The 122,887-nt window shown below is 38.0% G+C and overlaps 1 protein-coding gene across 1 annotated transcript; it reads right to left on the bottom strand.

The window, feature by feature from the left end:
• Positions 1–5,401: 5,401 nt before the first annotated feature.
• LOC139729005 (uncharacterized) lies at positions 5,402–61,165 on the bottom strand (the record flags this gene model as incomplete). Its single annotated transcript, XM_071639931.1, has 10 exons — positions 61,063–61,165; positions 59,886–59,976; positions 58,282–58,369; positions 57,328–57,424; positions 56,360–56,468; positions 53,205–53,276; positions 26,831–26,899; positions 7,313–7,499; positions 6,496–6,589; positions 5,402–5,556 (listed from the first exon to the last, which is right to left on the bottom strand). Coding segments are annotated over exons 1-10 (1,065 nt in total), but the record flags the coding sequence as incomplete, so codon positions are not given.
• Between the last annotated feature and the right edge of the window lie 61,722 nt (positions 61,166–122,887).

The raw sequence follows: 122,887 nt of genomic DNA, 5'->3' as shown, positions 1-122,887 counted from the left end.
TCACTGATTTTTTCTCCCCTTGTAAATTTTTTCTCTACATGTGACTCCCTGAAAAGTCACAAAACATTTTGTGAAATATCTCCTTCAGTTCTTCTGTAATTGTGGTAACGGAATTACATGGTAACGGAATTACACACACATCTAATATGGAAGAGAATGACATATCCTACTTTCGTGCCAATATGTATGTGAATTGTTCATGAAATAGCTTCAGGGCATTATTATTGAGCTTAACAGTGTTAGTGATTGGCTGTAAAGGAGTGAAACTGTATGGTATGATACACTGACATGACTCAGCATACAGTGTAACTGGATGCCTCTGACAGTGAGTCCTGACATCAGGGTACACGCTTGACAAGACTTCTTGTGCTGAAAGTCTCCTCCCTTCTTTCACCTTTTCTCATGTACAAGAACTACATGTGTACATGGAGACTGTGCTAACTGATAACTTTATAAGGTTTGCTACAGATACTCATTCTCAAATGTTCAAAATCATACTGAATTCTGAGATATCAATGTATATTTTCTTGCTAAAAAGTCTCATGGTTTCATACAAAATCTAAGTATAGTGATGAGGGACTATTGAATGGGTGTGATGCAGCATAAATTGAACAAAGGTTACAAAGAAGAGGAAGGACATAAAATTTCTTTAAAAGGAAAAGAGAGCACTGCTACTGACAGAGAGAAATGAACAGGATAATTTTTGTAAGCAAAGATCAAGAATTTAAGAGACGGATCATACACAATGTGATAGAAGTCATTACTTGACACGGGATGCCCACTGAATGTGACACCTTTGATCTTTCTGTATGCTAAAGGCTTTATTATCACCAAGTCGATAGTCTGACCTTTTATTGAACATGTCCTGTTTTCATCCTCAAGTCCTTTATCTTTAATGGTAAGTGTATGACTATGACCTTCTTTCATCTGTTTCTTAGATCTTTCCTCCACTATTTTGATTTTCATGCCCATTTGATACAGAGCATCTGCTACCCTTTGAAATTTGTTCTTTAATCCTTTCTTTTTTGAAGGAATAAAGACAAAAACACCATTTGTGATGAACATTTACCCAGTCAGTAATTGTGATACAGCTCTAAAACGTAACATTTAGGCCTAGACTTTCCCATCCTAACAAGATTTTAGATATTAAAGTCAATGGGCTTCTACTTCTACCTTTACTCTTCATGTTACCATTTGCTGTACAATCCAGTTTCCTTTCATACAAGTGCCATTACAGTGTATTTCATAATTTGCTTTCAGGCAGTCAAAATACAACTTACTGCAAAAGAGAAGATGCACACTTCTTGTGAGTAAATGTATGGCAATACTCAGGATGAGAAAATAGACAAAGTCAAAGAAGAAAGACAGAGACAGGAAACTTGTAGGAAATTTATAGGCCTGGTCATGATTATGTTTCTGAAGACGTCATTTGGAAATTTTGTGTGGTCAGAAGTAAATACTATTCTTATTCACAGGCTGATTAATCTAACTCTAACACAGTGAGCTACAGATGGATAAAAGTGGCCCTCTTACCTTTCTATGAAATACATTGTAACAGAATTTGGTGGACTCTAATGGTTGTAAAAGTTGTAGTTTGTGAAAGTTATTTTGCTGTTTTCTATTTCCTTTTAGTTTAGTTCATTTTATTTTGGTGGGCTTAAGTAGGACTTACACTGTAAGGGAATTATCAAATTATGCACTACATTATATACCAGGGGGCAACTTCAGCTATTAGTAAAATGTCACAAGTTTTTAGTGATTAATATATGCCACAACACATATAATAATGACTAAGCACTGGTGCAGTACCATAATCATATAAGAAAATTTTCTTTTCTATTTATGATTGAATTGTAATTTGTTATATTTGTCATTGAACCACAACTGCATCTTTTCACTTAACAAATTAAAAGTTTCAAGCATCTTTAGTGTTCATCCTTAATATTAAACATTGTGTTCAATGATGGGGCTGCACACTGTGCTCTTGCACTGTAAATTGGCACTTTATGATTTAGATTTAAATTCAGTGTCAATCCGGACAGTTTTTTCATTATTTTCTTATGCATGTGCACATATATGTACAATACTTGTAAGTAATTCACACATATTGTCAATTATTGGCATATTTAGGAAGAAGAAAACAGAGAAATCTATCTTGCATGATATCAACAAAAGAAATACATGAAAATTTGAGTATTGTTGACTGGATTTATAGAATTGTACCTGTGTAGGGCTATTCTAGCGTAATTCCGTTACCATGTGTCTTAGATGTCATTTACCTGCAGAGTGTGAAATTCTTAACTTGAAAGTATACAAATTTTGATGGATGTGGTACTTAGAAGTTACGCGATCTTGATTGACATAGTTACGACTTCAAATCATGGTCGTTAGCCTGAACATTTTACGTTTTTTGACAATAAAAACTCATTTGGCACCTATACACTTGTACCAGTTCAAGGTCAAAGGCTAGAGAGTACTTATTTAGTGGTTATATTATAGCTAAAGGCATACACAATCTTTATCAAGACATTTCAGAATACATGAGTACCAAGAATGTGTATTTTTTCCAGTGTATTTCAGAAGGCGTAATTCCGTTACCATTTGTGTAATTCCGTTACCACTGACTTCATAGGGAAAAAGCCTGCTGCTTTGAAAATGTGATGAAATATTTGAAAAACATTACAACTGAATTGAAGTCAACACAATCAAAGATGAAATCAGACAACAACCTACAGTGTATGTGTTATAGATTTCAGAGAAACAACTCCCAAAGTCAGAGTTGAAGTTGTGACTAAATTTTCTGGTAATTCCGTTACCATCGCACATAGACCTCCTTTGTAACCAACCAAGTGAGAACATTTAACAAATTTGTATTTGGGGTGACAGTGTGAGTACATCTGCATCTTTTAAATGTATCAAGAGAAGGCAAAGTAATCAATCCTGTATACAGGATGAAAGAATATGAGCCAAAATTCTCTGATTTGTAATTCCGTTACCGCGGAATTGCCCACAGAGATCAGTGGGGAATCCCCCCAAAATTGTGCAGGTCATTATAGAGGAAGCAAAGAGGCAATGCTACCACCTGACTTTGAGGTGATGGCGGACTGTAGCACATTACAATTTTATCATATGACACCACATTGTGTTGGAATCAGTCATGTGTGAAGTATGGTGTGTGGAGATCAATAGGGGCAGGCAGTGACTGGCTTTGGTGAGTATCTGAAAGGTCTACACAGTAATGTACATGTACTGTAATCTATGAATAACAGGTTTATCCGTGTACAAATCACGTACACTCTCTGCAGGAGTCTGCTGTATTTGTAGTATGCTACATGTACCTATTATATGTTCAAGTTCTTTGTATATAATGGTTTTGTATTCTGTCACATTTCAACAAGCGCATTCTTCTGAGTACAAAGTATTACATACCGGTACCGTGGAAAGATGTTTTGTTCCTGTTGTTGTCGCGATTTGATTTCCTTGTAAAGATACAGTTATATGTTGCCTGAAGGTTTAAAGATTTACCAGTAATAGATTCACATCAACAGTCAGCTTCGATATATGACACTGCCTCACAATAGGTCACATCAAAGGTCACAAAAGATCACAGGGGTTGTGAATTTCCCCCAGTGAGCCAGATAATGGTAACGGTATTGAGAGTCAACTGTATATTTGCTTTTGGGTGTCCTCATGCAGAGTTATTGTTGTTGTGCAGTTGTTGGTTTTTTTTTTCTGTCTGATTTCAAAGTTTAGTAGCATAAAATGATTGTGTGAAGCTTTGTGCAAGATTCTGTTAGGGTCTTTAAAACTTTTAACTGTACTTTTTTTTGTTTTTTCAAATTCCACCCACAAGGTAAAAGAGCGCTGCATGAAATACAATGTACCTACAAGAAAAGCTGTAACAGCTAGCAGACTTTTTTAAGGCCTAAGCTGTAGATGGGTCAAAATGGGGCAAATTATTTGATGTATAGGGCTCCAATTTTTCTCTCTTTCTCCTCTTGCTTAAAAACAACAACAACAACCTAATGTAGAATGATCACAGAAGATTGCATGTAATAATTGTTTCCCAGTCATGCCCTAGGGTAGTCTAACAAGTACTGTCAACAATTCCACACATCACAGTGCTAGAAATGTTTTAGCTAAAGGGGTTTCAAATCAAATGTTTGTTTTAAACACAAAACAGGTTGTATTTAACCTGTTAAATGATGTAAACATGAAACCGTGATTTTTCTGCAATGCTTCAAGATTTTGTGCTGTTGTTTCATGACGAGCAACTATATTTGTATTTTCTGCATGACATGTATGATTGCAGAGTACCTTCACATTTTCATATCGCATTATATTGAGAAAATTCACTATTTTTCATTCATTTGTGTGTAAAGATAATGTGGACTGGCATATATAGATACTGTTTTCACGGTGTTCTGTATTTTCCTCGTGTTCTTTGTAGTTGATATTTTGTGAATTGCATACGTCAAATAACTCTCTCAGGCCATGAAATAATAAAATATAATAAGATTTAAAACAAAAAGGTTCATAAAGAAAAATGTTATCAAAAGCAAACTTAATAGAACTGAGAATTAACATCTTCTTACATTTAACTTTGAACAGGGATTTCTAGACAGTACATGTAATGGACATCTAAATCTAAATATGTACTATTAGAAAAAAAAAAATCTGGGGAAAAAATAGCATTTTGTATAATCAAGAATATGTGTAAAAACAAAAGTAAGAGTAATATTTTATCAATGTGACTACACATTCACATGTGAAAAACAAATGAACTATGTGTATACCAAATTTGGTTGCAATCGGAAAAAAAAAAAAAAATCAACAGAGCTGGGTAATTAGTGGTAGGGGCCCTTTAGCCCCCCCCCCCCCCCCCCCTCCAGTTTTTCAAGCCTCCAACATCACCCCTTTCCCCAGTCCTCTTTCCCCCCTCCCTTTTTTTTGTGTGTTGTTGCGTTATTATGGACACTTGACATCTAAGCTCGATATCAAATTACATTTTTTTTTTTAAATCTCATGTGTGCTTGAATGTTCTCTATTGTTGTTTAAATTGCATTTTGTTTTTGTTTTTTTCCCCCTTTCTATGTTGGGGAAAGTCTTCTACTTGCTACAACATGTAAGGCTTGTATACCACTCAAAGTGAAAGGTCTAGAAGTGGTCAAATTTCCCCCAAGGGCACTTTATATGGATTTTGCAACGCAGGGGATTACATGTTTGCAACAAATGAAACTTTGAACATAAGCCAAAATGAATTTCCTGTATGCAGATTCATTGCATGGCAAGGTCACAAGATTGTACTAAAAGGCAATTTTGAGCAAGAATACTGGTAGCAATACTGTAACAAAGAAGCAAAATATACAAAAAACCAACAACAACAACAACAACAATAAACACAGTAATAAAATCCCAGTGAAATATAGGTGGTATAAATGGTAGGGAGAAACTTACTGTATGTCAGGCATTCAACTGCATGTTTGCACTTCAGCGTTGTAATGCAGCCCTGGGGGTTGTACTTCCACATCAGTATGTAGCGCCGGCTGCTGCTGGCTGTTAATGGGTATTACGCCAATTGTGGCGAGTCATTTTCATTATCACCATTATCATCATCATCATCATCATTATCATCAGATTTATATTACGTAGGACTATCAAGAGTAGCATCATCATCACTGTTTACTAGGTCACTCAAATCAAAATCATCACCAACATCTAAATATCATCAGTACCATTACCATAAATATTTCTATTTCATTACTATCATTATCATCATTATCAGCAGCAGTAGCATCATCATCATCATTTCATTGCTATGTGTTATGTTATTACCACCTTCATTATCAGCATCATTGTTACCAACATCAAAATCATGAGCATTTAAAGCCCTCCTCTCCTATTCTAAGGGGGTTGTACAGTATGCAGGGGCGAATCCAGAAATTCCGTAAAGGGGAGGTACCTTTGCAAAATTACCCCCCCCCCATTGTTTTCTTTTTATTTCTTTTGTTTTGACCAAAAATAATGAGGGTGTGTGCACCCGGTGGGCCTCCTCTACCCCTAGTTTGGTTCACTCTCCACCTAATGATAATGTCTCAAATGCATTTGCCTGTACATCCATCAGAAGACCGGTGTTAGCCTACTTGGACTCAAAAAAAAAGAAAAAAAAAAAAGCCTGATATGCATTAAACTAAAGATTTTTATATGCATTTGGGTGATTTTGAACTGAAAAAAAAAAAAAATGTCCACAACGTGGGTTTTGGGTAGAGTAAAACAGATTTGAAATCGAATTAAACTCTGAACCATCATATCCCTCACTGACTTTATATTAGTTCCCCATTTTAAATGATTCACCGGAAGTTAGTTTCAAGGCTGCAGACCTGTGATTGCCATTTATGCTGGAAAATGCAGGGAAATAGACACACAAAACAGCATGAGGGATACAACATGGGACTATACAGGTGGGCAATTGCTACATGAGTGTTTTGCACTGACCAATGACCTGGTTGAGTTCTGGGATGTACTTCATATGTTGTAGGTGATACTTCTCATTCTCCTCGTCTTGAAATGTGCCGATGAAATCAGACACCTGAGGAGCAATCAATAAGATCACAATCTGACTATTGAAATGTGTCAATATAATTTGAAAACCAGTGGGAAAATCAATAAGATCAGAGTCAGACTCTAGAAATAAACGCTGCACTTGGACACAATTTGATAACCATCAGGAAATCAATATGTTCACAGCCTGATTTATGAAATGTGGTGATACAATGTCCTACCAGTGCAAAAATCAATATTAAAGATCACAGTCAGACTTGAACCTCAATAAAAGACATTTGGTTTCTTTTAACATGTGCACACCATATCAGTCTGTCCTAACAACTCAGTATTCACATGGTTTCTTTCTTCTCCCTTTCTTCTTCTTCCTCTTCTTCTTCTTCTTATCTTTTGTCTGCATCTTTGTAAGTGAGATGACTACAGCAGCTGCTATTCACGTACAAACTCAAAAAGTAACATGTTTTGTATCACATTGTTTCACGATAGTAGGCAAAATAACACTGTAACCTGTAACTCACTACAGTATCAGGTTCCAGTGTTATTTCGTATATATCTCATGGTAACAAGATACAAAATAACAAGCGCTGGAATCTTTTATTAACCCACTAAAAGACTAGTCAGCTGTGTATGCTCGAGTATACAAGGGAACATTTCTATGATGGGAAATGAGTTATTATAGCAAAATCAGCTTACTAGTCCAGACATAATAATGGTATATGTTTTTAGGTGGTACATGTACATAGTGGCTTACATTTTCCCCAGACTTGGGGTCATAGAGTGCAGCTACAGGAGAGGTTCCGCAAGACACCCAGAGCGTCTTGTTCTTGGGCACGTAGCAGAGGTCGGTGATGGTGGATAGGAATCCGTCCAGTCGGTGTGTAAGTTTGCCATCCTGAGACCAGATCTTGACCACTTTGTCAAAGGATCCTGTCACTAGCCTTTTGGGTGTTAGTGTCATACAGACAATGAGTTGTGCAATTATTAAGCGGTTTGTCAGCTTTGCTGGGGCTATTAGAGGAGGCAGCATTTCATTCACTTTTATAGAGGTGGCCGCATTTGTACACTATACAATGTAATGTACCAACATGTATATTGTCATTCTAATGAGATAAAAGGTTAGAAAAAATGTGGTGTTCAGTACTTTTTCCCTAAATTCACATGCTTTTTTTACAGACTATCAATAGCAGACTTATTACAATTTCTTTTGAAATTATTTCTGATATCGAAAAAAGTTTTTAAATCTCTCATCCATTTTCAACATATTCATAATGTAAGTGAAAAGGCCTTCTTGCCAGCTGAATATTTTGAATGCAATGAAATTATTTTCCTGATAATGAGTTTGAAACGTGCCAGCCAGAATTCTTTTTTTTTCCCCTCAAATCTTTCTCTTCTGCACAGGTCTAATGTACTGTGTCTTAGGCGCCTTGGCAGATTACATTGTGCAGGAAAACAGCGGCGCCGCCGTTCAGCGGTCCTTTGAGCGGCGCTTTGAAAAGCCCGTTAATACGCCGGGGTACTCAAGCGTATTCCCGCAGTGGCCCGCTCTCCGGCTTTTCCTTACAAAACGCCGCTAGGGTTTTGCAAACCCTTTTATGAATAACAAACTCCTTGTTGTGACGAACAACTTTTTTAGAACAACGCCCTCTCGTGTCAGCGTCTAATAGTGACTTTGAACAGTATGCTGGAGCACAGAACTCTACACACAGTGTTAGTAGTAAAGTTTAGAGTTCTGAACCCTGTAGGTAGCACAAAACAGAAAATGATAAAACGCTGTCACCTCATAGGTTCGTCTCACCTCTGCAATTTGCATACTGAATGCAGGTTCAAATGGCCCATATTAGGAAGATGAAACTTAAAGCATGTGATTTATAAATATGCTTTCAATGTTTGTACAGTGTATCTTATCTTCTAAATAATAACGATGTATATTTTCGATCTTTATTGCCACAAACATGGAATATATTTCAATCAGGGCTTTTTATGATGGTTTGACAGTAGAAATTTTAATCAATTTGTCGTAACATGTGTGTATGTGTGTGTGCGTGCGCACGCGCGCACGCGTGTGTTTGTGTGTTGGTTTGTTACTTTATTTTTATTTTTATTCCTTTTGCTGTTATCAGTGATTTATGTATTACAACACATGCAACCAGTAGTGACAGTAATGACGCATAGAAGTCAGGGAGTTTGGGCCTGCACGGGCAAGAGTGTTTGTTTTTTGTTTGTTTGTTTGTTTGTTTGTTTGTTTGTTTGTTTGTTGTTTTGGGGTTTTTTTTTTTTTTGCTATTAGGCACATTCATGGTGTACAATAACACGTCAATTAATGAAACTGAAGTTTCCAAACTACACGAATGTCTATTTTCCATGTTTATTAAATCTGTTTAAAATGTATTAAATACAGATTTCGATTTGTGTCAAAATAATTATAATTTTGTTACTGGACCCCATCGATATAAGCCCTGCTTTACGCGTGTCCATGACCTTTCATTGCTATACTTTTTTCGATATAATTGCGTGCATATTTTTGTTTGCATGTCTATACGGACGTTTCTTTTTTGATGAACGGATGCATACAATTTAATTGAATGTGCATTGCAAATGCATGCAGGCCTGTTGATAATATTATGTTGTGTGTGTATTGTGTTCACTTGTCTGTCATTTTTTGCTATTAAAGACAAATCAGTTGACCGTATACATTGTTCTCCAGCATAGCGATGCTGAGGAGGCTCGGCAGTTGATGTGCATACTGCTATCTTGATGACATCCAGCTGTTTTTGCAACATATATATATATATATGTGTGTGTGTGTGTGTGTGTTTACTCGCGGTTTGTCTCTCATTAGGTATGCCGGCATTGTTGCCCTGTGTATAGTTTTGTATGATCTTAGATTCCACGATTTATTTTTTTTTTCCTCCATGATCGCGCTATGACTTTTTATAATCAGTATCTCTCGAAATCCTCCCAATCTGTCTAACTCCTTTTTTTTCACCATCGTAATTCTATTATCATAAACTCTCAAGACTCTAAACTACAAGTACCATATCGCGGAAATTATTTCAATCAATATTTCCTTTGAACAATAAAAACGTCAATCTTGTGCTGTTAAAACACCCACTGTCAGAAGATAATTTCAAATCCATACCAGCTGTCGAACTATCATTCGACTTTGAATATCAACACGGCAGTTTAATATTAAGCATCCATAGATCCTCGTCACGCACGCGTGTATATGGATGCACACTATAGAATGGCGTTACCAGTCGTTTTCTTTTTATCGTTTTTATGGCAAAGCGGTTGTATTTTGTGTACGTAATGTATGTACGAAATTATTACAAGAGGATAAAAATATACTGCGGATGTAGAAAACGAACAACAAAATCAAACAAACCTGCATTGGACGTGACGGATGCAGGCACTAATTTCGCCTTGCAAACATTTACACATTTAAACCAGCATGTCTCAGCGAAGTCATAATACCGGTATACAGTTTGTATATTTTATGCTGCATGCTTAGCATCTACCGACATTTGAATCCGACTCTCTCGGTCAGCTAACGAACAGATGTATATTGCGTGACTATCATGGAATGTTGAAATGTACATGTCAAGTATCTATCAATTCATGAATCTATGTGCTTATTTATTTATTTATCTATTTATTTGTTTGTTTATCTATTTATTCATCTATTTATTTATCTATTTATCTATTCATTTAGTTATTCATTCAAACGCTAATCCAGGAAGAAAGAAAATATTAGCAGTTGCTTTCATCGAAGTCCTATGTGAACATAATATTTCAGGCAGTCAGAGGCTGCAGCCAAAAGATAGTGATAGAGAAGGCTGCAACCAAACGATTGGGAAAGCGTGATCTAGAGAGTGCAAAGGGTTGCTGCAAAATGATCAAAAGGGCTGCGAGATTATGACTGAAAAGGCCGCAGCCAAACCCACCAAAGGGCCGCGGGAAGAGCGCAATAGGGTATAGAATGTAATGCCAACCAAATGCCTATAGAATTCGGCATATACAAAATAGGTGGTACAGGTACAATAGATTTCAGACACCCCGACCTGTCCATAGTGAGATCTCCGATCCCATTGTTATGTCCGGAGAAGATGGACACTTCCGCGATGGGCACCGTGAGTCGATCATTGCTCATTGTCTTTCCAAAAACAAACCTTTGTTGTGATAGCAACGGAGGCTGAAACTGCGTGATTGATGGTCAGCTCCGTGTTGCATTTCCAGCAACATGCAGATTAGTTCACATCCTCTATAGAGAAGTAAGTTCAATAAAATGAGTTAAAGTTTCATACCCTGATACTGTATTTGGATTGATTCCCTGTCTTTTATCGTTGCGGAAGGTGACGTTGTATTTTTTGTGTTTTTTGTGTTTTTTTTTGTGTTTTTTTTTTGGGGGGGGGGCCTTCGGTTTGTAATCTATTTTTGATACTGCCGCCATCCAAACGACTGAAAGAATTAACGCTGGATGAGCTTTAATAGATTGCCTTTAAATAGTATCATACTGTACTTATTATTAACATAACATAACATAACATGTTTTTCATTATAACTTGTTACAATGCGTGTGTGTGTGTGTGTGTGTGTGTGTGTGTGTGTGTGTGTGTGTTTGGGGCACATGGGCAATATCCCTGAAAACCTCACACAAAATAATGAAACAAAAAAGATTTATCCATTTGCAGTTACCCAAGCGCGAGCGCACACACACACACACACACACACACACACACACACACATACACATCTAAAGTAATAAAGTATCTTGTTGTAAAGTATCTAGAGTGTAAAGGTCTAACCGGATACCTTATCAGTCGATACAATCGCAATTCCTTCAGTCTTCAATAGATTACCACGCCCTCTACACAAGAGTGTCTTTAACTATCATTAAACTAATACAACACTAACATTCTTCCGGTGAAAACGCAGAGTCATCTCACTGATGACTTTATCCCCCTTCCAAGCCGGCCACACATCCCACAAAAGGCCGAAGCAACTCATTGCTCTCCTCTACACCCTCTCCAGCTCGTCCAGAACAAAGGCAAAAATGCAATTATTTTCGTATCCCAATAGCCGATTCTAATTTGTTGTCCTAGATCTCGAGAGATTTGTAGCTTTCTTTGTAACTGTCCTGAATAACTCAACGAAATAGAAATGTGACCACCCAAACTGGTAGAAAAGCAGACAAGTAATAACTTTAATTCTTATACTCTAAACAGAAAATGACGTTCTGTAAATTCATAATGCTGCCTTCAACCCAGTCATATATATCCAACTTCATCCATTCTGCAGCTGTTGATTTGGTGACCTGCTAAATTGCATTAAATTTTTGTTTTTATGGTCCCATGGAATGTCAATCCGTTAGTTCATTCTAGCCGTTCCTCCAAAATTTGTACTCCAGCTATTACAGACACCATGGTTACCTATGAATGCAGTGACTGTAGAAAAGCAGGCCATTTGTAAAGCTTGAGAAAAAGCAAACAATTCGTTCAAAAGTTATCAATTTTCAACAGAAATTAATGGTTTACATAAAGATAAATGTGCTGATCAAGAATATTGTTTTGACTCAATTGGGGAAAGATGTCACGAACACGAAAAGGCAGAGGATTGAGGGAACGTCACTATTTGTTACTCTGCTAACAAGACGAAAAAGAGCATATGCACTCACACACACACGCACACACGCACAAACAAACACACACACACACACACACACACACAAACAAACAAACATAAACAAACAAGAAATAGAATCGCCTCTTCCTGGAAAGAGTTCGACACAACGTAGGTCAGTTACAAAGGAATGGATGAATGAATATTTTGAAGAAAAACATTGGAATCTTGTGAATTACACTTTTATCATATTCCCTTCCCCAGGCCAAATACAACCTCGTCTGCCCTTGTCAGATTGTGTGATTATGTGGGGTGTATTTAAGTGACCAGATAATCGTTAAGACGTGTTCATTGCTTGTGATTCTTTAATATATCGTTACACTCTCGAAGTATAATTTGTTTCATGTTTACTTGCATTCGTTAAAGTTTCTGTATTGTCCTGACATTCCTTCATTTCATTTTTTTTTATCCTGTGAATACTTTAGGATAAATTTTGCTACAAATCCACATTTTCGTCTTGACTTGTACATTGTACTTTCTTTGTGACATATTTCTCAACGGTTAAAAAGTGATGACGCATTAGAAGATACTGCCCATGGTATGCATATTATTTGTCATTTGTTTTGAACTCAACTGAAAACCAACCATATATTGACATCCAGCTTTCGTAATTTCTCTTGTTTGGCGAAGTTGTGTACAATGTAGTTCATTATGGGCACGTCGTTGATCTCAGAGAAACATGTCCACAATACAGACAGTTTTTTCCTTGAAGCCCTTTCTCCTGGCTTTGAAAAAGGCGTACCCTTCATTTCATTATCTGCTACTGATTTCTAACTATGCTATTAAACTTTGCAAAGATACGTGCCGCCTATTCAATAGGGAGTTTTCGCAAGCACGACGCGGCCGGGATTTGAGCATACCATGTGCAAATTTGCATCTGCGCATGATCAAATCCGAGAAACGTCCCGTGGGGAACATTGGTGCGCGGGATTCAGCCAAAATAGCGTTCGGTCCCGACGCTGGGCATGAGTGAGCCAGTCAGCCAGCCAGCCAATCAGCGATCTTGTCCCCACGCCTCGTCCTGTACAGGAAAGCGAAACTGCTATGGTGACGGGAGTCCGAGTACGGGTACTTTCACAGTTGATTGCTTCCGCGTACTCTCGGTCTGTCCTTCGTGTAGCGAAAACTTCCTTATAGCTGATCAACGCCTTTCAAATCTGCAACAACACGTAATCTTCCATCAATACCTTTTGTCTCGATACGGAACAATACGCCATGGCAAGCGATTGGATACAAAAGTGTCAATGTATTGAAAGCACCAAGATTACCACTCACGCAACCTTTTGGTAGAACTCGTCATTACATCATTACAGTGACGAGAGGGAGAGAGAGAAAAAAAAATCGATTTTGGTAGAACTGAATATATCACATCTCGTCATTTAGATCCATGGTGGTGGAAATTAGCGTAACAATTAAGGTGATAAAATGCTACTTTCAATCTGTTTTCAATATAAAACAGCAGAGAAGGCGTTTACGCATGATGGCGTGAACAAAACGGCTTAGGAACAGCATGTCACACTGCACGGCTTCTAATACAATCTTTTCATACTAATTTTAATAGCTGTACGTCTTGCCAATCATGACTTCGTGAAAATGAATTAGGGCTATTACAAATGAAGACAGTATGTAATCATACGGTGCTTCAGCAATTCAGGAGAAATAACAATTAAGCTGAAAGATTGTAATACCTTTACATGTAATACATATTACCACTCGAAGGCCTACTTCAATTTGTACCATGATTTACAAGTGCTACCTCTACATGCATGTTTTAGTACTTTTCGTCTTTCAGTGTACAGAACAAGGCACATTTTTCTTTTGTTTTCAATTACAGGCAGGATTTTGTCTCTGTGTGTGTTCTCGTCAGTGTTTGTTTGTTTGTTTGTTTGTTTGGACGAAGTTAGAGTGGACATCATTAGCTTATTCGACCCCTGATGAGTCTCGCATAAACTATAGTTAGCTATTCTTTCTCAATTAAAATTCATGCGCATTGGTGGGAACTATAATTGTATGCATGTTCTTACTTTCAAAGAAAATCAATGGAAAGGAACCGCGTAAAAGATATTCCTCATAGCTGCGATTCACCTTTCTCTGTGTCATTTACACCTACAAATTGCAATACATGTTCTCATCCCTTCTTCACGACTACTTTGTACTTTAAGTTTCCTGATGTATCCTGTCGCTGCTACGAGATGACACACATATGTATTTGTCGTTCACACCTGACGCACATGCTCAGCAGCAAAGCGTCACTCACATGGAAATATGTGTCAATTATGTACGTGAATGAATGCTGCTAAACAAAACTCATGCTAATGACTGTAAGACTGAACTGTCATTGATTGGCACATCAAAGCAAATATCCAAACTTTCTTTTGATGGGATATGGTTAGAAGTTTCTGTCATAAAGTCATCTTCCATTGTTAGGAATCTTGGAGTGTGTTTTGACACGCATCTGAACAGGGAAGCACACAATAAATCACACATGTGTGTAAATCATCATTGTACCATAATGATTTATAACCTTAGACGTATCAGCAAATATTTTGATGAGAACAGCATGAAAATGATGTCCAAGCATGTATTGTTAGTAAAATGGATTATTGTAATGGGTTATTATATGGACTCCCTGATTCTCAAGTTGGGCACCTGCAGCGAGTCCAAAACTCCTGTGCAAGGCTTATCTGTAACAAACCTAGGTTTTCAAGGATTACTCCTCTTCTGAAAGATTTACACTGGCTTCTGATTCGTAAACGAATATTGTTTAAGATCTTGTTGATTGTGTATAAGCCACTTATCGGTCAAGCCCCCAGTTACATATCCGAATTATTAGTGTTTAAATCTCATCGACATACTCATAATTTGCGCAGTTCTAAGGACACTCTCCTTTTACAGATTCCAACATGTAAAACAAAAGTAACATTGGGAGACAGAGCATTTGCCTGTGCAGCTCCCAAACTCTGGAATGATCTACCATTAGAAGTCCGGAAATCCCCAACAGTGATAGCAGTCTTTAAATCACGACTCAAAACACATCTTTTCATTTAACTGCTCGTTATTATCATGCACATCAGAAGCTTTTGCAGCGCAGAATATATGTCTATAGGTTTTGCGCTTTATAAATTGATATATTATTATTATTATTATTATGCAACACATACTGCTTAGGCCTATATACTGTTACAACAACTACTACCACTATCTATCACTACTTTTTTTATTACTATCTTTTCCATACCGTAATTGCTATGTATGAAACAACAAATAACAAACGTCTCGTGAATGAGTAAACAAAGTAAGACCGATTGATAAATTGATATATTATAGATATAGAGACATAGCTAGACAGCTTGATATACGTGATGACCACAGTTTTTAGAGATGAGTTCGCTGAAAGGGATTAATGTTGATCATCGAAGTGGATCTTAAGAGCCTTTGATACCAACAAATTGATATGAGTATTTGTAATCAGAATTTAATGAATATACATTGAACTCAGATGCCGAATACATACAGTGCACCCTTATATACCATTTCTCACTCTCTCGCACTATTAAGACTCTGTTATCTTTTTTATGTGATGTGCTGTTTGTTTTAGTATGTGCTGTTTTTTTAGTTGCGTGTTGCATGATTACATATATATACTATGTACTATCGCAACACATACATATGGAATCAATATAGTTTTGCGTGGGGGTGCGTCTATATACATAATAATTGTGTGAGAGCGTTTTATATGCGCATTCTATTTGCACTTGTTACATATAGGACTATTATTCTTTCTTGATCATAATGATGGCTCTGAGAAGAGCCGTTTGGGTTCGATAGAGAAGGGCGAATTCACGCCCTTGAAATCCTCCTCTTTCGACGGATTTTACGACATTTGCCGTTCACCGCGTCTCGCAAAATGCGGATTTTGCGAGGACTGTCATATCTGGGATATGACTTTGCCACTTGGCTGCTGATAGCCTTGAAACGCTGGTCATCGATGAGGGCAGAAAGCGGTGGGTCAACAGTGCGATCACCGTTGAAGCTGAAACCGGCCAACTCATCGCCTTCGTAGACCAAGCTCATTGTCTTCAACAGAAGAGTTTGACCGCACTTTGCTCTTGCAAGCACATGCAGGAATCTCTTTCAATCACGCAGCCTCCGATGCTATCACAACAAAGGTTTGTTTTGAGAAAGACAATGGCTAATGATCGATTCACGGTGCCCATCGCGGAAGTGTCTTCTCCGGATATAACAATGGGATCGGAGATCTCACTATGGACAGGTCGGGGTGTCTGAAATCTATTGTACCTGTACCACCTATTTTGTATATGCCGAATTCTATAGGCATTTGGTTGGCATTACATTCTATACCCCATTGCGCTCTTCCCGCGGCCCTTTGGTGAGTTTGGCTGCGGCCTTTTCAGTCATAATCTTGCAGCCCTTTTGGTCATTTTGCAGCTGCCCTTTCCACTCTTGGATCGAGCTTTCCCAATCGTTTGGCTCTAGCCTTCTCGATCACTATCTTTTGGCTGCAGTCTCTGGCTGCCCAAACTTCATACAGGACATCGATGAAAACAGCTGCTAATATATTCGTTCTTCCTGGATTTAAAGAAAACACAGATTGAAATCATTTCCGCGACATTACACATGTAGTTTGCGAACTTGGGAGTTTATCACATCGAAGCATGACGGTGAATAAAAAAGTTAGACAGTGGGAAAGATTTCGAGAGATACTAATTATAAAAAGTCATAGAGCGATCATGGAGGAGAAAAAATAATCACGGAATCTTAGATCATACAAAACTATACACTGGGCTACAATGCATACCTAATGAGAGACAAACCGCCAGTAAACACACACACATATGGTATATATATACATATATATATATATATATATATATATATATATATATATATATATATATACACGTGTATATATATATATATATACATATATATTATATATTTAACAAAAACAGCTTGATGTCATTGAGATATAGCAGTATGCATATCAATATCAATACATATGGACGTTGAACTAATGACTTTTTAATAGTATAAATGACAAACAAGTCAACTCTTACACAAACACACACACACACAACAGGCATACACACACACAAACAAACACACACATGCAACATATCCACAGACCTGTCCCTCAAGAAGAAAGATGTTTTGGAAAGTTTGTATTCTATTCCCATCATTCTTTCCGCGACCATTTTGGTGTTTGTGTTCTTCACATGCAATGCATGCGTGTTTATTCTGTCTTTTTTTTTCTTTTTAATATATCAGAAACGTAATATCTTCCGGCATTTCGTAGGCCTGTGATTATCAAATATACCTGCGAAGAATTTGATCTTCGGGACTATCTAGAGTTTATACCTGTCATTCGGAGGTTTAATTTCTATGTATCCTCTATATAATTGTTTATAGTAATTAATCCCATACTGATACATCAAACGAGATCAAAAAAAAAAAAAAAAATAGAGCAACAAAGGGAGTCAGTGGCGAAATACAAACGGATGCGTGTGATGATTTTACAAGTCCAGTGCTCTTGCACGAAATCGAGACGTGTTTTTGTTTTAATACATGAAGAGTACGTGATGTAGTACTACCCCATCCCCGTAGGGTTATGTTCGTATAATACGGGATTGTTTTATAGGGGATAAAAGGTTTAAAGACAGGAAGGGGGACGTAGGGAGAGACGGACAGAAATACACAGACAGACGGAAAGAGAAATGTAGTATATGTTTTATCGTAAATACAATGTGGATCAAAACGACATTTACCGTTGAAATGGAGATAATTTCTTTAAAACTTTTTTTTTTCAAAGTCTAATGATATCACAGATCGAGAAAGATATGAATGATCGCCGTATCAATGAATTAAATTTTCTTAAAGGAGAAAGTTTTGTTCTGTCAAAAAAAAAAACAAAAATGAATTTTTTATGCGTAATCGAAGAAAAAAAGTATGTTATTGTGCTATTCTTTTCGTCTAAAAGCAATGAAAGAATCTCACGATCAAGTATTGATTTGGAATGACAATTTCATGTTTAGATAATGTTTCATGCTTGTTATTTTACATACCGTTATCATCATGTGTCATTCTTAACTCTCTTTGCTGTAAAAGCGGATTGGAAAGACAGCTGCTCGTATAGAGGTGAACCACTAAAAAAAATAAATGATAAAACAGGTAATGATAATGTTACTGCAAGGGTAAAGAAGATATTAAAAACCTATAGCTACACCTCTACCAACAGCAACGTCATGCACTTTTCCCTGTGTGTCTAACGTGAATGTTGAAAAGCAGACCAGTTTATGGAGCTTGAGAAAAAGCGAACAATTCATTGAAAAGTTATCAATTTTTAATAGAAAATGATGGTTGTTAAAAATCAACATCCTGATCAAGACCATTGTTTTGACTATCAAAATTGGGGAAAGATGTCACGAACACGAAAAGGCAAAGTACTGAGGAAACTTCACTTAAAAAAAATTGTTACTCAGCTAGCAAAACTACAAAGAACACACGCACTCACACACACACACACACACACACACACACACACACACACACACACACACACACAGAAGTAGAATCGCCTCTTCCTGGAAAGAGGTCGATACAACGTATGTCAGTTAAGGAATGAACGAATGAATACCTTGAAGAAAAACGTTGGAATCTTGTGGAATACACTTCTATCATACACACCCTTCCTGATTCAGGGCAAATACAACCTCGTATGCCCTTGTCAGGTTGTGTGATAATGTGGGGTGTATAAAACTGACAAGATAATCGTTAAAGGGATAGTACAGTTTTGGTGGAGATGAGAATTGGGTTTTTAACTTTTTGCGAGATACCAAGAAAACACTTATGATATAGTACAGAACATACCATTTTAAGAGGAATTCAAAGTTTATGTGACGAAGATCGGGTTTGGAATGACTGAAACATCAAAAAACAAAGTAAAACAAAGCGATCGTAATAAAGTGTGGGTCCCACACTTTATTAGAATCGCTCTTTTTTGATATCTCAGCCATTTCAAAACCAATTTTCATCAAATAAACGTTGAATTCCTCATAGAATTACATGCTCTTTCACATTTTATAAGAGGTTTCTCATTATCTCACCAAAAATTGTTAGAAACCTGAAATTAGGTCTCAACCATAACTGTACAATCCATTTAAGACATGTTCAATGCTTGTGATTCTTTGACATATCATTACACTCTCGAAGTATAATTTGTTTCATGTTTACTTGCCTTCGATAAAGTTTCTGTATTGTCCTGACATTCCTTCATTTCATTTTAAATTCTTCATCCTTTCCATCGCCGCAAATACTTTGGATGAATTTTGCTACAAATTCACATTTTCGTCTTGACTTCGCGGTATATTGTACTTTCTTTGTGACACAGTTCTCAAAGAATAAAAAGTGATGACGCATATTTCACACATAGGAAGTTACTGCCCAAGTTATGCATATCATCTTTATGATAATTGTTTAGTTGAAATGTATTGATAATTGTTTGTAGGGGATCATTTGTTTGGAATTCAACTGAAAACCAAGCATAATTATATTGACACCCAGCTTTTGTAATTTTTCCTTTCTTGACGAAGTTGTGTAGTTCATTATGGGCACGTCGTTGATCCCAGAGAAACAGTTCCTATATACAGGCATTTTTTCCTTGAAGCCTTTCCTCCTATCTTTGCAAAAGGCGCAGCCTCAGTTTATTATCTGCTACTGATTTCTAACTATGCTATTAAACTTTGCAAAAGACGCGTGCAGCCTATTCAATAGCTGATTCATGCCTTGCAAATCAGCAACAGCACCTGATCATCCATCACTACCTTTTGTCTCGATACGGAACAATACGGGATGGCAAGCAATTGGGTACAAACGTGTCAATGTATTGAAAGCACCGAGATTACCACTCACGCAACTTTTTGGCAGAACTCGTCATTACATCATAACATTGACGAGAGAGAGAGAGAGAGAGAGAGAGAGAGAGAGAGGGAGAGAAATTGATTTTTGGTAGACCTGAATATATTACATGTTGTCATTTTAGATCCAAGGTGGTGGATAGCGTATTAAGTTGATAAAATGCTACTTTCAATCTGTTTTCAATAGAAACAGCAGAGAAGGCGTTCACGCGTGATGGCGTGAACAAGTATTCAAAACGGCCTTTACAGCATGTCACACCGCACGTCGACTTAACACATACAATCTTTTCCTACTGTAGCTACATTGTGCAAATCATGACTTCGTGAAAATGAATTAGGGCTATTACAAATGAAGACGGTATGTAATCATACGGCGCTTCAGCACTTCAGGAGAAATAACAATTAAGCTGAAAGATTGTAATACTTTTACATGCAATACATAATACAGTACAGATGTACCACTCGAAGGCCTACTTCAATTTGTAGCATGATTTACAAGTGCTAACTCTACATGCATGTTTTATTATCGTTCGTCTTTCAATGTACAGAACAAGGCAGATTTTTCTTTTTTTTCAATTACAGGCAGGATTTTGTCTGTGTGTGTGTTCTCGTCAGTGTATATGTCTGTTTGTTTGTTTGTTTGTTTGGACGAGGTTAGAGTGGATATCATTAGCTTATTCGACCCCTGTTGAATCTCGCATAACTATAGTTAGCTTTTCTTTCTCAATTAAAATTCATGCGCAATGGTGCGAACTATAATTGTATACTTATTATTACTTGTATAATTGTATGTTCTTACTTTCAAAGAATTGGAAAGGAACCGCGTAAAAGATATTCCTCATAGCTGCGATTCACCTTTCTCTGTGTCATTTACACCTACACACACACACACACACACACACACACACACACACACACACACACACATATATATATATATATATATATATATATTTATATATAGAAGTATTGGAACAAGTTCACTCGGTTGACAGCAGGTTCATCCATATAAGTATGTCTAAAGCTCTTCCTTTGAGGATATCGAGCACTCTTCATAGAAGGATAGAATCACCAAGTGTATATATATATATATATATATATATATATATATATATATATACACATGTGACATAGATAACTTTTAGCATACTCAATTGGAAACGAACCAGTGGTCTTAATTACTGTATTCATTGAGAGATCACAACCATTCATTGCGTCATTCATGGACTTCACTGTATTATTACAGGTAATGTATTACCTCATCAAGCGTTAATTCTTTCAGTCGTTTGCAAAAACATGCTGTCTCAATACATACAGGCAAGTACGAACAATGACACGAAAAGAAATAAAGTACTTAGGCTCATATGTCTCACTGTGAAGTGCGAAGGAAGCGATGGACAGTGACAAACGGTTCTAATGTCTTTCAAATGTAAATATTATTAATATTCACATTTGTAAGACAAATTGAAACTTGCACTTTCAATCGTCTGACAATCAGTTCGTGGATTACTTGTGGCTTGTACTGATAATGCGATTATCAGTGGGAAACATGAATTAAGGTGTCATTCCTTTTAAACGTTTAATTCTTGCATTAAGCCTGAATGAGCACAGAAAAAGTAATAGAAAGGGCAAAATAGGGTAAGATATTCTAATATAGCACATGCACCTGGTTATCGCATATAAATTTATGCTTGAATATGTGTGCATGTGAATGATCTTCATTTATGCATCGGTGCAGAGAGGTGACCCCTCCCTGATTTGTGCGAGTTCTCTGCAGTGTCTGTGCAATGTGTAGTTTGTTTGTTTGTTTGTTTGTTTGGTTTTTTGTGCATTCCACTGGAGCAGCTTCTTGTATGGCATGGTGTATGCAAGTCTCATCACGCCATGTCATCGCCAATATTAGGGTTACAGGCTGCTCTGCGACCACTTGGTACAGCCTATCTTTTTCGTGGACTTTCAAATCCATGCCGTTGTTAGATACAAAGCTAAAATCTCACGAGACTGGACGACTTGCTTCTAATTATTTCCAAAAGCGTGCGTAGGACCCTCGTCGGCACTGCACCACTCATTCACTCATAGGGAGATATGGATGCGTACAGTTCTTTTTTTTTACCATCCCCGTTCAATACAAAACACATAATCGTGAGAAATAAATCGAAGCGGAGAAATGCTCGCAATCACATGAAGACGAACTTATTCCAAGCAAATTCAGCAAATACGCACACTGTGCAACACTTGCATTTACGCTTATTACAGCAAAACAGACAAAACTGGACCAATGAGACTCATACATGTACATTGATTATTGATTATAGCCAATATAAAATCTACCATGAACACTTCTCAACTGTTGTTCTCCCCCCCCCCCCCCCCCGTGTTGTCTGCCGATGAAACCTATCAATTGATAGAGAGCAATTCGGCATTTGCTTATAAATGGACAAGGCTGTAGCTCGATATGGAAGTGGTATTGAATACGTTGAATCATGCGGAAAAAAAATAAACAAAATAGAGCAACCTTCGGCGCTCTGCTGTCAGAGTCTAGGAAGTCTTCATGGTATGATAAGGGTGGTTTTTCCCTGAACTGTTATGGTACTATCAGACGATGGTCAGTTACCCTCGAGAATAGCCATTAAAATATCATTTTACCTGAGGTAAACAAAGTTCGACCGTATGTCTCCCCCCAGAAAAAGAAATACAATCGGACCTTCCGCAATAATTGTGTAAAAGTAGTGAATCAATCCAAAATCAATTTTAAGGAACAAAACTATAACTATTACCCCCATCTTTATACACGACACAGGAAATATCATCCAATTTGACTTTGTGGTAATGAAGAGAAAGGGGATCTTTGTATGAGAGCATGTCAGGAATACCTTCCTTCCAAGTTGTATGCAATGACTGTGTACATAATTCCAAGATCAGCCATCTTCTCCGGACATAACAATGGGATCGGAGATCTCACTATGGACAGGACGGGTCGGGGTGTTTGAAATCTATTGTACCTGTACCACCCACTTTGTATTATGCCGAATTCTATAGGCGTTTGGTTGGCATTACATTCTATACCCCATGGCGCTCTTCCCGTGGCCTTTTGGTGGGTTTGGCTGCGGCCTTTTCAGTCATAATCTCGCAGCCCTTTTGATCGTTTTGCAGCAGCCCTTTCCACTCTTGGATCGAGCTTTCCCAATCGTTTGGCTCTAGCCTTCTCGATCACTATCTTTTGGCTGCAGTCTCTGACTGCCCAAACTTCATACAGGACTTCAATGAAAACAGCTGCTAATATTCTTTCTTCCTGGATTTAAAGAAAACACTGATTGAAATCATTTCCACGACATTACACCTGTCGTTTGCAAACTTGGGAGTTTATCACATCGAAGCATGACGGGGAATAAAAAAGTTAGACAGTGGGAAACATTTCGAGAGATACTAATTATAAAAAGTCATAGAGCAATCATGGAGGAGAAAAAATAATCATGGAATCTTAGATCATACAAAACTATACACAGGGCTACAATGCATACCTAATGAGAGACAAACCGCCAGTAAATACACACACACACACACACACACACACACACACACACACACACACATGGTACATATATATATATATATATATATATATATATATATATATATATATTATATATACATATTTGTATATATATATACACATATATATATATATATATATATGTGTGTGTGTGTGTGCAAAAACAGCTTGATCTCATTGAGATTGCAGTATGCATATCAATATCAATACATATGGACGTTCAACTAATTACTTTTTAATAGTATAAATGACAAACAAGTCAGCTCTTATACACAAACAAACACACACAAACACATACACGCAACATATCCACAGACCTGTCCCTCAAGAAGAAAGATGTTTTGGAAAGTTTGTATTCTATTCCCATCATTCTTTCCGCGACCATTTTGGTGTATGTGTTCTTCACATGCAATGCATGAGTGTTTTTTTTTTGTTTTTTGTTGTTTTTGTTTTTGTTTGTTTGTTTGTTTTTTTTTACATTTTAATACATCAGCGACGTAGTTTCCGGCCTTTCGCAGGCCTGTGATTATCAAATATACCTGCAACGAATTTGATCTTCGGGACTATCTAGAGTTTATACCTGTCATTCGTCATTCCGAGGAGAAGAAACTTTTTTCGGGTATTCATTGAGCTTACTTCTATAATAAATAGAGGTTGTGAACTATTATGCATGTTGCTGGAAATGCACCACGGAGCTGACCAATCACGCAGTTTCAGCCTCCGTTGCTATCACAACAAAGCTTTTTTTTTGGGGGGGGGGGGGGGGGAAAGACAATGGGTGATGATCGATTCACGGTGCCCATCGCGGAAGTGTCCATCTTCTCCGGACATAACAATGGGATCGGAGATCTCACTATGGACAGGTCGGGGTGTCTGAAATCTATTCCCTGTACCACCAACTTTGTATACGCCGAATTCTATAGGCGTTTGGTTGGCATTGCATTTTATTCCCCTTGGCGCTCTTCCCGCGGCCCTTTGGTGGGTTTGGCTGCGGCCTTTTGAGTCATAATCTCGCAGCCCTTTTGATCAATTTGCAGCAGCCCTTTCCACTCTTGGATCGAGCTTTCCCGATCGTTTGGCTGCAGACTTCTCTATCACTATCTTTTGGCTGTAGTCTCTGACTGCCCAAAATATGTTCATATAGGACTTCGATGAAAACAGCTGCTAATATATTCTTTCTTCCTAGATAAACATTTGAATGACTAACTAACTAAATGAATAGAATGAATAATTCAATAAATGAATAGATAAATGAATGAATAAATGAATTAATATATAAGTACATTGAATAAGTGAATGAATAAATAAAGAGATTAATAAATTATTTATTACTTGACATATGTCTAATTTAACAGTCTTTAATAGTCACACAATATACATCAGTTCGCTAGCTGACCGAAAGAGTCGGATTCAAATTTTAGGAGATATCATGCATGCAGCAGCAGCAAAAACAAACAAACAAACAAACAAAACAATATATATATATATATATATATATATATATATATATATATATATATATTATATACCGGTAGTATAACCTGGTTTCCATGTGTAAATGTTTACAAGGTGAAATTAGTGCCTTCATCCATCACGTCCCATGCATGTATGTTGTTGTTGTTGTTCATTTTCTACACCAGTAGTATATCTTAATACTTTTGTAATGATTTCGTACATAATTTTACACAAAGTACAGCCGCTTTGCCATATAACAGTAAAAGAGCGATAAAAAGAAAACGACAGGTAACCGCGTTCTATGGTGTGTATAATACATGCGTGCGTGATGTGGCTGTGGATGTTTAAACTGCCGTGTTGATATTCAAAGTCGAATGATAGCTCGACAGCTGGTATGGACTTGAAATTGCTTTTTGACATTGGGTGTTTTAAAACGCATAGGATTGACTTTGGTGTTGTTCAAAGGAAATACTGATTGAAATAATTTCAGCGTAATGATACTGTAGCTTGGAGTCTTGAGAATTATTGATGTAGAAGCATGACGGTGGGAAAAAATACGATGTGGATCAAGACGACATTTATTTCACTATTCATAGTCTACATAGATTCACTGCAAGGCTGCAGGAGAAGAGGAGAAATTTTTGTTTTTGGAAGGACTCACTCCAATAATGTCAGAGAAAAGGAGAGAAAAAGGCACACACACACACACACACACACACACAAAACACACACACACAAAAAAAAAAACTTGCAACTCCATAGATCAAGATGATGGGGAAGAATGTACAAACCTGTATATGACACAACACAGTAACTAAAAGGCACGAAAATGTTGGATAGAATGCGTATGTTTTGTGTATATTTTGCTTTTATAAAGTTGTTGAGTTTCCCGGTTGTCAGAGTGGACTGAAGTCGTAGAATAGGTGGACACCATGAGATTAAACAGGTTTTCTGTTCCGAGGTGTTATTCACATTCTAACGGAGAGGGCGCTATATTGCTAAAACGAAACGTACGCACTCTGACGCCCAGATTTTGTGAATGGTCGGCTCCTTGAAAAAAGCGCCGCACGGGCCAAATGCTAAAAGCGCCGCGCAGCGGGCTTTTGAATGGGAGGATTTAAAAGAACGCGGCGAAACAATAGAAGACCGCTGAGCGGGAGCGCCGCTGTTTTCCTGGAGCTTGTAATCTGCCAAGGCGCCTTAGAAGTCAGGTTGAAAATATGCATTTTAGACATATCCGGGCAATTACCCCCAGAAGGCAATTACCCCTCGGCCAAATATTGGTTAGTGGTAAGGTTAGAGTAAAGATTAGGGTTAGGGTTAGGTTTAGGGTTAGGAGTTTGTGTTAGGGTTAGGGTTAGATTCAGGATTAGGATTAAGATTAGGGCCAGGGGAAGGGTGCGGGGTAATTGCCCAAGGGGTAATTGCCCTGGACCCATTTTAGATTTTGAATGATATCTTAAAAGTTTAACTGAATCAATGTATTTCATGAAACAAAATCAATAGGAAAGAGCACTTCACGAAATATTCACAATTGATGCATGAGATGTGACCACGCAGTCTATATGATTGTTTATCATCAGAGATATATACCCTTGACTTCAAGAAAGGATTAATAACTACAACAGACATCATATAAAATACTCACCAAGTGTTGTTTTCTGAATCCCTGATGAGGACGAGACATGATATACCAGCATCATGAGCCTTGGGGTTGCTGAGGGATTTTAGGAGAGAAATTTTAGAGCATACATTCATGAGCTGACCACTTCTCTTCTTGATGTGTTACAAGTATCTTTACCATGTTTTGCTTTTACATTATTTAATATCATCGCTAGGGTCACAAGATCTTGTATGTCAAATGTTTAGGAGAGAAAAAAAAAAAAAAAAAAAAAAAAAAAAAAAAGAACATGGTGGCCAAAGCACTATAGGCCCAAAACCACTATTTCGGCGCAATTGGTCAAAAATCGCGTCGCTTATGTTCCTTCTCACCTAGAAGAGATAAAAAGCTCTTTCAAAATGCTCCTGTGATTTTATGTGATGCCAAGGGACATATAGACAAAAACTGAAATCATTTCGAAGGCGAGATTGTACCACTAAGCCATTGGTGGAGGGTTAAGTTCGGCCAACAGGCTCAAAAGTGCATGTCGCCAACGATGATTTTTTATGTTTTCTCAACTTTGTGGGAAAATATGAGCATAAAGAAGAAGCTTACTCACAGTTTCAGAAAAGTAGCCGAACGTTCTATGAAAACCTAACACAATTTTATAAGCTTATCATTCTTTAACAACAAAATACCTGATGGAAATGTGTCGCCAGATCTGCTGAAACATACGTTTACCATCTTTGTACTGCAAACTTGGTAATGCTATTACAGTGAATACTACACAATTGTATTGTTTTTCTGACCGAAAGGGGTCTAAGTTTATGTTAAAAAATATTTCATCACTCAGTTTCAAAAGACATGCGACTGCTAATCTCGCAAATATAGATTTTAAAAAGGTAGATTTAAGAGAAGTAACATACGTTACCATCTTTGTAAAAAGTATGAAGGTGCATGGCTCTGAATGATTGTTCTAGAGTTGAGACTTATGGAGTAGATTGTCCTCATACCCATGGGTGGCAAAAGATTCATTATTATGTTGCTAACTTATACGATTTAATCCACAAGTGTAACATACGTGATGTAACTTACGTTACCACCAAATGACAGAAAGCTTAATTACACCATTAATTACCACCTAAATGTATATTTCTCGAATCTGTGCCGTCGATTTGAGGACATGGGATAGCTCAGCAACCTCTTTTACTGGCATCTTGAGCATTGGCAGCGCACAAAATACCTTTACATGATGTGTTGAAAAACTGAGTAAGTATTTGATTGTTGGAAATGTGTTGTTGTTTTTCATAGAATCATGCTTTACTTCTGTTTATTGTGTGTTTATTAAGTCAGTATATTCCACCGAAAAAATCCAGTAATTACTTTGCTGTACAGGCTTATTCTTTTGAAATAAATCACTCAATTTATTAAGTAACGTATGTTTCAAATTTTGGTAACATAAGTTTCAAGATGTTGTCATGTTAATAACAGACAATCTACGGAAAAGCCCATTTAATCTGAGACAATTTAATTGTTGCAGTTATGATGTTGATGAATTTCTGCGTCAAAACATATCAAATTCATTTACAGCTGTATGTTCTTGTTTGTTTGGAGGATGCAGTAAAAGGGGACATAATCATAGTATCTTTTAAAAAAATCGTTTGATGGGCGTTGATGTTCAACTTGGCTTTAATGATGTCATATTTCAGATATAAGCAATGAATTTAACATTGTTTTAAGAAAATTCAATGAATGCTAATAGAATTAGAGATTACACAGATCTCTACTTCAAAACTAGAGGACCAGGTCCCTGCATTAATGTAGTAACGTAAGTTTCTAGTTTTGGTAACGTAAGTTTCATCAATTCATGTCATTGAAAAGGGATATTTTAGAGAATGTGCGTGGATAAAAATAACATTTAATTGTTCTAGAACTATTGTTGAAGGAATTCTGTAGGGAAATACGTCTTTTCAATTATATTTATCTTTGGTTATCATAAACCAATATAGTGCTTACTCCCTGACTATTTTTAACGGAGAAAATAAACTCAAATTTCTGTCGTAATGTCGTTGATGATCTCAAAGTGAAGAAAAACACATTTTGAATGAAGAAAAGGCAACAAAAATACAGTGCATTAGAGAAATGTAATTTCAACTATTACTGTTACCATCATAGATCAGGCCTACATGATAACAATAATGATAATGATAATAGTAATTATAGTAATATATGTTTCAGTAAGCTATATGTTTAAGACATTAACATTTTTTGTTCTTCCTTTTCGTTGAAGTTAATACAGTTGCAATGGGGAAGAGCAGTGCAAGGATTAAAACCCCATAGGGAACGTGTTAGCTGTAATCAGAATGGCGAAAAAGCATATCTCTAAGCAAAGATTCAAGAAAAAAAAAAAACTTATGCCCGTCTCATAGTTAACAAAGAAAAGAAGCAAAGTCACACATCTTTTTTTTTTACCCTACCACATCAGGGTAATTATAGGGGAGGAGGTTCAGGCTCCCCCGCCCCTTTGCCAGCAGTCAAAATATAAACAAAAGGAAATAAAAGAAAAAAATGAATCGCGGACTCACCCTCCCCCGTTTGAAATAAAAAAAACAAACAAACATGAAATTGGGCTTGTACTGGCAGCATCGAATTGAGCTGAAGCCTTTTTTTTATATTTCTTCAATTTTCTTTTCTTTCTTTCTTTTTTTCTTGCTTGTCAGTCGATGAAACCCGGCAAAAGAATTAAAAAAAAAAAAAAAAAAATGGCACGGGAGCTTTTTATTTTTCTGCCCGTCAGGAGATTAAAACTGGAAGTGGTCGACTTTTTCTAACTCCTGACCCCATCCCCCACCCCATAAAAATCCTACTTACGGGCCTGCATGCCTATAATCATTATCAGTACCTTTGTTGTGCATGTATAGCAACTTGTCCTTTCACTTTTCTTTTTAAAGATTCAAAACATTTTTCCTGGAGACAATTTCAAGATACGGCAAGAATTATTAATGCAAGACTTGTTATTCTTGTTATCCTTGTGGATTATACTGTTTTATGCATACACAACAAGGAAAATCGAGTACATCATTTTACTAATGACAATTTCATTCATCCTACCCAGTATTGTGCTAATGAAACTGTGTAATTTGACGTTATTTCATGGACCTCATTTTGCCATAGTCAACTTAGTAAAGTGGTCATTTATTTAGTTAACAAAGAACATTTCTCGGTTCCTTCTTTCCCTATCTCTTGTTTACCGAGTTCAGACATTTTAAATACAAGCAATACGGCGTTATTGTTCATTATGAAGCACTTTTAACTGAGTAATCATCTCGTTTCTGCCGTTTCTTGTTTCATACAAGTGTTAAAAATTTTGTGAATACTATTTTATTGCAACTGCTATTTTCAAACTGTTCCTGCATAGAGTAACTGTTGCGACAGCTGATGAGTCCGCAAAGTTATGGATTCGAAACATATCTTTCAATATCTTTCAACAGCATGAAGATAACAAGTTGCAAGACATCAATATGAAGATAACAAGTCACAAGACATCAAGCGTACGAAAACTTTCATTATGATAAAATTAAAGTGAAACCTACGTTACCCACCACTCGTTTTATATTACACGTACATCATGACAATATTTTCATCCTTTAAGGCACGAAACAGCATGTTCCCAACTCTTATCATTTCAGTGCCATAAATTCTTAAGTATGAAGCCAATTGTCTTCAAAATATCAACAGTTACGGATTACTGTTCCACTGAAGAGTTTATACGAGGACATGTTATAAAGTCTTGTAGTTTTACAACTATTTGATTGTTATTTTTGAGAATTGTATCGCCATAATATTGCGACATCGTGTTATAATATTCGTTCACTTAGAGTTGAAGAGAAATTAGTGTAAGAATATATACAAAAACCAAAAAGAAAATGTTCCAAAATTTGCTGCACATGTAGTAGTATTGTCTTTGTAACTTACGTTACATTAACGAGAAACATACGTTACGTGGAATCTAACGACTATATTTTTGCGCACATAGTTTCACATGTTTCATCGATGATACTCAAGAATTAGCTGGCAATTTGGGACTGATAAATGTTGAAAATATTTTCTTAAGAAAGTCTGATGTCAAATTATCGAGAAAACAAATTAACATTACCTGTCTAAGGTTTTACACAATAGGACATGCTGTGTTTAGTATAGCATACAGGTCATTTGCCATCCTTCCCATCTGCAGGCAGCATTTACAAACATGGCAGCCGATGGTATACTTCACATCTGACGCATAATTATCTCAATCATAGAATGTAGTCACCAATCTTAATGCATTTGAAATAGAATGACATGGTAACGTATGTTACATGATGAAATTTACGCCCCATGAAAGAAATTATCACACCTTTAAAATAAAGCAAAACTATGTGCTCATATTTTTCAATTACAAACTTGAATATTTGTCTCGTGGATTGGTATAAAAATGAACCCTATTCTAACAACTTTAATTTTCCCGTTTTGTGATTGTCCAATTGTGCCGAAATAGTGGTTTTGGGCCTATACCGAATGGGATAGCCTTTCCTTGGAAGTGCTGTAGTCTGTTTCATCAAAATTTGAGATACAAGCTCTTGTCACCCAAGTGACTTCTTCTGGTGGAGGGAAGGGGGGGGGGGGTGCCGGTGGGGGGTGCTTGTGGGAGGAGGAAGAGGAAGGGAACATAATCATCAGTTTTTTAGTTGTACATTGGATGCTAGATACAGAGATGACAATTTCTGTATTAAATGTATTGCCGTGAATCTGGTTGATTCATCAATCAAAATAGCCCGACAGTGTATTTCCCAGGTCTTCCCAATGTTGAAATAGAGGGTCTATAAAAACAAGTAGAAACATAAAAAAAAAAACCTCACAGGGGCATACAAATAAACCCTTTGGACATTATCTCCAAATTTTGAACGCTATCTAACACTGTCTGTAGCTTGGAGAAAATTGTGCTAGAAGTTTGACAGGAAGTTAAGTGTAGAGTGCAGCTAGTATAGTTTGTGGGAAAAATGGAAGCATGGCTGGAACACATGGGCAATTCCATGAGAAATGTTCACTTTAGTGAAAAAATGAAGTTTTGAGTTTCACTTAAGTTCTCAAATATTCTAAAAAAGTATATATTTTCATTTTTCACTGGTCGCACCTTTGTCATTACAAAATTTGGTATTTTTCTCAGTCAATGAAAATACTGTACGATATGTTGCAATGACACAAAAATTTGGCTATTTTTAAAGAGTTTAGTGTTCCAGTCTCTAAAGAAGGCAATAAATGTCCTAGAGACCTTGTTCAGCTTTTAAATTATAGTCCAGTGTATATATCAACGGAAAATCACAACCAACTTCCTTAGCATTCATCAGTTTATGACCCATTGATCCTCAAAGTTGTGTGATTTCTATAACATTTGAAGTGTCATGTCCGTTACGTTTTTTACAATAAGTTTTCATAGCCAAGAGGAAATTAGTGTGAAGTTGCTGGAAATTCATTTTCTATGTTAGGATTGAATCCCCTTGCATGTGTGGAAACCACTTTTCTATACCACTTCTAGTTTTCCTGTAAATGGCGTAACGGACATGACACTTTGCGTAACGGACATGACACCTCATATAAGACAAGTGGCAGAAATAACACTGTGGCCCAGAGAAACAGGGTGGTGATTAGTTTTAATTGCTTGAGGATAGTAGGATATTTCTATACTTCAGTATAATAATTAAGTCTCCACATCACTCAATAAAACAAAAACAAGCAGACTTTGCTTTCTGCCACAGGAAGACTGTTGATTTCAGATGATCTTGCTACCCTGTTACACTGGTTTGATCCATTCCCACCTCTTGTAATCCTGACTGATAAACAGATACAGCAGCTGTCATTCCAAGGAGTATATTAGACAATGGAGTTTTCACTGTTGGCCTTCCTTTAATACTTAAAATGAGCACTTTCTATATATACGAACATTGTAGACCACATTTAACACGTATCCACCATGGAGTCAACACAACAGCCAGGAACTCACTGCACAAATGGATCCTTGTGCATCCAATGAGCATGATCACTGATGATACAGCAACAAAGTATCCAAATGTCACCAGCATCAACGTCTTCAATGATGGTGTTGCCTCATGATTAAAAAAAAAAAACTTTGTACTGCATCCATACAATCAATGTACCTCTCTCATCTCTATGACTCTATAAATCCACACCTTCAGTGGCACGTTAATGAGATCACTTGCCAAGAGGGCTGAGAATGGAATTGTTTGCTTTATTAAGCATGTTGAAAGTCATGAAGCTCTGTCGTCAGAGAAAGTCAGTCTGAATGCTGCTTATCCATTTCATCAATACAACTAAACTAGATGTACCTCTATGCCAAGGGATATACTGGTATATATGACAGCACTCAGCATCGTACAAAAAGCACAATTTTGAGATGCTATGTGAAGATGTTTATCCACTGTAAGGTACACTGTATAATCAGTTACAACCAGTTGGTAGGGAAAGCATCCAGTATTTTTAAAAGTCCTTCTCACAAGCTGGTGAGAATAATGTAACCAGTACACCACTCTGGCAAGCCTCAAGAAGTGCCTAAGCAAGTAATAAGTTGATTATACAATTTGTATGAGTTGAATATGCCGTAAAGAAAACAAGAAATACTTTTGTTGCCCAGGTGATCACTCTACATGGAAATGGATAATGTGTTGTGAAAATTCTCAGAAAAAAGGGGGGCTTGATCATTCACATCTAGCCAAGAAAAGAAAGCATTTGTTGACAATGATAAAGAACTGGTACTAGCAGTGGAAGTTTTAACAATAGTCTATCCAAGATTGGATAACAGAGGATGATTCTATTCCAAGGATGACATTAATGCCAAATGAAAGAACTTTGCAGAAATGAAATAAACATACCTTATTTCTTCCAGATGATAACACTAATTTGATAATTGTACCAAACAGTTTTGTGGTCCTCTTTCATTGCATAAAAGTTGATGCAATCCTGAGTGCATTTTAATGATGTTGTATTCAAACTTTTTATTTCATACAGATCTGGTTCATTTTGTTTTCTTTGCCTATCCGCAGACATGGAGACATGGTCTTCTGTGTTGTACATGTATGCCATTGTGGTACTCTGGGCATTGTACTCCATGTGCTTTAGAGTAGACCTGTTAGATCACTGAAACCTACAATGAAAGGACTTTTTGATGTTTTGTTCAAGAACACAATGTAGTTAGCAGAGTGCAGTTATTTCAATCTTTTTATATTCAAACAAAGAAGTGAAAATATGGTTCACTTTACAAGGGTGTCATGTCCGTTACGCTAGTACATAATATTAAGTATCAAATATTAGGCCACTAAGAAAAAAATAACCATAGTATAAGATAGTAATATGTCCTGTTTTGCTATGATGGGTGGTAGTAACTGGAAATTACTCACTAATTGTAGCTAGCTGGTGCAGGAGCGAATTTGTTTTATATTTGTTTGGTTTTTTTTAAATATAAAAAGACTAACCCCCCTAAAATGATATAAATATAAGAAATATTACATGATTGCAGTTATGATGTGTGTCCCTATGTTCTAACCTTACTATGCCAACAATTGAATATCTGCTATACCTCGTAATAAAAAAATTCTCTTAGCTTACAAAAAGTGGACAAAACTGTCATGTCCGTTACACTCAAAGTGTCATGTCCGTTACGCAATATTTTAAACTATTAAAAAAGAATGAACAGTAAAACTACTCTAAATTAGGACTTTATGAGTAAAGCATGACCGAAAGGTTTAATCAAGACCAAAACCAGCTGCATCTTATCCAAAAATTCACAGGAATTTTCATAATGGTAAGTAGATCAAAATGCCTTGTCCATTTTGTGTCATGTCCGTTACGCTCGCTAAAAATGCAATTTCTCAACAACCACTTGATAAATTTCCATGAAATTTTTTGTGTATGTTACATATACTTAAATGTGTCTGATAAACTCAATTAGAATCTTTTGGAGACTCCCACTTTCACTGTGTGATGGTTTGAATCCCAAAAAAGTGGTCTGAATGTCATGTCCGTTACGCTGGAATTGACCACATGTTCAAAGCTCCACAGGGATATAGAGCAAACTTGTACATAGTGTACTGTAGGTGTGGCTTTAACTTCAATAGCAGTAATAAATTACTAAAAGTAATATTTACAGTCACACCTTGGTGAAAAATGGCTATCTGAAGATTTTGATACAAAACTATCCACACTTTGTAGTAACAATGATTGCACTCACTGTCACAACTTTCTGACTATTACAAGTTTTATTATGATTATTGTTAGTATCATGGTCATGATCATGTTATAATTATGTGATACCCCAAGAAAATAGATCCCCCCCCCCCCATTTTTTTAGAAGTTTTGGACAATTGCACTGATTTAAAAGAAAGAACATACCCTCACAAACTTGATCCATCCACCCCTAAAGCCCGGAGTGGAGTTAACCAAACTGCTTGAAATTCAGAGAAAAATGACATCACTCAGATGGATGTGGTTTTGAGCACACTTTCATCCCTGCATCCATCTTGACTGGACGTGTGTTATCTTTCTCTGCATACAGGTAAGAAACCTTGCTTTTACCCCTTTTCAATTACAATTGTATTCAAAATCATTCCTTCCTATTGGTAAATCTGGTGATTCTATGACATTTAGTGTTTTGTAGTTGAATGTAGTAATTATTCCTTCAGAAAAAAGGAATTCTGAACACCAATGGTGTTCTCAGTGAAGTTATTAAGTACATGTATTTGTACAAACCTATTGTCACTTACAGCTAGATAGACTGGTATGCCAGTGTTGGTGAATAATAGAAATGGTGTTACTGTTATATTTGTGTAGTGATTTAGTAGTTTTCATGATGTAAGAGTTGAAATTACAACTTAAGCTGATTTAATGCCGGATTAAGTGCTGCTTGTGCGAGTGTGAACAAGCCATAGGCTGTACTGTCCTGTGGAAGAGACAGAGTAGAATGGTCAGTGTAAACACTCTCCTAGGCGGTGCGCCGTGTAAGAGTCCGTTGACCTTTAGGCTATCTTGGGAATGACTGTGAAGTGACTGACATACATTGTATATGTTATTCTGACTGAAAGCCCAAATGCCTTAACGAGTATGCTTATTGTAAATACATGGATATTTGGCATGATGCTTGTGGAATAGTAGTGTAGCATTGTGCAGAATGGAAACAGTGACGGATGATGATAATAGTGTACATTTGTAGATACAGGTAGAATAGAGATAGAGACGGAGGGCCGGTGTGAACACAGTTTGGATGACTCACGCCAACCTCCGCACCTTATCGGCCAGAGCTCTGACCACCAGCTCTCTGGAAGGTGTGTTTATAGTTGTGGTCAGTGTCTCTCTCACTTTCCCAGCCCCCCAGTTCCTCACTTTTTGGCCAGTCCCTCACTTGGTATAAAGAAACTAAAAAGGAATTATTCAGGGATCGTCCCCAAAGTTTGGTCTTCAGAGCGACTGTAGTAACATTCCCGAAATACTTTCGCTTTTGCCTGACGGCAGGGATCATCTCAGATGTTGTTAAAGTTTATGCTGTAAAAGATGTTATAGAAGCGTTTTGTTTTATATGAGAGGAATAAAATATAGGAACGAGCAGGAAAGAGAGAGAAAACCTGGCTTTTAGAGAAACAAAGGAAAACTAAAGAAGTTAGAATTGTTTTGCAGTGTACTAAGATGACTAGTTTTCCCGCTTGCTTTCAGAACAATTCTTGCCAAAGAAGTGAATGCATTCCAGGTTTAGGTTTATCTAATCATTTGTGTTTCGGTTCGTGGATACAAACAGAGATTAATCAAATGATATGTAGTTGTGTTTATTTGATTAAATCAATTGTATTTTAAATGACTGGTTAATGTTAAGCTATAAGGTTGCTTTTGTTAAAGGAGAAGTTTACAGTTAATTATGCTTACTACAAAAGAATATTAAGATTAATTGTTACGAGTAAGTGTCATAATTAACCTTTGATTTTAGAGACTCTTTGAGGTATAAATCAAGCATCATAATATTGAGCAAGGTAAATTATCAATTACACTGAAGAAGAATTAGATATTCATATCAACAATTTGCATGTGTAATTCACGTTGTGTTGATGAAAAGAAGTATTGATAATTATTTTGATTGCGATTTATATGATCATTATTGAAACTTGATATGATTTATACAAGAATAAAGAGAAACACTTTCATCCCTGCATCCATCTTGACTGGACGTGTGTTATCTTTCTCTGCATACAGATCAAGAGTGATATTGGAGTGTAAATTCAACCCAGTTACCCGAGACCCGGGTAACATTTTCTGGCGACCCTGCCAGGACAGCAAATCAACGGGTTTGAAGGATGAAGACTTGCTGTCCTTGGACACTGAACCTGGTATGAGCAATTAACCTCGTGATGCGACGACGAATTGGCTAACAGCTATACGTACTGAGACTCCACGGCGAAGGCTTGGGTGAAAGCGAAGGACAACTCGTCTTCAAGGCCAGATAGGGGCAGGATATCAGCAAAGCAGCTGCCGGGAGAGCCTGACCTTGTAGATCCGAGGATTCGACACTTTCGATATGGAAGCCTTCGAGGAATCTCAGTTCAAAATAGAAGAGCAGCTGTTTGGTCTTCGAATCGAGGAGCTACGGCAGGTATGTCCTCTCTTGGGCATACCCACACCAGATGAGGATCGGACCAGACAAGCTCTGGTACGGATTGTGCAGTCTTCCCTTCGAAAATTAAGCTCGGAGGAGGAGGAGGACAAGAAAAAACTGGAGACCTTGAAATCGCGGATTGACGCGATTAAGCAAGGCTCCAGTGATGACAAGGATGAGATGCAGGTTCTGATAGAGGCTCACAAGGCCAGGATGAGCCAGCTGGAGAGTGACTTCCAGGAGAGGTTGCGTCGTTTGGAAGCCCGGGCTGATGAGAACACGCATCGGAAAGATGAACCGCATTCCTTGCCTCCTTCCACCCCACCACCTGCTGCCACCATCCCCGACCACGCAATGCCGACCACGACTCCCTCGACTGTCCCTCCACTTTTCCGGAAGGAACTGCGGATCAGTGGGCAGATCGGGGAACCCAACCAGAAAGACCGTTTAACTTACACCAGCCTCAACCACCAGATCGAGGCTGCCCTCTCAAAGGGCTACAGTGAGAGGGAAGTGATCGAGGCAGTAGTGAGGGCCATCACCCCAGGACTACGCTTAAGGTCCTACCTTGAGAATCACACCCGCCTAACCTTGGTCACCCTGAGGACGGTTTTGAAGGCCCATTTTCAGGAGAAGGACGCCACGGAAGTCTACCAAGAGCTGTCGAATATCAGCCAGCTGAAGAACGAAACAGCGCAAGCATTCGTCATGAGGGCACTTGACCTGAAACAAAGGGTTCTCCTCGCATCTGAGGACTCCACCGCTGGGTTGAGGTATGACCCCCACCTCGTCCAGAGCATGTTTGTACATGCAGTGGTCACGGGGTTAACGAACGATAACATCCGACAGGACATTAAGCAGTCCCTCACCCCAGGGGTGTCTGATGAAGAACTTTTGGAGAAACTGACCACGGCTGCAGCACTAGAAGCAAAGCGTCTCCAGAAGGTTGGGGTAAAACCTCAAAGAATCAACACAATCACGACTGAGGAGCCCCCACCCAAAACCCCCAAGGAACGGAAACCAGACCTGCGCGAAGAGATGGCTGCCCAGATTGCAGAATTGAGAGCGAGTATTGAAGCTATTCAGGGGAAAATGTCAACATCTCAGCGCTCCCCACAACAACAACCACAAGGATCCGGACGTCGACTACCTCAGCGACCAAGGGGCTGTCCATCATGCCGCCAAGGAGGGACAGGGGATGATTGTCAGCACTGTTATAAGTGTGGAAGCAGTGAACACTTCGCTCGGGGATGCAGAAAACGACAGGGAAACGACCAGGGGGCACCCAACGGGGACAGGGTGTAACCCAACCAAGACCAGGATCCCCAACCACGACCAGACCCGGACAACCAAACGTAAACCAGATTTTCCCACAAAGCCCTGGCCATGTCCCCACATCAAAACAAAGGAGACGTGTTGTGAACCTTGTTGGTGATAGGTGTCTAGTCAAATGCTCCTTGAATGGGATTCCGTCTACAGCTCTCTGGGACACAGGAGCCCAGGTCTCGGTGATGCCAGAGAGAATTTATCGAGAGGTGCTTCCACAAGTCAAACTGAGGGAAGTCCAGGAAATACTAGATACTGACCTCCAGCTCAAGGCGGCCAACGGCACTTCCTTACCATACAAAGGCTGGATAGAAATCTGGTTTAGCCTCGACCCGGACACCAACACATCATCAACCATACACGTACCTTTCCTAGTGACACCCGAGGAGCTGCCCGAGACCATCATTGGGTACAATGTGATCAGTGAGCTGGTCCAAGCAACACCAATTGGAAGCCTTCCTGGCATCACACGACAGCTTGGAAGCTCATTGCAAGTGTCACCTAGAGCAGCTGACCAAGTAATCTCCCTACTGAGGACAGGACCACCAGAAGAGTTGTGCACCGTAAGAACTGGTCGTTCCCCGATCCTCTTGCGCCCGGAGTCCTGGACGAAGGTGACAGTAATGGTGAGACTTGGGAACATGAGGGAAGAGACACTACTGTTCGAGCCAGGAATCAACAGCAACCTGCCCGAAGATGTAGAAGTTCCCTCCTGTGTTGTACAAGTCTCCCAAGGTCAGTCTCCTCGTCTAGACATCCCTGTGTACAACTACTCCAAGAATACGATTGTAGTCCCTCGGTATACGCAATTGGGAAGACTACAATCAATGCATTCGATACTCCCTGACTATCCACGTGACCCACAACCCACCAACTACCAACCCCAAACTGATGGTTACATCGCCTCAGTGTCAGGTACCGATGAGAAAATGGAAGGACCCTCCTTCAAGCTTGACCACTTGGCAGCAGAGGAGAAGAAGGCTGTGGAAGGACTCCTTCACCAGGAAATAGAGAGTTTCTCATCGGGTGACCAGGACATGGGATGTATCCCCGACCTCAAGATGACCATCAGACTCACCGACAACGTCCCGGTACAGAAGACCTACCAGTCTATTCCCCGACCACTCTACCAAGAGGTGAAACTCTACCTACAGGACCTCCTTGACCGCGGCTGGATCAGGAAATCTGAATCACCCTACGCCTCCCCAGTAGTGTGTGTGCGAAAAAAAGATGGAAGCCTCCGTCTTTGTATCGACTACCGCGGACTTAACAAGAAAACAATACCTGACCGACAACCAATACCGAGAATGCAGGACCTGATTGACGGACTGGGAGGAAACCGGTGGTTCACTACCCTAGACCAGGGTAAGGCGTACCACCAAGGTTTCATCGCCGAGGAATGCCGACCGATGACTGCATTCATCACTCCATGGGGTCTCCACGAGTGGAATAGAATCCCATTCGGATTGAAGAATGCACCAGCTGCATACCAAAGGTGCATGGAGACAATCCTCGAGGGCCTCAACCACAACATCTGTGAGGTGTACCTGGACGACATTGTTATCTACAGCCAGACCTTTGATGATCACCTCAGGCATGTCCAGACAGTTTTGCAGCGTCTTCGGGAAAATGGAGTGAAGCTGAAGCCAGCAAAGTGCAGCTTCTTCCAGCAGGAAGTGAAGTTCCTGGGTAAAGTGATCTCTGGGGAAGGGTACAAGGCGGACCCAAGTGAAACAGAGGCCCTCACTTCACTTAAGAGCCACACCCCGAAGACGGTAGGAGACCTGCGCAAGATACTTGGCCTGACTGGTTACTACCGCAGATACCTCAAGGACTACGCAAAGCGTGCCAAACCACTCTACGACCTCTTAAAAGCACCAGTGACCACAAGGGACGCAAAACCACGGACATACAGACCTACCAAACGGACAAAAAAGACAAAGCACCACGGACAAGCCCCCTCCAACACCCCAATCACCTGGACACCCTCTCATCAGGAAATCGTGAACTCCTTCATCGATGACCTTGTGCAGCCCCCTGTGATGATGTACCCGAACTTCAGTGCACCGTACGTCCTACACACTGATGCTTCACAGGAGGGACTGGGAGCGGTACTGTACCAGGAGAGTGATGGGAAGCTCAGGGTGATCGCCTACGGATCGCGAACCCTGACACCTGCGGAGAAAAATTACCATCTCCACTCAGGGAAACTTGAGTTCCTGGCGCTCAAGTGGGCGATTACTGAGCAATTCCGAAACTACCTCCTCTATGCTGAGTCTTTCACCGTGTATACGGATAATAATCCGTTGACCTACATCCTCAGCACGGCAAAGCTCAATGCCACAGGGCATCGATGGGTTGGTGAGCTCGCTGACTTTAACTTCTCAATCAAGTACAGACCAGGAAGGAAGAACGGCGATGCTGATGCTCTATCTAGAATGCCCCTGACCCCCACCCAACGACAGGAATCGTGTACGCAAGAGATCACGACAATGACTACCAAGGCCGCACTGAGAGGTTCCCTTCACCAGACCCAGGATGAAATGGCGTTGGTCCAGGCACTATTCATACAGCCCGCTGACACCCAAACAGACATGTCTCCAGAATCCATTACCTCCTTCTCCATGACTGACATCAAAACAGCCCAGCAGGAAGACCCAGTCATCTCACGAGTGCTCCTATACAAGCGAAAGGGAAGGTGGCCACGTGCAGATGAACGCACAGACGAATCTCCAGAAACCAGAGCAATGATGCACGAATGGAGGAGACTAGAGGTTGGACATGATGGAATTCTCAGGCGGAGAACGAAAACGAAAACACAACTTGTTCTCCCCTTGAAGTGGCGGAATTTGGTGTGTACCGAGCTGCATGACAAGATGGGCCATCTGGGGACTGACAGAACAGTTGACCTCGCCCGGCAACGGTTCTACTGGCCCCACATGGAGCGCTTCATCGAGGCATACATCACCAGGCAATGTAAATGCATCATGCAGAAGAAACCCGCTCAGAACACCAAAGTCCCGTTAGTCCCCATCACCACCTCTGAACCATTTGAACTCGTGTGTATCGACTTCCTCCACCTAGAACGCAGTCGAGGAGGTGAAGAGTATGTGCTGGTCGTGATGGACCACTTCACGCGGTTTGCGCAGGCCTACCCGACTACGAACAAGTCTGGCAAGACCGCTGCGGACCGAATCTTCAATGACTTCATATTGAAGTTCGGGTTCCCGAAACGGCTTCATCACGACCAGGGAAGGGAGTTTGAGAACCAACTCTTCACCCGACTACAACAACTTTCTGGGATCACAGCCTCCAGGACATCCCCGTATCATCCCCAAGGCAACGGACAAGTGGAAAGGTTCAATCGGACCCTGCTAGCCATGCTACGAACCCTGGCAGAGGAGCAGAAGCACGATTGGAAACGCCACATCAATAAAGTCGTCCATGCCTACAACAACACACGACATGATGCTACCAACTACTCACCCCACTACCTACTCTTCGGCTACTCACCAAGGCTCCCTATCGACCTAGCATTCGGTCTGACAACATCAGAACAGGCAAAGTGTCAGAATCTTCCAGAGTATGTTCAAAAGTGGAAAACCAGACTGGAAGAGGCTTATGACCTTGCACGTAAGAATGCACAGAAGGCTTCAGAGAGAGGAAAAAAGTACCACGACAAGAGACCAGCGAGTACGGTGCTGATGCCGGGCGATCGGGTTCTCGTTAAAGACTGCTCCCCGAAAGCAGGACCTGGAAAGTTACGGTCATACTTTGAGGACAGAGTATACACGGTTGTGTCCAAGAAGGGTGACCTCCCCGTCTACGACATTCAGCCAGACGATGGTAAGGGTAGGACTCGTACCCTTCATCGCAGTCTCTTGTTCCCCTGCGACACGCTACTCGCTGACCGACAAACTCCCTCTGTAAGACCGGCTGTAGAGAGAAGTAGGAGAGGAGCACCGGAGAGGAGCAGACGACAAAAACGACACCTTCCTGACCGACACCGAAATGAGACCCCAGATCCCTCCGATGCCTGCATGGAGGAGAGCTCTGACGATGATCTCCATCATGAATGGTACAGCCGTGGGTATGGAGAGCAGGAAGGCCGTCAAGAGACCCTCACTGAAACCCGTCACCAGGTACAACAGGTACAACCCGAGCCAGAACCAGTACCCCCACCAGACGCCCAGCCCCAACCAGACCGAGAGGCCACCGCAGCACCGGACGCTGAGGGTCACCACCACCCAGACCGGGAAATCACCACGGTACCAGCCCCTGAGGGTCACCACCAGCCAGACCGGGAAATCAACGCAGATACTGAGGGTCATCATAACGAGGACACCCCGATCGATGGAGATGGGCAGCAGACGATGGAGCCGCCACAACATGCTGCTCTCAACCGGGAGTCAGAAATGACGACGAACCCTGAGGGACCCCCTGCGGCACCCCAGACAACGCCACCTGACGACGCATCCTTCAGCTCAGGCCGCCCTCGCAGAAACAGGCAACCCCCAAATACCCTAACATACCACAATCTCGGAAATCCTGCCCCCCATTGCATGCCATTGTATATTAATGACATAAACCCTGCCATGCCCGAGGTATCAAGGCCACCAAATAATAATATGTATCCTCCCAACCTACCTATGAACCCGACCTATAACTACCCCTGGTATAACCCTTTTGTACCTTACGGAATGCCGTTTGCATTCCCCACAATGTATGACCACGGACAACAGGTGGGAAATCAACAGTGAACCATGCAGTTGACCAATACGCCGAACATTATGTGTGCCCCATAGTGGAGGGGTACGCTGAGTAAGACGATGATTCGTCGAATGAAGGTAGTTGTGATTTAGGTAACCAGTGGTTTAAACCTCTGTGGAAAGCAGTTTTCTCTCAGAAATTGTACCCCTGAATCATGTGGCAAAGATAAATTGTAAAAGAAATGAACAGAAAAGAAACACTGCGCAGTGTAAAAGTGGGAGAACTTTATTTTGTTTCGCTAGTTATGAAGTTCTACAGATCAAGAGTCATTTCTTTTCGCCATATCATTTTTGTATTCGAATATAGAGTAAAACTATAATATTTCGCATGTGGATCTGTAAGGATCAGAAGAATACACTCTCAGGAACGCGCGCCTGGGAAGCTGTATTACTTTTTAGTGTGCTATACAATGTAGCATATGTAAGGGGTTTAACCCTGCGAAAGTGAAATGCAAAGTGCGATGTGGAGGAGCGCCATGTGTCAGGATATGTTATTATGATGTTACATTTGAAGTTATTTGTTTACTGTGTTGTATGAATAGACGGTTAAGAGATGAGATAATGTCAGTTGACAATGATATGGTATGGATTTTATTGACTTTAATCTGAACATACATTTTTGTAATCCATGCATTGATAGCATCAACCCTAGTTATTGTGTAAATGTCGAGGACGACATTTCTTTCAGGAGGGAAAGATGTGATACCCCAAGAAAATAGACCCCCCCCCCCATTTTTTTAGAAGTTTTGGACAATTGCACTGATTTAAAAGAAAGAACATACCCTCACAAACTTGATCCATCCACCCCTAAAGCCCGGAGTGGAGTTAACCAAACTGCTTGAAATTCAGAGAAAAATGACATCACTCAGATGGATGTGGTTTTGAGCACACTTTCATCCCTGCATCCATCTTGACTGGACGTGTGTTATCTTTCTCTGCATACAGGTAAGAAACCTTGCTTTTACCCCTTTTCAATTACAATTGTATTCAAAATCATTCCTTCCTATTGGTAAATCTGGTGATTCTATGACATTTAGTGTTTTGTAGTTGAATGTAGTAATTATTCCTTCAGAAAAAAGGAATTCTGAACACCAATGGTGTTCTCAGTGAAGTTATTAAGTACATGTATTTGTACAAACCTATTGTCACTTACAGCTAGATAGACTGGTATGCCAGTGTTGGTGAATAATAGAAATGGTGTTACTGTTATATTTGTGTAGTGATTTAGTAGTTTTCATGATGTAAGAGTTGAAATTACAACTTAAGCTGATTTAATGCCGGATTAAGTGCTGCTTGTGCGAGTGTGAACAAGCCATAGGCTGTACTGTCCTGTGGAAGAGACAGAGTAGAATGGTCAGTGTAAACACTCTCCTAGGCGGTGCGCCGTGTAAGAGTCCGTTGACCTTTAGGCTATCTTGGGAATGACTGTGAAGTGACTGACATACATTGTATATGTTATTCTGACTGAAAGCCCAAATGCCTTAACGAGTATGCTTATTGTAAATACATGGATATTTGGCATGATGCTTGTGGAATAGTAGTGTAGCATTGTGCAGAATGGAAACAGTGACGGATGATGATAATAGTGTACATTTGTAGATACAGGTAGAATAGAGATAGAGACGGAGGGTCGGTGTGAACACAGTTTGGATGACTCACGCCAACCTCCGCACCTTATCGGCCAGAGCTCTGACCACCAGCTCTCTGGACGGTGTGTTTATAGTTGTGGTCAGTGTCTCTCTCACTTTCCCAGCCCCCCAGTTCCTCACTTTTTGGCCAGTCCCTCACTTGGTATAAAGAAACTAAAAAGGAATTATTCAGGGATCGTCCCCAAAGTTTGGTCTTCAGAGCGACTGTAGTAACATTCCCGAAATACTTTCGCTTTTGCCTGACGGCAGGGATCATCTCAGATGTTGTTAAAGTTTATGCTGTAAAAGATGTTATAGAAGCGTTTTGTTTTATATGAGAGGAATAAAATATAGGAACGAGCAGGAAAGAGAGAGAAAACCTGGCTTTTAGAGAAACAAAGGAAAACTAAAGAAGTTAGAATTGTTTTGCAGTGTACTAAGATGACTAGTTTTCCCGCTTGCTTTCAGAACAATTCTTGCCAAAGAAGTGAATGCATTCCAGGTTTAGGTTTATCTAATCATTTGTGTTTCGGTTCGTGGATACAAACAGAGATTAATCAAATGATATGTAGTTGTGTTTATTTGATTAAATCAATTGTATTTTAAATGACTGGTTAATGTTAAGCTATAAGGTTGCTTTTGTTAAAGGAGAAGTTTACAGTTAATTATGCTTACTACAAAAGAATATTAAGATTAATTGTTACGAGTAAGTGTCATAATTAACCTTTGATTTTAGAGACTCTTTGAGGTATAAATCAAGCATCATAATATTGAGCAAGGTAAATTATCAATTACACTGAAGAAGAATTAGATATTCATATCAACAATTTGCATGTGTAATTCACGTTGTGTTGATGAAAAGAAGTATTGATAATTATTTTGATTGCGATTTATATGATCATTATTGAAACTTGATATGATTTATACAAGAATAAAGAGAAACACTTTCATCCCTGCATCCATCTTGACTGGACGTGTGTTATCTTTCTCTGCATACAGATCAAGAGTGATATTGGAGTGTAAATTCAACCCAGTTACCCGAGACCCGGGTAACAATTATAATTTTTATTATCATTATTATTATTATTATTATTATTATTATTATCATTGTTGTTGTTGTTATTATTACTACTATTGCCATACTACAACAACTACTACTAATACCTACTACTGATTACAGTCATCATTACTGTTACTGATCATTATCATCATCAACATAATCATAAATTACTATCCACCCAAGTTATACTAGCTGTGTATTTTGATTATCATTTTTGCATAATCATTCTTATTATTATCATTAATATTGCTATCATCAATTTTATTCTATGATAGATTGTTAAGTCTCTGCGTCAAACTGGTTTACTTTGAAGTTAATGTCAAATTAGTGTTAGATGTAGGGCAAGTCCAAGATAAGGTCCCCTCAGAAGGCAAAATTTCATCTTTGCTCAATATTGACATGTTTGGTATCATTTTGAAGCTTATGAGTTGAAGTTTTGATTTCCATGGAGGAAAAAATGATATTGTGTAAATTTATGCAAATTTCAAGGGCTTCATTTGCATAAATGTGAAACACAGCGTTACGTATGGGACATTTATAAAAATTCATATTAATTCAAAGGAAAGCAAATAATATGTGATTAATATGTGGACATAAGAAGTTCATCACATAGTTTAACTTGGTATGAAAATTTAGGGATTATGCAAATGATTATGCAAATTAGCTCGTGTCCTATCAAGAGATGTCCCATACGTAACAAAATGAGGTCATTTTTTTAGGTTTTTTCTGAAATTGCTAAGGTTATTTTAATGCCCTTTTGGAAAGTTCTAATTTATTGTTTAGAGAAATTAAATACCAGAGAAAAAATTAAAAAAAATAAAAGAAATATTTTTTATTAGATATTGAAATAATGTTACGTATGGGACAAATGCGTTACGTATGGGACATCCTCATACATATTGCATGTGAATGCATGTAGCTAGCTAGGAAGGTCTCTCAGTACACAAATGGTCAATCATCCTGAAGAAAGCATCCCAACATTGTAGCTACTTTTTGAGTTATAGACACTTGAAACAATACATGAACTTGATTGAACAATTTTCAGAAAGGGGGAGGGGAAAATGGCAAAATACACAATGAAAAATCAGCATTAAAGGGATGGTCTAGTTTTTTGTAGAAATGGGGATTCAGTTTTCAACATTTAAAGAGATGATTGGAAACCAATTTATATGAATTACTTAAGAGCATAAAATCCTAAGACTAGAGGAATTCAAAGTTTATGTGATGGAGATCCAATTTGAAATGGTTGTGATATATATAGGAAAAAATAAAAAGTAAAATGATTTTTTTTTTTTCATTGCAAGTGATACACAAATTGTCCTTATTCAGTTTTCAGTAGTAGCCACAACAAAAAATTCATGGGTATGCATACTGAGGTGTGACTCGATTCAATGACGTTGCTGACTGCTAGACAGACATCATATATCTACTCGATCACTGGGGTTTCACGCAGCAGGTATTGCTTATTTATTAAACTTAATATTTCTTGTGTCAAGTTGTTTTTTATTGAAACTAAATGGCAAACTGCCCTTCATCAATGCAAGTAAACACTTTAAACTATTCAGTGTTTCAGTAGTAACTATCCTGATAAAAATTAGTCATAAAAAATATAGAATATGATTGAATATGATTATGATGGTAAATACATTGTATCTGGGGAATATTGTTCTCTTGTCAATCTGGATCAGTATTTGAGTAATTTCAACTGATTCCACCTCAATAATTATGCAAAAATGTGTTTAAATGGGTATTTTGCAAAATTATTTTGCAAAATACCCATAAACATGGTTCTCCACACACTAAACGAATGGGGGACAAAGGGCATGCATACCCAGGTTGGTCATAAAAATATAAAAATATGATTGAATATCATTATGATGGTGAATATTTGGGGAATATTGTTTCCTTGACAATCTGGATCAGTATTTGAGTAGTTTCAACTGATTTTACTTCAATAATTATGCAAAATACCCATAAACATGGTTCTTCACACACTAAATGAATGGGGGACAAACTGTCCCATACGTAATTGTCCCATACGTAACACGTCATGTCTGTCTTTAATTAGAAGCTGTAATTAGAGCTTTTTGCCTAATGACATGAAACTTACCTGTGATAATCTTGAGTGTTGTGACTTTCATCACAGTGAGTTACAAGTTGTAGAATGATATACTTTCAGAGAGTTTTGAGGTTGAAAAAAATGTTCAAAAAAACAAAATTTTTCTGGTCCCATACGTAACGGCACATATTTTCTCTTCTAGAATATAATTGTCAAGGTCATTTTTCTCAATTTTTTACATGATTATACTTCTTCTAGATATCAATCACCATGATGAAGTTCAATATGATCAAAGGCCATTAACACTATTTTTCAGGTCATAAAAGTCTCTGAATGTCCCATACGTAACGTGCGCATTATCTTGGACTTGCCCTGTAGCTAGAGCAGGACACAGTTACCACTAGGAAAACTAAACTGTACAATGTTCCATTTTACAAACTGTTGTATCCTACTTCCAGCATAGAAATATGCTCTCATCTCAAGAAATGTGAGAGGGTTTATAACAGCAAGGCCCTCTGAAAGAATTGTGTTAAGTACAGATTTGATGTTACACTGGGTAGTATGCTCATATCACTATCGAGTCTAGTTAATGGAGTGTCCAAAATCATCTCCTCCAGCATGACTTTCATGTCACAAACATATTATTCCCATACTGCATTGTCAAAGGATGTATTTCTATGCACATTTTTGGAAGTACATGTACATCTTTAACCAAACAAAATTGCATGGTATACACCAGAACATAGAGGTCTACAAGCAAACGGAGTGGACACCATTTTAGCAGGTCATTGTTGTCATATCTCACAAATTATGAAAGAGCTGTACATTGTACACCAGATCCAAACTGATTTCTTAATTTCAAATGAAGTAAATTCTGACAACTATTCTAAGAAATAACTCTTTTGTAGAGTTGTTTTTATTGCAACTTGACTGACGAATTGCTCTCCATCAATGTAAATTATGTTGAAGAAGGGCAATATAAAAAATCAATCTGTGACAATAAAAATTATCACCCATTGCATTTTTTAATGAAAAACTAGAAGCAAAGAAGGCATATCAGATTGGAGGGGGTGGAGGCAAGAAGGCATTTTAACAGACAAAAAAAAAACAAGCAAAGAAAGTATACCATGCATATTTACACGGAGTAAAATCAATACAGACAACAGTAAGGTCTCCTCCATACTACAAGTAGAAGGCAGTTTCCCTGTGTTTGCGACCCACATGACGTGCAATGTATGCTTGGCAAGTGCTATGAAGACAACTGATGAACACTGTGCATGCAGATGACACTAAGAGTAATTGCTATCTACAGAGAGCACGGCTTAGTAGTCAAGAGAATGGATACCGTCATGCATGGCAAGTGACCACATTGTCATGCCAGCAATTGCAGCAGGCCCTGGTACCGTGCACTCCCATCATGTACAACACACACGGATCAAATTCCGGTTACAACAATGTAAAAATTCATGCCGCAACATTATGATATCGCTCTTTAATTTAATGGGTTTTTGCTTTTTTTATTGTTTATTTCTTCAGTAATTACTGACACAATTTTGCTATACCTAACAAAAGAAAACTGCCTGTCGCAAGGACTTTGTTTGAACTACAGGGGCCCATTGCATAAAAGTTACAATTTTGGTTAGCTACCATGGTAACAATACTCAACAGCCAATCAAAATCAAGAATTCCATGGAAGTTACCATTGGATGTTACCATAATTGTAACTTTTATGCAACGGGCCCCAGGAGTCCACTGTACAAAAACTTAGCTCAAACTGCAGAATCAGTGTTGAGTCAAACTGACTCTGCAGTATTCTGAAATCTATCACCTGTTGATTCATTTTGCAATATTAGTACAACTATACATAGCTCATTCATCATCCCAAAAAATACAAGAATAAAAGTGCAACCTCGCCATCTGTTTCTGCCTAAACACTCAAATATAAGGTTTCTGTCCAAGCAATACACAGATTGGTGGAGTATAATAATGCTTTGGGGAAAAAAACAAAAACAAAACACATTGTAAAATAAAACATATCCAGGCAGTCAATACTTCATAATTTGGAATGTATGCTATGGAGAATTTTGCATATTATCAGAAATGTATGCATTACATTTTGTAATTAATATCAGTACTGATCACAATTAGTAACTAGCAAAGTTTAGAAACTACTTCTACTTAGCTGCAAATCAGATTTGAATATTTACAATTCACGGACACTGTTATTGTCTGAGCTGATTAGAATTTATTGGTTAGCATATAATTTATTTTCAAATCAACTCAGATTACAGTCACAGTTCACACACTCTAGCGTCAAAAAAAAAAAAGAAAGATCAGCACAAAAAAAAAAAGAAATTATCTAGTCTAAAGCTTGAAAATACAAAGCGGAACTTAAAAAGGTTTTGTTAATTTAAGAAACAGAAAAGCAGCTACTCAAGTTCTACAAGCTATCTACCAGTATCAAAATCTAACAAATTACAATTTATCAAACTACAGGTGTAAGGTACACTGTACAAAGCAACATGTACATTATATATTTCAGAATTACAACAGGACATGTTTAGCAAACAATGCAAAATAATTAGTATCATCTAGAATCTACAACTGTAGCAATTTGCAGAGTTACAAAGGTGCCAAGCTGATGGCATTTGTTAAATTTGCTGATTAGATCTTGGATGCCCAACTGACGGTACAAACTTACGTCATTCTGTTAAGATGAAGAACGTCCAAGTTTGAAGCATGACAATTTCAGTTAGATAAATCAGCATAAATATCTCAAACATTTCATGATAGAGTGATTACAAATCTAGAACAATTTCTATCAATTTGTGTACAATGCAGTATATCATATACACTGGTCACTCTAAAGAACAAAAAAAAAAAAAAAAAAAAAAGGAAAAGAAACCTTTCAGATTCCTGGCATTGTTCAATATTTTCCACCATAAGATAACTATTAAACCAGTGACATTCCAGGCCAAGGAAACCAGTTGTTGTTTACATGTACAAACAATTAAAATATAATATCTAATAAACTTTTCTAAAATTTTCTTGTTTTGTTCTATTAAAAATCACAAGTCCCTAAAACTCCATTCTATGCTGCATCCCAACAAATGTCCTTCCTACAGGTTTGTACTCCCATTGCTGCAAAAGGCACCATTTCCAGCATGCAACTACGCTGTACCTCCTATTTAAAGGAATTCACACCCCATTCCATAGGTATTGTATAGAAGACCTACATGTATACGTATGTGTGTAAGCTGTTTGCCTACTCTGGTTATTGTATAAAAAGGCATCATATGAAAACTACCTGGTAATATTCCGTCATTCATTTTGAAAAACAACTTTCCAAGACCATTAATTGTGCTGGTTGCTAAATAAATCACTGAGGACCATGCATGGTGTTCACTGATCATTTTCTTGGATTTACTATTATTCAGTATTAAACACAACATTTTCAGGAAGGAATCCTCCTATTCAACTTCATTCTAGAATCAGTTTTGTTGTTTGCTTTCTTTTTTCACTACAGCCACAATGTAGATCTTAAAAAGCATTTTATATGAATGTGCTCTAAAGATATTGCAAGGTTGTGTATCAATGCCATAGCAGCAGCAACAAACTGATTGTTGAAATTCAAAAGGAAACATTTTATTTACATCAAGCTTCTCGATGCACAGTGGGTTCATTTATCAATATTTGTAACTATCAAGAGATATCACAATTTGGAAAGTATTCTGATCACAAAAATGGAAGGAGCAAAAGGTGGGCACAACATGCAGCAAAATATGCATGGGGTACACGCCCTTTATCATAGACAGATACATGTAGTTTGTACCAGCATTTTGTGAGACAATGAATTTGAGAGAGTTTGAATGAATAATCGAGGTATCAAGTTACAAGACCGAGTACATGATCTTTTCATCTACTCATAAACTATTTGATGTTTTTTTTTTGTTTTCTTTTGTGTTTCTTTTATTCAAGGCTTGCAAACATGAGGCAATCAGTTTGAACACAGTTCTATTGTGTGAGGTGTGCATGTACGTTAGGAAGGGTCTTGCCTTTACAGGAAGATTGTGTGGTCGATGTAATTTGGCAAGATGAGGATATGGATATATGGGATTGACATCAGCATGTGAATTTACTATATATATGCATCTGAATTAGGGAAAGTCACCTTGGACTTCCAGTCAGTGGAATATTTCTTTCCTTTTACTCCGAGAGCACTGTGGTGTCAGATGACTACAGAGGGAACTGTCTATTCATGTTCTGTGAGTCATGCATGAAAACTTTTCTGCTCCCTGTTACTTCCGCTACTGATGGATGATTTACGGGCATGTGAATTGGGTGTGGTGGCTTGCGTGCATACGGGCTATATTTGATACTTTTGTTGTCAATCGGCACATATCAGTTGTGCTCAGGTATCGTAAACTGTGCTACAGTTTTATAAGAATAAATTTCTCCTCTGTAAAAACTGCAGAGAATGAAAACTGAACTCATTACAAAAGTGAGGCAAGAATTACAGCTCAGGCATCTTTACTGTTACGACTTTACTTTGTTCCTTTTTATCCTTCTAAGTCATAGCATACTCTTCTCTATCCTAAAGCTATACTAGTACATTGTAAGACAAAACTGTTCAGTCAGAAAACCTGTAAAAGCAAACACTGATAATTTATGATACTAATTCTAATGAAAAACTGAAACTAAAAGCTGTCTCAACATATCATCAAAGTACAATCAGGTAAACATGTGAATGATACATGGTGTTAACAGTTTCCTTCCAGAACGTTATATTCTAGAGCATTATGCTTTCTCTCATTTGACTTTACATTGTACCAAGAGTAGTACACTGTCAAGGTAAAGCCACAATTTGGATTTATGAAAAGAATTGGAGCTCACCAAAAGACTGGCGTCAGACCTCTGTTACCAGGATATGAAGAGGAGTCATAAATGATGAGTTTTTGGTCAAACCTGAAAAGAAGAACAAGAGTAGATAGTATACTACAGTGTAGGTAATACACACCAAACTGACTGATAAAAAACACACATTTCTTCTAATGCAATGCAAGGAAGGATACTACCATGCACACTGTTACATGTCTGTATACAAATATTACACAAAATGACAATCGTCCAATGATGATGTTTGTTGCGTAAAGTCTCATCTCAACTTGATCATATTGTTTGAGGTTGTCTCCCTATTCATCTTTACCCTTCCCAGGTTGCCCATCAATGATCCAGGGGTCATCTCTGGCCCTACCTCTTCCTTTTGTTTGCTCACCCCTTTGCTTTAATAATCCCTCTTCTCACCTTATACCAGTTTGGCTATTCCTGCCTTTGACACCTAAAACTCTGTCCCTTTTGTTTTCTTTGCTCTGTGTCCCTAGCCCTTCCAGGACAGTGCATGTTGTGTGTACAGTGTACATGTAGTTCATAATCTGTTTCCCTGTGTACCCTGTACATGTATGCTTGTAATTTTGCCTCTGACAAAGATTCTGCTATAATCAAAAGCTCATGCCAATTTTGACTCCATTTTACTCCATGGGCTTGAAACCACCATTGGACAAGCAGTTTGCAGCTGCTGCACTTTTTCTTTTTTGTCTTTAATCTTTAAACTTTTCAGTGGAAAATCCAAGATTCACTCTACATTGTATTTCAATAATGTGACAATGCCAGTCACGCAATATGCCAATTGTTTTCGGACTGTGTTGGTCTAGCTGGTATCACTCACTTTTGATACATGAATCTATTTTTATTTCTCACTATATGATTTCAAGTAAAACTTTCATTGTTCTGTTCACAAGCCTTGAACAATTCTCTGTAACAGTCTACTTTATTATACAATCCATAAGTCATGTTCTTTGAAGTATTTATAATGTACGTAAACGGTACACATACAGTGTATCTTGTAGTTCAGTTTACATTCCCACTTTGCAGCATTATGGGGAATTCCAGGCAAGCAGACAAAGCCAAAAAACAGATAACCGGAAGACAACAGGATATCACATGCTACACTCACAGGCCTATAAATTGTAATGACATCACGAGTTTGCATCTGCTTCAGATATGGTTACCATGTGCAGCAATCTTCTGGTTGAGTTTCATGCATTTTCTCTTGCACTGCTTTTGGGTGGGGCTCGTCACACACTCTGATTGAGTCAAAGACACAATTTGATTTCACTAGTCTACAAAGCTCCCCCCACCCTACCCCAACACCCTCCAAAAAAAGGAAACAAAACAAAACAAACAAAAAACCCAGACATGTACACAATGGCTACAGGTAACAATAAAGGAAACCAAAACCCAAATTAATTTGTGGATTGAATAAATGCAGCAATATTTGATTGAGGAAAACTAGAAAATCAATTCAAACATTTTGTATTTTTACAGTTTTGGTGCTGTCATTGTTTTCAAGTCGATGGTATGTGCACTTTTCATGGAAAATGAAATTTGTGGATTTCTCCTTATTTTCTCAATAAAGTTGTCCATACATTGTATATGGCACCATAAACTGTACATAGTCTTCTTATCCAATGAGGGCAGCATTGAAACAGCAAGGAGTCAATTTTCCGTCGCATCATTTCCTCAATTTTCCTCAAACTTTCACTGATTTATTCTATTAAATATTGCTGCTTTCCCTCAATCCACACTTATTTGTGGGTTTGGTTTCAAGTGTATCACATGGGATATCAGAAACTGCTTGGCACACATTGGTTCTGGATATTTTGAATAGTGATGAATATAAACTCTGTTCTTTAGATTTATTATCACTCTCATTATTATTATCTTTTTTTTTCTTCTTTTTTTTTAAACAGTGAAGTATTATCAAGAACATGTAGTACAAACGTAGTTGCAGTCACTTTCAGCAGTAGTGGCAGTATCATAGTGACATGTAGCTGAACATCTATTTCTAGTTCTGTACTAGCAGTCTAATTCCAATCAAGTGTTTAATTTGTTGAATTCTGTATCCTAACTGACATCTCTGTGCTGTACTAATGGCTCTTTCAGAAACACAAGCGCTTTATTAATGTTTCTTGGTATTATTATCATCAATATCATTTTAAATAGTGCCAAGGTGTGTACAATTCTCCCTATTGCATATAGCTCTCCGAATCTGAACGCGTGTTGCGCTCTAACTTTTTTACCTTTTTTTAATTCTTGGGACAGTAACTTCCGGTTTTGTGCGTGAGAGCAACAGAACTCTAGTGGTGCGAGCTAGCTCGATGCGGCACCGGCGAACATTTTTTTTTCTGTACATGGAAACGCTATTGGACATTATTCATCATGTATCGTGATTGTCAGCCAAGGCAGCCGGCGCCGCGGCGTGGCAAGCATCGTTCGAAGAAAATGCAGTCGACTGTGGAGGGCATGTACACGTGCAGAAAGTAGGCGCAGAGCGTTTCCATGTACGGAAAAAATATTCGCGGCCTGTGCATGTGGTGCACCTCTACTGCTCGGAGCACGGATATTTGTCCAGTTTTTTTCCTTTCAGCATCATCAGAAGTACACTCTGCTGCCTCACAGAAAAACCCCATGGTGTAATGGATAGTTATATTCGGGAAATAAACAAACTAAAGTCAAAACAAATATATTTCCTTTGGATCCAAAACAAAGCTTGTAAGTTCGCTTAAATAGAATAACACGTACGCAAATCAATAACTGGAAGTTGCTCACCCAGCCTGAGAGGTTCGATATTGGAGGTATCGAACTATATCACTTGATATCGCCTTGATATCGGCTATATGCGATATGGAGAATTAGGTACATATAATAAAATCCAACTAGGAATGGTATGACAAAATGGTAGTTTCACATAAAAAGTCCTTCATATTCATGCTGACCTTGTCAGTTACAATAAAATTACATCAAGAAAATAACAAAAGGTTTTAAAAATCAGACAGACAGAGAAAGTCACATTTTTTTTTGAGTTATTGTTCCAAGATGATTATCACGGAAAAATGACAGAAAATCACAGAAAAATCACAGAAAATCTACATGGACGTAATGGGCAATATATATATGCCTTGTGAGGAAGGCAATATTACACCACTCACCCCGCAGAGTACACCCTGGATTCCAGACACACAATACACTTGATGATGTCGGAGTGCTCTCGTGAGTTGTAGGAATATTTCAGATTGATCAGGTGACCACTTTCACGATCTGTCGAAAAGAAAGACGTATTCTGTTATCTCCCCACCAACACAGCATTGATTTCAGGCAGTGTGCTACATTGTACCTCCCATCCGTGCAAAACCACTGATAACAATAATAGAAAATACAACAGAAAAGCCCAAGGAACAAACAGATGACATTAAAAAAAAAATGGAAAAGAGAATAAATAAATAGTGCTGCTTTGTCAGTGTGAATTGAGTAATGAAAGAAAGTAAAAACAAATAATAATTATGTGAATAAAACTGCAATGTGCCTGAATAGTATTAACTGTATTTTTTGTTGATTCTTTTTTCAATTTCTTTTTTTTTACAAAAAAAAAAAAACACAAACAATACCAAATTGTAGTGAAAAGTAGTAGAAAGCTTTCAGTACTAACTGGTAGAAATTAAGTACTGTGATTGCCTACTTGTACAGTCACTTTTGCTGTAGATTGAATCCAAATAGTGGCTGCATCCAAGCATGTGTGCATACATTCCAGAGGTGTGAAGAGATCCTTTCCTAGATTTGACACTACATGGATATATCTAATGCCTTCGGTGAAGATAGAATCACAGCACTATAGCAATTTGATTTTTGTTTTTCTCAGTGCCTTCAACCAAAATCACTCTTTACTTAGGGTGCTAATACTAGTCCTGTTTCTTTCACCATATACATGTATTACAATGTTCCTTGTCTACAAGCCATAAATTGTCACGAGAACACTATGACCTTTATCTACGATAATGATTTTGATATTGCCACCAATATTACCATTTTCCTTACTACTAGTTACTATCATTTTCATTCTTCTCATCAGGTACAGCCTTATATCATTGAAACCTTCAGGGAACAGCATCACTGAACTCACTCTCGTCTAGGCTGAAGACTCGGATGCAAGCATTGAAACCACAGACCAGCTGGTGTCGACGGAGGTTAAGGGCCATAGAGTAGACAGGAGAACCAAACTGAAAAGACAAGGTATTAAGAAAAATAAAAAATCATCTTGAGCACTCAACCCTCATTGTGCATGGTTCATCAATCAGCACAAATGTCCACAAACTCACTACCGATAAAAAAAGAAAAAAGAATCAGGATATTGAACCACCCTAATTCCCTATGGTGTCATCATAGCCTTACAGTTGGACTGAGCCATACTGTTGAAACACAAAAGTAGGTTGCTATGATCATATTTCCAACTGCATGCATGTCACTTGAGTTACTTGAGAGTAATGAATTACATTGTACAAAAATGTCAAGTTTGGTTGGACTTCTAAAAATGTTGATGAAAATGCATGTCTGGTCTCAAATTGTCTCAAATAGACATCATATCTTGATACCCGGATCTAAAGCTGCCAGTCATTTAGAAAAGGACGAACAACTGAACAGAAATCTAGCACCTTTTGACAGTAATTATTGCCGAGCATTCATTCAATGTCAGCTTCCCTCAGACACAACTGAAAGGCTCTTTTAAAATCTTTTAAAAACGATTTCAAGTTTTGATAATGACCATGGAAGCCAGAGTTTCCACTGAGAGATTGACCAGAAATCACATTAGACTTGAGCAATCATCTATATTGCTTTGTGAAAGACCATAGATTCTTTTTTTAAACTTTTTGTTCACCCAATGGTCTAAAAAAAACAGTCTTATCCCTGCGATTCAACTTACATAGAATGCACTGCTGCTATCTACTCGTAAGAATAGTATAATTGCTATCCACAAAAATGCCATGCATTTTACACAATTTTAATTCTTTAATAGAAAATCATTCCGATTTTTACTGGGTTGACAGCACAAAGGCTTTTAAATCCATGAGGGACTTACCGAGATGCGATCATGTACTGCTGCCGCTGTAGACCATGCTATGATCGTCCCATCATTCGATGAGGAAAACATCACTTTTGCTTCATGCCTGGATGTTGATACAGTAATGGGGCAGTGACTCAGTATTTGAACTAACTTATTTCTTTACTTTTTCCTCCCATTTCATAGGATATGAGATTTTGATCTTTCCATTAGACTCAGTGTATCTAAGTTACAGTTGTACCATGATATTTTCACAAGCCTTTAACCCTAAAAAGACTGGGCTATTTAGGTAGCTCGAAAGACTGGGGGGGGGGGGGGGGGGGCCTAAAGGGCCCCCCTTAAGATCTCGGCCGTGGATCGCGCGATCGCCGCGGAAATTTGCACAATGGTAGTGTGCGATGTAATCTACAAGATCGTATATCTAAATTTTCCGAAATAGTCTTCTTTTATTTTATTTTGATTAATTATGCTAATATATGCGAGAAATGAGACTCTTTGGTCTAAATCAGTAAATAAAGCTCCAGAAGTGCTCATTTTTGGTCTAATTATTCTTTGTGGCATTCTTAGCAAATGTATGTGAAAAAAAATTCGGTATCAAAATTAATTTCTTATCTACTTTATTGTTTCATGAATTTCTTATGCATTTCTTTGTTTTTTCGACCTTTTGTTTTTGTTGGGTCTTTTTAACAAAATTTGTGACAGACACTTTTTGAAGCATAATACTCCTAAAACAAATTAATTTTAGCCATTGAGAGTAAAAATAAGCATATTTATATGAACCATGTGAAAAAAACTCAATTTGCATTGACTTTGTACACAAAATCACATTTTTGAGCCATTTTCGGCCTTACGTGCATGTACAAAAAGTTATGTAACTTCAGTACTGTACCCCCGGGCGTCACAAATTTGGTGTCAAAATGTGCGGGAAACTCGAAAAAAAAAAAAGTCATAGAGCATCGCGGCGAGAGCATTGCGTGTTGCAGAGTAATCACGCAAAATGTCGAGGGGGGGCCTTTTAGCCCCCCCCCCCCCCCCTCCCCCCAGTCTCTTTAGGGTTAAATAAGGGCCTTCAGCAAAAAACAATGCAAGTAGATAGACCCTACTGTACATCAAAGGGGATAACAGTCCTGCTCTAGCCTTGACAAAATTGAGCATTGATTACAGCTCTATAGATTGCAATTGCTGGCACCCACGCTGTAACTGGCAGGGTAACAAGAGGTAAAGTGTACTCAGCATTACACCCTACAGTCAAAGTTCTCCAAGATGGTTTTAAACCATATCTACATGATTTAAATTCAGTCCATACACTAAAAATCAGTGCAAAGTTGGCACACCTTTCCGAACACACATGTTCATTATCAAATTAACTGGGATGTCTGCTGTTGTACAGGACATGCCACACAAATATACACAAAATATGTGCAATCCAAGAACAAGTACAGAATAACTAATTAACTACTAGTGTACTATTCTTAGTGCAAAAGGTACAAGATGATAACCCTCCAGATAAATTAAATTACTGCTGTTTTAAATATAACATTAGATCTCTTCATTCATAGATCTATCCTTTATTAAATTTTCTTAACTCTTAATTTTATAAACCTGTTGTTGAGATAGCTTACCAGTAAAGAAAGGCTGTCACCCATCCCTGGTGTTCATGGTTAGACACAGACAGCTTGTAACCTTCCACCTCCCACATCTTGATGAAGCCATCTGGATTGGATAGAAAAAAAATGAAAATTGTTCTTGAACTATCAAAGCAGAAATTGAAGCACACTTCTTTCTAGTTGTCTGAATCTGCACTCAAATGTCACAATATGTGACCCGCGACAACAAAAAGGTCCCGAAGTCGCACACGGTCGAAGCCGTGAAAATCGAGTTTGAAGTCAGAGCATCATATTTGGTCAAAACTTACGATTTTCTGATTTTGACATATTATTGGAGTCTGACATGTCTTCTATCATCTGTTGAAATTTTGAAGCAAAATGATGAAAGGAAAGACCAAAAAATAGCGTTTTTCTGGGCCATGTTTTTTGGCGTTTCAATGAAACTGGTTCGAAAATTTGGATTGAGCGCCACAGATAGGCTCCACCCCTAACAACGACCGGAGTGATCTCATTGGTCAGTTTGCTGCTTGCCGCTAACCGAAGTGTGAAGCTCGCACACTGCCAAGTCGACTGGAGCGTGCGGGCGGGGTGCGCTATGCCCAGCCACTTCTCCTGGCATCCTGGTCACTGATTGGTCGGTGAGGAGACGGCCTACCAGAACCTTGAACAGTGATGATCTGAAGAAAGACCATAGGATCTACATCGGGGATTAGACTTGTCTACATGTTCAATGTCCTCCTTGTTTTGGGTTTTAAATTTTGGATCATTGAACTATCTCTGTAATTACTAATACTAACGTTAATAATATAAGTAATAAATAACTTGTAACGTTACCTCTGTTTGATTTCAGACCATTGATATGGTTAAAAAAAAAAATAACATTAGACTATAAGTAGATCTAGACAACTAGGTCTAGCGTTAGTCTAACTAGCTTGTTAGAGCTCGAGTAATTACAAAAGTATAGATCCCAGCAAAATCTAAAGTTAGGTGTTATATTATTATAGAACTAACCGTGGTTAGAGACGTAGCCGACTAAGTAAGAGTGCCAGTTAGAGAATAGTCAATGACAACAGAGTTGCTAAATTTTCTAAGCTAACGTTTAACGTTAACGTTTGCAAATCAACTCGTGGGATGTAAAACCGACATCGATATATACGCCTGGGACTAAATAAAAACCTCTACTATATTGTACCTTCGAAACCGGCGATTATTTCACGACGTAAAGGGTGGTATCCCAACGCCGTTACGGATCTGTGGTGGGTTTCCTTCAGGACATTCTGCTTTTCCATCGCCATCGTGAAGGATTTGATGATGTTTCTTTAGCCTTCTACATGTTTACAAAGTGATACCAGTCAGCATAAACTCTCGTGCTTCCTTCCTTCGTTTGTAAACACCGCGCGTGTACTCCATTCAAAATCAATGCACACACGATTCATGATTGAGAATAGCACGCACACACACTCACACATACTCGTACACAATGTACACAATACGATACACACTCCACACACGGTCTGTCGGCGTGTCACTTAGCAACGAGCACCTGCACTCACTGTAAGCAGAAAAGTTTCGTTGTGTATGGCGCCCCCTTGTGGGAAGGGGAGGCACAATACACAGCAGCTTCATTCCGCTTTTGGTTTAATATCTTCAGCTGACAATAAATAGATAAGTAAATAAATAAATAATAAATAAATAAATAAATAAATCGTGTAAATAAATAAATAAATAAATAGATAAATAAATAAATAAATAAATGAATAAATAAATAAATAGATAAATAAATAAATAGAATAAAACCAAACCAAAACAAAATGTTCAAAGGGTACATTCATTTATTTTTTCTAGTGCCACTTCCAGGGTAAAAGAAGAAGAAGAAGAAGAAGAAGAAAAAAAAAGAGGATAGGTTGAGGTGGGGGGGGGGGAGGGTGCGGTATGGTATCGAGGAGGGATTGAATCGGGACTAAATGTTCACGTTGTCGGATTATTTTTGAAATCTCAAAATTGGTTCTTTTACCAAACTTGAACAGTATGTTAATTATCCTATAGGATAATGTATCTCAATTTGTGCAAAGAGGCACAAAGTGCACCTTATGATTGTAGGAAGGGGAGTTGCAGTGGAGTCCGGGAATCATTATCAGAAAAGCAGAACAGACGTAAAATCTTATCTAGAATGGGACAGGATAGAGCTTAGATATAATTGTTTTTTTTTTTCAAGCTTGTTTAAACTTATGTCGGATCCATGGTCAAGTGGCTATTTTCCCCTTCGGAGCAGCTCCCGAGGTCACACCCTGATCCGCCATAAGCAAACCTCAAAAGTAGGCTACTCATTGAGGTACATACTAATTCAGATACTACTAGCACCTGTCCAGGTATTCACCTGTCTGTTCTTATAATCTTTAAAGACCTTTCTAAGAATTCTTGAAATTTTGGACTTTTGCCCGCACATTATGATCTTTGCCCAAATCATCATAAGACTATTATTGGACAAATTGAGATCCTCTTGTACTAGAGATTATACAGCTGTCACGTTTCTTGGTAAGAAAAAAAAAAGTCTTATAATCACGGGCTTTTAAGAAAGAAGCTTAAGTGGGAAAATTCACCCCCCCCCCCACGCCGTCCTTAATCCACCAAAAGTAAACTTAGTACAATAATCACTTACTCTGAGCAATGACGTTACTCCTATTCATTTCTTTTTTTTTTTTTATTGAATGATGTGGTGGCCTTCAGGTCCTCAGAGACCCTATAGGGTGCGCATTGTGCCAATTTCTATAACTTATAAGATCTTTATGATGCGCCCTTATATGGATACGGGTTCATCCCACTAGACAGACACCCACGAATCACACAGCCCACGAGTTCGACAACGATAACAGGTCCATGAGACATACAGCCCATGAGTGCGATACTGCAGGTAAAAATAGCCCACGAGTTCGACAGAATAAAACGCGGGGCTAAGTTAGTGTGCCGGTCAAGAGTGGGCCTTGTTTGCCATAGCGTTGAACTGTTTGGCTGTATGACTCGTGGGTGTCGGTCTCATGATCGACGTGCACCCATGGATGCTACCTTCCAAGGTTTTGAAGGATTTTTATGAATACGATGAAAATGTGAAATTATCCCGGTCTTTCCACCACGGGCCATAAGGAGGACCCGGGTCCGTCACAAACACTGTAGTCCTGAAACAACTAGAAGCACTATAGTTATGATAATACGCTGTCACTTCTATTATACTTCTCGGGAAGACTATTTTGTGCAAAAATTCCTAAAGTTTAAAACACCTGACAACATCTATAGGCACATTCCATTACCCTACCTCTCACGTTTGTAGAAAATCCGTCATAGAGTTTTCAAGAAGGAGCTGAAATGTGAATTCCCCCCCCCCCCCTCCCCCACCGGATCCGCCATAAGGAAAATTTAAACTACTATCATCACTGTCTTCATATAGCACTAACTTATAGCTCTACTTCGTTTGGTTCTAGAGAAGAAGATTAAAACTTGGGGAAATTTAGATTCAACGTCCACCCACTTAATTTCGCTGGGGGTGATGAATATACAGTGTAGTGAAAAAACTAATGAAAAAGGGGTCTGCCCCCACCCCCTCCCCGAAAAAATGGAAAAGGCAAAGGTTTATGTTCTGTTCTGATACAGAGTTTGTATCTACCATGTTCTTTTTTTTTTGGGGGGGGGGGGGGTGGTGGTGGGGGTGCTGTTCGTTATTCCGAAGGTTCGTTATTCCGAAAGGTCGTTAACCCGAAACACGCAAATTCCCTATACCTACAGGTTCGTAAATCCGAAAATGAAATAGGGTTCGTTAATCCGAAAATTTGTAGTCGTTATTCCGAAGGTTCGTTATTCCGAAGATTGGTTAATCTGAAAATAAAATTCGGAACAATGAACCTTCGGAATAACGAATCTTAGGAATAAAGAGCCTTCGGAATAACGAACCTTCGGAATAACGAGCTGTAACCGGTGGTGGTGGGGTAGAGGCAGATATTTATGCGCATTTGCCGGCTGCGTTTGCACATTTCCCATCCAAATAAAACATTTCCCATCCAAATAAAACATTTCCCGGCTCCACATATCCAGATATCTCTTGATGTTGTCTCGTGAACCCTATGTAGGCATACATGAACTGCGTTAAACGTGAATCAATGACAAATTATGAAACACGAGGTTAGAATGAGGCGTTGGTCTTCTAAGTAACTAAATTGTATGCACAAAAAAGTTTATTTTCATTTGGATTATATCAGGGAAAAATTTAAGTATTTGCTTTAACTGTGAGATTCAATTTATACTGTGCTTAATTTCTTTGTTCAATTGACTTTGTACTTCCTTTATGTATGATAAAAGAAATTCAGAAATTAATCAGAATCAGAATCAGAATAGGGTGATACTTTGCTCTTGTTTGGTGTATTGCATTTTTACTTATTTTTTATTTTCTATTCTATCTTACAGAGGACAGTACGTTTTGTCAGTGGTAGGCCTATGTTGTTATTGAGAAATTGTATATTCTATATTTTTTTATTTGCATATTATTTCTAACTCTCAATTTGGATTCCGTAAAGAGCACGACATATCTCCTTTGATGAAAAAGTCGTCAAAGCCACAGGAAAATATCATCATACAGTGGGAGTTTTCCTGGACTTCTCTAAGGCCTTCGATACCATTGATCATGAAATACTTCTTTACAAATATTGTGTCAAGATGAAGTATCCGTGTGAGGGTCTTGGAGTATAGTTCAGGAGCTACCTGACTGATTGTAAACAAATTTTGTTTCCCTCTCTGGTCAAAGTTCCATAAAGAAACTAGCTGTGGTGTTCCTCAAGGCAGTTTCAATTGGGACCTATTATGTTTATAACGTATATAATGTTATCTATATCTTTTTTGTTGTTGTTTGCCGATGATTTAAACATAATATATATAAATATATCACAGTCATACGGATCCCCACATTTTGATGGATACCTTAAATTTAGAATTTCAAAAGTTGCGTCATTGGATAAGATGAAAAATTGTTTCTGAATTTTCTCAAAACCAAGTGCATGTTATTTAATAATTATTGATTGAATAGTCTTCCTTGTAATAAAGTATTAGATGATATTTTCATACATGTAGTTTCATTGACAAAGTTTCTAAGAAAGAACATTGATAATAACCTTTTGTGGAAGACACATATCGATAAGATTTGTCATACAATATCTTGTAACACTGGTGTCATATTGTTCCATTCACATCCTCTTTATGTCATAATAAACTTTGATTCTGCCTTATCTCTCTGCGGTATCATAACGTGGGGAGCCCCTCATTCAATGTATCCTGATAGACCGTTACTTCTAAAAAAAAAACCACCCTATTTGCAATGTATTTTTTTAGATCTCATACTGACGTTTTATTTTTTTTTTCTTTTAAAAAAAGTTTTTAAACGTGGGGGAAATAAAAGGGGCTGATCCAGGAATTCCGAAAAGAGGGGGCGCATTTACAAAATTAAAGGGGGGGGGCGCAGCCCCATTTTTCTTTTATCTTATTTATGTGTTTCAACAAAAAGAAAAAAAAAAAAGAAAAGGGGGGGGGGGGAGAGGCGTGCGCCCGGTGCGGTCCTGGATTCGCTACTAGGGAAATGCACCCTTTAAGCATTGCTTCTTCAGTATTCATCCCAATTTCCTGCATTTTCTAAACTTCCGAATATTCCTTGGTTTTTTTTTATCCTATCTTGTATATCCATAATTAATGTCATTTATCATATTTTGTAAATTTGACATATGTATGTACTTATATTTTATGCGAAAAATGCATTTACAAGTTCTGTTGGAGAAGGAAAAAGCGAATAAATGAATGAATGAATGTCAAAATGTTAAACCATGACAAGGTTTCTTCGTCGTTTTCACCCGTTGATTCGTTTTTACCTCACTCTCTGTGCGTATGCATGATTATTGCACGACAGGGCCTCTTCCATGTCGTCGTACTGAGATTCAGGTAAAGGTCTTTGGTCTGTGAAACTACCGCATAGGACGATACTGTAATACTAGAGGACTTAATTCCAGTTTTGTTTGTCCTGCTTGTGACAACATTGAAGAATCAAGAAATACATTCATAAGTAAGTTTGAGACGGTGGTAGGGAGTATGGAGACCTATACGGAACGACGACGTCGTACCAGTGTCAGCCATGATAGTGAACGCCATAACAACATGATCATTTTTCGTGCACTTTTTTCGACGTGTGTGTTTATATATGAGGTACTGGTGGAGCTTCATTGTATGTTGACTATTGATGTTCACTGTGTAGGCGTGTCTATGTTAACCTGTTGTTTTGAAAGCTGTTTAATGTATGTGGGACCCGGTAGCATGGCGTTTCATGGGTGACCCAATCCAAATTCGCTGACCACCGGGGTGTACTCGAAAACCACGAATTAGCAGCGAATATGCATGCATCGAATACCATACGCCCATCGATAACGTATACTCTTGGAGCTAAATGGCCCAAGTTTAGATTCTTCGGCCGTATGTGTACTTTATACACTGAGATTAAAAAAAAAAGCAAAACAAAACACACTTAATTTGTTCGAGAGATTCTAGAATATATGATTGTGGTCTGAGTTTTCTAAATCTGTAGTACAGGACCTACCTATTAGATAGAGTATAATGTTTATTCCTGTCCATGTTGTATAATCCGGTTGTGTCATAATTTGTAATGTTAATCTACTAATGTCCAAAAACTAAAGTCGCATTGAGTCTCCCAAACACAAACGGTAGGTATCTGTCAGTGCATGTTCGGGTTTTGTACCCTGACACGCTGTATAGTGTTGCAGTCTTGGGCCGTTCTACAACCATCATGGACGTACTTTGAACTTGACTGCTGTTGAGCGTGCAAAGTCTGTATTATGTGATCGACAGCACCTGTATATCGTGAACTGAACATTATGCAAATACTGCATTATGACTACTTTTGTTGACCTTTGCTCAGCGTTGCATGCATGGTGTGCATGTGTGGTATATACAGAACCTGGAGTCATAGAGGGGGCGGGGTCGTGCACCCTAGCTGTGGCTCAATTTGCACTGTTTCTCGCCCCACCATGCAACGTATTAAATGCCCTCTCAGAAAGAGAGGCATACCCCCCCCCCCCCCCACGCACACACACACACACAAACACACACAAATACCGTATGTACCTGTGTATAATGATGGTGGTAGCATCGATATCCAGATATCACTGATAGCAGTCAGTGAAAAGTAAAATGGAGGAAAATTGGCCTATTTAGATAGGCCTACACTCTAAGAAAAAAAGGTTCTCAAATGGTTCTCGTCGGCTCCAAAATGGTTCTCATCAGATGGTTCTCGCAAAATGGTTCCGATGAGCACCTATAAATGGTTCCCAATCGAAATGGTTCCGTTCGTCACCATTTGCTAGTATGCGACCCAGTCCCCGAGTGTTATTTGTGGTACTCCTGCAGGTCAAACAATATCTTTGGGTCCACTTTCATTTTTCCCCTTGCTGTATATTCGAATGTCAGATGTAAGAATCACCAAAACTGTGGTATTGGTACAAAAATATTGTATGTGTTTCTACTGCTGTGATAATAAAAAGTACATATTGTTTTTATCGTAGACTAATGACTTCTCTTGGCTGCGTGCCAACTGATAGCTGCCACCATCCAATTTTAGCGCTCGATCAGATATGCGTACGCGTAAACGTACACATACTAGTACATGTACTGCACTGTAGGACTATGTAACCGCGGCAGCACGCGCCGCGGCTATATGTAGCCCTGTGCTGTCTGCCTGCGCCTATGCAAACCTACCACCACATAGCGGCAGAGTGCCAATGCAATACCATACATGCAGCGGCAGACGGCTGTAGTGTAGACACATCACACCCATAACGAACGGCACCCGGTAACGTTAGACATTACTTTTGACAAAGTGGACTGGAAACGTGTCACTGTCAATTCCATTTTCGCCACAGCAGTCATCACAATTTAGGAGAGGAGGTAAGATTTTTAGTTTTAATGTGGTTTTATCTCATTTTTAGATGACATTCGTTCGACGTTGGTACAAAATCAAGTTAGAATGTTACGTGTTAGATTCATCACTCAGTTTGAGGACGAGTCCCGAGCATACTCGGGCAGGTGACTATGGAAAATGCGTGTTGTAGCAAAATCAAACCGTCCTCAACGGGTTAACGGTTAGCTAGATCTTAATGTTAGATCTAATTTGATCGAAGCTGCTATCTTGTGTAATGTTTACCAGGTACAGTAGATCCAGATCTATCATTAACATCAATAACATGTTAGGCTGAGCTGACAGACACTTTACAATTAGAAATTTGGCATAGCAATGGCTCATGGGCTAGCCCGAACAGACGCCGTGCGGGGCCGGAGCATGGCTGTCACGTTTTTACAGCGACTGGGCCGGGCTAAGTTACTTAGCTAGGTATGCATGCAATTAACGTTTAGACATTTCTATGCCTATTAAAAATAGAGTCTACTAACTCCGAAACATAGCCCAAACGCCGAACGCAAAGATAACTGTGTACAAGGAGCGCCCCGGGGTAAGGTCTATACTGTCTACATGCAATACGGAAATTTGTTCTAATGTTAGAAGCTTATAAGTTATGTATAACTGTCAGTGTTAACGTTAGAGCCAATAGAGGTCTGTCTACAGCCCAGTAGGCCTAGAACTGTTAGGTCAAAATCTCTTCAGTATGTTTTCAGGCTTGTTCTCATCAGTGAGGAGTCACGCCGTGTAATGCCATGTAGATGTTCTACTGTTTATCGAATTATAGCAATGACATTGTTTTATTAACGCGGTGTAGGTCTATTGTATCTTTCAATTCATATATCAGGGAAGTGGACACACCAACATGCACAGAAACCAGGGAACAAGTAACTCTGGCCGGGACGATGAAGCATTACGTACGTGTTTGGGTCGCTGGTGCGGTTAGGGAAAAAGGTAGACTCTACATTGATCAGAGAGACAGCCCGTGACAGACCGTTGACAACATCGGCCAGAACCGGTAGGCTTAACACTAGCCAAGAATGAGCTGGGCGGCCACAAGAATTCATCGATCAGAATAAGAGCCCGGGATAGCCCATTTGCAGCATCAGCCAGAACCCTGGGCTAGTCGAGAATGAGCTGTGTGGCTAAGACGATACATCGACCAGAATGACAGCCTGTGATAGCCCGTTGACAGCATCAAACAGAACCGATGGGCTGGTCAAGAATGAGCTGGGTGACCAAAAGAATACATCAATCAGAATGACAGTTTTAGCCCGATAGCCCGTTGACAGCATCGACCAGAAACCTACGCTAGCCAAGAATGAGCTGAGTCAAAGAAAGCACACTGATGCTGCCAGAGAAAACCTTTGAGAAATATGTAGATAGGGTAGGTAAGTTCGTTTGCATTGACTTATACAGTAGTGTATTTTATAGCTGCTCTTTCAGAATCTGCCGTCAACCAAATATTCATGTCAGGCGACTTTTTGTTGGTTTGTGTGATGGAGGGTCACATGTTTTGTTATGATCCCAATACAGTACATTGTATTTGCAACTTACAATGTACCAGTGATAATGTTTCACTATAATTTGCATTTAACAGCTTTGAATCAACTGTAATTGGGGGGGGGGGGGGGGCGGTAGACGTAATGAGATCAGACCAGATGCCAATCTGAGAAGTGGAGTCATTCATAGTTCTAAACTTTAAAAGCACAAAAGGAAAATGCTCTTTATAATTCTCCAGTCATTGTGGTCGATTTCTGCACACTTTTAAAGTTTGCACCTAGACTGGTAAAACTTATTGCATTTATACCCACGCAGGAATTACGTATTGTGTAGAGAATTGAAGATTATGTAATTTATTTCAAAGCACTGATGCACCTCTTGTCACCAGTTTATATTGCTTTTGCAGAAATACAAAATGTACATGTGTGGTGTTTAAAAGACTGTTGGCAAATTTGGTGAACAAAATGACAAATGCTAACAACATATGTCATAGGCAGGTTATAGGACAGCAAATTCAAACCTCAGCTTTAGGCCTGCATATAGTTTACTCTAATGAATTTGTTGCTCTGCTTTAAAAAAAAAAAGTGTAAATGAAGAGTTTGTTCGCAAAAACCGATAAGTCCATATTTGCCAAATGGAGATATTTGCAATTAAAGGTCAAGAAAAATAAAGAGAACAATAAGAAAATGTTTGCTTCTTTTGACCATAACTTCAAAAATGTACCTTTATATGTAAGTGTAGTAACCAATATATAATCTAAAAGGTATTATTTTGTACTTTATGACAGAGACCGTACTTCAAAATCTTCAAAAATGGACTTATCGGTTTTTGCTATCAAACTCTTCAAATTTGTATCGATTCCCAATGTTATATATTTTAGATCATGGTTGAGGAATTTTGTTCATTCATGCTTGTGAAACTGTGTGGGTGTGGTATCCTAGCTCTTTTCCCCTTGGGATTCTTATTATCCTTCTCATTATAAAACAATGTGTTCTTTTCTTTTCTTTTCTTTTCTTTTTTGTGTGTGTTTTCGTAGGACATGCTGTAAATTGTCAGAAGTCATGATTAACCTGAACTGATACTCTTCTTGTATTTGCAGTTGTATAGATGTGTCTATGGTGCTTTCAAATTGCAGAACAACAACGACAAAAAAAAGGTCACTCGTATACAAAGATAAGTTAATTCAAGTACTCGACGTTATGAATGTGAAGTGAAGTGAAGTGAAGAAGTGTAAAGCTTATCCTATCCGAAGTATCATACAGTACCAGCAATATAATGTATGTTTTCTGTGACAATACCAAAGGTCCTGTTTAATGGAATTGTTTTCCTGCCCTTTGTAGTTGCTTTTAGGACAAATATGCGTTAAAAGGAAAAAAACAAACAAACAACACCGAACAAACTAGCAAATATGTGGAAAAAGTTCCTCATACTACTTAAGCAGGTAATGTACTTGCCTTCTGCCTATCTTATGACTTACACAATTACTGTATCTCATCCATGCAGGAATTATTTCACAGAGAATTAGAAATTTTGTTATGTATTTCAAAAGCCTGATGCACCTCTTGCTATTTCATATCATCTGTACAGAGATGTGTGATGGTGTTTCAAGAACTGCTCGGTACACAAATGACAAATATTGTGGAAAAAAAAATTAGTTAACAAATGAAAATATTTTGTTAAGAATATTTGACAGATTATAACATGACAAATACAAACCTCACCTTTAGATTGTAAAAGTGAAGGTGAATAAATACATTTCTGCGAATTTGTGAAAGAGCAAATTTCTATGGTTTTCACTTATTGAGTAATGTTTCATGAAAAAATATTGGTGAATGTCATGTACATGTATTCATGCTTGTGAAACTGTGTGTGCATGGGTGTGTTATCCTTGCTCTTTTTTTTCCAGTGTCAATGATAATGTATGATATGCTGATGTATTGCTAATACATATGTATACATGTTTTGAACGTATGTTTGACTGATGAGATGAAATTCAGATGAATTCATTTCATTTCAAATGAGTTTGTGATGCACATTTTCAATGCAGATAGGTAATGTACCTTTAAGAATGGTGCCAGTGAAGCACCTTACCGGCACTGCATGTGAAACACACCAAAAATACACAGACATCAATTCACATACTACATTCTAAGAAGAAAAAAAAAAAAAGGTTCTTTTGAGCACCATTAAATGGTTCTCAGCACTGTCACAATAGCGACACCTTTTTTGGAGCCTGTGAGAACCTTTTTTAAATGGTGCCTGTCAGCACCTTTTAACAATGGTGCCCATTAGAACCTTTTCCAATGAAATGGTTCTCATGAGCACCTTTTGAAAAGAGTCAAAAAGGTGCCCATCTTTAGTCAAAAAGGTGCCCATGGGCACCTTTTAAATGGTACTCACGAGCACCATTTCATCGGGAAAAAGGTTCTAATGGGCACCTTTTGCAAAAGGTGCCGACAAGCACCATTTAGAAAAGGTTCTCACGAGCACCTAAAAGGGTGTCGCTATTGTGACAGTGCTGAGAACCATTTAATGGTGCTCAAAAGAACCTTTTTTTCTTAGAGTGTATAACGTCATCTGGATGCAACGCACACACCTATAAATTTATATTATCTTACATAATTAGGCCTATATACCCCTGATCCCCATGATTAATACCGATGGTAATCTGGACATCAAACCATTCAAGCTGGCTTGTTCACTGACTCTCTCGCACATACACTGACGACGCGTACAAGATCATGCTTGCGATCCTAAGATCGAAATCTTATGGAGTTTGACAAAATCTAATGAACATAACCAGTCAGAGGGCGGGGACGGGGTGAGGCCATGCAGCAAGATTGACATATTTCGACTGTTTGCAATCACCCTCACCTACCTTGCTCACAACTTAATAACGTTTATTTCATTTTCCTTCTGCTCCAGGATATGTAGGACCTACATTTACCTATAGTGATGGTCGCATAAGTAAAGACGGACACACAGAGGCGAACACAGACACCGACATACACACCTACCCTGCGGCATGCTCATCCTACCCAGAAATTAAAACACAAATAATAATAAGAAATACTTGTGTACACGCCACTTTTCTTGTCATAAATTGAATTTGATCATAATCGGATTGCGCTTTAAGCATTTAAGAGCATTACACGTCAATATTACAAGCTAATAGGGCCTACGTGATAAGTATACTCGACTCCACGCTCCCCCTTTACACAATATTATTGTTTAATGTTCCTTAGAGTACCTATACTGTATAGGGTCTGTAATGTGCTCTGAGGGTGCGGCAAAGAGTGCATGGCACATACTGAAATTATAGGTCTATATCAGGTTTTACATTCGCATGGTATTGAAGAGCTACGACGCTCCGTGCATCCATTAAGGAGGGTGAGAGTATTGCTTGATATCTATATTTATATGAAAGTTTAGCTAGTATAATGAAGTAAATTTCGTCTGCACATAATTACACTTTATGATTTTCATCCTTGCACTCGCTACCTTTCCTCGTCTTTGTTTTTTCCTTCGGATCTTCAATGATAACAGACAACTTAGAACATGCGGATACCAGAGGATAGATTGTCAGCTGGCTATACACTCAGCACATAATAATATAGCACCATACAAATGTCAATAGCAACAGTTGGATTTTGTAATGCTGTCTTTGAATATCCAGAGATCATTATTACATATGACTATAAAGCACACCCTTCATGACTGAACACGAAAATATCAATAACCATTTGGCAGGGCGTGATATACAGCGATGATATGAACGGAACAAAGTACACTTACTTATAAACCGATGAACTCCTTTCAATTAACGCAACCTGTCACCTCATTTCCATCATCTCCGTCTTTACTATGTATAGTAATCAGGGATGGACTGAAGAGGAAGAGTATGCGAGGGGGGAATCCCCTCCCCTTTACACGAGGGACATTTTGCATAATTATTTAGGTTTAAAATTCAGCGATCTTGATGAACATACTCCTTTTGAGAGAATTTTAGAATATCTTAACATAATATTCTCATGATTCCGTCACTATCATTGATACCATAACAAATAAAAAAACAACGGCCCGTTAACGATCGCTCGTGAACTGCACGTTACTTGAATATGAGGCCATCCTGAAGCAAATCATTTTCACACAACAATATAGATATAACGTTCTCTTAAATGAATCCCACAAGGATTGGAACAGCCATCCCCCAGCTTCCCACTGATCAGTTACGAGCCATCCCCTTTAAATGATTGAAGTCATGCGATATTTTTTTTTCACAAGGGCTAGAATGAGTTTTAACAAGACGCTTGTACGACGATGAGGTTCTGACTGTGTTACTAATATCAATTACTAAAATGAAAATTCATATTATATCCCCCCCCCCCCTCTTACACGCCACGACGGTATATTATGTAAGTACATGTATTGTGAAGACGCAACCTCGTATTTACTTCCTTTTTCTGCCGTCATAGGTCTACCTGAAATAACCAGCCATGAAGACAACGAGGACCAACGGAACGGCTACCCTCATCGCCATTTTATGCCTCACGTCAGTCTTTACAATAATTGGTAAGTTGCAAAATCATTTATTTAATATAATCGAGGAAGGTTAATAGACAGCAATGGTCAAATTGCTCGGCTTAAAAAGTGACTTAAGAAGGCAGACAGTGGAATTTTGTTTAGGTGTTCTTCTTCCTCTTCTTTCTCTCTCTCCCTCTCTCTCTCTCTCTTTCTCTCTCTTTCTCTCTTTGTCCCTGTTTGTATTTACTTTGAATTGAAGGCACGTCGGTAGTTTATAGTAATGCAATTTTCACCTGAAGATTTATTAAATATAAGTTCATCGCAGGAACTTCAAATTATCATTTCCATCCTTCGTTTCGGGTGAAAGGGAAGGGAACTAATGACTATTCAAGTGGTTAAAAGGGAATGAGAGTGAATGAAAAGGTTACACTCCTTAAATTTAATAACGTTAACAAGAAACTTTGTTCGTCCTAATATTACGTACATCATTATACATGTATATCATTTTCAACTCAAACAAGCTACTTCTAAAAGATGAATTACTTTGTGAAATCTTATTGCATAAAGTTTGAATTTGTAATTAGACATAGACAGTGGATCTTTGATCAGGGAAGTGGAAGATCTGGTTTGATCTAATCCACAAAATTAATGATAGGATTTTCAGTGTATAGAACCTCCCTGAAAGAGAAACTGATGTTAGTTAAATCGGCAAAAAGAAGAAAGGTGCGTAAAATAATCTGAGCTTCTGTATACTGGAAGGAACTCAGATGTATAATTGTAAACGCACTCTTACACGTAAAACTAACACACAGTCAGTGGTCGAGATATTCACAATCAACACCGTGTCCCATTTTAACGTGTTAACTTCGAATATCAGGCTTGGATTCAGGATTAATTCTCAAATCCCATGACACATTCAGTCGAAGTGTTAACAATAAAAACAAAAATGATATTATAGTCGCAGTGTGTGTGTGTGTTTGTGTGTGTTTGTGTGTGTGTGTGTGTGCAGGGGCGGATCCAGGAATTCCGTAAAGAGGGGCGCGTTTACAAAATGAAAGGGGGGGGGGGCGCACGCACCCCTCCCCCCCATTTTTTCCCTTTTTATTTCTTTTGTTTCAACAAAAAATAAGGGGGGGGGGCGTGCGCCGGTTGCGGTCCTCCCTGGATCCGCCCCTGGTGTGTGTGTGTACCTCAAGCGTTGTGATCAGCGAGGTGTGAATTGATGTGTGCACTACACTATGCTATACAGTACTTATATGAAATATATACTACAGTGGAGTGACATTATGACCTTAAATGAAACGAGTGTATAGTGAGGTGTGGCGCCAACTGGTTTACTGTACACCAGTAACAAATAGACACAGAATTGTCTGCATGATCTTGGCACAAGCGTGTCTGTAGGCCGAACAATCTTGTGCACCCTCACTTAGATTTACACTGGATAAGCATTGATTAATTCACGCAGCCAGCAAACTGCTGAAGCATAGTGATATTCATTATATGTAGGTCCTATATAAAGTCATGATTCTCTGTAAATATTGAATCAAGCCCCATTCTAGCCATGTGAACGTAGAAATGACTCCGTGTAGTTGTATGTGTATGCAATGCAGACCTATACGTGTGCCTGATCCCGAATCCCTACCAGGAGCTTTTGGTAATGTTCTCGCACTCAGACAGTGTAAACTTCATGCATCTTTACCCATAAGATGCAGTCTCTACTACGACGAAATAACACCTCATCCTTTTCACAAAATCGACTGAATTCGCATAAACGTTTATGTGACCTGCATGCGACTAATCAAGCTTCCTTTTGCGTAGGCTACATATCGTATTTCTAGTAGAGCCTACTTTGACAGGCTTTTAGATATTAAAACAGACTCTTGTACATACCATGCATAGAGGTGCAATTTTATTTTTTTTTCGTTTTGTAATTTGGTATTGTAGAATATTGTATTTTTTCTGTGTCATTTGCATGAATATTCCAAATTGAAATTAGAATTAAACATCCTTAAGGTTGCTGATTTGATTTTATAAAACTTAGGCACATTTATGTTTCAGTTATCAGCCAACGGCTTGCCTGACGTATTTACCCACATGTTTCAGAAAAACCATGCCAGACATACTGTCCCACAAGACAAAGAGATTCATTTCACCTTCCACGTACTTCCACACTCCTTACTCCTCGCTCAAAAAAACAATTCATTTTACCGGATCCAAATTCTGGAATGATCTTCCCGCTGACTTAATCAAATGTTTTTCCACTTCAACAAAAATTAAAATCAATATTACTTAATGAATATAACCTGCCTGATTAGAATTCTTTAATATGTTATCCGCAGTATCCTCATTCAATGTATGACGGATCAACCTGCAGTGTATGATCGATTTACCTCTGGCTTATTCTCCCGTTATATAATCACTACATCAGTACCTATGTTTACCTATGTACCTATGTACCTAAAAGTTGCTTGTAACAAGAGATATTAGCTGAAAAGCAGCCATTTTGAATGTTAAGATGGCCGCCTCGAAAGTGATCTGCAATTTAAGGGAGGGGAAAAGTGCATCAGAGTGTTCAACATCATGAGCCCGGTTGATGCCCGAAATGTGAACTGTCTTTATTGCTTACAGCATGAGATATGGGTCAAAATATACATTCTGGTATGGCGGCCATTTTGAATTTCAAGATGGCCACCTTCAATATCAAAATGAACCGTCGTTTCAGAAAAAGATGTTTCAGAATGTCTGATAGCATACGCATGCTCTTTGCCCCAAATTAGAACCTTACACAATATATACGATATGAGATACAGGCCCAATTACATTTGTTATTGTGGCCATTTTGACTTTCAAGATGGCCGCCAATGAAAATGATCCATCATTTAAAAAAAAATCTACGGTATCAGAAAATGGTGCATCAGAATGTCTGACATCATAAACACGCTTTTTGCATCAAATTTGAACCTTCTATGATGCTCACATTATGAGAATTGGGTCAAAATACAGTTTGCTATGGCGGCCATTTTGAAATTCAAAATGGCGGCTGAAGACGTGGTCGGAAAAAATGGAACTAAAGTTTTTTGGATTCAGCACCTCCAAATTGACCAAGTTAGCTAAAAAAAAAAAAATCCATTTTGGCACGAAAATCTCACGGGACCCAATATTTCGACATAACAGACTGTACTATAAGGTCTTAACGTTCGTGTTCACTCATTTACACTGCGAGTTCGGACTGCACGTATAGTTCCAAAGCCACGTCTGTCTCTTTCACAGCCGGGCACTTTAATTCGTGACCGCATTTCTTACTGCTTCCTTGCTATATCATGTGTGTGGGTGTATGGGTGTGTGGGTGTTTCTCAGACAATTATGACACAAAGTGCATATCATTAAAAAGCACTGCTATATGCTATTTTCATCCATTTCCACCAGATTGTAGAATTCCAGATGATGTCGTGGTTGTTGATGTCCGTCCGGTTTTGCTGCGTGGTCATCAAGGGAAACTTCGATGTGAATTCTATGGGCCACCATATGCCGTATACTGGCTCAAAGGTAATTGGTGAACATCCAATCATACAGTCAATTGTATTTAATTCTTACGTAACTTGCCTCCCCCCCATCTCTCTCTCTCTCTTTCTCTCTCTGTCATCACTACATTATATAGGTGTGCAGTGACAGCTACATTGCTGTTTTGATATTTCACCCATTGTAATGAGGGGTAATTGCTCGTTTAATATCTTACCCATTATAATGAGTGGTAACTTAAAAAAGTGACGGGAATCTACATATTTTGTGTCGCACAGGTTACATTATAAATCCCGGCAGCCCAGGGGGTATTGATTAGGCGAACGAGGTACCAGTTTCTGAGTAGTGGGGTTTACAGAGGGGTCCTACCATGTGCAGTTATGTACGTCTACTTCTGCTGCAAGTGGGCCCCAGGGCCCTCCAAAGTGGCCCAAAGTGGTCCTAAATTTTAGGCATTCTAGAGGTACCACATCAAACCAAGTAGAAACTCAAGAGGCATCCCCACTGAGAACCGAATGGCCCCTGTTAGACAAAATCTCTACTGCAAGGGTCCGCCAGGTGTTACTGAAGGGGCCGTAGTTTGCAAGTGTTGGTCGTAATGGAGTCTGCCCCAAGACTATTCTGCATGCACCACTTGCACTGTACCCTATAGACGTGCAGCGCCAATTGTGCGTATAGTTGTCTTGGCTCAGATTCCTTTACGACCTACAGTTAGGGTTTTGTGCCTGTAAACTAGAAGGGGCTCCAAAATGGGCCTCGATCAAACATGGTAGGTATACCTCCTGAAACTAGTGCCAAATTATCAATTCAATTCTACAAAGTACCGAATGGTCCCTGTCAGACAAAATTTCTGCTGCACAGAGCCCGCCATACAGCCCTTCTGCTGGCCCACAGGACCATAATTGTAGAATTAGGTTAATCGCGTTGCAATTCAATTTAATTCAATTCAATTCAATTCAGTTAATTTCAAGTCAATTCAATGCAATTCCATCATGATTTTCATTCAATTCAGTTCAAATTATTCAAGCTAAAAAACTGACCATAATTTGATGCATGGGAACCGGCCGCCAAACCCTCCTTTAGGGCCCCCAGATTTGGCCTCAATGAAACATAGAAGGTACCATTGCAATTACTCTAAGATTTACAATACGTATACGGTCATCCGCAGAGTAAGGAATGACCCATCTACTATGCCAGACAAAATTTCTCCTGTAAAAGTACCGCCAGACCTGTATAAATGGTGGACCATAGTAGAGGGTCATTTTCGGAAAATTAGGCACGCTTAGGACTTAAAAGTATCATATTACGTGAAACCAGCAAGAAATGAAAGAGCTTATCTTGTAAAGTAAAATTACCGCTCTACAGAACAACAAGAATGAAATTTGGGCCTCGATCCGACAAATGGTTCATGGACAACTATATGCACAAATGGCACTGTCCCATAGGTTACAGTAAAAGTGTTAGGCCTACATGACGGTAATGGTCTTGGAGCAGACTCCTTTTCGACCAACGGCTGCAAATAGGGCCCCTTTGCGAGCGTCTGGCGGGCCCTTTGCAGCAGAGATTTTGGCTGGCAAGAGCCATTTGGAACTCAGTGGGATGGCCTCTTGAGTTGATCAATTGGTTTGATTTGGTCCCTAGAATGTTTTAGAGGGCCGCCTTGGCGCTCACTTGTGACAGTGCTTAGAAGCGACACGACAGACGTTCATATCTGCCTATGGTATGTCCCCCTCTGTAAGCCCCACTACTCATCAAAAAAAAAAAAAAACATTAGTCTAGCTTCTGGACTCTTTTCACTCGTAGCTGCGGTGATCGTGTACGCGTCAAGCCGTATGAGGGCGTGACACCCGAGGATTGCGATACGCCGAGAACTGCGATACCCGAAAATGGGCGCGCAGTCTCTGGATTATCGCAATCAAAAAAATTGCGCCCTCTTTTGGTTTATCGCACCAAGGAAAAGGGGACGGAGCCCAGACTAATCAAATATTGGTAGGGGCCTACCTTGTTCGTCTGAACAAAAGCCCATGGGCTGCGAGGCTAATGCCCCGTATATATAGGCATACACACTGATGTCATATGATGTGTATAATCATGATGTGTTTTTGCATAATAAAATTAAGCATATATGTATTATATATTAGGTATGCCCATATAATAGGCCTACTTCATAATAATATCAGGACCCTCTAGCAGAACGGCGTAAAAACTGAAGAGACTACCCCGGATAAGTAGACCATAATAACTATTGTTACAAGAGTGGGACATTACCTATCCTATCCATACCTACACCTCTCTGCCTCAATATGTCTTGTAGGTGACACTCTCAATGATGCAACCACCCAGGTCGACTGGCACCGGAATTTGCTCAGCGGTGAAAAATATTACGCTGGGCTCATGACGATGGACGCTAATTACTCCTTGATCATCTACACCGTTAGTGACGATGACGCCGGCCGCTATTATTGCAGGGTGTCCGACCACCGAGGCGTTCTCATTTGGAGCTATACGGATGTGTCCGTGAAAGGTTGGTTTCCCGAATTTCTTGGTTCCAAGTTAAACCTCTATTCTCTTCGGGAAGATGTTGTGTGTACTAGCAAGAGGCAAAACACTCTGTCCCTCGGATAGGACATAAAATGGAGGTCCCGTGTATGAGAGAGTCACAACTCATGCACGTAAAAGATCCCGCTTCATTCATTCATCGCAAAGAGCAGGGTGTCTCACCCGGTGAAGTGGTCCCACCCCACATCCAACTGGGTTCGGTGTAAAAATGGCAGAGGTAAAAATGGCAGAGGTAAAAATGGCAGAGGTAAAAATGGCAGGGGTAAAAATGGCAGAGGTAAAAATGGCAGAGGTAAAAATGGCAGAGGTAAAAATGGCAGGGGTAAAAATGGCAGAGGTAAAAATGGCAGGGGTAAAAATGGCAGAGGTAAAAATGGCAGGGGTAAAAGTGGCAGAGGTAAAAATGGCAGAGGTAAAAATGGCAGGGGTAAAAATGGCAGAGGTAAAAATGGCAGAGGTAAAAATGGCAGAGGTAAAAATGGCAGGGGTAAAAATGGCCCATTTTTTCCCGGTCTCCCCTATTTTACTTTCCTGCATTTTTTTTCTCACGGATACCCTCTGCGTTTTAATGGAAAGGACCAAACCTTCCACCCAGCCTCCAACGTCTCTAAACTATTGCAAGTGGAGCATGTACAAAAATTGTCCAGAATGAAAACTGCATTCCTTCACGACCAATAGGGCTTACGTACATGTACAAAATATTCCCCTCGTTTTCCTCACTTAAACAGGTAGAATGCATATCGCCTCACCTGACCTCTTTCTGGTTTATCCGAAACATTTTCTTGGGGCTATGAGATGAGAGTGCATAAACCGTGACGTAAACGATGTATACGTTATTATAAACATTAAAACGGAAAAAGGGTATACATGCGCGAAAAAAACACGCGTAAAGGTTTGAAATTCTCGGATCACCACAAAAATTTAATCGTGTGTTACTTGTGCCATTCTCAACCTTTCCTGCAAGTTTCATCTCAAACCGTTACTACTTTTTGACTTATTTTGCACACGGACAAACTAACTAACTAACGAACGAACGAACAAATCAATGGTAACGAAAACATAAACTCCTCCCTTGGCGGAGGTAACTAACAAACTAGAAAAGCACTCTGAGAGCGCAGACCTCCGTCAAGCATGCAGCTCATTTCCACCATTGATCATGTTCTTCCATAGAACATAAAAAAAAGGGATTGTGAAATTATCTTGTGTAAATTAAATATGGCGGGGTCTAAGACTCTTCATATGGCTTCGTACTACAGGCCTCATGAAAATGACGAAGAGAGTCTTGCAGAGCTTCAGCGATCCCTGTGTAAATTAAATCGCGATCATTATTATGGTAGTCATCGAGGCGGTGATTTCATTCTAAATGGATGGGATTGGATTGGATTTTCTTACTGTTGTTGTATAACGAGAGAACAACGTCACTTTCGGTGGCTGAATCTACCAATCTTTAGCAACACACCATGTTGATAGATTTACTACGTTAAACGTAATGGAATCTGACTTCGGGAGCAACAGCTAAGTTTGAAAGGCATCAAACATTTACATTTTTTCGCCTGCGGATTCGTTCGACAATGATTGAAAAAATCCCGTGGCAAACTATCGGTTTTTACTCTCACTTGAACAGTTTATTGCTGAAGTTCGTCTCCAGTTTTAATAAGCATAAGTTTGTTAAGTGACCACAACGTGTTCATTAAACTTCGAGATATTTGTTTTTGCGCCATGTGGTACTTGAACAATGTAATAAAATATTTTGCAAGAGCTTACTTATGTCTGCCGATACATCTGCTGTAGTTTGTTTTTTGCGTTTTGTATTTTTATTTCTACATTATGTCGTGATCAGGCCTTGTTAAATAAATAGCCTCCTACGAAACCTGAATGTAAGAAAATAACAAAGAACAGGTGAAAAATTAGCGGTTTGCTTCGACTACTGATGTCTCCTTTACTTCTTTACACTAAACAGTTCAAAAAATGAAAAATAATGACAATATACTAGCCTGGACGTGAGCGGAATTCGTTTGTGTAAGAGTGTGTATGTGAGAGTATGTATATCTGCGTATAGAAGTATATGTTTATACCAAAAGTGGGTTCGTGAGTGTGTGTGTGTGTGTGTGTGTGTGTGTGTGTGTGTGTGATAACTTCATTGGGCGAAACAACATAGGATTATACTGTTTAAGGGTTTTGCAGCATTGTTGGAACCCCCTTATAATGATAGATAATAGTAATAAAGATAATAATAATAATAATAATAATAATAATAATAATAATAATAACAACAACAACAATAATAATAATGATAATAAAAATTTCCCATAGGCCTACTAGGCTCTTAGCTGGTTTATTATTCCTCTGAACGGACAGATTACGCCACTGCACTTGAACCAAACTCAGAATAGTGAGAGTGCTCTAATCTTTTTAAAACATAATTCAATATTCTTCAAACCTGCAGTTGGAATTTGATAATTCGATACAGTTTGCTCTGGCTAGGTTATCAATCAAAACCTCTTCATACGTTTATCTCTGACGAAATCACTCTCATTAATTCTGACATTTTACCTCTTGACATTTTAACCTCTGACATTTTTACCTCTGCCAGTTTTACCTCTGACATTTTTACCTCTGACATTTTTACCTCTGCCATTTTTACCTCTGCCATTATTACCTCTGCCATAATTACCTCTGCCATTTTTACCTCTGCCATTTTTACCTCTGACATTATTACCTCTGCCATTTTTACCTCTGCCATTTTTACCTCTGCCATTTTTACCCCTGCCATTTTTACCCCTGCCATTTTTACCTCTGCCATTTTTACTCCTGTCATTTTTACCCCTGCCATTTTTACCTTTGCCATTTTTACCTCTGCCATTTTTACCTCTGCCATTTTTACCCCTGCCATTTTTACCCCTGCCATTTTTACCCCTGCCATTTTTACCCCTGCCATTTTTACTCCTGCCATTTTTACCTCTGCCATTTTTACCTCTGCCATTTTTACCTCTGCCATTTTTACCTCTGCCATTTTTACCTCTGCCATTTTTACCTCTGCCATTTTTACCCCTGCCATTTTTACCTGGCACCTCCAACTGGACCCCATGGAAGACCAGCTTAGTGTAGCTGAATATGGGCTATCCAGCCATCTTCACAGATGGAAAATGAACAACAACAACAACAACAACAATCAATAACATGTTCACTAAGTGAAAGAACCTGTATTATTATTTCTGATGTGACATTCATGTACGAGACTATGAAAATAAATGAATTGAAATGTAAAGTGACAAATTGCAAACAAAGTCGTAAATAAATGAGAAAATGTTAGAGACGATCATCATAATTGGAGCTTGACTTCGATATCAGCCTCAGCATGGAGGGAATGACTGCTTCATTTTTCTAAGTATGTGCTGATACCCAGCAAACACATAATGTTTTAGAACGTTTCCTCAAGATTTTGTTTTGTTTTGTTTCCAAGATTTTGTACGTCTTTGTCTAAAACAAACGTTTTTAATGCGTACATGTAACGTTAACGTTTGGAACTAGCCGCAAAGCAGATGTTTATTAAAACGTCAATTGACGTTACAAAAAGTTTTTTATAATGTCTGCTACGTCATCGTCATTCATAAACGTCCCCGAAACGTCTTTATTAGGTCTGCTGCGTTTTTGTCTGTAGTGAACGTTTAAATAGATTTAAAAAAAAATGAGGTCCGCTACGCCTTCGTCATTTGCTAGATCAATATAATGAATTTCTGTATCTATGAATATGAATATCTAAAAATGCATGTCTATGAATATTCAATAAGACAATCTAAAATTTAAAAGCTAGAGGAAGTAGATAAAAGAAATTGATATGTAAAGTATTTATGCTGGGTTCAAACTTTCAAACCGTGTTAAAGAAACCAGTTAAGGACGTGTTACGTTTTTACATGGTTTTCTACACGTTCTAGATAAATATAAAAGCTTCTGTAAACTTTCTGGAAGGAGTTATATGATTTTTTTTTTTGGTCATACGTCTTTTTTAACGTTCTAGGCGCTTTTTAAAGTTTTCTAGACGTCCGCAGAACGCCCACATAAGATTTATTCTCAAAAAAAGATTTTCTGACGTCTATAACATCCAAGAGATTTTCAGCATGTCCTTGCATATTTTGAAAGTTTTCTTTATAAAATTGTTGCGTTTTTCTAGTTACAACAACAACAACAAAAGTTCAACGTCCACTTAGAACTATTTAAATGCGTCGAAAACCTTTGAACAAACTTGGAACGTTTCAAGAACGTTCAGAAAACGGTAATCTACACACACACACACACACACACACACACACACACATACACTTACACATACAGACACTTGCTCGTTTATATACCGTGTGCCCCCCCCCCCAAAAAAAAAAAAGAAATACAAAGGGACCCTTGCAATGATAACTTTTAGAAAAGTGAATCAATCCAAATTCAATTTCGGGGTATGAAATTTGTTATAACTTATTGCCCACTTCTTACAGAAAATCGCATTCAATATGCTTCAGTGGTCAAAGAGAAATGAGGATTTTTGTAGGGCATGTCAGGAATCCCTTCGCTTTAAGTTCTGTCCATTGTGTTCACACACCAATATTCAATTCCATGAGCATCCAAGTGCTAAACTTGGAAGAATCAGACCAATAGGCGTTTTCACATCAGCCCGATGTTTCGAAATAGCGCACTATTTATGACTTGGGAAATTAACCGGCTGATCACGAAATAGCGCGCTATTTGATAATGTGAACACAAATTAGCGCGCTAATTGTATCGCTCTGGTCGAGAAAATTTCTTGAGTCCAACTCGGGAAATTTCTGAAACAGCGGGATAGTAGCGCGCTATTTGATAATGTGAAAACGACTCGAGAAATTAGCGCGATGCATCCCATCATGCCTAGCGTGTGTGACCCGATCGATCGAGGCAAACTGCCCACAAATCATGAGGAATTTTTGACATTGCACACATTACTGATGCTGTTTGCACATGCTCAGCTGTCGAATTAGCTCGAAAAAATTTCGGGCTAATTCTCATCGGGCTGATGTGAATAAGAAATGAAATAGCGCGCTAATTCGCAATCGCGAAAAATATCTCGAGCTTGGATTTTTATCGGGCTGATGTGAAAACGCCTAATGACATGCTTTACAACAATCCACATTTCTCTGAGTCCACTCTTTGTAATACCTCACCAAATTTAGTGGGGTTGTCTACAAAACTGTATTGCAGATGTTTCAGATACAGAAACTACAGATATTCTTTTTTAAATGATTCTTCTTTTCTTTAGTGTCATATAATATATATATATATATATATATATATATATATATATATACTCTTAAAACATCCGAGTCAAAACTGACCCGGAACTGAGTCCGTTGGGGTCACACACCGATCCGGGTCACAAATGACAAAGAAGAGGGTCAGATATGACCCATTCAGAGTCATGAATTGGGTGAGGGTGACCCCATTCGGGTTCTTCATGACCAAATTCTGAGTCATTTTTTTTTTTGGACCCGGAAAGGTGTGTGACCCCAAAGGACCCAGTTGCTGGTCAGTTCTAACTCGGATTATTATTTTTTTTAGAGTGTATATATATATATGTATATGAAGAGATTTATTCAGAAATAAGCTTACCTCCATTTACAAACATTTCAAAGTATGCCCGTCATCAGACGGAACAAAATTAATCGTTTCAAATAATACCTCACTTGTGACTTAACAAGGAATATTCTAGTACACATGTGGTTATGATTACACGTATCCTGTGTTTTCCTCTCATTTCTTTGTTTTTAGTAGCTTTAATAAAGAATATCTCGATTTCGCAGAAATGGAGTTAGCTTGATTTGCGATAAAACTCCTCACACATACATGTATATCTAACGGATTGTGTCTAAATAGCAAACGCCGGGAACACACGTGTAGTATTAAAGTAGGTGTCCAGTATGTTGCAATGAAAACTCGAATGCAATTTTATAGATGTAAGATGTTGCAGTGGGTTTTTGTGTGTGTGTGTGAATCTCTCAGTACTTTTTTTCTCTAAACATAACTTTGTTTGTGACCGGCATTCATGTATTATTTTCATCTGTCAATTATCATATATGTTTACTCAGTTAAAAGTATAGCAGTGATTTCATTATTTTATATTTTCTTTTATGTGTTTTTTTGTTGTGTGTGTGGGGGGTGAGGAGGAATGAGCATTGTTAAGCATATAAAAATAATTGAATATTGGAAATGTGCATAGAGACTAACTATATATAATTATTCTTCACAGATTAAATCTCTTATATATTGTTTATCGCTTGAGTATGTACATTTATGTCAAATTTATTCAGCTATGTGAAATTTACACTTATGTTTATTCTAATTTCTTTACAGCTCCTCCCCCTCCTGATTTCCTCACGGTCACAGGATGTTCGAGTTCGGACTGCTCCTTGAGTTACGACCCAGAACGTACGGCACTGAAATGTCAGGCAGTTGACGTGGAGCAAGATCTCATCAACATATACTGGCTTCCCAATGGAGGCAATCAAGAGCAAAATCCTGTGCCTGTAAGCAGCAATGATGGAACAGAGAACCTCTATGCGAACATAAATCTCACGGCAGATATGAGTGGAACATTTGCCTGTGTGGCGGAAATAAAGTCCACCCACTCCGAAGTGAAGCGGATAACTGTAACCATTCCGGCTCCAATCACTACCTCGTCATCAACAACCGTGACAACCACAGTGACTGCTGCCACAATCACATCGACGAAATCGCCTGCCAGTCAACAGATAGGAAACAATACTAGTATATTCAATCGATCTTTTGTTATTCAATTAGACCTTCACTATGTCGTTCATGATGTATTATTAGCTCAAGTGAGCTATTGCGATCGCTCTCCGTCCGGCGTCCGTCGTGCATCGTCCGTCGTCCGTCGTGCGTAAACTTTTTACATTTTCATCTGCTTCTTAAGAACCCCATGACCGATTTTCACCAAACTTGGCAGGTAGCATCCCTAGGGGATAGGATCTCAATTTGTTCAAATGGGCACCATGGCCCACCTGGGGTCCCCAGGGGGCCCAAACACCCTAAAATTAAGGAATCTTTCAAAAATCTTCTTCTCTAGAACCAGAAGTTATAGGGCTTTAAGTTGATACTATGAGTAAGTACATTGATGACTGTAGTTTCAAGTTTGTTCATGGGGGAATCAGGGGTGCCCCCCCCCCCCCCTTGGGACCCAGGGGAGGGGTGGGGAGGGGTCCTAATGGGGTCTAAATTGTACATTTTCATCTTCACTTTGAGATCGCCATGTCTGATTTTCACCAAACTTGGTAGGTAGCATCCCTAGGGGGATAGGATCTCAATTTGTTCAAATGGGCACAATGTCCTTGTCCTAGGCCCCCCCCCCCACATTAAGGAATATTTAAAATCTTCCACTCTAGAACCAGAAATGATAAAGCAAAGTTAATACCCTGAGTTTGTACATTGATGACTTTAGTTCCATGGTTGTTCATTGCAGATGTTGCTGTCCCCCCCCCCCCCCCACCCTGGAGTTGAGGGGGGGGGGGAATCCATATGCAGGTGTTTCATTTAAGAGTGTGATAGAATGAATGGAAGGTGAAATTGCGATACTCAGGTGAGCGCGTGACCAGCGGGTCTCTTGTTATACTTTCCAACGAGAATGATTGTCAGGACGTGGGTTTAAATGCTAGACATGTACGTACACAGGTATAAACATCTAAAATTGACATTTACCAGTTAAGACAGACATGAGTAGTGAACTTTTGGACCTTGTACAGGGACTTGAATGTTGACGATTTTTTTTTTTCAATATCCTTGTCAAAATGCATTCCTTTGGTTATTCAGATTTACGTGTTCTTCTTTTTTCTTATTATTTCTTTCAAATGTTAGTTACTAAAAATTTAAATAGAAAGTGATCAAGTTCCGTACGAACTAGTGTATTATGTTTTCACAGTTATACTCTCTGGAATGAAAAAACAAAACAATAAAACAAATAGAATCACGCCGCTCTCCTCAGACTAAAGATTGATCAGTTGATTGAGTTTGTATTTATTTTCACTTTGTCTTCACACAAAGTAAAGGGACAGACATAAGTAATTTCCAATGATTGTTAGAATGTCTGAGATAACCGCAACCATGCAGTAACGACGGTATACGTAAGCAACAATATAGATAGTTATAAAAAGCAAAAGTATGTGTCTGTTTGGGAGGGGGCTAAATTACAAGCATAGATAGTATTTAGTAGGCCCCTAAAATGTAAACAAACTAAAAGGTAGACTGAATACTAAAAGTTTGATAAACAGAAAACAACTGTAGATAATTGAAGTTGAAACTCCGCTTATGAGAAAGAGATCGGACGAGAAAATAAGATATTGAGGGAGAATGTAGGGGAAAATGAAGATGGAACAAATATGGAATGTAGGTCTTACACAGATCTTTTTTTAACCTATACATCTCTCTTTTAAATTTGCAGCTCGATCTGTGTGTTTGCCCGTATGCAAATAAGACGTAATTTTTCGATAAATCGTAAGTGCGCAGTAGTTTGCAGTTCGCAATCAACAATAACTTGTGGCGATGATGCCGAAAACTTTAACAGCAGAAAAAAGTTCAAAAGATTGCTTCTTCTTGTTGTTTGGGTTTCATGCATAATTTGATGTAGCACCATATGGAAAGCTAGTGAACGTATGGTAGCAATCCATGGAATGTAGCCGACAGTGCAAAAGGTGTCGCCCTCTTGTATTACGGTACTGTATAACCCCCCAAAATTACAACGGGAACCTCCGCAATGATAACCTACAAGCGGGTACGAAACATAACTTATTACCATATTTTTTCGAAAACCCCATCTGATTTGCTTCATTAATCAAAGAGAAATTAGGCTTTTTGTAGAGCATGTCAAGAATCCCTTCCCTCCAAGTTTTGTCATTGTGTTCACACGGTAGGCAGTTCCAAAAGCAACCAAGTGCTAAACTTGGAGGAATCAGACCGGTGACATCCTTTACAACGATCCACATTTCTCTTTGATCACTTATACAGATTGAATAGGGTTATCTGCAAATTATGGCTATCTTAAGCTGTCATTCTTTTAGACTCTGAAATAGCATTCAGGCACTTTAATCATATACGAAGTTTTCAATGCAAAAATCTGATTGTAATTTTTATGTGGACATGCTGCATATCTCTCTGTCTTCTTTTATCTTTGTTTGTTTTTGTTTTACAGGAATCATTGTTGTTGTTATCTTACTCACTATCATTGTGATCGTCGTGGCTTTGATTGCCGTTTTCTGCTTGACCCGTAAATGTAAGTGGCAAATCTACACCCTACTAATCTGTTTTTCTTTTTCTTTTTTTTGGTTATGTTAGTCGGTAATGTTTTTTATAACAAGAACGCCTTTTAGGTGATGAAACTATGCGAGATGGAAAATACAAAAAACAAAAACTAGAGAAAGAGAGAGGGTGAGTGAAAGAATCAGATTTAGAGAGATTTAAAAAAAAATCGTCGAATATGAACTAAAGCATAATACTCTCACACTGGCATGTTATACAAAAACAAAAACCAAAAGAGAGGTTTCATATATTCAAATAATGATATAATCGCCCGTAGTCACATGAATTTGATATGGTATTGTTGAAAACCTATAGTATTTCTGCTGCTATTGTAATGTACGTGATCTCTCCATGCCAGAAAAGCTTTGATTATTACAAACGTTAATTTCAAATTCACGCAAAACGCAACACTTTTAAGTGCTATTTTAATAACACTTTCTAGCTTCTGACGTACGAAAGTATTTCTACAGTATATATTAATTTATATTAAAGACCCATTCAGACTACCGTGGGGAGAGAACGTCGACCCAAATGAATCGATTTTCATTCACTCCTCACAGAGGTACTTTCGAAAACCACGACTTAAAACGTCAGCGAACAATATCTGTACATCGAAGCGTACGCTCATCGGTAACGTTAGACTTTAATGATTCCAGTTGAGATTCTCTGGCTAAACGTGTTTAGGCCTACTTACATATCAGGCTTTTCTTTTAAAGCATTCTCAAATATATCCGAGCTTGGCCAGCCTTCCCATAACATGGTAGCCCCACGGTACCTGGTCTACAATGATTTATGTGTCATGTGCACAGACCTATTCTGTCTATAAATGCTTGATGTATTCATGTGTACAGATATTCTGGAAACAATGTGGTATGTGATTCTATACATTCATGCAGGTTTGTCGCGAAGGGAGCGAAAGCCAAACAAGAGAAGCAGTCTATCAAATTATTTTGGTAAGTGGACATGATGCGATTAATAACACTAATTACTTGTTCACCATAAAATGCGTTATTGAATTAGTGTTGCAGTTTCTTTGTGTTCTTTGACTTTCATGAAAAGTAACGAACCATTTTTCCCTTTTCCGGACTTTCCGATTACACGATCACTAGTAAGTGCTTATAACTGACTGTATACCTAGTCTCGTACAAAAGAAAGGATGGGGATCACATGTAACTGTTAGCATTTGCACTTGCAGTTTGATGTAAAATGGGTTAAGAGTTTATTGTAAAGCAAATACACCATCAGATGTAGTGCACAATGAAACACTCTTCACAGATACCTCACTTGATGTACAATAAGGACTAATCTTAAGATATAATAAAATATATCTGGTATGTTTTAATTATTTTATTTCTTTTCAACAGGTTTAGTCGCAAATATCTGAAATTGACAGAAATGGAGACAAGTCGTTTTGCGATCAAACTATTCAATTCGTTACAAAGTGTAAGGTTTACCCTCCTGTAACAAGTTCCCTTCAATACATTTTAATATCATCATTATTCCTGAATACTTCCGGTTAGTGTCCACTTAAGGATAATGCACAATCAACAGTAATCTGTCCGGATGAATTTGGTATTAAAACAATAACGACAAATAAATGATTATCCACTTTTTGCAATAGATGGTAAATATCATGCAGAATGATATTCGTTTAACACGACTTCACTGTGAAAGACAGTTACTTTCACAGTTATTTTCAAGTACTTGACTCTGAAAGTGTCAAACGTTGATTTATAATTTTCGTTCACAGGGCCAATTTCCTACATTGAGCTGTGGGAGATGTGTACCAAGACAAACAATAACAACAACCTTGTTGGGGCACTTCTAAGACAGTTCCTCATTAACGAGAAAGAACTGGATTATGACTGTCAGTTGGTGATACCACCTGAAGACATCTATAAAGGTCTGTGCATATGGAAAGAGAGGACTGAAGAGGAAAGTCAGTGGCGTCAGCTCAGTACATATCAATATAATGAAAGTACCTTACGGGAGGAGATGGAAGGTTAGTTGAAAAGATTAGTTTCTTACCGTGTGGGTGTGTGTTTGTGAACTGATAATGTCTGTGTATGCATGCGCGCGCGCGTTTGTGTGTTTGAAGTTTGAAGTTTGAAGTTTGAAGTTTGATTTATTACTCAACGACCCTCATGGGGTATGGGAGTACAATGTCAATTGAAAATACACAAAATAGAAAAATTCAAATAAGAATTAACATATATACATGTATAATACAAATATATACAAGATATCAACATACTTTTCAAATATAATTTGCATAAAAGTATGTTATAAATAATATACTATACAAATGTAAATCTATCACATGAATTACGAACGATGCAGGCACTGCCTGATGCAAATAATCATGCAAAGGGTATATAAAATAAACTAAATCAAACGAAATAATAAAGTGCAGTAACTATCTAAAAGAGGACATTATTACCTTACAAAACCTCGAAATGTTTGACAAAGTCTTTTTCTTAGTGGAATTGAACAATTGATCATATTTAAATGTGTTAGGATACTTCCTATAATATTTTTCGAGAAATCTTTTACGTTCTGTCGTAAAGAAGGGACATACAAACAAATAATAAAATTCATCACCAATATCATTTTGAGAACAATAGGTACACAAACGTTCAATTCTTGGAATGTCTTTGTAACGCCCAGACACTATTGGAAGCTTATGATTAAGGCAACGAAAACGTGTTAAAGATTTCCTATCATTTTCATTAAGACGAATCAGATACTTTTCAAAGCATAATTGCTGCTTAAAAATTCTATAAACAGTGCAATGATTGTTTAACTCAACATCACTGTGCCACTCCTGTTGACTCATATCTTTAATTTTTGTATTTATTATTCTTTTGAATGAAGATAAAGATAGATTACTTGCTTGACTCTTCCACACGTCAGAAAGGCCTAAGCTATCAAGAGTATTCTTTACTTTGAAAATCCAACCCATCTGATTTTTCCCCTTCAAAAAGGAGAAAAATTCAAAGCTATAAATGATGCTTGATAATTTAGCTGATTTCCCGTTTACAAGACGGTACCAGAACATTAGCATTCGACTAGTGACAATTTTTTCCAATTTGTAGTGCCCAAGTTCACCGTAAGTCATGCAATTGGGAGTTCTCTTGTTCAGACCAAGCAATTCTTTACAAAACTTCAAATAAAACGTTTCAATTTGAATTACATTTTCAAAACCCCAAACCTCACATCCATATAGCAGAATTGGTAATATCAATTGATTAAATAACTCAAGTTGAATATCAACAGGTAGACAAAGAGATGCAATTTTGCTCTTCATGGAGTACATAGCTCTTTGTGCTTGAGTTACTTGTTTATTTATAGCTTTTTTGAAGCTATTGTTATAGTTGAAAATTGTTCCTAAATACACATACTCATCAATTACACTTAAAAGTTCATTGGCAAAATAAAACTTTGGAATATTTCTAACTTTTCCTCTAGAAAAAATAACAACCTTCGTCTTTGTGGTATTAACAGTAAGATGCCACAATTGGCAATAATCAGAAAGAGCGTTAAGAGCATCTTGTAAATCATTCGCACTTTCAGCAAGTACAATAGTATCGTCAGCGTACAAAAAAGTGAATAAATTTATATAAACATCCATTTCATTCTCATAAAAGCAATCGTGAATTGATGTAGATAGAGAGCTCAGACCATTGTATCTCTCTTGTAAAAAAGATTCAAAATCATTCAGATACAGTGCAAATAAGATTGGAGACAAATTTTCACCTTGCCTTACTCCTACATTACTCTGAAAAAAATCGGATTTCTTACCACCATATGAAATACAAGATTTAGCGTTGTCGTATATTTTGACTATAACACGCAATAATTTTCCATCAATCCCGTCTTTCAATAATTTAATCCAAAGCGAACTTCGATCAACTAAATCAAAAGCTTTTTTATAATCCACAAAAGCACAATACAATTTTTTCTTTTTTTGTAAATGCCAATCAATAATTGCGTGCAATGAAAAAATATGATCCATCGTAGAATAACCTGACCGGAAACCGGCTTGAACTTCACCAAGTAGATCATAAGAGTCAATGAACAAAGTAATGCGTTCATTTAGAATAGCAGTGAATAGCTTACCAACACAACTTAAGAGGGTGATACCCCTGTAGTTATCCGTAGCATCAGGAGAGCCTTTACCTTTGAACAAAGGTTTAATCAAGCCTACCACCCAGCTTGAGGGTATTATACCTGTGTCAAGCACTACATTAAACAGTTTGGTAGCAAGTTTCAAAAGAGATTTAGAACTATTCTTTAACAATTCATTTAGAATCATATCATCCCCAGGAGCCTTGTCATTTTTAAGACGTTTAAGCTGCTGTATCACTTCAGACTCATCAATTCTTCGATTCAATTCATAATTCATACCAATGCCATAATCAAGTTCTACGACATCAGTATTCGAAGCTTGATTGTTTAGGCTTTTAAAGTGTTCAAAGAAATCTTCTATTGAAATGTTCGAAGGCACTGTAGTTCCTTTTTTGTTTCTACTTATAATATTCCAGTAATCTTTGGGGTTCTTACTTTTCAAACTCCTTATGTTAGTATGTAAGTCAGCAAAGTATTTTCTTCTCTTAGATCGTACAAAGTTTTTATAACTCTTGCCAATTGTTCTCTTTTCATCCATATAATCTAATCTATTTTCTCGACATTTGTTTTTAATTTGCATGAATTTTTTCCTATATTCTTTGCACTCTTTATCAAACCATGGCTGTGAGCTAGAAAGAGTCGTTTTGCTAATATGCGATTTACTCTTCATCTCGTGCAGCATTCCAGATGAAGAAGCCGCATTAACATACACTTCTTGCAATAGATTGATCGCTTTGTCGATGTCCTCTTGACCAACATTATCAGCATTTATGGATTCGATAAAGGAATCTAATTCGGATATAGCAAAAGCGTTCAAACTATTTACAAACTCAGACTTCCTATCGTTATTCCATTTAATCCTTCTCATTTTTGTATTATAATTGTTATCATCTTTTTCGGAACTATTGGCCGTTTTGTCAACACTTTTCAAACAAGGAACAGTTGATGACGTTTTTGCATGGATACTTAAGACGATCGGGCAATGTTTGTCGGACAAGAGTTCATCAAACATATCCACATAAAAATTACTGAGGTTCATAAATAGTTCAGATGAGGCTATTGCGTAGTCAATGGTGCTAATATCTGCACATGTAACGCTACCTTTACCTTTATCATCACCAACTCTTCCGTTAACAATATGTATATCTAAACATTTACACAGTTCAATCAATTTAAATCCATTGTTATTGGTTATGTGATCCATATTGTATCTGTCGGTGCAAATACCAAGAGACTCAAGCTCATTTCTCGCATTAAAAATCGAATCATTCATAAAATGCAAACCAGTTTCATTTTGAATTTCATCCTCAATAGTAACAAAATCTTGGAGACAAGCCGTCCTAGAATTAAAATCACCAACCAACAGCAAAGGAATGTCATACTTGGCTTGGATATTAATGCAATCATTTATAATGGTATCAAATACATCACTATCAAAATATTTTGAACCTTCATGCGGAACATAAACTGCCCCTATTAGAGCTGAAAAACCAGGTAAAACAAGTTTTATCCATAAAACTGAATCTGAATTTGTTTCATCCAATATCTCATAATTACTTTTATACTTATCTGAAATGATTATTGCGAGACCATGAACACCACCAAGAGCATGTGAACTTTTCAAATTCTTTTTCTTTGCAGTTATACAATGAAAGTCAGGGAAGTAAACCGGATCAATGGAGTCAGTTTTAGTTTCGGATAAACATACTATATCAAAATTCTTGATGTATTCTGTAAAAATTCCGTAATCGCACTTTTTCTTGAGACCGCATAAGTTCAGGCCTAATATTCTGAGATTGATTGTAGACAAATTGCAATAATTATGGTCCTGTAACGCAAGATGTCCTTGAACTTCGCAGGCACGTGCCTCGAGTTCCTGTAGCTCAAGGTAAATACCAAGCTCTCTCATTTTGCGCTCATCCCACCCGAGTTGCATCATGACCTTATCAAGAGAGTCAATTACCTTTACAGTCTTCTCGTCCCTCTTAGAGATGAAGTGGATTTTCCCATCAATTGTCCATACTTTCAGAATTCCAGTGTCCTTCTTCATCTCTTGCACCACCTTGCTGCGCATTCTCGTCAGGTCATGGTTGATATAGACCTCCTTGTGAGACGCCTTTTTTCTCAAGATTTTCTTGCTCTTCATCATGTGGTGTGCGTGTGTGTTAGGCGTATGAGATAAATCAGGCGTACTTTTTTTTTCATATCGTCTGACCCTTTCATTGTTGTTTCTATTTATTCATTTATTATTATTTTATTTATATGGTGCTCATCGAAGCGCACTTCATCTTTCGAGTTCTTGCGATCATTTTCGTTCGTCCTGCAAAATGTGTTGTGCATGAGCTACGTTTTCAGAATCTTCTTGGTAATGCAATGATGGATTTTCGACACACTTGCCAGCAAATATCCCAAGGGTGAGAGGATGACACTTTGTTCAAATGCATTGGTAGGCCTGCAATACACTATAGGTATTGCAACCAAATATTTATTTTTTTTTCTTTTTCCTCTACTGATGTAATATATTGTCAAGGTATGGTGCACATTGGGGTGCATTGTGGGGTCGGCGTGGTTGGCTGCCGGGCCCCCTTCCACTCCTTTCATATGGTATAAAACCATGTGGAGGGGGGGGGGGGGGGGGGGTCCGGTGGTTGACCGTGTTGGCCCTGCGGTGTGCTCCGGAGTGTCACTAACCCTTAATATGTTAAGTGTAGGCCTCTTCACAGGTCAACAGACAACCGGTGATTCATTTTACAAACTACTACAAGTGACGCTTTGTATGTTGGACTAGACACCTGCACTACATCGAAAGCGGAAACTTTAGAAAATGTCAATGGTTGGTATGCATGCGGTGTAATTGCGAAAGCAATTATTATACAGGATGATCTGAAATAACCGCATTTCAACGTTTCACACCCCTTATCAAAGAGCTCCATTTGTGTGTTACAGGTGAACCAGATTTTATGTTCTATTCTTATGATAGTAAATCCAGTGCAGGAGTTTTGGTAGAGTTTGCATTGAGGACTCAATGAGGTGAATAATAGTTAAATGTGCATTTATACGCAGATTAATAGCTAAGTTCCCCTGTTTGTTTGTTGTTGTTTTTTATGACTACTAGTAGTAACGTAATCATGTTGACTCTGGCTCTAAGTATTTCGTTTCAATTACTCCTTTATAGTTTGTTACAGCACACCACGCACCGATGCACCTCATCGTATACACCCCGTGCATACGATATGCACTGCACTCCACGTTGCACCACGATATGCAGTTATCACATAATGTCACTCATTGTAAATGGATTTTGATTTTGGAATAGATGACCAACAGCTAGTGAACCACACAAGCCAATACTTCACTATCAACGAATTTAACAGTCAATTTCCTTTCAATACCGCAAATCAGATTTGTGCTAATTTCAGTTTAATTCATTTTAATATAAGAAGTTTAAATAAAAATGTTGAAATATTTGAATTATTTTTAAGTTCCCTCAATGATTTCCCATTTTCCGTCATAGGAGTTACCGAGACATGGTTGCACACCAAATCCCCGGACCTATTTGGCATTGAAAATTACAATTTTATTCGTAATGATAGAAAGTATGGCAAAGGAGGTGGGGTTGCCATGTACGTCAATAATCAAATTGAATTTAAAATTCGAACTGATTTGTGTATTCAGGAAGCAGAAAGTTTATTTATTGAAATCCTAAATGAAAATGAAAAAAATATTATAGTTGGTACTATTTACCGTCCTCCACAAAATGACATTCAATCTTTTTTTGATAACTTCGACCATTGTGTTAATGAAATCTTTGGAGAGAGAAAATCCATTTTCTTGATGGGAGATTACAATATAGATTTATTGGAACCTACCCATTTCCACGACATATTATTTTCCAATTCAATGCATCCCCACATCAATAAACCTACCAGAATAAATAACACCACACATAGCAAAACATTAATAGATAACATAATGTCTAACGTAATAACGGAAACCTGTACGAACGGCATTATTTACTCAGATATATCCGATCACCTACCAATTTTTATGATAAATGATAAATCTGTAACAACCCCAATACGTCACCAACCCAAACAATATTTGAAAATGCATAGAAATGTAACGCCACATAATATTGATTCATTGAATCAAGATTTATTTGAAGAACAATGGAATGACGTCTTTGAACTCCAAGATGTTAATTCTTCTTATGAAATTTTCTTACAAAAATTATTAGATTATTGTGATAAGCACATTCCTTTAACTCCCAAAAGAAAAGGAAGGAAAAAAGCTCGGCAACCCTGGATTACTCAAGGCCTTATACGTTCCATTCTCACTCGAAACCGTCTTTATAAAATATCTTTGAGAAAACCTACTCCTGAAAATGTGAAAAGGTATAAAACATATAGAAATAAATTAACTACCTTGATTCGAGTCTCACGTAAATCACATATTTCAAATAAACTCGAATCTAATAAGGATGATAAAAGTGCTCTTTGGCGGACTGTTAATGAAATACTCAAAAAGAAACCTACGGAATGTCCTGACAGCATTACTCATAACGATAATGTTATTACCAATCCTGACCAAATTGCAAATATTTTTAACAATTTTTTTGTTAATGTTGGTCCTTCTTTAGCAGCATCTATTCCTGCAAATGATACAAAGAATTATAAAGATTATTTATTTGAAAGTAATCAAAATTCTTTGTTTTTTACTCCAATTATTGAATCGGAAATTATTGATACTGTTCGATTTTTGAAATGTAGTAAATCCTGTGGGTCTGATAATTTAAGTGTGAATTTGTTGAAAAAAAATAATTTACCCCCTAGCAGCCCCTCTCACCCATATATTCAATCTATCCCTACTCAACGGAAATTATCCAGACTCCTTCAAAACGGCCAAAGTTATCCCCATTCATAAAAGAGAAGATCCCTTAATGGTGAAAAATTATAGACCCATTTCATTGTTACCTGCAATATCGAAAATTTTAGAAAAAGTAGTTTACAAGCGTCTCCACTCGTTCATGATTGAAAATGAAATATTAAATGCTAATCAGTTTGGTTTTCGGAAAGGATTTTCTACCGATTATGCTATAATTAAATCTGTTGATAATATTATTGATGCGCTTTCTAAAAAGGAGCACATAATTGGAGTTTTTATGGACCTTAGTAAAGCGTTTGACACTATTGATCATGATATTTTACTTGAAAAATTATATAACTATGGTGTGAGAGGGATTACTCTGTCGTGGTTCAGAAGTTATCTAAGTCATCGAAAACAATATGTTGTATTTAAATTTACTCACTCAACATATTCAAACGTGTCATGCGGTGTCCCTCAGGGATCTATCCTTGGGCCCCTACTCTTTTTGATTTATATCAATGATATTATCAACTCCGGATCAAGGTCAAGGTCCGGATACATGGAACACTCTTCCTGAGGAGTTGAAACAGTGTGCCTCCTTGTTTTCATTTAAAGCAAACTTAAAGAAGTACATTTTATTACAGTATATTTCAAATAATGAACTAAAAACAAATAAATTATATAAACCTGTAACTAATGTTGGTCTCCTGATAGCAACAGCGCATATCGTCCCCTCTTTCAGTAAACCAATTTCACTATTCTAAATTCCAGCCTATCTGCTATTGTGCACCCTCAAGCACCTGCACACACATTCACCACCACCACCATCACACACCAGAGTTTATTTCCCCCTGCTACCTTCGCAGCAGAATTTATATTGTTACGAATTTAGTACGTCCTTATCTTTTCCTCGGGCCGGCCATCTTTTCAAGCAATGCTTATAATGGCGGCCCTCTGCATAATCGTTTCTTAACTATAAATGTTATTCTTATCACTGCTGCATAGACATGCATACTGTATATTAAATTTCTTTCATATCGTTGTTTATGCAAGTCAAAAGACTGTGTTAAATTTACTTTACATATGTCCTACGTGTTCATGATTATGTACTTAGTATTCATCGTGGTTTATGCAAGTCAAACGACTTTGCGTTTAATTTACTTTGTATATTTCCTGCACTTTCATGATTATGTAACTTATGTATATTGATTTGCAGAAAATAAAGTATCTATCAAATATAATATAAAATAGGTAGGAGCCCAAAAGCCTTGGAATCAGGAATTTTAACACAATGATCTTCTTTAGAGCCGTGAGTGATATAGCTAAGTAAGTACTGCGAGAAAGTAGATCTGTGACGGTATTTTCGGGTTCGCTATAGATGACGGAGCCGCGGGGTGCCATCTTATGGAGCCTGGGAGAGTTGGGATCAAATTGTGGACCCAATCATCACATTTTTCATTTCCTTCTTGGGTACACATGGTTAAAGGATAAAAAAACGACAGTTTTTATCACTAGGAGGATAGCATTGCATATCAGTATAAATAGAGATAGATAGATAGATAGACAAAGAGAGATAGATAGAGAGAGAGAAAAAAAAAAGTTTTTTTTTGTGGCAGAACGAGGGGTGACTCACTAAGGTCCGGACAAACTTAGGGCCCAGAATTCACAGTTTGATTTTTTTTGTTGTTGTTGTTGTTGAAAACCATTGTCAAATATGACGATTCTTTCTTAATTTGTAGGCTATTCAATAGTCTAGTATGTTCGACACGTTTTGTTGCCATTGTGACAGACCACACAAAGGGACGGTATGTCCTAATTTCACAAGCATCCCCATGTTTGCTCTATTCTTTTCGGGAAGTAACGTAGTCTGAAAGATGGATTGACAACACTGCGATCATAATGTCATCCCTTTTTGCAAACGTTTGTACTGTAACAAAATACTATATTCGTCCTCTTTCTTACTTTATTTTTAGATAAACTTCCTCCTCAATCTTTCCTTTTCAGAGTATCGTCAGAAGCAGTGCGAGCTTTCTCAGGATGACATCAGTCATGTTTTGTGGTGTGTCGGCAAACAGCCTCAACAATTGAAGATGCTGTTGAAGAAACTAGACATAAAAACTCAAGTGGATTACGAAGCAGGGATTACAAGAGCGTTGGTGGATAAGCTGAAAGAATCGGCAGATGGTTACCAGCAGGGTAGTGTGGGCACGGAGACGACGCGTTATGTGTGTGTAGAAGAAGGTATAAAACTGCAAGAGACGGCAGCGAAAGGGGGCACACCTTTCAACGTCAAGGTGGCTTTTTGCTTGGCTGTAGAGAAAGCTGGTTGTAAGGCAGTTGCTAAGACGTTTTTCCAGAGTAAGTATACATTTTCCAAAAGTGCAAACCGTCTCACATGTCTCTCAACTTGGGCCATGTGACATTACCCGGCAAGAGTGCCATGATTTTTTTTTTTCAAATCACAACGAGATGTACAAAATGCTTTGGAGGCTTTTTTTTTTACATGGAAAGCAATATAGATGACTAGTATTTCATGAAGCTCTGTTTTGGTTTGAGGAACACAAATCAAGAAGAAGGCACAAACAACAGCACCATGCTATGATTACGTATCCTTCGAGCTTTTCATAATCCAAACATTTGTAGCAATTAACTGTTTTGTTGTGCTACGTGGGGCTAACTTGTTGCAAAGTTTGTGCTTACATAAGTTCTGCAGAAGCCTTATGATGTTAGTGAACCATGTCCATTTTATGATGCGCAATTTCATTAGTGTGCTGACATAGTAACATACTGTACTGTATTTCATTATTGCAGAGTCCATTCCGATGTGGGTATCTGCATACAAGTCTCAAGATTATCATTCCTCGTAGAACAAAATCCTTGTGTTTTCACCATATTATAACGTGCTTCAGAGCTCTTGAAATTTATCGGTGATATTTGATGTAGGCTATCAATGTTTCAATAATAAATAATTGCATTAGAATTGACAGGCCGGAAAAGTAAGACATAACCAGACAGGAGAGACAGTGAAGTATGAGACACCTATTTTTCTGTGTTTTTTTTTTTCTTGGCACTCCCTCATAACATTGAAACAACGTAAATTTTATTTTATGTTTATTTGGAACGAGGCTAATCAATTACATTGTGTCTACTTTTGCTTAAATAAGATTTTAATTTTGTGAAAATTGATTACTAATTTTTTTTTTTTCACTCAAATGTGTAAATGTGGTATCGCCCTTCTGGCTCTCGGCTGACGAATATGTGCTTTTTTTTTTTTTTTTTTTGCTGTAGTTGCTTAAGGAATGCGTTGGTAGAATGCATGTTTATTATGTGTCCCAAAAGATGTGTTTTAATCGTTTTGTTTTGTTTTTGTTCTTGTTGGTTGTTTGTTGATCTTACTTCACACAAGATAACAACAGATGATTCTAACCTATCGGCGACTTGTGCATAATGTGTGAATAGTGAGACACGTGCCCAACGGGACTTATTATAAACAATATCCTACACTAAGTCTCAAGCTAATTTCAGTGGTATCTAATGACACTTGATGATTGTCTACAGGAGACATGAAAATCTGAATGGACTAACCCAAACCAAATCTCAAGGTTACTTCCTGTGTTTAAAGTGATAAGAAGAAGACAGGATGTAATATCACCCGCTGCTTGATTAGCAATTGAGGAATTAAAGGAAAGAAGATAAAAAAGTTACCGTAATTTTTTCTACCAATACAGTTTCAGAAAAGAACAAGAAGCCGCTGGATAAGGACATTAAGACAATTGCCCTGGCTATAACCAAACGACACTTCGAGTCGCTGAGTAGAGAAACACACATGAAGTCAGAAGACATAGATGCCAGAAACAAGGAGAACTTAGAATGGATGTTTAGAACAGACAAGATGCTGGAAGACTGGGTGTCCATCCAAGAATGCAGCAATTACGAGATTAGATGTCGACTTCGAAAAGCTGCTGAAAGATGTGACCACCTCGAAGACGGTGCAGGTATGATGTCATTATCTAAGCACATCGTATATATAGCAACTGAGTAGCACAGTACAAAGCACTGAATTGAATAGTATTTTTATTGTAGCATGATAACAGTCAGTGAACAAAGAAATCACAAACGATTGAGAGGATTCGAACCTACGCCCTCTCGATCACAGGACATGCGTCTTATCCACCTTTCCAGACCACAAGTAGCTTTCGCAAGGCAACAAGAGTGATTGTTCTAATCCTGACAGCATGCAGCGGGTAGTGCGTAATTATTCAAATTAATGAAATTGTAGCGGTGAGTTGTTTTAGTTGCAACTTACTAACGAATTGCCCTGCATCAACGTAGATAGGATATTAATTCAGTGCTTATTCACGTCGATGTAGGGCAGTCAGTTTCAATGAAAACAACGCGACGCAAGAATTTCATCAATTTGAATATTATAGATATATCTATATGTATATATGTATATATATGAAGAGTTTGTTTGCAAAAACCGATAAGTCCATAGATATTTGCGACCATAACTTCAAAAATATACCTTTATAAAAAAAATGTAGTGGCCGATATATCATTTAAAAGGTATTATTTTGTACTTTATGTCAGAGATCGTACTTCAAAATCTTCAAAAATGGACTTATCGGTTTTTGCAAACAAACCCTTCATATATATATATATATATATATATATATATATATATAATATATATATGGGTGTGTTAGTGTGCGCGTGTATGAGTGTTTATGTGTATGCGTATACAATGCATATACCTATACTAACGGTTCACTTATTCTCTACAAACCATGTGGAGCATCATGTCGCATTAAACTCAAACGAGTACTATTTTGTGCTTGCTATTGCCAAAAAGACAAAAACAAAACCCAGACAGACAAAACCCAGACAGACATTTGGATCACGAAAGAGCAGTTCGACATCTACTACGAGAAGAAGTCAAGCAAAGAAGTCAAGGAGGAAGGGAAACCGCCAGAACGGTTTGTAAAAGAAGGTGAGAAATTTATTATCGCACTTGTCCGTCTGTTCAGTTTTGTGGTAATCTTTGTGGTGAGTTCTACTATTTGAAGACTGAAATATCGAGAGCAACTAGCACATCCTCGTGATGATTAATTTAGATGGGGCAGTACTCTTTAGATTTACAGGAAATCTTCAAACATGACACATCATACCTCCCCCCCCCCCCTTACTGTAATCTTGCTAGACTTAGAGAGGGATTGAGGTCAGTTGATTGGTCCTCTGTTTATAACCAAAGAAATGTAAATTCGTCCTTTGATGTTTTTATGAACATCCTTATAAGTATGTGTAATGTTTATATACCCTTATTTAGACGATTCAGATCGAATTATAAGAGAGTACCAAAACAACCATGGATTTCAAAGTCCCTACTTAGGTCTATCAATAGGAAGAATAAATTGTTTTACAGATACCGAAAATCTCCGAATGATGTAACTAAATCCCGTTATATTCGTTACCGCAATGTACTTACTTCTTCGTTGCGCTTAGCCAAGCAACTGTATTTTGCAAATCAGTTTGAAAAATGCAAGTTTGACATTAAGAGTACGTGGAGGGTGATAAACACAGCTTCGAAATCTAGCACTGTTACAAATTCCCCTACTCATATTTTGAATGACGGTCATCAAGTTGATGATCCACAGGAAATGGCCGATGTATTTAATGATTACTTTGTCAACTTAGGACCTGATCTTGCTAGCAAAATACCAAATACCCAGACAACTTATCATTCTTTTTTAAAAGACAGGAATGTACAAACCATGTTTTTCATTCCTATTGTTGAAGAAGAAATCAAAGATATTGTTGATAACCTAAATATTAAGAAAAGTATAGGTAATGATGGTATTTCGGCTTTTCTTCTGAAGAATATAATAAATGAAATAATTTCTCCACTCACTTATATTTTCAATCAATCTTTATCTAGTGGCAAAGTCCCAGATACTATGAAAATCGCTCGAGTTGTTCCCATATACAAAAAGGGTCCAAAAGAATTTGTGAGTAATTACCGCCCGATATCTCTCTTAACCTCAGTCTCAAAAATTCTTGAAAGGCTTGTTTATAAACGAACTCTTAGATTTCTTGTTAATTGCAATATTCTTTCTAATTTCCAATTTGGATTCAGAAAACAACATAGCATAACTCACGCATTATTAGCCTTCATTGATAAAGTAGCTCATGCTTTAGATGATGCTTCCCACACCATCGGTGTTTTTCTCGATTTTTCGAAGGCTTTTGATACCATTGACCATCAAATTTTGCATTATAAGTTAAGCCATTACGGTATCCGTGGGAGGGCTTTAGAGTGGTTTAAAGACTATCTCACAAACAGAAAACAATTTGTTTACATAAATGGCTATGAGTCAGGTATGACGTCAACTTCTTGCGGTGTCCCCCAGGGTTCTCTTCTTGGCCCACTTTTATTCATCCTGTACATCAACGATCTCCAAAATTCGTCACAGATTCTTTCTTTTATTTGTTTCGCCGATGATACAAATCTATTTCTGTCTCACCGCAATCCCAATACCCTTGTAAGTATAATGAATAATGAATTGAAATCTGTTCAGTCCTGGATTTACGCTAACAAGTTATCATTAAATGTTGATAAAACACATTATATGTTATTTAGCAATTCCTTGCAAGTTATTCCTGATGATGTTAAGATTAATGATATTAACCTAACCCGAGTAGATAGTACAAAGTTTTTAGGACTTTACATCGATAGTGACCTTTCCTGGAAAACTCACTTTAATTTTTTTAACAAAATTTTGTCACGAAATACAGGAATCCTAAACAAACTGAAACATTTTTTGCCCAACCATATCTTGCAGATTGTATATTCAACCATGATTTCCCCATATCTTAATTATGGAATTCTTGCGTGGGGTAACGCATCTAAATACTTACTGGATTTACTTTTTCTTCTTCAAAAGCGAGCGATCAGAATTATTAACCATGCTGGGTATTTATCTCACACTAACGCCTTATTTCAGAAAAATAAAATTTTAAAACTGATAGATTTGTTTGGTTATAATTTAGGTATTTTTATGTATAAATTTTCCTCAAAAGATCTTCCTGGTGTCTTTTTACAGATGTTCATAAGAAACAATTCTGTCTACCACTATCCAACTCGCCAGAGTGACGCTTATCACCTTCCACGAACTCGAACAGTTTTCGCTAAAATCACAATTATGTATACAGGTCCTAAATATTGGAATGATCTCCCAACAGAGGTTAAAAGCTGTCTGTCATTATCATTCTTTAAGCGTAAACTCAGACAGCATGTATTGAATAGCTACAACACACAAAAGCACTAAAATTCCTTTTTTATTATGCTAATGGCTGCTCTGTTATACTATACTCGGTTGTTGCCATGTGTACAGACTCATGCATATACATTTTAGTTGCATGCTCTCTCAAATTCCTTCCCATCGGTGTTTTTCCTTCCACTTCTAGTAAGACCTTGGTCGTGTCGCATAGTTTTCCCCTCCTTTCTTTCTTTCCTTTCTTTTATGTATCATTGCAGCTGGCTGGTATATCACATATAGGAATTGCAATTGATTCATGTTCTCCATTTTTCAAATCTTTCCCCGTGTCTATGGAAGCCGGAATGTTTAAACCCTAATAGTATTTAAGTATTTATCACTCCCATGTCTAAATTGCTATTAGAGCAACTGCTATAGTGTGCAGCATGTGGTTACTTGTTTTCATAAATGCATGTGAGAAGAATCTTCTGAGCCCCGAGTAAGAGTCATTCTCTTTTGTTTATCCTTACTTTGGTCTTAATTGTACCCGTGCTCCTCATCCTGTTCCCCTCACTAGGCTTTTGTTGGGACCTACACTCAACAAGCTTTGCTTTTTAGTAGGTTCCATCGTATTTCTCTTCGCATCCTTTACTTTGATTGAAAATGACACATCGACCGTTATGTATTACTTTTTTATTCCTATTTCTTCATGTATATATCCAAGCTGGACATTCTGTATTATATTTTGTTATATACCATGTATTTTCCATCGAGAAATACGAAAAAATAAATTGAATTACTGATAAACATGCTTCAGTAGCTCAGGCACACGAGAGCAAAAAGGGGTGAATAAGTTAGATGTGATTGTCATTTCTGCTAGGCTCTGACATCATTGCACATTTCCTTGTATGTATCACTTAATCTTGAAGAAAATGTTATTTTTCTTCCACGACGTCTTCTACTGAGTTAAGGTCTTGAATGTGATACTACAGATTCCACAGCTGACGGGAAGAAGATAAAAAATGAACCAGTGGAGGAGACGCAGCAAAAAAAGAGTATGTTTTGTAAAAGGTCATTAAGATAAAACACGCTTTCATGAATATCTTAGTGCGTAGATTATCATAAGATGTTTTCTATGATTTCAGATATTTTCGAATATTTCTTTCATATTTTGTAGAAGTTTGCCCATGATAACAGATATTGACAATTGTCATTATAATTGCAATTAAAGCAGGGAAGACACTAGAGAGATAAAGAAAATAATTAATATAAGATGATGACATTAATTGTAGCATATTTTCATGAGGTTTCCCTCTCCCTCTCTCTCTCTCTTTCTTTCTGTGTCTCTTAGGTGAAGCCAGGGTATACATCACTGAAAAAGAAGGAAATGCTGCAAATAAACTAGAAGGGGATATGACGTCTGAAAATAGTGAGTTTGTTTTGCATGTAATTAACAAATTAATAAAGTAGTGTTACACCGAAGTCGGTGAGTTGGCTCAGTCGATAGAGCGTCTGCCTCACGATCCTAAGGACCCGGGTACCAGCTAAACGTAGCTAAATATGGGCTATTCAGCCATCTTCTCAGATGGAAAAACAAACAAACAAACCGATTATTTCACTTTCAGATTGATATTCGAAGTACATGTAGTAGTACTAGTATACATCATCGACAAATGCATCTTCAGTATCAAACAGGCATAACAAATGATAATGAGAATACTCATATTCGAGTATTGTTTATGTTAGGTATATTTTGGGGCATGCATTATACATTTTTATAACCACATAATCACGTATAGGCCAATTTACTTTGTGTTTGTTATTGAAGAAGATACTGCTGACGTTCATCTTTATTAGACTATGGGCAGTGATGGGTGGACAGATGAAGAATATATTTCGGTTTCGGACCAGATTTTGTACAACTTTTATACAACTTTTCATTAGATTGTTCAGTTTGTTGTTTCTGTTGTTTTTAAACCTATCCTTATTTTGGATTTCATAAATTAGTAAAACTTTTAGACAAGGATAACTAGAGCATCGTCACTCTCAATACGCCATACACAGTATCAGTTCTTTGAAGATGACTGATTACAAACAGATACGAATATGTTTTAAATACACGGATTTCTTTTTACACCCAGTGAAGTTAACCTATGATTTTTTTTTTCAGTTTTATTCCCCCTTCATTAACATGTTTTGCCTCTGTTACACAAAAAAAATGAATAAAAATAAAAATAAAATTTCAGAATTTTGCTTTTCGCTTAATGCTTTTACATCCATAGCCCCACTGATGACCTCAGCAGAAGATCAAGAGACTGAGGAAACTGAGGAAAACTCTGGCTCAAAAGAATGTGATATAGGGCAAAACGAGAGCACAGACAAGACAGGTACGTAATACTCCTGGGGGGGGGGGGCGGGGGGGGGGGGTAGGGGACGTGTACGTGTTTATTTCTACAGATCACAATTTTGTTGGTGATAGTTCATCCCCAGAAAATGATATACAATTAAAGAAAGTCAAGTCTGATTTTGACAAATTTGTTTTTTTTTTTGTTCTTATTGTTACATGGAAAAGCATTTTTCGCATGAATGAAAAATCATTCATGTTGGCAATTTTTACTTCTGTGCCTTGGAAGTGAAAAAATAAGGTTTTCACTCAAACGTAAAGTTTCCTTCTTGATTGACTTACCAAGTAGATAGCCAATTAAGTTACATTTCATATGGTTAATAATGCATTAACATTTAGCCAGAAATTCTATATAGTGGAGCGGCATAGCCGAAAAATTGTGCATTTTGTGATAAAAGCACCAAATTTCGTACACAGGTTGACAATCACGTTCAGATCAAATCTAGATATTGGGCCATCGTAAATAGCGCCCTCAACGTCCATGACAGCCATTTTTCAAAATGGCTGCCATAAATGCCATGTTTTCGCGAAATTTGCTCATTTTAGGAGAGAAAAGTCAATAAGATTTTGGTTACAAATGGGAAATAACATTCAAAATAAATCTAGATATCGGGCAATCGGAAATAGCGCCCTCAACGGCCAGGGCAGCCATTTTCAAAATGGCCGCCATAAATGCCATTTCTTCAAAATACTTGCTAACTTCAGAAGGGAAAGCCAGTAAGATTTTGCAAACAAGTGGGAAATTACATTCAAAATGAATCTAAATATTTGGTCATTGTTAATTGCGCCCTCAACGTCCATGACAGCCATTTTTCAAACTGTAAAATGTGCCACTTCTTCGATGATTTTGCAAATTTCAGAAGGGGAAAGTTAATAAGATTTTTCCCATAAATGTTGATTACATTCAAAGTGAATGTAGATATCAGGCCATCGGAAATTGCGCCCTCAACGGCTATGGTAGCCATTTTTTTTCAAAATGGCCGCCACAAATGCCATTTTTTGTTAAAAAATGTAAATTTCAGAAGGGAAAGCCAACGGTTTTTTTTTTTTTTTTTTTTTGCAAACAAGCGGGAAATTACATCCAAAATAAATCCAGATATTGGGCAATTGAAAATTGCGCTCTCAATGGCTATGGCAGCCATTTTTTTTTTCAAATGGGCACCATAAGTGCCACTTTTTCATTTAAAAAAATGCTAATTTCAAAAGGAAAAGTCAATGAAATTTTGGTTATAAATGGGAATTGACATTTAAAACAGATACAATGTATCGATATTGGGCCATCGGAAGTTGCGCCCTCAACGGTCATATGACAGCCATTTTTCAAAATGGCTGCCATAAAAGCTATATTTTCGAAAAGATTTACTAAAATCAGAAGGGAAAGCCAACGAGATTTTGCAAACAGGGGGAAAAGTTCATTCAAAAGTAAACTTATTAGGCCATTGCAAATTGCCTCCTCAATGGCCATTCCAGCCATTTTTCAAAGTAATGGCCACCATGAAGGTCTTTTTTTTTCCACAAAGGTTGAAAATTACATTTTAACTGAATTTGATAATAGGCCATCCAAAAGTGCACCCTCAACAGCCATGGTAGCCAAGTTTTAAAACAGCTGCCATGGATCCCCCCTTTTTTTTGCAAAAATTTGCTGATGTCAAAAGGAAAAGTCAATAAGACTTTGCAAACAAGTTGAAAACTATGCTCAAAAATAAATTTAAGTGTAAAGTCTTCTTAGAAGGCGCCCTCAAGGGCCATGCTGACCGCCATGGATGTCTGTTTTTTTTTTTTTCAGAGAGAATTTCAGAGAGACATTAATGAAATGTGTACATACCTTTATGGTGAAATTCATATTCAAAAGAAAATAATATATGAGGTTATTACAAATGGCACCATCAACGACCATGGCAGCCATTTTCCAAATGGCCACTATAGATGCTATTTATTTCTTGAAATTATGATAATGCCAGAAAAGGACAATATAATTTCTTGTGCAAATTGACAAAAGACATTCAAATAAATTCAAGTTTGAATTTGAATTTAATTTTGAAATGAAGATATTGAGCCACCATTTAAACATCGTCCCCAACGGCTATGGCAGCTCTTTGTCAAAATGGCTTCCACACACTCCTTTTTTTTTTTTTTTTTTTTTTTGCTTATTCCAGAAGGAGAAAGTAATAGAATACTGCTAAACAGCCATTATATCTAATGCAATCTGGTGTTCAAAGAAATTTAAATTTAAAAAAAGGTTTCATTGATGGGTTAGTTCTAAACTCATGTTTTCAGTTTAGTCCTAATTGCAGTATTTCGCGTGTGACAGCTAACAGTATGGATATCAAAGATATGTGTTTTATAGAAGCATAGCAAGTAAATTAACTTTTTTTTCGTAAAATGAAAGGCCATTTTTTCGTATCTGTTTTTAGGAAGTTACATTTTAGAATAGATACACGTCATATAGTCCCATTTATGCAATGATATGGTGTTACTGTCAAAGTTAATACATGGCGCCATTATCCCTGGATATTCATATTACTCTTTTTCGGAAATTTTTCATGTTTGCCACCTAAAATATGCATTCATCATTGGTGAGATACAATTGCTAAGCATTTGCCTTGTTTATTTCAATTGTTCCTCAAATAATTTCTTTAACACCATATTTCAGATTATATAATGTCTCTGTGAGTATTCTACTGTCTTCTCCTTCTGAAGTTAAGCAAATTTTCAAGACAAAAAAAGATGTGTGTATTGCAGCCATTTTGACAAATAGCTGAAATAGCCATTGAGAACACAGTTTATGATGGCTCAATGTTTAAACTTCTTTGTATGTAATTGTCAACTTGCGCAAAAAAAAAAATGTTTACTGTCTTCTTCTGGCATTAGGATATCTTCATAAAAGAAAAATGGCATCTATAACAGCCATTTTGGAAAATGGCTGCAATTACCGTTATTAGCATTTTTTTTCTTCTTGAAAATTTGCGAAGGAACAATTTCTAGAGTTAATGCAATCTAGATATATTGTTAGATTTTAAACATGATTTTCAATTCATGTACACTTTTGTTGACTTTTCTTTCTGAAATTACCATTTTTTAAAACAAAATGATTATGACAATGGCAGCCATTTTGGCATATGGCGGTCATGGCCGTTGAGGGCAGTATCATAATAATCTAATACAAATATTTATATCAAACATAATTTTCAAATAGTGTGCAAAATCTTATTGACTTTTCCTTTTGTGAAATCAGGAAATTAAAGATAATGGAATCTATGGTGGCCATTTTGAAAAATGGCTGCAATGGCCATTGAGGGCGCTATTTACAATAACGTAATACATAGGCGCAAGATATATTTCAAACGAAGTTTTTAAATTGAGTGCAAGATCTTATTGACTTTTCCTTCTGAAATTAGTAAATTCAGAGAAAAAGGTATTTATGGCAGCCAACTTTAAACATGGCCGCCATTGGCGCTGAGGGCGCAATTTGCCATGGCCCAACGTCTAAATTCATTTCAAATGTTATATCCCATTCGTTTGCAAAATCTTATTGATTTTCCCTTCTGAAATGTGTAAAATTTATGAAAACTGGCATTTATGGCGGCCATTTTGAAAAATTGCTGCCATGGCCGTTGAGGGCGCAATTTGCGATGGCCCAATATCTAAATTTATTTTGAATGTTATTTCCCACTCGTTTGCAAAATCTTATTGATTTTCCCTTCTGAAATTTGTAAAATTATACGAAAACTAGCATTTATGGCGGCCTTTTTGAAAAATTCCTGCCATGGCCGTTGAGGGCGCAATTTGCGATGGTCCAATATCTAAATTTATTTTGAATGTTATTTCCCACTCGTTTGCAAAATCTTATTGATTTTGTCTTTTGAAATTTGTAATTTTTAACGAAAAATGGCATTTATGGCGGCCATTTTGAAAAATGGCTGCCATGGCCGTTGAGGGCGCTATTTACGATGGCCCAATATCTAAATTTATTTCAAATGTAATTGCCAACATGTGTACGAAATTTGGTGCTTTTATCATAAAATGCACAATTCCTCTAATTTTTCAAGCTATGCCGCTCCACTAATAAGAAATATATAGTGATTACCTGAAAATGTGATCACTTTTTTTTTTTACTTTGCTAAGTGTATTTTCAAATCTATTTCTGTCCGTCATAGCAGGAAAAGGCACTCAAATTATACCCTACTGAAATTGTTGTGTTTTTAAAGGGTGTCTTTCGTTTACGTTTTTGTGTTCCTTAATTTTCTACAGGATCAGCCGGTGTGAAAGCTCTAACGGCCAATGAGAAAACGGGATCAAATGAAGAGAACACAAGACTGCAAATGATAGGGCAAGAACAGAACGTAGTCAACGGAGAAAATGTTAAACCAGGCACGAATTCCGCTTATGTTCCTTCTTTCATATTATTTTTCTGTAACGCAAAATGACAGCATTGTATGTATAAATACCTGTTTGCAAGTTCTAATTATCTTTATTATAATCATAATTATTATCATTACTGTTGTTTCTGTAATTCTAGCAAAATAAACAAAATATGAAAAGACAAAGATCATTCGATAGGGGAGTCAAAAAGCAAGTATGATAACTGTCACAAGTACAATGATGTTAAAGCTGCTTGCAGTCATATCTGTGAAGTTAGAATCAGCCTTCATTGCAATGAACATTAATGTAATAATGAATTTTAGACTTATTCAACATAGCGCAAATAAGTCGGAACAAATTTGTAAGGCAGGTATTCCTGTCTTTGTCTCTTACTTCACGTGTTTGTGTCATGCATTGGGCTTGTGCCGAAAGGGTGGGTTGGGTGGTGGCGCGTCGCGTTAATGGGAACACCACCCTTCGTCCAAAGCCCCCCCCCCCCCCCCGTTTTGCCGAAAGGGTGCGTTGGGAGCGTTGGGTCGCGTCGCGTTGACTGGAACCCCACCCTTCGTCCAAAGCCCCCCCCCCCCCCCCCCCCGGTTTTGCCGAAAGGGTGCGTTGCTACTTTTTCTCATGTAATATTAAAAGACGAGTTTTGAATTTATATTTAACCTTCAAACAACCATTTCAAAGAGGCTATCGTCCGGATCGGTTTACATTCTATTACCACTTGGTCTACAGCCAGTTGGTCTAATAGACTGTTTAGTATCAGCTGGTCTAATAATCGGTTGGTCTGGTCATATTTCGTCCAATTACTATTTGGTCTAATTGTTATTAGGTTTAATTACTTTTTGGTCTACAGTCAATTCGTCTAATGATAGCCATTTGGTCTATTTTTGGTCTAACACCAATTTATATCATCAAATACCGATTTGGTCTTTTAAGAGTTGGTCTAATTCCATTTCGTCTAATCATCAAATGGTCTAAAATAAAACCAAATTTGTCCCATATAAATTTGGTGTACACATCATTAATTTTGGTCCATTGCCCAGTTGGTCTAGCCTTAGTCTGTGTATCATCATTTAGTCTACACCCATTTAGTCTAGTAACCATTGATCTTATTGTCATTTGGTCTAATAGCCAGCCTCCTGGTCTAATCAGGTACCATTTGGTCCAATCATCGCTTCGTCTATATGACCAACTGGGTTATTATAATTATTATTATTATCATTTATCTATTATTATTCTTTTCTTTTTTTTTTGGGGGGGGGGCTTTTTCTACGACTACGGACTACCCTCTGACCCTTCACTGAGGGAGAAAAAAAATATGTTCATACACATGAAATAAGATTAGGGTAAAGTTTAGGGTCCCTCGCCCCTCCCCCATGGTGCCAGGCCAGCACCCCCAGCAGCTGGACTATAGATAAGCCACTGATTATCCACATGTTCCATGCCCTGTAATGTAAAACAGAAACGGATATGAGACCAAATGGATATTGGACAAAATGAGCATTGGACGAACTAAATATTAGATCCGGACGATAGCCTCTTTGAAATGGTTGTTTGAAGGTTAAATATAAATTCAAAACTCGTCTTTTGATATTACATGAGAAAAAGTACCAACGCACCCTTTCGGCAAAACCGAGGGGGGGGGGGGGGGGGGGGCTTTGGACGAAGGGTGGGGTTCCAGTCAACGCGACGCGACCCAACGCTCCCAACGCACCCTTTCGGCAAAACCGGGGGGGGGGGGGGGGGGGGGGCTTTGGACGAAGGGTGGTGTTCCCATTAACGCGACGCGCCACCACCCAACCCACCCTTTCGGCACAAGCCCATGCATTGTCTTCTACCAGAAGCAAAGAAACAATATGGTAGAGCAAATGGACCACTTAAAACACGAGCAGCGATGTGGTCATCATTTTTAGGCTATCTTTCATATCAACAAATTTTGCGAATCGCAGTTGAACCGCAAAAATTACACTGGTCGAGTGAAAAACGCGTAAAAGAAAAAACAAAACGAAACAAAATAGTTATATCGATTATACAACAAAAGCCATAATTCACGAAAAAACAAACAAGCGAAGATATTAACTACTTTAAGTCTTACACGCCGCATGGGTCATGACGTATCTATGTCCGACCATGGACCGATGTACCAAAGAATGGACTTTCAACGAAACCTACCACTTTAAAGTACGAGATCCGCCGCCACCTGACTATGCGCATCTCAATGAGTACATACAGGTGTCTCAAAAATGATGAGTGCATAATCATGTATCGTCACTGACAAAAGAATTGTTTCCCTAATTCTGGTCTTATTTGGCTAATGAGTCTTTTCCGACTGAAACGTCTTTGAATAAACGCCAGTGATGAGAAGCAGCAAACCTCAGAACATGACTGATCTCGTTTCATAGGATTGGAAATTGCCGATTCGCTCGCTAGCGCTCACACATATATATGACTTTGCCTGAGAGTAAGACGAACATATTTTCTTCTATTCCTATCTGTTTTTACTCTGCAAAAATGTGCGGAAAAGCTGGAAAATGAGATAAAAAATCATGATCAATTAGCTAAAAACTTGGCTATCACTTCAAAAGTGCCCGTATTTCGATAATGAAAATGTCTTAGCGGAGATATACCAATACATACCACAACTGCACATGCATTTTCCTTGGTTTAAGTCAGTTGTTATCTTCTGCGCATTTAGTTTATAAATTTTTCAAAGATGCGTTGTGTTTTGTCTCGTCTCGTCGGCGGCGGAGTTCATACGATCAAAGCAAGGAAGAATGTTCAAAATGCTTTTGTGACACTTTTGACATAGACAGAGGCATGCATTAATTAAGAAATGATTAATGTCCATGTGTAGTAGGTCCATGGACTGAGACATAACATGCCAGAATATTACTTCGGATGTAGAACACGCTGTAGGCCTATATTTGTTTTGTGGTGTGTATGTTTGGTTTTTTTTTATTGTACAGGGAATCATCGAGTTTAAACATTCATGAATAACGTATTGTCGCTAGTTGCTAACTGGTTTTCATTTCACGAAAAATTAAGAGCGATAACTAGACAACCGCAATCGCGAAATTAAAAACAAGGTAAAAAAGTCAGACAAGCAGCTATTGCTACAATGTACCAAAACCATCACTTCGTTCACTGTCTGCATGTAGGTTCATGTTGTTGTTTGTAAGCCAAATCGCCACTGTCGATTTTGTCTGTCTTTGTATGCATGGTGGCAAAAGAGAATTAATTTTTCTTGTCGACAGAAGTACTCCTCCCGACCAGATGAATGATTGAGGCTGTTCGTGTTCATTGTTGTCGATTTTTTTTTTCAACGTTTAATGTTATTTTCTTTCCGTTTTCAGTTCAAACAATGCCTGAAAGTGAGGGTCATAAAACAGGGCCCAATGGCACCAAACCTGGATCAGAACAAATCAAGAAAGAGGAAGACAAGAACGAAGCCAGTAAGTCTCAAAACCACATTTAGTCTCTTTTAAAGAAGATTTTATAGGCATCTTGGAGACGTTTGATATATATGTACAGTATATGTATATAGATATATATATTTTTTTTCATGCGTGCCACTGTAAAAAAAATAAACAAAAAACAACAACCAGTATAACAACAAAATATGTGGCTTTTCATGTTACTTGTTGTCAGACGGAGTGAATTGGATAAGTTTCATGTAATCTGAAGCATTGTTAGATAAAGTATGTCTTTTCGTAGCGTTGTGGCACATTTCGAAGAACACCTTTTTAAATATAGAAATGTATATTTGCAGAAGCAGACTACCCAGTAACCAAATTGTTTCTTACCATGTTACCGGAAGTTATGAAAATGATGACGACAAAATTTTTGAAGTCTCACGCTTTTACTTGTTCCACTTGTTGCACTAAGATTCCTAGTCTAACGCATTATGCCATCAAACCATATTCATCAATTCAATAACAACGACTACAAAAAATAAGAACAAGTATGCCCTCATGTGAATGAGATGATGCGATGAGGAACATGGTTTTATTTCCTCTTTCTTTTCACATTTAGTTAGCAGTATAACCATTGAGGAAATCAAACTCATCAGAAAGTATGGCGACTCGGAGGCGCTGCAAAGTATCGCGCAAGAGTTCAAACTGGATATCCCAAAGTCTGTCGATGATAATGACATGATTCACGCTCTTGAAAATGTGAAGGATGAAGGGAAGAAGGAAGGCAAAAGGTGGAAGATCAGAAGAGTTCTGCGAAATATGAATCCTACATACGGTAACATTACCCTTTATCTAAATGCATTCCTTGCGTGGTATGATTTTAGAATGTGATGCAACACTCTCACCCCTTTTCCTCTGACAACTCCTTCTGAAGAGGTTTTCTTTATTTTTTGTCATATAGATATATCAATTATTTCTCTAATGTCGCAAAGTTCTATTGTAATATGAACACAATACATATCTGAAATACCAATATGACGCAAGGCCAACCCATGTTTTGAAAGAGTGTATTAAGGTAAGTGATATATACCAATATGCATTTAGCTAATACAACCAAATTGCAATATTTTGCATTTATATAAGCGTCATTCAGTTGCTTCAAGGAATTTGATTCAAAGATATTTTGTTTTGTTTTCCGGTATTTATTTCTGTGTTTTGTTTTTTTTTTGCTTTGTGTATATATATATTTTTTCGTACATGATTGTAATGTCTTATGTGAAACTGTTTAATCATATTTAATTACCTTTCATGCATAAAGTGCATTCACGCGATTCAAAATATGATATATATTGACGGTGTTTTGACATCTTTAGATATGAGACAAGGTTCACATTTTGTCTGATCACAGTGATTTTTCACAGGTCATCGATGCTAAAGTTCTTATAATTCACTTGACTAGGAGTATTAGCGAGTAATGTTGCATATACCATTACATCACGTTCACGTAATAGTTCTTGTCCGTCAGTAATTTCTGACAAAAGAAAAACGCGGAATATCTCGCTCTTCTTTTTTTCTGAATCTGAACAAACATTTCATCGAAATTGACATCAAATTTGTCAAAAGATATAAATAGCTTTGCATGAAAACTAAGGAGTTATTACATACGGGATATGTACTGTTTGGTTATACTTAGCTGATTCATCAATCCATATGTCAACGCAGTGAACTTCATGGAAGACCAGTTTAGTGTAGCTGAATATGGGCCATTCAGCCATCTTCTCAGATGGAAAAATGACAAGCAAAACAAAACAAAACAAAACAAAACAAACAAACAAACAAACAAACAAACAACTTTCGTGATAGGTAGCGTGATTTTATATCTTAATTTGTAAATACGTTAACTTTGAAATGACTTGTAGAAGAGGGATATGATAGAAAGGAGACAAAGCGTAGTGCTTAAAAACATATAGTTTGGTAACAAAACGCTTATAAAGTAATCGCAAATAAAACTACACCACTTTTTTTCCCAAAAGAAGCGTCTTCTCCAAGTTAATGACCTGCGAACAAAGAAAAGCGAACACCGTTTACATTAATGAAAGAAAGATATTATTCAGAGGGGTGAAGGCTCAGGTTTGAGTTTCTTCAGTTTGTCTCCCTCTACAAATGAAAATTTGTTAAGATCGCAACTGCTGATCTGTAAATGAACAAACGTGTCGGAAAAAAGGAACCAGTGGGACTTGTTCCACACGACTTCAGTGCGGCACCTCATCAAAGGGTATAGCACCATTAATTGCTGACTTTGGGAATCCACATAGAACGTTGTGTCTGTGTGTGTGTGTGTGTGTGTGTGTGTGTGTGTGTGTGTGTGTGTATGTGTAGTAACTGCTGTATATTTTTTTCTTCCATTTCATCATTTCGAACTCATAGCCACTTCTTGTAAAATCTTCTAACCGACATACATTGTTGAGAAACGTTTTCATGCAAGTGATCAATGTAACAGGCTGATAGGGGTGATGCCTGTAGATTTCCATGATATTGTGCAAACGATGTAACGTTCTTTATGTCCATCATACACATTCCGATTTGATAATAAATTGTTTGTCATGTTCGACTGCTCACAGAGGAGCTTCTTGCGGAGAAAAGATACAACGCAGCATTCAAAGCTGAGATTCCCCGACTGGCCATGCGCCTGCTCATGACAGATGTCTACCCATTCGCCCAAGCCCTGGGTTACAGCACTCACCTGTTAAACCAATTCCAAGTCAATCATTCTTTAGAAGGAAGTAAAAAGGGAACAAATGAAGTTATACGACAACAGTATGGACGGGATAAAACATCTTTGGGTCAGACTAGGACAGCAATTCCCAAACTACTGAGAAAGTGCGGTTACAGACAAATAGCCCGAACATTTTTTTTTGGTAAGTTAATATGATGCGAGAAGGGTTTCCGACCCTCTAGAGAATCAGCGTGGCTCCTCCTTTTTGTGTGTGTGTTTAGTATTCAATGTGACAAGATGAAGCTTAAAAGGGGCATAGACGTAGCTAGATCAAATTGGTTAGGGGCCTACCTGCCAAGCTTTCAGTCTTTTTCCTCTTCCTTCATATTCTTTACAACTTCATAAGGGTTGTTCACACGCAATTAAGCTTGCTACTATACAAGACAGTAATGGAGGGGGCATATTTTTTTAGTTATATATGTTTATTAGTTTATCATCATGTTTGTAACTGTATTGAAGCATATTACAGTGAGATCTTATACATTGTGTAGGAGACATTCGTTTTTCAAACATGCACAATTTCGTGACGTTTCCGATGGGACATACAACTTGCAAAGCTTCTCGAGAATACTGTAAAACGAGGAATGTTCGCGTGTATTATTTCGCCAGCCCCAAGATTCGCGGAATTAAAATGCACGCAAAAATTCTCGCCTACACTATATGCAATGAATGCTGGAGGCACTTCGCGAAAATGTCATCCCCCCCCCAAAAAAGAAGAAAAAAAGAAGAAGCCGTCCTCTCCAATTCGCGAAAGAAAGTGCATTCCGCGAATATATGTCTTGCAGAAATTTAACACATTCTGATACGTGACATAGCCACAAGGATACATAATGACCGAATTACCCCTTGGTATCTGTGACATATCAGATTACGAAGTGAGTACCAGCGATCTGATGGCCGTGGCAACACGAATCGAAACTGATGTTCTAGCCCAAATGCTGGGTATGGAGGATCACACTGAGGCCCAAACTCGTACAGGAGACAAGATCCAAGACAACATGAAGATGCTGACAGAGTGGAGGAGGATGATGTGTCCACCAGACTGCAACCACCGTACCGTCTTGGCCGATATCATGTATGATGCTAAACATAAACCTGTTGCCATGGGAATCCTAACGGGTAATGTAGACCTACCTTGGATACCGAGTGATTTATGTTTTTTTAAATCTGATAAATTGCGATGAATTATAATGAATCCCACGTGTAAAGCAATACATTACACCTACATCAGTCAGTGTAGAAAGACAGAGCTGCATGTGGAATATCAATGGATTTAAAATGTTGGCACGTGACATTCATGTAGAATGTTAATATACCGACATCCTGACTTGAGAGAATGGATCTGTCAATTGTAATTCTCATATATGCCCCGAGAACCCCCCCCCCCCCCCAAAAAAAAAAAAAAAATGAATAAATAAAAATAAATGAAAATAAAAAAAATAAAAAAATATAACAGTATTCTTCTTTTACACGTTTCCCTTAAAGCAAACCCTGGAAATAGGCTACTCTCCATGTTAAATTGTTTTCCGTAATTAAACTAAACTAAATCGTCAAATGCTTCAATTTTATCGAAAATTATTTATAAAAAATATAAATTCTTTCATTATTTATAAAACATTGTCATGAGGGACAACCATGTACGCTAGTTAGATAAGGTGCTGTTGGCATAGCTACACGTTTTTCCCACTAACTGACACAAATATATATTTGAGTATATGAATATAAGAACGACCCAAGTCCAATTTTTGGCCAAGTTCAGTTTGACATGGGAAATTGTAGCTTATGCATGGACTCATCCTGTATATAAATGATAAATCCTAATTACCCCCGGATGTGCCTGAAATAAATGAGTTAAATCTTATATGAATATAAGAATGAAGGACTTGGGTCATTCTTACATTCATATTATAGCGCCCTCTCTCGTCCTCTCATCTCTATTACAGAATATCATGTATATGAATCAAAGAACGACCCAAGTCCATCACACAAAATGGCCTCTCCACATTTAATGTTAATGTTAATTGTCATAATAATATATGTTCTAATTTGTATATACAATGTTGCCTTCCCATCTCAGTTAAATAGAATATTATTGGACAAACAAAAGAGATATGAAGTTTTTTTTTTTAGTTTACTCGAAATGGTCTTCCATGGACTTGGGTCGTTCTTATATTCATATACTCATTTGCTAGATGATCTCAGGTTGTCCTGATACGGTTTTAAAAGGAAATCAAATAAAAAACGAAATGCTGGTGTTGAATTCCAAAAATGTAGACAGGCTGAATGACTAAAGCGAAGGGTTTCCGGCTGGTACGCTCCGGTACTAGTATTATAGTTTTAAGTATACATTTCTCTGAACATAACAGTGGGTATTTAGAAGGCAATGATATCATAACTTCATTGTATTTGCAGAGTGCAACAAATATTATATCATTCCATCTCAGCGAATGAAATTGTCCAAACCTGAATTCTTCGGCAAAACGAAACAAATTACTGAAATACTGTGTATTTTTGTTTTGTATGCATTAAACTAGCATTGATTTGAAATGATTCAGAATTTAAGTGAAATGCAATCTCGGTTTAATTAGTTGCATCTCTTATTTGAAATATGGGTTTTCAATTATATTCTGCAAGAATTTATTTTCTTTTTTTTTCACTGTCTCGCAATAAGTCCAATAAGTTGCAGGCATGCCAATTGGAGCGCTTTAATATTACGATACTAGTATCTCATCTAGCAGGGAAGACTGAGACAACAATACAATTAACTGAAATTTCAGATGTTTCTGTTCAGTAAGATAGTCTCGTATTGCAAGAGTTATATTGCATAAATAATAACACCTTACTGCTTTGTTTTTCATATGAATGTACCACAGAACGATTCCTTTGAGGTGTTTGCCAATCCTTTGATTAATTGATTTTTTTTTTCGGTCTGTTTCCGATGTGTTATGAGAAACGAAATTTGCTGTTAATGTCTGTTACTAGGCCAATACAGAGACTGCGTCCCGAGTAGAGAGGTTCTTACTGAGCTGGCGCGTCACATTCCCACGAGTGAAGCCAACAGACTGTGCAAAGTTTTGGATATTGACACAAAGCAGTCTGACCCACAGTCTGACAATAACGTCCTCGAACTGCTGGTGGAATGGGTGGAGCAGGGCAAGGAAAACTCTCGAAACGTATTAACGAAGCAGCTCGCAGCAGAGTCCGAACAAGGTAAAGGGTTTTTGATTGGCAAGGCCACTTGTCAAAACGTGCAGGTATTGAATTTTGCAAGGACACGCATTATTGGACAAAACGTTCAATTCCGACATTAGTTTATACGGCCATCACTTATCTGGATCTCTGTATTATCAGGTCGCAGGCTGGCGCACAATTGTCTTTTTTTTGTCATTTTTGTTCATGCTTTGATGTGTCCAATTCAGTCACAACAAATAGCAGAAGTAAAGGCCCCCTCACACCTGAGCGAATTGCCTGAAATATGACTTTGCGATGGCTGGCGAAAGGCATTTTTGGAAAAATCGTTTTCAATGGTAATTAGTAGTAAGTCATATTTACCCTTCGTGTTTGGGTTCGTACACCTTCTGAACTAACAGTTATTCAAATTCGCGCGGGATTTTTGAACATGTTTAAAATTTCCCGACGAATTGAAACATCGTCTGTCATTTGTATCTCTTATTTAGTCTGCGGTAATCGTTCGTTTGTCGTTCATGTGCTATTGTCACGCATAGTCCCTCTCGCGCTTTTGCCAAGGTGGACCGATCCCGAAAGAACCCTAAACGAAGCAACACGATGACTAAATATGACTTGCGCATAGAAACGAAGATACTATGACAAACGTATTTTCGCTTGCCATCTTCTATGCGAAGGGAAACCAAGAATGACTTTGACTAAATTTGAATAGCGATGCATACACAACGACAAGTCTAAGAGATACTATGACAAACTATGGAGAGCGAATGACCTGACGAAAAAAAAATGGCGAATGCTGAGCTGCTCTCTGTGAACAGCCACTCACCACGCTTCTCATATATAAACATTCTACCCGAAAGTTTCAAAGTTTCTTCAGAAAAATGGAAGATGCAGCCCGCCTCAGAGTCCAGTATTTACTGGCAATGGTTCAGAATGAAGTCATACATCAGCAGCTGAACCTACACCAGTTCATCAGAGGCCGCTTCAGATGGAGACGACGCTTCAGACGACGTCGTATCTGGAGAAGGACGTGGCTGAACCCTGCCAGAAGAAGGGCTTTTGGAATCTACGACCAGCTGTTGGTTGAGCTCCGAAGAGAAGACCCTTCGACTTTCAAGAAATCTCTCTGCATACCCCCTGAACTCTACGATGAAATCCTGGAGAGGGTCAGAGGAAGAATCAGGAGGCAGTACACCTGGTA

This window comes from Diadema antillarum, unplaced genomic scaffold (genome assembly GCF_040938485.1).
Source record: "Diadema antillarum isolate AM-2024a unplaced genomic scaffold, OU_Dant_1.0 seq00000212_RagTag, whole genome shotgun sequence".
In the NCBI taxonomy this organism is placed as follows: Eukaryota; Metazoa; Echinodermata; class Echinoidea; order Diadematoida; family Diadematidae; genus Diadema; species Diadema antillarum.
The sequence above is the reverse complement of the archived record's forward strand: the minus strand, read 5'-3'. Positions and strand labels throughout refer to the sequence as shown.